Source organism: Salvelinus fontinalis, chromosome 24 (genome assembly GCF_029448725.1).
Source record: "Salvelinus fontinalis isolate EN_2023a chromosome 24, ASM2944872v1, whole genome shotgun sequence".
Taxonomy (NCBI): domain Eukaryota; kingdom Metazoa; phylum Chordata; class Actinopteri; order Salmoniformes; family Salmonidae; genus Salvelinus; species Salvelinus fontinalis.
Window position 1 is genome coordinate 6,322,501 of NC_074688.1, and position 144,179 is coordinate 6,466,679.

At 43.5% G+C, this 144,179-nt stretch overlaps 3 protein-coding genes and 1 long non-coding RNA gene across 6 annotated transcripts in view; 2 read left to right on the forward strand and 2 right to left on the reverse strand.

The window, feature by feature from the left end:
• Positions 1–15,678: 15,678 nt before the first annotated feature.
• On the forward strand, positions 15,679–54,022 carry LOC129821844 (uncharacterized). The gene is made up of 13 exons (XM_055879534.1): positions 15,679–15,743; positions 15,840–15,872; positions 17,042–17,099; positions 28,548–28,690; positions 28,845–28,979; positions 29,295–29,527; positions 37,600–37,631; positions 38,063–38,178; positions 42,987–43,087; positions 43,852–44,081; positions 52,360–52,688; positions 52,781–52,837; positions 53,089–54,022. Exons 1-13 carry the CDS (start codon positions 15,704–15,706, stop codon positions 53,400–53,402), a joined length of 1,821 nt encoding a protein of 606 aa, XP_055735509.1. The 5' UTR covers positions 15,679–15,703; the 3' UTR covers positions 53,403–54,022.
• LOC129821846 (uncharacterized) lies at positions 42,010–68,279 on the reverse strand. Its single transcript, XR_008754413.1, has 3 exons — positions 68,189–68,279; positions 43,831–44,027; positions 42,010–42,254 (listed from the first exon to the last, which is right to left on the reverse strand). It is a non-coding gene; the product is annotated as an uncharacterized LOC129821846 (long non-coding RNA).
• Positions 67,070–81,871, forward strand: LOC129821845 (calmodulin-1). 3 transcript variants are annotated; one of them, XM_055879535.1, is made up of 6 exons: positions 67,070–67,564; positions 76,353–76,383; positions 76,810–76,953; positions 78,090–78,196; positions 79,135–79,270; positions 79,872–81,871. In XM_055879535.1, exons 1-6 carry the CDS (start codon positions 67,562–67,564, stop codon positions 79,898–79,900), a joined length of 450 nt encoding a protein of 149 aa, XP_055735510.1. In that variant the 5' UTR covers positions 67,070–67,561; the 3' UTR covers positions 79,901–81,871. The 3 variants fall into 3 exon arrangements, with proteins under 3 accessions (XP_055735510.1, XP_055735511.1, XP_055735512.1); XM_055879536.1 differs by lacking the exon at positions 67,070–67,564 and adding an exon at positions 67,886–67,981; XM_055879537.1 differs by lacking the exon at positions 67,070–67,564 and adding an exon at positions 71,717–71,734.
• Positions 81,872–92,221: 10,350 nt separating this feature from the next.
• The window catches only part of LOC129821847 (prostacyclin receptor-like), a 63,275-nt gene continuing 11,317 nt past the window's right edge, over positions 92,222–144,179 (reverse strand). Inside the window, exon 2 of the mRNA XM_055879539.1 lies at positions 92,222–96,423. Coding sequence (XP_055735514.1) covers positions 96,097–96,423 — 327 coding nt within the window. The 3' untranslated portion in view covers positions 92,222–96,096. The remainder of the gene's footprint in view (positions 96,424–144,179) is intronic.

Below are 144,179 nucleotides of genomic sequence, written 5' to 3' on the forward strand. Positions count from 1 at the left end.
CCCTCGTTATAAGCTCCAATTCTTTACATTCAAATGTCATCATTATTATTGTCATCTGAAATTGAAAATAGCTCACAATATTTTACATTCAACAATACCTAATTCATTTTGATCCAGTAGTAGCATCAATCAAGTAGGGGGAGTGATTTATTTTTTATACAAACACTACCGTAAACACGCTAGCTAAATGCATCACATTGCCCCAGCAGCCTAACTACAGTCTTAACTGGCTTCCACCTTGGTGTACAGTGCACAGACTTTATAGTGCTACCTTGTTTATTTTGCCAGGCGGCATCAATGTCATAGATTGTGTTGAGTGTTCTACTGCGGAACCAAGGATAAAATACATAACATTTTCTGGTCACGTTTAACCGAGGGACAACATTTACATGTGCCAGCTCAAACGGTACTCATAAAACATACCAAAGATTTTTTATAACTAACCCAAGATACAGTAGACCAGAGCCTGTCATTTCCAATGGGAGCAAATGAATCATAGTGGGCAGCACAAGCAAGGAGGTGGGCAGAACAAGCTAGTGAGATCCCCTGGCACGTTCTAGAATCTATCTGTTTCTGTTAGGGAACACCTACTCTGTGATGTGTGCGTGTGCACTAACTACATTGACCTTGCACTCCTTCTAAACAACAGCATTTTTTAAAACTTTGACGAAGGGTAAAGTCGACAAAACGCAGTCCACTCTGTTTGTTACAGATTATAGGTTTGGAAACTGTAATAAATAATATCCTTAATTAACAGCGTTGGACTGTTAGAACCTGTTATAACTACTTAGAACCTGTTATAACTACTGCTTGCATAAGTGTACACTGTTCCTCAATACTCTTCGATGTAACACACACAGAAACAGATGGCTGACTCAAACGTTGCATGACACTGTCAAAAAACGGGAAGCGTCCTGACCGCAGACACTAACTGCTAGATTCAGCAAATCACATTCTCGTGACTGTCCAGACACACAGAGATGCCTCTACATGATCACCCCCCCCCCCCCCCCCCCCCCACACACACACACATACCTCTCCCAATGGGTGGGGTTTAAAGGACAAAGAACACTGCCAAGAACCAATGGAGCATCAACACCAGGTCAGGACGGGACTTTCCTCAACCCTCATCGACCAGTCAGGAGAACAGAACCACAAGAATCAACCTACGTCATTTAATGTATAAAATGTAATGCACACTATGTTTAGGGGCTCTCTTCTGCTGGTTCCCTCTGACCCAAATGAACGAGCCCGTGCACGCTTTCGCAAGATACTTTTACTCTGAATAAACTGCCTTTACTATATCTAAGTCCACCCTGTCCAGCGTCTTGACTTGGTCTCATTCTCATGTAAATGAATCATCAACAAAACAGAAAACTGTATGGAGATCAAATTGATCAGAAGATTAGCAGAACGACGCCCAAAATCCGTCTCACTCTCACTCGTCTCACTCAAAATCCGTCTCACTCTCACTCGTCTCACTCAAAATCCGTCTCACTCTCACTCGTCTCACTCAAAATCCGTCTCACTCTCACTCGTCTCACTCAAAATCCGTCTCACTCTCACTCGTCTCACTCAAAATCCGTCTCACTCTCACTCGTCTCACTCAAAATCCGTCTCACTCTCACTCGTCTCACTCAAAATCCGTCTCACTCTCACTCGTCTCACCCAAAATCCGTCTCACTCTCACTCGTCTCACTCAAAATCCGTCTCACTCTCACTCGTCTCACTCAAAATCCGTCTCACTCTCACTCGTCTCACTCAAAATCCGTCTCACTCTCACTCGTCTCACTCAAAATCCGTCTCACTCTCACTCGTCTCACTCAAAATCCGTCTCACTCTCACTCGTCTCACCCAAAATCCGTCTCACTCTCACTCGTCTCACTCAAAATCCGTCTCAAACGCCAACCTGATGCTTCACTTTAATATCCGGCTCATTGTTCTATCTGTGAACGTACTCTTTGACCAATTTCAAAGATAATCTGCTAACTCTGAGTTGGTATTAAATACGAGTGACTTCCCTTAGCGAGCTGCGGACCCCAAAAAAACGATAATGTTTTGCTCTACAGCATTGTACTCGGACTCTGCTTACAAGACCAAGCATGCTGGCTACCTAGCGAATGTGACAACACAAACAACTACAGCAGAGCAAACACAGACGGCCTAGCGCTACTGAGTGCAGCTATAGAACTCTACAGTACCATTCGTGGACAGGGACACACGCTTTGTGCATCCACGTAGAAATACATGGTTTAAACCATGACAGAGAGGTGGGGGTGTTTGTTTCAATTGGAAGCTTTTATTTTCATATTTACCACTGCATTTTACACAAATAGGAGAATGGTTAAATTAGTGTCATTTAGGGGAGATAATCTCTTATTCAGGGGAGCTGAGCCCCCTCTGCCTCCCCCGTAATTCACACAACGCCACGATGGTGTAATGAGAAGAGCTTTAACTTGGTCAACGTAATGGCTGGTTGTAAACTGATTTGCGCCAATTGGATGTATCCATTGCAGAACTTAACAAATATGAATGAGTTTATTATTTTCTGTTGCATAAATCGTTTGCTGTATATTATTATTGGTTATGAATATGCTGATTTCAGATATTATGACTAATGACTAATTGGTCAATATGTAAACCGTTGCAGTAGTCTAGTCTATTAGCAGTGGCGGTTCTAGCTTGTATGACTGTCACGTTCCTGACCTATTTATGTTAGTTTTTGTATGTTAGTTGGTCAGGACGTGAGGTTGGGTGGGCATTCTATGTTATCTGTTTCTATGTTGGTTTTGGTTTGCCTGGTATGGCTCTTGATTAGAGGCAGGTGGTTTGCGTTTGCCTCTAATTAAGAGTCATATTTAGGTAGGGCATTCTCACTGTTTGTTTGTGGGTGATTGTCTCCTGTGTCCGTATGTTATGTTCGTACCACATAGGACTGTAGCGTTTGTTTGTTTCGTTTTCGTTTCGATGTCGTCTGTTACCTGTACGTAAGTTTATGTTTAGTTATGTAAGTTTATGTTCAGGTCTCGTCAACGTCGTTTTGTTATTTTGTAGTTTTGCAAGTGTTTGTTTCGTTTCGTGTTGCCATCTTTATCGTTGTTATAATAAAGATGGCTTATTTCCCAAAGCCTGCGTTTTGGTCTTCAGATCCCTCTCTCCTCACCTCATCCGAGGATGAGGAGAGCGTCACCCGTTACAATGGCTCCCGGGGCGAACCCCCCCTTCAGCGTCATTCTGCACTGTCATTTTTATTCAGACATTTGGAACAGCACAAATAAATAATCATTACATTTTAAAACAATATAAATATAAAAATATATACAAAAAATAAAAATCAGACTCATAAATATCAAAGAAGTTGTAGCAAAGACAAATCAAAACAAATTTGTGTTGATTTGGCACTCGAGCATCAATACATTACCCATCCCCCAACACTGTCAACCAAGAGTCAAGACTAAACCAATTCACCTTGGTGGTGTGCAGACTGGTTTTATATTATTCTTAACAATTTTGCACAAACCAGAAACAAATGAAACAATATGTCTGTGAAACTATATATTCACAGTTAATACTGAATGAATTGTGGTTTATTTGGTAGCATTTCATAGTGTGACTGATTTTACTAATTGCATTAGTACTGTACAAAGTTAGAGGTGTGCTATTTGATAGACTTCCGCACTCCCCCTACCTCGGGCCTCCAGTGGGGAGGCCCGAGGTCAACCTACCCCCGCCACCCTGTGGCGAGACCTGAGGTCAACCTACCCCCCCCCCCCCCCCCCCTCCCCATCTCGTACTTCTGAGTGGGACACCTTCCCAGGCAGTAGCCTGCCTAGCTCACAAACTAGAATCATGGCGCCCACTCTGACAAGGTTAATTGACCCACAGTCCCACACGGTGACATGATATCATTGACGTGACGTGCAAATGAGAGATAGAAAACCGATCGCGCAAATGTCACCATTCCAAATGTTTTGGTGCGGGTGCCCTGTGCCACCCCCGGCAAGATGCCTGGGCGGCTGCCCATGTCGCCTTGACCTCAATCCGCCACTGTCTATTAGACTACTGTTATTGAGAGTAAACGATGAGAAAATGTAAAAGAAGAAATCAGTCTTGCCTATATGCAGATAAACCATGCCGAATATTTTGTAGCCAGTGTCCCTCCAGTTAGGAGATATCGTACCAGTCATGGTAGTCCGACATGTATGACATCCCCTCCGGGAAGCCTGCATCCGTGTTGCCCCATTTCTCTGTCTTTGGTGGTGCTCAAACCCATGTTCCTATGACACAGGGTTTCCACTGTGGCATCAGCACACGAGCATCTACCCACCGGGTTTGGCAAGAACATGGGCAACAGTGGGCATCGTAGAGGTCTGCCATGGCACAGGCAGCTACACAGATAGATCAGCGTACTCAGGATCCAGTTCAGGCCCTGTTTATGATGACAAAGAGGGCATTGAAGAGGTTGTAGGTACAGCATGTCCCCATGAGCACGAGGAAGCAGTTAGCCACCTGGTAGGATCCACTGGGGGCTCCTCCGTAGAACTCTTCCTGGCTGTTTACCAGGTCCCCTGAAGCCCACCGTACTGAAGGCCACAAAGCAGAATTACAGGGACTCGATGTAGCTCCAGCCCTCCATGGCTGAGTAGGGAGTGGAAGCACCACACGCCAACACCAGAGTAGCAGCAAAAAGTACGAGAGTGATGGAATACACAGAAGGCCTCCACCCCTCTTTCCCACCATCCTAGTCTCTTTCCTCGTCTCCAACTTCACCCTCTGTTATTATGTCAGGCCACTTTGATAAGACTTTGACTTAATCTCCGGAATCACACTATTCCAATCAGCCATGTAGAGGCAAACAAAAGATATGTGGTGCTCAAAACATGACATTTTCGTACATCACTGTAACGGTGTTCCTCCTCCTCTTCAACCGAAGAGGAGGAGTAGTGATTCGACCAAGGCGCAGCGGGTTGTGAATACATAATGATTTATTTACAAGACGAACTAAACACACGAAGAACACTTGATATATTACAAAACAACAAAACGATGAAGACAGACCTGGACGACGAACTTACATGAAACACGAAGAAATCACGAACAGGAAAAATGACTACACAAAATGACGAACGCACGAAACAGTCCCGTATGGTGTAACATAGACACAGACACAGGAGACAACCACCCACAACGAACACTGTGAAACAACCTACCTAAATATGACTCTCAATTAGAGGAAACGCCAAACACCTGCCTCTAATTGAGAGCCATACCAGGCAACCCTTAAACCAACATAGAAACAGAAAACATAGAATGCCCACCCAAACTCACGTCCTGACCAACTAACACATACAACAAACTAACAGAAATAGGTCAGGAACGTGACAATTACGCTTCGTACATCATATAGGAAGAAGCTGTGTGGTCCACTGGCAATGTGTCCAAGGAGTCCACCATCTCCCACAACAAGAGCCTGGAAGGAAACATATGAAAGATGCATGTCTCCGTTAGGGAACGCCTACTTTGTGAAGTTCTCCCCTAAATTTGGACCACTTCAGAATTCAGTCAGTTTCAAGTTATTTTTTGTCGCCGGTGTCAACTGATTATTTTGATATACAACAATTTCATTGTGGTTTCTGAGGCTCAGCTAAAATATTGTTTTGAGGCAGGGGATCCGGTAACCGGGGTGCATATCCTATTGCTTTCTCCAATCACCTAAAATCAGTGATTACCTTACGGAAGAGAGGAGGGAAGGATGCGTTTTTGAACAAACCCCCTTGAGACACCATCACATCAGTTCCTTCCATTATAATCACACAACATCATTGCCCGACCTCACTAATGCTCTTGTGGCTAACAGGAAGCAAGTCCCCACAGAAATGTTTCAACATCTAGAAGAAGTCTTCCCAGAAGAGTGGAAGCTGTTATGGCAGCAAAGGGAGGACCAACTCCATATGAATGACCATGATTTTGGAATGAGATGTTCGACGAGCGGGTGTCCACATACTCTTGGTCATGGAATGTATGCTGTGCTCAAAACATGTTATTGTCTCTGCGTAGGTCATAAAGAGCATACATCTGCTCAGCTGTGGTGATCTCTCTGACATCGTCAGTGTGATTTACAATAGTATGTTTGGCTTTCTTTGAGACACTTTCGGTCAGAGCTTTGTACATCACACAGCAAGCGGTTATGTGGTTCACTTGAGGACGGTGTGGCTAACTGGGAAGGTATTCAATGAGCCAGACCATCTCCCACACCAAGAGCCTGGATGGAAGCATATGAAAGATGCATTTTCTTACTTACTCACTTTCATCTAATTTCATTCCAAGTTCTCCCCTAAATTGTTTATGTCACAAGTCTTTTCCGTTCCAAATTCCATTTTATAAAACATTTCCAAGGAATTTTTTGCCGCCCGGGGTCAAACGGTTGCCTTGACCTAACATTGTGGTTTTGAGGCGGAGGATCCGGTAACCGGGGTGCATATCCTATTGCTTTCTTCCATCACCTACAGATCAGTGATTACCTTACGGAAGAGAGGGGGGAACAATGCATTTTTGAACAAACCCCCTTGAGACACCATCACATCAGTTCCTTCCATTATATTCCGCATATTTTCAGGAACACTCAAATTATAAGACTATAATGTGTTTGGTAGAGTCGCGCAAAATATGTATGTTGTCCATGCCCAGTGAGGCTCTCCATGGTGCTGTTGAAGAGACATGGCGCTCCACCAACACTCCGTCAAAGCCATCTAACATAAATCATGTCGCCTATACGGTTAAAAGAGTATGTAGCCTCTGTAGTTTTTTCTGCAGCCTACAGGGCGACCAAATTTATGACAACATCATGAGCCAGGCACTTTAAGCATCATGCGTGTTTCTGATCAAATGTCTTGGAGCTCAACGAACAATTCCTTCGACCTCATGGCTTGGTTTTTGCTCTGACATGCACTGTCAAAGTGGGACCTTATATAGACAAGGGTGTGCCTTTCCAAATCATGTCCAATTAATTGAATTTACCACAGGTGGACACCAATCCAGTTGTAGAAACATCTCACGGATGATCAATGGAATCTGGATGCACCTGAGCTCAATTTTGAGTCTCATAGCAAAGGGTTTGAAATTATTTCTGTTTTTATTTGTAATACATTTTCAAACATTTCTAAAACCTGTTTTCGCTTTGTCACTATGGGGTGTTGTGTGTCGATTATTGAGGGAAAAAAAATTATTCAATGCATTTCAGAATAAGGCAGTAAGGTAAGAAAATGTTGAAAAAGTCAAGGGGTCTGAATACTTTTCCAATGCGCTGTTTCCCCACCCATCTACCCATAAGCCCCACCCTCCACACCAGTCACCTCCTCATCACTCCTGTCACTTTCACAGAGCTGCAGGAGCGTATCAAGAAACTGAAGATCAAGGCACCAGGGGAGGACACCAGCAAAAGTTCCTTGGGGTCACATTCCAAGAAAATATCCATGAATCCCTAAAGAGTGACTGGAGAACGAGGGAAGTAAGCGCCTGAACCACCTTAGGGTACTCGGCAGAAGAAAAGGAGGAGCCACGGCCGGGACAGTCATCAGATTGTGTCAGAGCTACATCCGGCCGCTCTTTGAGTATGCCTTGGGAAACACGGGGAGGTCTCACGTCAGAAAACTTCAGATCATTGCCATGAAGATGGTATACAAACTCCTCACGTAAACACACACACACTGCATACATTAACTTTCAGATCTGAGAACTGAAGAGGAGAGGGATGGCTGTTCTGGGGCGCAGGTTTACCCTCAGGTCGGTGGACAATCCATCTCTGAAGCCCATGATTCAGGAGGAACAAGCTGACCCGCCAAGGTTTTTTAATCCAGCACCCCTCTCTCTGTGCTACCTAAATAGTGAGCATTTTTATCACTTCTAAACCACTTTCAAACCCATTTCAGAGTGGATATCTCATGCGTTTTATTGTGATTGTAGCCACTCTTATTCCTGACGATATTTTAACACGTGGTTTTTAACCCCTAGACCTACTTTAAACCACTTTTAAACTCACCTGTCCAGGATGGTGGGTCCCTGCAATAGAAGCTGACATTTTAACAACCTAAACCCCAGTTTTACTTCACTGCAAGTTGATTTTTTCTTTCATGTAACTCTTATTAACGCTAGAGGCTGACATTGTACACATTTTTACTATCCAAACCCATTTCAAACCACCTATGGACGCAGATACTCCCAGCTTTTAAGAACGTTTTACATTTGAAAAATAAAAATACATATAATCCTCTTTTTAAAATATCTATACTTACCTGCAGTGGCCTTTTAAATCATTCATAGGCCTACTTACCCAAAGTGGCCTTTTAACATGCATACCTACCTAATGACTTACCTGAATATTTACCTGAGATCCAGACCACAATGTAGACGGTATGTTGCTGCAGAAGACATGCGCATAGTCCTCTTTGCCTCTCCTGTTGAATGATGGAAACACCCCCAGTAATCTGAAGAACAAGTTTCCAACCCCTAATTTATATTTTTTATAAACTCATTACACCTCCCCCAACCCCCTTGCCCTAAACCGGGTTTGTATCTTATTTCCAACCCTACCCCTTAACACTTTCCCCTAAACCGGGATTGTACCCTCTACCCAACCCGTCCTTCTCTATTTTATTTTATTATTTTCTTTACTTTACTTCTTCTTTTCTTTTTTAATTATCCATTAAAGTTTGTTTAAATCAAATCAAGTTGAGGAAGAAAAAATTATAATTCCACCACCCCCCGTTTTACCTTGCCACCAGACAGATACGTGGAGAAGAGGGATAGAAGAGGGCACGGAACTCAGAGTTGTACCTACCAATCCCAAAGTTCATATTTCTTTCTTGTGTTTATCTGTTCAGATTTTTGTTCACCGGATATACTGTATGGCAATATTCTTAAACGTGAGGCGCAAGAGGACAGTTGGCAATAGAAGACGTTATTGGTTACTAACTTGGTTAGGTAAATGTTAGGCAAATGTCCTTAAGTCTTCTAAAAAAAAAGTGAGCGCTTCTAGCTAACTTTAACGACTTTCTCTTTTTATTGGTAGATGATTTTATTATTTTCCTGGCTTTTGAAATGGCACCGTTACTACGAGAGATGATGCTGTCATAGAACATATGATCTGTAGAATGACTAGGCCTGTTAATCGAGCTAAAGAAGCATTTATGGCCTTTGTGATTTATTTTTGTTGGTATAGATTTGTTTTGATTGTTTTACTTTGCACATGCAATCATTAAGTTTTATTGAGATTTGACTCAACATTTTGGTTTTGTTTCTTTTATTTCTTCAGATTTGGTTTGGGGTTTTTCTTTGAGGTTTTCTGTTTAGATTGTAGAAGCTACAGACACCAGACTGCTAATATGATGATACTACAGTATGACACTACTCACCGCACTCCCATTGAGATATTACAGGATGTTTGAATGGTCAACATAAGGTTTAGTTAGACTCCAAGATGGTCTGAAGGCCAAGAGGATGCAGTCTCCAGTAGAAAACACCTCAGACGTTGGCCTTATTTTCATTCAAACTTGTGTGAAACATGAGGCAGAGGGGCTTTCAAGGTTTCAAAGATGGGAGACCTCCAGTTGAGGTACTGAAACAGTATTGATTCATGTTATTAGGATCTAGGAGTTACTAATGAAACCCATAAGGAGTCTTCTAATGCAGGTACTGCAGGAGGCAGTTTGTTACTTATGGACCTTCTTTCATCTGCCTTGCAGCCAACAAACACGCAGTCACCCTGATAAACTGTGCTATTTTGTTTTTATGAAATGTGCAATAACCTAAAAGCTTGGGTAAAAAAAAAAAAGCTAAACCCAGGCATATTCAAGGGATGTTTTCAGACTTAAAATAAGAGGACTCTGTAATCGGGAAGAAGACTGGCAGTTGGTTTGACATCAAGTGAATATTCCTACATCTGTTTTTATCATATCTTGGTTGTGCACTTTTCATCACCAAGGCCTTTTCTTTGTAGGTTTGAGAATCTGTTGTGAGAGAAAATAACTGACTACAACAGCAGCACAAGATCAGACAACTGGCTTTAGTTAGTTTCCTGCTGCAGCAGATCTAGGAGCAGTTTACCCTTACACAGTCCTAACCTTCACCACAATGGGTGACACTTGTTTTAGAAAATTAGGGCCTTGTCTCCTGGACTTACAATAGAGATTCTCCATTGAGCATGATTTTATGTCCAGGAGTAGGTTTCATCTGGGTTCTGGGAACAGCCTAGAAACCAGACTGTATAATTATCTCTTTTAAAAGTATTGTGATCTTGTCACGGCTGTCTAAGGGTGAGAGAGTGGACCAAGGCGCAGCGTGTGAAAAATACATCTTCTCTTTATTATTAAGAAGAAAAACGAAACAAAACAACAAATAGACGAACGTGGAGCTATATAAATTAACTAAGTGCACACATGCAACATAGAACATAGACACAGACAATTACCCACAAAACCCCAATGCCTATGACTGCCTTAAATATGGCTCTCAATCAGAGACAATGAACCACAGCTGCCTCTAATTGAGAACCAATCTAGGCAGCCATAGACATAACTAGACAACTAACCTAGACACTACAAAAACACATACATTCCCCATGTCACACCCTGACCTAACTAAAAAACATAAAGAAAACAAAGAATACTAAGGCCAGGGCGTGACAGTACCCCCCCCCCCCCAAAAGTGCGGGAGGGTCCGGGGTGGACCCCATCATGGCAGCGGCTCGGGTGCGGGACGTGGCCCCCACTCCACCATTGTCAATACCCGCTTTGGTAGCCTCCTCCAAATGGCCACCCTCCAAATTAACCCCACTGGATTAGGGGGCAGCACCGGACTGAGGGGCAACACCGGAATGAGGGGCAGCTCCGGACTGAGGGGCGGCAGCTCCGGACTGAGGGACGGCAGCTCCGGCCTTAGGGACGGCAGCTCCGGACTGGCTGACGGCTCTGGCTGGTCATGGCTGGCTGACGGCTCTGGCTGGTCATGGCTGGCTGACGGCTCTGGCTGGTCATGGCTTACGGACGGCTCTGGCTGGTCATGGCTTACGGACGGCTCTGGCTGATCCTGTCTGGCGGAAGGCTCGGGCTGATCCTGTCTGGCGGAAGGCTCGGGCTGATCCTGTCTGGCGGAAGGCTCGGGCTGATCCTGTCTGGCGGAAGGCTCGGGCTGATCCTGTCTGGCGGAAGGCTCGGGCTGATCCTGTCTGGCGGAAGGCTCTGGCTGATCCTGTCTGGCGGAAGGCTCTGGCTGATCCTGTCTGGCGGAAGGCTCTGGCTGATCCTGTCTGGCGGAAGGCTCTGGCTGATCCTGTCTGGCGGAAGGCTCTGGCGGATCCTGGCTGGCGGAAGGCTCTGGCGGATCCTGGCTGGCGGAAGGCTCTGGCGGATCCTGGCTGGCGGAAGGCTCTGGCGGATTCTGGCTGGCTGGCTCCGTCAGCTCCTGGCTGGCTGGCAGCTCCTGGCTTGCTGGCTCTGGCTGGTCCTGGCTGGACGGCTCTGGCTGGTCCTGGCTGGACGGCTCTGGCTGGTCCTGGCTGGACGGCTCTGGCTGGTCCTGGCTGGACGGCTCTGAAGGCTCGGGACAGACGGGCAGCACTGGGCAGGCAGACAGTTCAGACCACGCTGGGCAGGCAGGCAGTTCAGACAGCGCTGGGAAGGCAGACAGTTCGGGCAGAGCTGAGCAGGCAAGCAGCGCAGGCGGCGTTGGGCAGACGGCCGACTCTGAATGCTCAGTCCAGACGGGCAGTTCATGCGGCGCTTGGCAGACGGACAGTTCAGACGGCGTTGGGCAGACGGGCAGTTCAGGCGCCGTTGGGCAGACGGGCAGTTCAGGCGCCGCTGGGCAGACGGGCAGTTCAGGCGCCGCTGGGCAGACGGGCAGTTCAGGCGCCGCTGGGCAGACGGGCAGTTCAGGCGCCGCTGGGCAGACGGGCAGTTCAGGCGCCGCTGGGCAGACGGGCAGTTCAGGCGCCGCTGGGCAGACGGCAGACTCTGGCCGGCTGAGACGCACTGTAGGCCTGGTGCGTGGTGCCGGAACTGGAGGTACCGGGTTAAGGACACGCACCTTCAGGCTAGTGCTGGGAACAACAACAGGACGCACAGGACTCTGGGGACACACAGGAGGCTTGGTGCGTGGTGCCGGAACTGGTGGTACCGGGCTGGAGAAACGCACCATAGGGCGAGTGCGTGGAGGAGGAACAGGGCTCTGGAGACACACCGGAAGCCTGGTGCGGGGTGTAGGCACTGGTGGTACTGGGCTGGGACGGGGAGGTGGCGCCGGAAATACCTGACCGTGCAGGCGTACTGGCTCCCTTGAGCACTGAGCCTGCCCAACCTTACCTGGTTGTATGCTCCCCGTCGCCTGACCAGTGCGGGGAGGTGGAATAACCCGCACCGGGCTATGTAGGCGAACCGGGGACACCATGCGTAAGGCTGGTGCCATGTAAGCCGGCCCGAGGAGACGCACTGGTGGCCAGATGCGTTGGGCCGGCTTCATGACATCCGGCTCAACGCTCAATCTAGCCCGGCCGATACGTGGAGCTGGAATGTACCGAACCGGGCTATGCATGCGTACAGGAGACACCATGCGTTCTACTGCGTAACACGGTGTCTGCCCGTACTCTCGCTCTCCACGGTAAGTACAGGGACTATGCGCAGGTCTCCTACCTGACTTCGCCACACTCCCTTTAAGCCCCCCCCCCCCCCAAGAAATTTTTGGGTAGTACTCACGGGCTTCCAGCCTTGCCTCCGTGCTGCCTCCTCATATCGCCTCCTCTCGGCTTTCGCTGCCTCCAGCTCAGCTTTGGGGCGGCGATATTCTCCTGGTTGAGCCCAAGGTCCCTTACCATCCAATTCGTCCTCCCATGTCCAGAAATCCTGTGTAGGTGGGTCCTGTTGCCGCTTGACACGCCGCTTGGTCCGATTTAGGTGGGTAATTCTGTCACGGCTGTCTAAGGGTGAGAGAGTGGACCAAGGCGCAGCGTGTGAAAAATACATCTTCTCTTTATTATTAAGAAGAAAAACGAAACAAAACAACAAATAGACGAACGTGAAGCTATATAAATTAACTAAGTGCACACATGCAACATAGAACATAGACACAGACAATTACCCACAAAACCCCAATGCCTATGACTGCCTTAAATATGGCTCTCAATCAGAGACAATGAACCACAGCTGCCTCTAATTGAGAACCAATCTAGGCAGCCATAGACATAACTAGACAACTAACCTAGACACTACAAAAACACATACATTCCCCATGTCACACCCTGACCTAACTAAAAAACATAAAGAAAACAAAGAATACTAAGGCCAGGGCGTGACAGATCTCTGTCTTCAGATCTGTAAAGCCTTACTAGTTTCCACATGTGGACAAAAAATACCGCTCCTGTCACAGGGATATCTTCTATATAAGCCTCAAGTTAGTCACTATTGTTTTTAAGGAGAACATTGAAATATCTCACGGAACAGTCCTGATCAGAGTGCATGCAATAAAAGTGCATCTTAAAATAAAAAAATAAAAATAGGCCTGTTTATCATAATGCTCATTGACTGGACATTCCAAATGACCATGGCAATTATTCATCACAATAGTAATATTCATTTTGCAATATGCAGCAATCCACTCACAGTACCTATTAACTGGCTGCTCTGATTATTGTCTGGGGGGCCCATGTGTAAAATATTCAACAGATGTTATGACACCCTGCTCTGTTTCACCCAACTCTTAAACTAATCCTCAAATCCCTTCAAATAATCCTGCCAAATAAACACTAGGCCTAAAACATAGGAAGGAAACGTGAGCTTGTCGAGAAACAAGAGAGGGACAACGGGACAATGACCCAACACACCTCCAGGCTGTGTAAGGGCTATTTGACCAAGAAGGAGAGAGATGGAGTGACCTGGCCTCCACAATAACCCGTCCTCAACCCAATTGAGATGGTTTGGGATGAGTTGGACCACAGAATGAAGGAATAGCAGCCAACAAGTGGTCAGCATATCTGGGAACTCCTTCAAGACGGTTGGAAAAGCATTCCAAGTGAAGCTGTATTACTTATAGAAAAATATAGAAAAACCAGGTGCAAGAACTCTATTGAGTGGAGGCCACATCCAAGACTATTAATATCTAAGTCGCAAGATGTGAGTCTTTGATTAGCTCAATACAGCTTAATTTGTCTTGTTTGGTTTGGCTCAGTAGTGTGAAATGTTCCTTAGTACATGAAGCATCATACATTTTTGGGTGTTTACGTAAGAACCTTATCTCTTTTAGATGATGCAATTTTATCTAAATGTGTTTTTGGCAAAAGGTCCAGGGTGGGTTGCATAGTAATTCCCCTAAAATCCCTTTCTCATCAACTGTGGACACGTTCCTACTTTATGAGTTGCATTGCTTGGGACAAACAGTAGTGCGGAATAATTATGAATGTGGTTCCATTTGGAAATTACCAACTTTAATTGTATGCTCAGGTCAGTGGAGGCTGGTGGGAGGAGCTATAGGAGGATGGGCTCATTGTAATGGCTGGATTTGAATAAATGGAACGGTATCGGTAGTGTGGAATAGTGGTGTACGCACAACCTGTGGTGATTACTGAGTAGCCCCACAGATGAGTAAAGCTGAAATTGCCCTATTATTGACCTAGTCTCATTAATCAAAGAATAGCCCTCTCAGCCTCCGGTCCCCTGGTCCTCCTCACATTTTCCTGACATTCTTCCTTTTTCCTTATAAAATGTATACGCCGATGACGTGGATGTCGATTAAGGCAGCCCTCCGCACCTCTCTGATCCAGAGGGGTGGGGTTAAATGCGGAAGACACATTTCAGTTGAATGCATTCAGTTGTACAACTGACTAGGTATCCCCCTTTCCCTTACCCAGTTCCCCTGACCCCTACTTCTCAGTCTCTAGTTTCTCTGCTGCAATAATCTATGTGACGGGGGGCTAGGGTCAGTCTGTCCTTTCTGGTGTAATTATCCTGTCTTATCTGGTGTCCTGTGTGACAGTGTTGTAGTACTCGGGACCGGTCTCGAGACCACATATTGACTGTCTCAGTCTTGTCTTGGTGACATTTTGTCTGTGAACCTGAGTCGTGTGAAGTCGTGGGGGGAGATGCTGCACGAGCACAAGAAAGTTTTAGTTTTGTCTGAGTTCAATCAGTAGCACACATCATCCCAATTTCTCATTGTGTGTGTGTGTGTGTGTGTGTGTGTGTGTGTGTGTGTGTGTGTGTGTGTGTGTGTGTGTGTGCGTGCGTGCGTGCGTGCGTGTGTGTGCATGCGTGGTTTTGTGGTTTTTGTGGTGTGTAAATGATTTTAGAACTAGAAGACAATCTTTGTACCCTTTTGTACAGCTTTCATGGAAATATGAACAAAGGCGATATTTCACTTTTTCTAATGTCGGGGTCACTCTAGGAAAAGTCATCAAATTTTAAGTTGAGAAAATATCATTTAGGGGGTTTTCTCTGCTGTTAAACATAGTGGCGGGTCATTTTTGACCCTTAAGACAACACAAGGGTTAAAGCAAGGATGTGTAATGATGGGCACCCTTGAGCGCCAGGGAGTCGGAGCGGCAGGCATGACAAGGGAGGGGGCGCGGGAGCAGGCGTGAAAAGGGAGGCAGAGCAGGAGCAGACGTGACAAGGGAGGGGAGGGTACATATTAGTCTTTCATTGTAGAGTGAGAGTGCTTTATGGTAAGAGTCAACATGACCACTCCACTACTGATGTTTGGTATGTGACCATTCCTATCTATCTCTGCACATTCGCTAGAATTTGTCTGTACAATCTCTGGACTTTTCTTAACATTTGTTTGTTTCATTTGTGCAGTTCTTCTGGCTCTACCCTGCTACAGCGCACCTGGTAAGTGGAAAGCACTATCGTGTCCTGCGTCTGTTTGTATGAATGAAATGGGGCCAGCTGTTGAGAAGTGTAGGGCTGTGTGGGCTACTACTCTGCCTCCCAGGTTGATGCGTGTACGGTATGTCGTAAATGTGGGCTCCTCTTCTTTTACAGTAAGCAATAGCAAAATCGAAATTATTTCTCTGTGGCTTGGACTTGAGAGTTTGTGCATCATGTACCTTACTTCCATGATATTCCTGCTGAAAACAAATCTCAACCAGGAATGCATAGATTCTGGTTTAAAATCACAGAGTTCTGCCTGTTTATGGATATCTCTACAATCTAGACGATACATTTGTGAGATCAGTTGAATCATCATTACCGTAAACAGAATGGCCTTCTCGGGCATAGTGGCTGTGTGGTTTCATAGAGCTCTGTGATGTTTTACCACTAACTACTAAGCAAAGCCAGTTCAGGCAGGAAGGTCAGATGAAATCAAATTCTTCCAACCTCATTTTTGTGGTCTATTTTAAGTTGACAATTTCTGCTCACACATTCTCTTCTCCTGCATGGCTGTTGCACTAAGCTATGCGATAGGCTTTTCTTGCTGCTTAATGTTGCTGCTGTAACATATCTGCCACCCCGCTATGCATCGTTTGTTTCCCACCAGCCCTGCCTCCATCTGTTTGGCTCTACTTTTTTCCCCATGTCAGATTTGGTATGTATCTCGCTCACTGCCTGACGTTGATCAATAAGGGTAATAATTGACTCATTGCTCGAACAATGAAGGAACTTGACGCCAAAATCAAATGCACTGTAATCTATTTTGTAATACATGGTTAAAGGAATTGTGGGTTTAATTTCTGAATTGAAACAAGTAATGATTCAATTCTTTATTTGAAAAAAATTCTCAGCAACTGTCATTGACAATATTTTGCATAGGACATTTACATAGGACGTTTACATAGGACGTTTACATAGGACATTTACATAGGACGTTTACATAGGACATTTACATAGGACATTTACATAGGATATTTACATAGGACATTTACATAGGACATTTACATAGGACATTTACATAGGACATTTACATAGGACATTGTTCAGTTAGCGTTAGAGCTTCTCACAGAACACGTAGCCAGGACATTGTCTTAATGTGTGGATGTTCCTATTGTTCCATCTCACAGGGCAACTCAATCGTTATGGACTTCCAGTCTCTGCCCATAGTAGGGATTTCTATGTCAGGTGAGTATAGGGAGTATATAGTGAGTATATAATTCCCTCATCTGTGCTCTGTGTAGAAGTTGCCTAAAACAGACCTTAGATCAGTCTTAAGTGGGGTTATTTGTATTTTTGTTGAGCAAAACTTTGTGTGGTAGCTAGGCCTAGTACGTCTGGATGCCCCCTAAATGCATTTAAAACTGTTCTGAAAATGGGGGCTTGGTAACTCAAAAATAATACCAGGTGCTTGAAAAACATAGTGCAACGAACAGAGATGTCTGGACTTAGTCGTTTTTCTGAACTTAAAAAAAAAAACTACATAAATTACTAAAGCTTGCCCCCATTGACTTGCGACTGTAGTAGGGTGCTCCCATAGAAGGCATGGAGGTCTGTAGCCCCCCTAAATGCATTTATAACATTTTTGAAAATCGGGGCCTAGCAACCTAAAAATAAAACATAGAGTGATTTCTGAGAAATAAAACATAGCCTAATTTCTGAGAAGTTTGGAGTTTTTTCCCCAAACCTTTATAAATCACTAATGCCAGCCCCCATTGATTTGGGACCGTAGTATGGTGCTCCCATAGCGGGCATGGAGGTTTGGATGCCCCCTAAATGCATTTAAAACCGTTTTGAAAATGGGGGCTTGGTAACCTAAAACTAATACCAGGTGCCCGAAAAACATAGTGCAATGAACAGGACTTAGTCATTTTTTTAAACTTAGAAAAAAAACCTCCATAAATCACTAATGCCGGCTCCCATTGACTTGGGACCGTAGTGGGGTGCTCCCATAGCGAGGTCTGGATGCCCTCTAAGTGCATTTAAAACCGCACTCAACTTAGCAGAAAAACTACGAAGCCAGCTATAGCCTATTGCCTGTTTTTGAGTCTTGTGGTAAACCATGGGTTGTGGGGTTGAGCGTGCAGAGATTAACACAGAGACAGGGAGGTTCTAGTCAGAAAACACGACTTTACTAGACAACAAAATAAACATAACAACAAAATAACTTAGGTTTGGCTCAGTCCTTCTTTTCAGATTCTGCTCCGTGTCTGTTTCTCGGTCTTCCCTCGCAGTGTGCCACAGTGCTCCCTTTATGTGGCGTGCACGGCTGGTTGGCACTCTCCCCTAATTAGCTCTACTTGGGGCCATCAGCGTCGGGGTGCCCAGCCCATGTACTCCCAGCAGAGGGAACCAACGTCGCGGCACGTATCTCCCCTCTATCAGAAACCCTTGGGGTAGACCGTCCCCCCCGTCCCCTCCACTGACCGGGAGGGAGGCGTGCTCAGGGCTAGGTTTGCGTCCCTCCTGGAGAAGGCATCCGCATTGTCTGTGGATGACAGAGCATCGCTGTAAGGACAGGAACCAGCGGGTCATTTGTGTCTTTACCTCTTGCCATCCACACAAGGGGGACATGGTCATTGATCAGGGTGAAGTTCCTCCCGAGGAGGTAATACTTGAGGGTGTCCAGTGCCCACATCACGGCGAGGCACTCCTCGACAATCGAGGAGTGCCTCGAGTACTTCTTCTCCCTAGGGAGGAGCTTCCTGCTGACATAGATGATGGGGTGCTCCTCGCCTCCCTGCTCTTAGGACAAGACGGCCCCTAACCCTGTGTCAGACGCGTCTGTCTGGACCAGGAGTTTTTTTTGAGAAGTCCGGGGTGACGAGTACCGGGTGCAAACATAGCACGTCCTTCAGGGCCTGGAACGCCGCGTCTGTGTCCTCTGTCCATCGCGCTGTCTGGGGTAGGCGTGCCTTCGTTATGTCTGGGGAGGGGAGAAGCTATTGCGGCAAAGTTATGTGCAAATTGACTGTAGTAGCCTGCTAACCCCAGGAACAACTTAAACTGCCTCTTGGTACGGGGGACCGGCCATTAACTAATTGCAGCGGGATATTTTTCTTGAGGCTTCACATTTACCTGCCAGATTTGATAGCCCGGGTACTCCACCTCGGAGTAGCCCAATGTTGTGTCTCTGACTATGATTAAATGATATGACATGCTATTTTATCAAATCGATTACCTAACGTGATTGAATTAAATCATGCAACAATTAAACCATTAATAACCTGGGGCACTATGGAAGCATTCATTTATATAGAGTGGTTATCTCCCGAATCCACTCTCTTAAAGATCTGAAAATCTTTAATATCAATAGCAGTCAATTATTAATCGTCACCTTATTCAGTCTCATTCTGATGGTTGTAAAGTACTTGGTTATCTGCACGAACCCTGGCTAACAAGTTGAGTCAGCAATACACAAATTGGCTTAATTATTTATTTACTAAATATCAAAATAATCACACAGAATTACATATATATATATACACAGGATAGATCATACATCGAATATTAATCATGTCATGAAAAGCCCCTAGTGGGCTAACCTGATATGACGGCTGGTTACACAAAGGAAGGGGGTTGGATTTGAATGAAAGAGCGAGAAGACTGAGGGATAAAGGGATTGGGTCTCTGTCCGACCTTGAGAAGCTATTCTACCATAAATATAGAATCATATGCATTCTAATAACCACCCATTCGGAAAAGGAAAATGCAAGATATATATTTACTCTGAGCTGCGCTTCGATAGATTGGTCGAACATGGAAGACTGGTTTAACCAGCAGAGATCGCCATTGTCCTTTGAAGAATCTTTCTGGTCATAGTGTTGTAGAGCAGATACGTTAAAGTATCCTGTCATTCTTCCGAGATTGTCTGTCCTTTCCTAAGCGACGTATGTTTACAATTGCAGCTGATAACTCAACGTCAAGGAGGTATCACTTCTTCTTTAGTGAATAATCGTTCAGCTCGCACTGTATTCTGGCTGGTCTAGTCGAAATTCCCCATTCCAGCGTGGTGATTGTCACCTCCACATTGAATTTTGCCCTTTTAAACGTTAGGACAGCAGTCCTAACATTTCTGGAACTAAATGTTAATTTCGTTAGGTTGAAGTTGAAATTATAGCCCTTTTAAACGTATGAACACCAGTCCTCACATCATCGGGAACTGAGGTTGACTTCCGTCAACGGGCTTTTGTACTGGGGGAGAGAAAGGCGTGTTTCATAGTTCTTAACCAATGTCTGTTCACTTGGGCGTGGCCACTGAGTGAGCATAAGTTTACTTATGAAAACAATTCTCTCATTTAGAAGCAAAAATCACATTTCATCTTCTCACAAATAGTTTCATATTGAAACATTTAAATTGCACAACAATTCCATGTGAATCTGATAACTAGAATGTGTAGACATTCCAATATACAATTTATGTTATCATCAGATATAATGTCCAAGACAACAACTGATCTGACATCATATTCTTTAAGTACCAACAAACACTTTCAACTGGTTGAGAAAGGGAAATATTGCTCCATTTCCCAACCTTTTGATGGTAACATACTTTCTCTGTGGTAACACAGGGCTTTCCAAGAGTCCATTCTGTAGAGTGGAGAGAAAAGGGGGAAAGGTATTTATGGGGGGGGTCATAAACCTCACCCAGCAGGGCAATGTCATGACACCAGCTTGCACTTGTGGGGGTTAGTGGCCAGCCCCGCATCCCTTAGTGCATCCACCACCGCCTGTAACCTACAGAGATGGGACTCCCAACTGTCACTGTGCATGATTACGTCATACAAATAAGCAGCAGGGTACTCACAATGCGGGCGCAGGACATGGTCCATGAGTCTTGGAAAAGTTGCTGGGGCCCCGTGGAGCCCGAAAGGAAAAGCCCGGTAGTAGTATAGCCCCACCGGGGTGCCAGTACCCCTTCGTCAGGTCCAGGGTGCTGACGTATCTTGCCTTCCCCAAGCGGTCGATAAGTTCGTCCACCCGGGGCATGGGGTAGGGGTCGAATTTACTGACCTCGTTCAGGCCCCGGAAGTCATTGCAGAAGCGGACGGTTCTGGTTTCGGTACCAGCACTATAGGGTTAGACTGCTCACTGTGGGACTACTCCAGTACACCCATCTCTAGCATTGTTGTCACTTCCCGCTGGACCACCACCCTCCAGGCTTCTGGTATCTGGTATGCCTGTTTAGTCACTTTTTCTATGATGTTCCACGAGATCCGTGTGACCCGGCACCTCGGAGAACACGGCCTTGTAACTTTGACAGTGGGCGGGATCTGCTTTGGCCGGGTCTACTTTGAGCACAGCGCCTCTCGTGCATGCCACTTCTTCAGTAGGTTCACATGGTAAAGCTGGAGGGGTTTTCTCCACCCCAGTTGGCAAACCTTATATTTGACGTCGGCTACCCGCTTGACAATGTTGTAGGGCTCATGCCATGTAGCCAGGAATTTTCTCTCTGTTGTGGGGATCAGCACTAAGACCTTCTCACCTGGATGGAACTGTTGTGGTTGGGCCCCCCGGTTGTATACCCACTCCTGGGCGAATTGCACCTGGGCCATGTGCTCCCTCACCACTGGCCAAGTTGCTGTCATCCTGTCCCTCATCTCCTCTGCGTGTTCCACCATGATGCGAAGGGGGGTCGGTTGCTCCTCCCAGATCTCCTTGACTAGGTCCAGCAGTCCGCAGGGCTGACGGCCATACAGGAGCTCAAAGGGCGAGAACCCAGTGGATGCTTGGGGTACCTCGTGCACCGAGAACATCAGGTGGGGCAGCAGCTGGTCCCAGTTTCTCCCGTCTCTCTTGATGACCTTCTTCAGTATCTGCTTTATTGAAGCATTCGACTAGCCCGTCAGTTTGGGGATAGTACACACTGGTCCTCACCTGTTTGATTCGTAACAGATTGCAGAAATCTTTCATTACACGAGACATGAATGCAGTGCCCTGGTCTGTCAGGAGATCCCGTGGAATACCCACCTGGCTGAATAAATAGAAGAGCTCCCGTGCCCTCATACCACCCTCATGGAGTCTGTTTCTGACCGTTTGAGCAGACACATGCACATTTGTGGCCTGCTGGAGGTCATTTTGCAGGGCTCTGGCAGTGCACCTCCTTGCACAAAGGCGGAGGTAGCGGTCCTGCTGCTGGGTTGTTGCCCTCCTACGGCCTCCTCCACATCTCCTGATGTACTGGCCTGTCTCCTGGTAGCACCTCCATGCTCTGGACACTACGCTGACAGACACAGCAAACCTTCTTGCCACAGCTCGCATTGATGTTCCATCCTGGATGAACTGCACTACCTGAGCCACTTGTGTGGGTTGTAGACTCCGTCTCATGCTACCACTAGAGTGAAAGCACCGCCAGCATTCAAAAGTGACCAAAACATCAGCCAGGAAGCATAGGAACTGAGAAGTGGTGTGTGGTCACCACCTGCAGAACCATTCCTTTTTTGGGGGTGTCTTACTAATTGCCTATAATTTCCACATTTTGTCTATTCCATTTGCACAACAGGATGTGAAATTTATTGTCAATCAGTGTTGCTTCCTAAGTGGACAGTTTGATTTCACAGAAGTGTGATTGACTTGGAGTTACATTGTGTTGTTTAAGTGTTCCCTTTATTTTTTTGAGCAGTGTATATTGCACATAACAAGCAGTATTGCCTTGTTGTCGATGTCGGTAGATTCGTCGACCTGGATTGCATACCACGGTGACTCGTTAAGCCTCTCTAACAACTGTGCCTCAACGTCCTTCGCTATTTCATCAATTCGCCTAGTGACGGTCGTAGCCGAAAGAGGAACCTGTGCTATCTTTTTAGCTGCAGCATCTCCTAAGAGTTCACGGCAAATGTCCTTAGCAGCAGGTAGAATCAACTCCTCGCCAATAGTGAAAGGCTTCTTGGCCTTAGCAACGCGGCTAGCCACTAAGTATGAGGCTCTCAGTGCAGCCACGTTTGTTGATGCGGTGTCTTTCAAGACTTGCTTCTGTCCTTCTTGTTCCCGTTTTCTTCGCTCAAAGAATTCAACAGGTTGTCTTTAAGTGCAGGGTGCTTGGATTCGATGTGCCGAAGCAGTTTTGAGGGCTTCATTTCCTCGTTAGATTGCCTATCTCCACATAATACGCACAGGGGGCTTAGAGCATGTGAGTCACCTGTCGCATTAAAGCCATATTTTAGGTAGGACGTCATATTTCCTATTGAATGAGGCTTTCTTTTTTTGCAGTCTCGGGCTCTGCTGTCTCTGCATTATCAACATCGTCGTTGGGCCTTTAAGCTCCCTTACCCCTTCCGAAGAAGCTCTCCAGCGACGTTTGATTGTTTTTATTCGTGTCAGCTAACGTAGCTAGCTCACGCAGACCGTGATGAATTCACGGGGCAGACATTACTCAAGTTCAGAATCTGTAAACTGTTGTGGGCGTGATAGATATATTAGAGTGATGAAAACAGAACCAACAGACTGCACCACGTTCAATGTATTTACTGCACAAATAGCCTACAATTGTGTGTAATTATTATTTGTATTTTTTAAATATTTTTTTCGAAATAAAATTATTTTCCTTTCCGTGCGGCCCAGTAGCAAATGTGCCCGGTGGTTGGGGAACGCTGCTATAGCATACCGAATTTTACGGAAGAGTAGGGCCAAGTGAAGATGAAAAACAATAAGCAGTGATGGTTGGTGGTACTTGGATTATAGTTTTTTTTCTCACAGTTAGTAGGGGAGTTGGGGGGGGGGGGGTTCTAAACTGACATATGGAATTATTTTAAGATGGTCATACCATGGATTATTTAGCTATTTGATTTGGAATTTGATGACACCTTTAGGTATAAAAAATGATTTGGTAAAATTTGAATTTGGCCTTTACTACTGACAAATAAATATTAAATTATAGTCCAAGATCTATTGTTGTTAGATGCAATGTGTCTCTCCTTACTGATGTCGCATTGTATAACACATTCATAAATGGCAATAAAGACAGTCACAAAATATATAATAAGAAACAAGGTTTTGAAATGTCTGTCCGATTTTTAGATATAAGAAAGCTCAGGAAATATATAATTGTTTTTTTACACTCTTTTTTCGGTAGGCACAAAACTACCTTTAAAACTTCTTATGAGTCCCATGACACAACTAAGAGTCTCCCTTTTCGATAGAGTGGTCAAAATAGTTTCTAGCAGTGCGCAACTTTCACTGGGGACGGGGGGACATGCCGAGGCAGTTGCAGTGCGTTCTGTGTGGTGCATACATTGGATTTATCTAACATTTGTGTCAAACTGTATGTGTCCATGGCTTGACAGAAAGGGTAGCAGAAGGTGAATGTTGAACTTTTGTGGCACACATATCCAGATGATGCTGCATAACATTTTGCGCGACAACACTGTAGCTGTGATCTAGACATACTTTAGGGATGACTCATGGTTTGACAAACACTGCTCTATCTCAGTGGCAGAGCTAGAGCGGTGTTTGTCAAACCATGAGTCATTTCATTCTCAAAATGCTTACATCTCGACATTTAGTTTCGAGTATATTCTCTAAATATTGCGACTTGATTCTTGAAATATTGCAACTTTATTCTCGAAATATTGCCACTTTTCTCTCGAAATAGACCGTGCAACAAAATAATAATCCAAGTACCACCACCCATCTACTTTATTATTATGTTTGATCTTTTCTTGGCCCTAATACTCTTCCCTATGGTAAAAGGTCGACGTTTGGACGTGTCAATCAAAATATACTCGTTGTCAAGTGACTATAGAAATCTAAACGTTCTGTTTTTAGAGACACAATGTTCCAAAAGCCTATGATTAAGGTGACCACAGACTTAGGTAAAAATACTTTAAATTACTACTTAGGTAGGTTTTTGAGATATCTGTATTTTACTTTACCATTTATATTTTTGACAACTTTTACTTTTACTCCACTACATTCCTAAAGAAAATAATGTACGTTTTACTCCCCAAATTTTCCCTGACACCCAAAAGTACTCGATTTTACTTTACCATTTATATTTTTGACAACTTTTACTTTCACTCCACTACATTCCTAAAGAAAATAATGTACGTTTTACTCCCCAAATTTTCCCTGACACCCAAAAGAACTCGATACATTTTGAATGCTTAGCAGGACAGGAAAAGGGTCCAATTCATACTCTTATCAAGAGAACATCCCTGGTCATCCATAATGCCTCTGATCTGGCGGCTCACTAAACATAAATGCTTTGTTTGTAAATTATGTCAGTGTTGGAGTGTGTCCCTGGCAATCCGTAAAAAATGTTTTAATAAATAATTGTGCAGTCTGGGTGGTTTAATATTTATGGCGGCAAGTAGCCTAGTGGTTAGAGCGTTGGGACAGTAATTGAAAGGTTGCTGGATTGAATCCCCGAGCTGACAAGGTAACATCTGTCGTTCTGCCCCTGAACAAGGCAGTTAACCCACTGTTCCCTGGTAGGCCGTCATTGTAAATAATAATTTATTCTTAACTGAATTGCCTAGTTAAATAAAGTTTCAGTTAAAAAAATATAAGAAATGTGGAATTATTTATACTTTTAATTTTGACTAGGCAAGTAAGTTAAGAACACATTTGTATTTACAATGACGGCCTACCCCGGCCAAACCCTCCCCTTACCAGGACAACGCTGGGCTAATTGTGCGCCGCCCTATGGGACTCCCGATCACGGCCGGTTGTGATACAGCCCGGGATCAAACCAGGGTCTGTAGTGATGCCTCTAGCACTGAGATGCAGTGCCTCAGACCGCTGCGTCACTCGGGAGCATTCACTGACATCAGTAAGGAGAGACACATTGCATCTAACAACAATAGATCTTGGACTATAATTTAATATTTATTTGTCATGACATTTCATAAACTGATTGACACCAGATCATTTTATTTTAAGACCACTTGGTGACTCATTTCTTGCCATTCTAAATGTCCTGAATAATGGAGAGAAAAATACCGTTGGTTTGGACTAGGTGTCCAATTCGACGCACAGAAACAAAAGAAAACATCCAGCAGCCGTTAAGCGCACCATCAGAATATTGTCCCGCTGATGGCCCATCAGGTTTCGATGGGCTCCTTATTGTTTTCAGATGATTGAATAGAATTAAGCTTCCAGAACATTCACAGCTAAACTGTTCAATCAGCACACAGTCTGGACACGTTCCTACCTGTGCAGCTCATCACATTTCTGTTTCTAATTTTCATATCGAGAAAATTCAGCCAACTGATACAGACTTTCCATATTGGTGGCGATCACTAATAATACTTCTCCAATCTATGGATAGATATTCAGTATGTTCGGGCCGATAAACTGCTGTGCAGAAAGCGCCTTGCTATTCAACATATGCGGTTTGAGTCTATTTTTCAAAGAAAAAATATTATTGTAGGACTAATTTTATTATATTTCTACTTAACAAATTTTAAATAAAATGAATTATTAAGGTTGAAATAACTTGTCTTTCGATTTCTTTGTTTGTCATCTAAACTGTCAAAAAATGTAGTGTTATATAACAAGTTGTTTGAATTACACAAACAAAATAAGTCCAGGGAAGTAATAATAGCCATAAAAATGTGCTTAATTTACTGATAATGTGATTCAAACATGACTTGATGAAACACAAATATTAGTAAACCCAAAATGTAGTGTTATATAACAAGTTGTTTGAATTACACAAACAAAATAAGTCCAGGGAAGTAATAATAACCATAAAAATGTGCTTAATTTACTGATAATGTGATTCAAACATGACTTGATGAAACACAAATATTAGTAAACCCAAAATGTTAGTGTTACACAAACAGGAATGTTTAACATTTTTTATGTATTTGATTATTTTCCATTTTAAGCCATTTTGTTGAGCACAATGCTCAATTCACCAGCAGTAACTCGAGAGGAACTACAAATATTTCAGTGTGCTGTATTTGCCGACATCTGTAAGGGTAGTGATGGTGTGAATGCGTGGTCTCATCATTGAATGTCAATTTGACTGACTCTTTTGACATCCGTTCATCATGATCCATTACACCTCATGGCACAACAAGCTGCTTAATACTAATATAGAAATATACTTTTTTTTCTTCAAACATGCATACAGCACTGTGTAAAATAATCACAGAGTAAAACATTTGGAATTTCACAGAATCGTAGCCACGTGGCAAGTTGTTGCAAGAGTTCACAATTATTAAGTAGAGCGAAATTTTTTATTACAATTGAGTAAATTATATCACTTAAAAAACGATTTAAATTAGTTGGAAAATGAAATTAACGAACCATTGAAAGTCCTTGCACAGATTTGTATTAAGTACAGTACCAGTCAAAAGTTTGGACACACCTACTCAATCAGGGGTTTTTCATTATTTTTCACTGTTTTCTACATTGTAGAATAATAGTGAAGACATCAAAACTATGAAATAACACATGAAATCATGTAGTAATCAAAGTTTTCAACAAATCAAAATATATTTTATAGTTAGTAGGCTACTTTGAAGAATCTCAAATATAAAATATATTTTGATTTGTTTAACACTTTTTTGGTTACTACATGATTCCATGTGTTATTTAATAGTTAAGATATCTTCACTATTATTATACAATGTAGAAAATAATAAAAATAAAGAAAAACCCTGGAATGAGTAGGTGTCCAAACTTTTGACTGGTACTGTATATGTCTTTTGTATTTTTGAGTCAATTTCAATTCAAGATTTTTCAAGTGATCTGCCCAACCCTGTTTTATTTATTCTGTCAACATGGTAAAAAACTAGACAGTGCCTTGGTCTAGATATAGTAAGTCTATATAGGCTGGTTTAAAGAGTTTCACAGCCAGCCGTTCTGCACACGCTAAAATCACACTGTTTCCAATTCTATAGCCATGTTACATAGTGTTTTTTTAAATGAAACGATCACGTCAGCCTTTAACCATCCAAATATTTTATACAAAATTCTGCCGATATTAACTAATTCATTTTAGGACCAATTTCTGTAGGATATAGTCCCACATACAATATTCTGTTCTTACGTATGAATGAATGAAGCTCATGCTTCCTGTGACTTGTTCAATCGCATGCAGCTCAGATTTATTTTGTAAAGAAGAGTTATCAAGCAGTGATAAAATATTAACATGGCCTATAATCCAAAAATTACAGCCTTCCCGACTTTCTCCGTCAGCCGCCTACAGTGTAGTTCGCTCCTGCTGCAGCCGTCCCTGTACAATATAACGCGTTGCGGCAGTGCTTTGGTTTAGGGTCGACTTCATCCTACTACCTTTCTTTAAATAAGATGTGTCATCATGATCTATATGTGAGCATTGCATTTCCACTCTATGTCTCTGTCTAGTTACTCTTAGAAAAAACGGTTCCAAAGGGGTAATTTGGCTGCTCCCATAGTATGTCCATTTGAAGAACCCTTTTTGGTTCCAGGTAGAGCTATTTTTGGTTCCTGGTATAACCCCTTTGGGTTTGATGTAGAACCCTCTGTGGAAAGGGTTCTACATGGGATTCAAAGTTTCTACCTGGAACCAAAAATGGTCCTTCAAATAGTTCTCTTATATGGGCACAGCCAAAGAACCGCTTAAGGTTCTAGATAGCACTGTTTTTTGAAAGAGTATGTGCTGCACATAATGCCTTATAGACATGAAGATGAGCCTCTGCCTTGCAGGTCTCCCAGAGATCACCTATGCGACAGTGGGACATTTGACACTCTAGGGTTCACCTGCTGTGAAGGAGTATTGCATCAGGGGGCTGGGCAGTCCTGCTGTGGAAACAAGTCCTTCAACCTCACCCAGGCTTCATGTTGTGGTGGTGAGATAGACAGAGTCATGTCTCCTAGCAGTATCCCACTGCATCTGTTCACTCTAACCTGATAACTGTGAAAACATTATTTTCTCAGCACCTTCCAAGTTTTGTTTTGATATGCTCGATATGTGTTTATCTGTGATTCAACCATTTCTTGCAGGTCAGCTGACTCTGCATGTGAGCCAGCTGGTGTCAGATTGCTGTGGTTCTAGGGCCTATGATCCACTCAACCAGCTCTGCTGTGACTTACAGATCCTAATCAGGACCCAACCCCATTCCAAGTGTTGTGGAAAAGGTAAGCGAGATCAGGTCTATTCACATCTATTGACGTCTTTGCTGTCATCATCGATTATGTAGTTGTGTTTTTTTCTATTCTTCCCAAAAGCATAAAATGAGGTGGTGTTGTTTTACTGTTTTGACCATAGAGGTCTGTCTACTCCGAAAGCTGTTTGTGAGATGTTTCCCAATTCTCTCATACTAAGTCTTTGTGATAGCCTAATTTCCCACCTGCACCTCATGGCTCTTTTGTTCACTCACTAACTTTCACAATGTCAACACTTGACCTGAGCGCTTGAAAGCACTTGATCAATCGTTATCACCTGTTCCACAGAGCTTTACAATGAAGACCACCAGCTTTGCTGTGGAACTGTCCTTCAAGGAAGGAAGGTCCTGACCAAAATGTCTGGTCACCACCGGTGCTGTGGAGACCACCAGTTTGACCAGCAAAGCCACTGCTGCTGCCACATCACTGAACCATCAAACCAAGTCAACCCTAAGCCTCTCAATGCAAGCTGCTGTGCCATCCAGGAAGTGCCACATCCTCCCCCAGCGCAAACTGGTCAGGTACAAAAACGTATTTGTGCGATATGCACTGAACCTTCTGAACAAATAAGAACATTAGGGGCATCAACAACAAAAAAACGGTTTTCTTCTGTGGGAGGAGAGGACCAAAGCGCAGCGTGATTAGTGTTCATCATGTTAAATAAAAGACAAAAAACTGAACACTTCCAAAATACAAAAAAACAGCAAACGTGAAAACCGAAACAGTTCTATCTGGTGCAGACACACAAAGACTGAAGACAACCACCCACAAAACCCAACAGAAAACAGGCTACCTAAATATGCTTCCCAATCAGGGACAACGATTGACAGCTGCCTCTGATTGAGAACCATATCAGGCCAAACACAGAAATACAACACAGAAACACAAAACATAGATTACCCACCCAACTCACGCCCTGACCACACTAAAACAAAGAAAATACAAAAGAACTATGGTCAGAACGTGACAGGTGTAGTAAAATGCTTGTGATCCTAGCTCCAACAGTGAGGTAGAATCAAAGAATTCACAACAATACACACAAATCTAAAAGTAAAAGAATGGAATTAAGCAATGTCTGAGTGGCATTGAATAAAATACAGTAGAATACAGTATACACCTATGAAATGAGTAAAGCAGTATGTAAACATTATTAAAGTGACTAGTGTTCCATTTAAAGTGACCAGTGATTCCATGTCTATGTACATAGGGGAAGCAGCCTCTAAGGTGCTGGGTTGTGATGGCTATTTAACAGTCTGATGGCCTTGAGATAGAAGCTGTTTTTCAGTCTCTCGGTCCCAGCTTTGTTGCACCTGTACTGAGCTCGCCTTCTGGATGATAGCGGGGTGAACAGGCTGTGGCTCGGGTAGGGGATGGCCTTGGTGATCTGTTGTGTATTGATATTCTAGTTTTGTCCCTTTAGGCCACCTGTAACCCTCCCTTACTTACTTACGTTAAAATGCTTGGAACGTTCTTCATGTGAAACGCATTAAACAATGCCCACGTTAATTTCTACTCCCGTCTCATGTCCTGACCTTATATTAGTTATATAAGTAATACAGTAATACAGTAATACAACAAAACTGGTGACGAGGAAGAAACGTTCTCACGTTTGTGCTCATTATCTTCGGCAGAAAGTCTGAGTTAAATTCTTATTTTTTTTTCGCTGTAGAAAGACGCAAACAAAACGTGGAGCTAGCCAGTCAAGTGATGCTAGCTAGCTTTTGATGTCACAGCAACGAGACCCTCGAGGGATAGGAAGAGTTCCCTGTGGGAGAAAGTGAAGTCAGCGTGAGTTAAAATACATTTTAAAAAAGGGTCTGGGAGTGAAGGACCGTCTGAAAAGTGTGAGAAAGAAAAATAAACCGAAAATGTCTCCATTGGTTGGAAATATAGGAACATTTGATGAATCTGGGGAATAATGGAGTTCTTACACAGAACGTTTTGAATACTTTCTGTTGGCAAATGGAATTAAAGCAGAAGTCGTTGTGCCAACATTTTTGACTGTTATGAGAGGAAAAACATTCAATCTACTGCGCAGCCTAGTGTCATGACGTTGGCCTGGGGGTAGGTTTATGACAGTCATAAATACCTCTCCCCCCTTTTTCCTCTCTCTACCCTACTGATGTGACATTTGAAAATCCCTTGATTAACATAGAGATTCTGGGAACATCAGAAGGTGGGGGGAAATTAACCATATTTTGGTAATCCGAACCATATTTTGGTACTTAATGAATATGATGTCAGTTCGGTTGTTATCTGAGACATTCTCATCAATGACAGGATGACATAAACTCTACAGTGGAAAGTCTGCACATTGTAGTTATCGGATTCACATGGAATTGTTGTTCAATTTAAATGTTTGAATATAAAATTATTGGTGAAAAGATTAAATGTAATTTTAGCCTCCAAATGAGAGATTTGGGTTTTCATAAGGTTCTGCTCAATCAGTGGCCCGCCCCTGTGAAGAGACATGGGTTATAAAACTATGAAAACACACCTTTCTCCCTCCACTATATAAAGCCTTGACGAAAATGTAACCTCCTGTTCTGGGTACATTAGGATGACGATCCGATGTCAGAATGGTTCAGATAATAACTACAGAACGAAGCCAACCTCAGCGTGAGCTTTGGTTGCGAATGGTTTGAACTTTGAACTCTTATTCACTACAGAAGTGATACCTCCTAGCCGTTGAGTTAGCAACAGCAGCTGCAAACGTGGGCTAGGAAAGAACAGACAGAGTATCCCGTCTACAACACAACGACGTTACTACAACGTATCCAATTTACCAGCAGAGACATTCTTCAAAGGACTCTGTTGGGCAACACGGCCTTCCATCTACCACCAACCTACCGAAACGCAGCTCAGAGTAAATATTTATTGCATTTTCCTTTTCCAAATGGGCGGTAATTTAGAATGCATAAGATAGTGTATTTACGATAGCATGGCTTCTCCCTTTGTTCCTCAAGTCTTCCTGCTCTTTCACTCAAACCCAGCCCCCTTTTCTTTTGTGTAACCAGCTGTCATATCTGTTCCGTACGCGAGGTACGTTTTCCTTTATGACATAATTTGTAAGCAAGGAACGATTCATTCTGTGTATATGTAATTCTGTGTGATTAGTTAGGTATTTAGTAAATAAATAATTGATCACAATTTTGTATTGCTTGTTAACTTGCTTGTTAACCAGGGTTGGTGAAGATAAGCAAGAATTTACAACTTTCAGATGAGACTGAAATAAGGTGACGATTAATATTGACTGCTATTGATGTAAAATATTACTAGGTCTTTAAGAGTTTATTCGGAAGATAACTGCTCTATAAATATTATTTCGTGGTGCCACGACTTTCTAGTTAATTACATTTACATGATTAGCTCAATCAGGTAATATTAATTACAGAGAAAGGATTTTATAGAATAGCATGTCATATCACTTAATCCGGCATAGCCAAAGACATAACACTAGTAACGCCTGAAAAACCTGGTGATAAATCATATGATGAAATTGTGGCTACCTTAAAAGGACATTATTCTCCCAAACCACTGATAATCGCAGAGAAATTCAGGTTTCATAAGAGAAATCAAGAGGGGGAATCAATCTCACAGTTTTGGGCTGTATTGAAACAGTTATCTGAACACTGTGAATTTGGGAGATCAATGAGTGACACTATACGTGATAGGTTAGTGTGTGGCATACGCAGCAAGGCGATTCAGAAACACCTTTTGACTGAGAGTAACTTAACATTGCAGAGAGCAATAGAAGTGAGTACGTCAATGGAAATGGCAAATAAAGACGCACAACAGCTAAGTGCATCGACCCAAGTGCATAAGGTGTCTACGGAGTTAAAAAGCAAGGCAGGAGGTGGCAAGCCATGCTATCGCTGTGGGAACCCAGGTCACCAAGCAGAGGAGTGTTGGTGCAAGACTTAGACTGCAGAAGTTGTGGAAAAAAGGGTCACATCGAACGTGCATGTAAAAACAAAAAGAGACAATCATAACAAAAGTACTGAACAAAGGAAAAGCGACTTCAGGGAGTACAAAAAGAAAGTGCATACAATGGAGCACACACAGGATGAACAAAGTGATACCCTGTCTGAAGGGGAAGAATCTTTGCATGTTTTGTCCATTTCAGACAATGGATACGGATACTGGTTGACACCGCTACTGGATGGAAACGCAGTACGGATGCAAGTGGACACTGGAGCAGCCATATATTTGCTGTCTGAGGCTGTATACAAGGAGAAACTACATCCCCTCACACTACAGCCCACAAAGATGACGCTGAAAACATACACTGGTGAGAGTGTTCCAGTGAGAGGAAGCGTGATTGTTACAGTGGAGCTCAACAAACAGAAGGTAAAGCTACCACTCTACATTGTGAAAGGCAACCATCGAGAGCATCCTGACTGGTTGCATCATTGCCTGGTATGGCAACTGCTCGGCCTCGGACCGCAAGACTCTGTAGATGGTCCAAGCTTCCAGCCATCCAGAACCTCTATACCAGGCGGTGTCAGAGGAAGGCATGAAAATTTGTCAAAGACTCCAGCCACCCTACTCATAGACTGTTCTCTCTGCTACCGCACGGCAAGCGTAACCGGCGCGCCAAGTCTAGGTCCAAGAGCCTGCTAAATAGCTTCTACCCCCAAGCCATAAGATTCCTGAACAGCTAATCAAATGGCTACCCAGACTATCTGCACCCCCCCCCCCCCCCCCCCCGCGGCACGCTGCTGCTACTCTCTGTTATTATCTATGCATAGTTACTTTAATAACTTTACCTACATGTACAGTACTTATTACCTCAATCACCTCAACATCAGTGCCCCCGCAAATTGACATTGACTCTGTACCAGTACCCCCTGTATATAGCCCCGCTATTGTTATTTACCGCTGCTCTTTAACTATTTGTTATTCTTATCTCTTACTTTTAAAATATATATTCTTAAAACTGCATTGTTGGTTAAGGGCTTTTAAATAAGCATTTGACTGTAAGGTCTACACCTGTTGTATTTGACGCATGTGACAAATAACATTTGATTTGTCTGTGTTGCCACACAGACCTCTAACTCAATCATCACGTTTGCAGACGAAACAACAGTAGTAGGCCTGATTACTAACAATGACGAGACAGCCCACAGGGAGGAGGTGAGGGCCCTGGGAGAGTGGTGCCAGGAAAATAATCTCTCCCTCAACGTCAACAAAATTAAGGAGCTGATCGTGGACGTCATGGAGAGTATGCCCCTATTCACATCAACGAGACCGCAGTGGAGAATGTGAAAAGCTTCAAGTTGACGAGAATGGGGACATGCTAGGTCCTCCTTTTCCTGTAGTCCACAATCATCTCCTTTGTCTTGATCACGTTGAGTGAGAGGTTGTTGACCTTGCACCACATGGTCAGGTCTCTGACCTCCTCCCTATAGGCTGTCTCGTCGTTGTCGGTGATCAGGCCTGCCACTGTTGTGTCATCAGCAAACTTAATGATGGTGTTGGAGTCGTGCCTAGCCGTGCAGTCATGAGTGAACAGGAAGTACAGGAGGGAGCTGAGCACACACCCCTGAGGGGCCCCCGTGTTGATGATCAGCGTGGCAGATGTCTTGTTACCTATCCTTACCACCTGGGGGCGGCCCATCAGGAAGTCCAGGATCCAGTTGCAGAGGGAGGTGTTTAGTCCCAGGGTCCTTAGCTTAGTGTTGAGCTTTGCGTGCACTATGGTGTTGAACGCTGAGCTGTAGTCAATGAATAGCATTCTCACATACAGTAGGTGTTCCTTTTGTCCAGGTGTGAAAGGGCAGTGTGGAGTGCAATAAAGATTGCATCATCTGTGGATCTGTTTGTGCGGTATGCAAATTGGAGTAGGTCTAGGGTTTCTGGGATAATGGGGTTGATGTGAGCCATGACCAGCCTTTCTTAATGTCGGCGTTCAGTCACGACTCAGTGAAACATAAGATATTAAAGTTTTTATTGTCCCATTGGTAGGATATACATGCTTTCAGCTCGTCCCATTTTTTCCCCCAGCGATTGAACATCAGCTTGCAGGATGAAAGGCAAGGGCAGATTAGCCACTCTTTGCCTGTTCCTCCCAAGGCACCCTGATCTTTTTCCACGAAATCTCTGTTTCCTTCTCCAGTGAATCACGGGGATCTGGGCCTGGTCAGGTGTCTGTAGTAGTATATCCCTCCCACCCAACTCTTTGAAGAAGAACTCTTTGTCCAGCTTGAGGTGGGCAATCGCAGTTCTGATGTCCAGAAACTCTTTTCGGTCATAAGAGACGGTAGCAGCAACATTATGTACAAAACAAGTTATGAACAAAGCATATAAAAAATAGCATGGTTGGTTAAGAGCCAAGACGGCAGCCCTCTCCTCCGGCACCATCATATGTGTCATGGGTGAACTGAGAGTGCAGAAGGGGGCTGAGCATGCACCCTTGTGGGGCCCCTGTGTTGAGGATCAGCATAGTGGAGGTGTTGTTTCCTACCTTCACCACCTAGAGGCTGCCCGTCAGAAAGTCCAGTACCTAGTTGCAAAGGGTGGGGTTCAGACCCAGGGCCCCGAGCTTAATGCAGAGCTTGGAGGGTACTATGGTGATGAAGGCTGAGCTTTAGTCAATGAACAGTATTCTTACATAGGTATTCCTCTTGTCCAGATGGGAAAGGGCAGTGTGCAGTGCAATGGTGATTGCATCATTTGTGACTCTATTGGGGAAGTATGCAAATTGAAGTGGGTCTAGGGTGTCAGGTAAGGTGGAGGTGATATGATCCATAACTAGCCTCTCAAAGCACTTAATGATAACAGAAGTGAGTGCTACGGGGCAATAGTAATTTAGTTCAGTTACCTTTGCTTTCTTGGGTACAGGAGCAATGGTGAACATCTTGACGCAAGTGGGGACAGCAGACTGGGATCGGGAGAGATTGAATATGTCCGTAAACACTCCAGCCAGCTGGTCTGCGCATGCTCTGAGGACACGGCTAGGGATACCGTCTGGGCCGGCAGCCTTGCGAGAGTTAACACACTTAAATGTCTTACTCACGTCGGCCATGAAGAACGAGAGCCCACAGTCCTTGGAAGTGGACCACGTTGGTGGCACTGTGTTATCCTCAAAGTGGGCAATGAAGGTGTTTAGCTTGTTCAGAAGCTAAACGTAGGTGTCCGCAACGTGCCTAGTTTTCCCTTTGTAATCCGTGATTGTCTGTAGACGCTGTCACATACGTCTTGTGTCTGAGCCGTTGAATTGCCAATAATAAATGTGGCCTCAGGATATGTGGTTTCCACTTTGCACAAAGTTCATTGAGGGCTGTTATGGTATCGACTCGAGGGGGAATATACATGGCTGTGACTATAACCGAAGCGAATGCTCTTGGGAGGTAATATGATGGACATTTGATTGGGAGATATTCTAGGTTGGGAGAACAAAAGGACTTAAGTTCCTGTACGGTATCACAAGCACACCATGATTAGTTAATCATGAACATAAACAACCACCTTTCTTCTTCGAGGAGAGGTCTTTATTTCTATCTGCGCGATGTATTGAGAACCCAGCTGGCTTTATGGACGGGGATAGTATATCTGGAGTGAGCCATGATTCCGTGAAACAGAGTTTGTTACAGTCCCTGATGTCTCTCTGGAAGGAGATCCTCGCCCTGAGCTCGTCTACTTTATTGTCCAGAGACTAAACAGTAGTGAGTAAAATACTCGGAAGCGGTGGCTGGTCGCATGCCTCCTGAGTCGGACTAGAAGTCCACTCTGAATATCTCTTCTCCGCTGGTGGCGTCTTGGAGCAGCCTCTGGGATAAGTTCATTGCCCTGGGGTGTACGAACAAAGGATCCAATTCGGGAAAGTCATATTTCTGGTCATGATGTTGGAGAGTTACCGCCGCTCTGATTTCCAAAAGTTATTTCCGGCTGTATGTAATAACACAAAAACGTTCTGGGTTAATAATGTAAGAAATAACACACAAAAAAATTTAACACTGCAAAGTTGCTTAGGAGCTAGAAGCAGAGTTGCCATGTCTGTCGGCGCCATCTTCACTCTACATTTGGACTCACTCATTAGTGAACATGCGATAGTGAACTAAAGTGAAATGTAACCAAGTGTGCAATATAAAATGGAGGTTATAGGGAATATTCAGGTATTTTGGATATTAAGGGGATGTGTAATATTGAGTATATGGGGGGGGGGGGGGGGTGTTATGTAATGTGGAAAGGTGTTAAAAGTCCTTAAAGGGGCAATCAGCAGTTGCTACATCCATTTTTGGACATATAAATGAATAATATGTACCCATTGATTCTTTCTATGAATTAGAGAGTGATTACATTTCTCCAGCCCCGTCCCTCAGCTGGGGAGGGTGGGGAGGCTGCTTTTTTGATGTTATGTCTAGCCTATGCCATGCCTCTCTTTTTTTGTGAACCTTTTCCTACCACAATGCCTTTTCTTGTACATGAAGCAAATATCTGTGAAAAACTGAACATTAAGAAATATCTCATCTGAAAGGACAATGTTTAATATTAGTAAAAGGAAACCTACTGGTTTTGTATGGTTGTAATGAAACTTCACATTATGATAGTTTGTCATCTTTGTGTGTATTTTGTTCTTTCTATTTTTCAGCACATGGGAATTGCTCAGAATTCTCCAAACTGGTAAGGTTGCCTTTGGCCTTCAACCATATACTGAACCTCATGTTTCACTCTCTTTATTCAATGTTCAATTCAACCATTTCATTTACATTCAGGTTTTAAAATAATCATTGTTGATGTCCTTTTGAGGTTTAGGCTCTTGGCCTTAGCCCGAGACATTGGAATGGTCTGCCAACAAGCACATTGATATTATGATAACCTCAAGTGGTCCTTTAACTGTAAACCTTTGTCTGAGAGTGGTGGAATAATTAAAAACATGCTTATGGATTATTTTTAAAATAAATAAAAGACTAACTGAGCTTGTGCATTTGTGTACATATAATTATGTTTATGTTTATGGTTTGTTTGTGTGTGTCTTTATGTACAAGTTTATTATGCATCTAATTTTGTGTGTGTCTGTGTGTTTGTGTGTGTGTCTGTTTCTCCACATGCAGTATGCCTGGGAAGAAGCCTTGTGGTCTAGGTGCCTGCTTTAACCCAAGAACAGAACGTTGCTGTGTGAACCCTAGCTCTCACCAGGGTCAAAGTTACTCACATGACCATACTCCAGGTAAGACAGCACAAGATTTACTACTTATCTGCAGTGTGTTTGTGTGTGTGTTTGTGTGTGTGTGTGTGTGTGTGTGTGTGTGTGTGTGTGTGTGTGTGTGTGTGTGTGTGTGTGTGTGTGTGTGTGTGTGTGTGTGTGTGTGTGTGTGTGTGTGTGTGTGTGTGTGTGTGTGTGTGTGTGTGTGTGTGTGTGTGTGTGCGTTTCTGAGTGTGTGTGCGTGTTTCCACTATAATAAACAGTGGAAAATATTTTCCCTATCTTTCGGACTCGGGGTGCATCTTTGCGAGTCTGAGAGCAGTGCCAGTCTTAGCATGTAAATCTTGGTGGGGGAAAAAAAACAAGTGGGATGCATGCCAGCAAAGCCACTACACAACACAACACTAAACAATACATGAATTGCACTATAACGGTGACAAACGGTGCCCACAAACGGCCTACATAAAGCTGTCCCAACAGCAGCCTCAACATATAACCACTGCTACACCTGGCTATCAGCGGAGCCTTGTCTGGCAGCGATATGATTTAGTCTCATTTACTGCCTTTTAAAAAAACATAGCTGATATGGCTGACTTGCTTAAACAAATGTGGTTTCTAATGACAATTGAGATCCACAAACTATGGCATAAGGGGATGACAAGAGGATAAGAGGCAATCCATCATTTCGATTAAGACATTAATGAGCGAGCTAGGACGGACGTAGTCAATATAACAATTTGTTAAGCACTTTTGAAATGTACAGTGACAGAATTCAGAACATGGGCCATTCTTACAGTGTTCTCCCTGTACACCAAGTCAGAACCATAGGATAAATAAAGGTAGCATTGTAACGGCTTTCCTCCTCCTCTTCATCCGAAGAGGAGGAGCAGGGATTGAACCAAAATGCAGCTTCTTGATATGACATGATTTTTAATTAACAAAACAGAAAACACGACGAACACTTGAATAGTTACAAAACAATAAACTACGTAGACAGACCTGAACGACGAACTCACATGAAACACGAAGAACGCATGAACAGGAAAACTGACTACATAAAACGAACAAACAAAACTGAAAACAGTCCCGTGTCGCGTAACATACACAGACACTGACACAGGAAACAACCACCCACAACAAACAGTGTGAAAACACCTACCTTAATATGGCTCTCAATCAGAGGAAATGAAAACCACCTGCCTCTAATTGAGAGCCATATCAGGGCACCCCTTTACCCAACATAGAAACACATAACATAGACTACCCACACAAACTCACGCCCTGACCGTCAAACACATACGAAATAGCAGAAAACCGGTCAGGAACGTGACAAGCATATAAGCAGACAATGAAAGCTCTTACAATATTCGATGATTACATTTCTCTAAAACAGGTTACTCTCACTTATAATTTGCACACGAACCACTGTCTGCTTGGAGTAAGAAATAATGAATGTATTTACATGGAAATGCCTTGGTTTGGCGTGTATCCCTACTAACCGGGCCTTTTTGGAAAGGGGGTTGGTTGGGCCTTTTTGCTTCATGCTTGTAAGGCTCTGATTGTCCAAAAGGGGTCCCACCCATCTTCTACTGTTGTTCTCCTCTGCAGTCATCCGGTATCCGGTGACTTGTCGGGTAGTCCTGAACAGAACTACAAGTTTATTCTCCTTCAATTCGCTCTGAAAGATGCTTCTTTGAAGGTAGGCTAGCCAGCCGTGTCGATGGTTCCCAGTGGGGTGATGAGAGTAGCGTACCACGGGGGTTTGAGAAGAGTAGTAGACTGGTTCCACTTCAATTCGCTTTCTAGATACTTTACTCCAGACAGCTAATCAGCCGTACCAGTGATTGTCCAGGAGGTGACTTTATCGTCCCTACCTCGTGTTGAGATTAAAGGCTTTTAATCCACTTTAAACGTGAGCTGCAGCTCAACGTCTCTCTGGTCTAGTATGTTCATTTCTTAACCAATAATTTATACAGTTTGCAGGAAAGGGGCGGTTCTGGCAGGCTGACATGCTCTCTGACCTCACTCAAGGGGGCGGTGACTACTTACTGTGCACAGTTATAGAAAAATGTCTCACATCCCTCCCTCTCTTAACAAAAACACTTTCATAATTTTTCAGATTTCATACACAACGCATCGGATGGACCTCACACATATAGTGTGTATACTTTTCACCCTATATGGGTGAGAGAGGGTCTGGTTGAAGTTATTTAGTGATCTGACCTATTTGGATGATATGACCTATTTGGATCCTCACAGGACAGTCATGACATTGTGCAGTCAATTTTCCTGCCAGTTCTTGATAATGGTGTCACCATTTATCAAAATTCATCAGCCGCTACTCTTATACCATTGGATGCCATCTACCATAGCGTCCTTCGCTTTATTACAGGTGACAGTTTTAATATTCATCACTGCGTCCTGTATCAGAAGATCGGCTGGACCTCCACTAAAGTCGCGTTGATCACTTCATTACTCCTTTCATGTTTACAAAGCTCTGCTCCACAAGCATCCATCATACATCACTTCCCTGTAGAAATATCAAAATATGAGATACCAAACCTGTTTGCAGGGCTGGTTAACTCTTGAGGTCTCGCTTGTCTCGATAAAGTTTGGTAAATCCACCTTAGGTTTTAACGCTCCACAGTTATGCAATACCTTACAAAACAAAGTACACCCGATTCCCTTGTGCCGATAGGGCAGTTTAAAACTCTGTTGTAAATTAGTTTACTGAAGTGTGCAATTATTTCAATTTACTATTATAACTTGTTGTATTAACCTGGTGTCATGTATTCATGGCTGTCTTGTAGTTTTTATCGTATTGTGTTGATGGAATTGTTGTCCCCAGGGCACCATTGCAAATGAGACGCTGGTCTCAATTGGGCTCCCCAGAATAAAGGAAAGTACATTAAAAAAAATTAAAGACTGGTTGTTACCGCGATGGGTACTACCAACGCATCAGCGCCATTCAGGTACAGAGTTAATAGGAGGAGTTTACTGGGCTACTAAGGTCACATATAACCAGGGAAAAGTACCCATACTTGAGTAAAAGTAAAGATACCTTAATAGAAAATGATTCAAGTAAAAGTGAAAACCACCCAGTAAAATACTTCTTGAGTAAAAGTCTAAAAGTATTTGGTTTTAAATATACTTAAGTATCAAAATTAAATGTAATTGTTAAAATATATTAAACTATCAAAAGTAAAAGTACAAATCACTTCAAAGTCCTTATATTAAGCACACCAGATGGGTGTCAGGGAAAATGTATGGAGTAAAAAGTACATTATTATCTTTAGCAATGTTGTGAAGTAAAAGTTGTCCAAAATATGAATAGTAAAGTACAGTACATATACCACCAAAAACAACTTAAGTAGTAGTTTAAAGTATTTTAACTTAACCCTTGTGTTTTCTTAAGGTTAAAAAATGACCCGCCACTATGTTTAACAGCAGAAAAAACCTCCTAAATGATATTTTCTCAACTTGAATTGTTATGACTTTTCCAACATTAGAAAAAGTGAAACATCGCCTTTGTTCATATTTCCATGAAATTTGTACACCATCCGGGTACAAAGATCGTCTTAGGGTAATTTTTGACCCTGCAGTTATAAAATAATTTACCACAAAGACACACACACACACACACACACACACACACACACACACACACACACACACACACACACACACACACACACACACACACACACACACACACACACACAATGAGAAATTGAGATGTGTGCTACTGATTGAACTGAGACTAAACTAAAACAAGAAACACACGACTCAAGTTCACAGACAAAATTAAAACAATTTCAGACAAAATAAACAACATTTCAGACCAAATAAACAACATTTCAGACAAAATAAACATTTATTGAAAGCATTGTTTACTAATGGGTTATGCAGTTAGAGGCTATAAAGGTGTTGCAGATGACAGTCCCCAGTTCTCTCTTTGCTGAAGCCATGAGTACACGTTTCAGTGCCCAACAGGTCGTAGATCAGATTTTTTTCAGATGTCCAGGAGGAACAAGAGAACAGTGATTTAGAAGAGGAGGTATCTGAAGAAGACGATGGGGAAGAAGAAGAAATCCCCCAAGCTGAAAGAGAGAATTTTTTTGTCAAAGAACAGCAAAATAACATGGTCCATGTCATCCTATGATAACCAGGGCAGGATGGCAGCACAAAATGTCATAAGGATGAACCCAGTGCCCACAAGACATGTAGTTGCCCATGCCCAGGACATCGCCTCAACATTCTACATGTTTATCACACGAGCCATTGAAAAAATTATCCTGGAGATGACAAATTTGGAGGGTTTCCGTAAATATGGAACTGGAAAAGGATGGATGAGATTGACCTGCGTGCCTACATAGGGCTGCTAATCTTAGCGGGTGTCTATAGATCCCGAGGCGAGGCTACATGTAGTCTCTGGGATGCAGATAGTGGAAGGGCGATTTTCCGTGCCTCGATGCCACTGAAAGTCTTTCACACTTTCTCAAGAATGCTACGATTTGATAACCGTGAGTCAAGACCTGCAAGAAGTGTGAGAGACTCACACTCGCGACTATAAGAGATGTCTGGGAGAAGTGGGTGGAGCGTCTGCCATACCTCTATAACCCTGGGCCTGAAGTAACGGTGGATGACATTGTTTCGCAACGTCCTGGCAGCTGCTGGAAACAATGTAGGCGAAATTGATTGTGTTGGGTAATTACAAATTAGTTAATGATTTTCCTTTCTTGAACATCACGGTCCTCCCTCCTTCCCATCTCTCTAACCAGGTCACTACCATCACTATCACTGTCCTTCCTCCTTCCCATCTCTCTAACCAGGTCACTACCATAGTGCTAGCTGTGGCTCTCAGGTTTACAATCCAGACAGTAAAATCTGCTGTTCCGGGAAGCTGTCCAATAGGGTGCTTGGAAAAAACCTGGTAAGTCCATTAGCCCACAGACCTAAGGCCTACAGCTAAAGCTTAGTTCACTGAGCCTCCTCCACTACATTAGGTTCAGTTCTCCTCATGTCAGTCAAATTCAAGTAAAACAGCTTAATCATCCATCTACCTGTTGAGTTGTTGTTGGTCAAGGCATAAAGGCAATGCTGTAAAGTACTGGGATGTCAAGTATCTGTCTAAAATGGTCAAAATATCTAAAAGTGGCAATGTAAGACAAGGCTGACACTATAAGTTTTCAACAGACCCATTTTCAGTCCACTCAGAATGTTTAGACAGGGCCCCATTGGGAAGTGGGTGTCCCATACTCATTGCCAATGTTCTAGAGTGCTGTCTATCAAGGAGAAAATATGCCCTATGATTTGCCAGTAAAAATTACTATTTAAAGTGGTGTTTGCTTTACTTGGGCTATATGCGGTACTAGGTCAGTTTTGACAGCACATTTAGTTCTGTAAGCCCCACCCTGCAACCAGTTAAGAGTAGAGCAGCTCCTCTTTTGTGGGAGAGTGTGTCAGACGACGGATAACTAGAGGTCTCTTTTCTAACACTTGGCACTCTGTTGGTAGAGGATGTGTGCACAGGTCCCCTGGTAAGAAAGTTAGACTCTCTTTTATAGCAAGTTGACTTTCTTTTGTGATTGTGTTTGAATTTTGGGTATGTGCATGCTACGGTGTGTCTGCACGTCTGTCATTCATGTTGTGTGTGTGTGTTGTTACCCTGCTGACCAGTGTGTGTCTCTCTCCTAGTGCTGCGGTACAACTCCGTATGGTGTAGAGGACCGAGGGGTGCTGTGCTGTAACCGGACCTTGCACCGTGTGGTGGAGGATGGGTACCAGTGCTCCCCAGGTGGCCGCTTGTATCGGCCATCCATTGACATGGTGTGTGGCTCACGCGTTCTTCTCAACGATCCAGGCAAACACTGCTGTGGAGAGGAGACATACGACCCTCAGTATGAAATCTGCTGCAACGGACACAAGTGAGTTGCTCTATAGGGTGGAAACTGTAGGTAGTTTATCACAAAGACGTGGGGTTATCACTGTCTGTAAGCACAGTTCAGAGTGCCTGAGGGCTAATGATTAGATCACTTCATTTTCAGCAGAATATATCCAGCCTCCCTGTCTAAGTGTTTTTATTTATATTAAACTAGGCAAGTCAGTTAAGAACAAATTCTTATTTACAATGACGGCTTACCCTGGCCAAACCTGGACGACGCTGGGCCAATTGTGCGCCGCTCTATGGGACTCCCAATCACGGCCGTTTGTGATTCAGCCTGGAATCAAACCAGGGTCTGTAGTGATGCTTCTAGCACTGAGATGCAGTGCCTTAGACCGCTGCGCCACTCGGGAGCCCAAATTGTTGATGCAATGTCTTGAAAGTGTGTGTGTGTGTGTGTGTGTGTGTGTGTGTGTGTGTGTGTGTGTGTGTGTGTGTGTGTGTGTGTGTGTGTGTGTGTGTGTGTGTGTGTGTGTGTGTGTGTGTGTGTGTGTGTGTGTACTATAACTAACTGTGGAAAGTATTTTCCCACCCACTGTCTGAGACTGGGTGTGCATCTTTGTATGTTTATGTCTGAGAGACATTGATGGATGCAAATCTGATAAAATAACATACCCACATTCCCAGTCCCACTACCTCAGATGTTGGAGAATTCCTCATGGAATGCACCATGTCATACAAACTACTGCCCCCCAGACATATTTCAACGGGGTGTCTACCGCAGAAGCCAAAGATCTAAGAGTATCCTCCCTCTCTTTCTTTCCTTCACTTCCCTTTTCCAGTCAGTGGCATTCAGACAGATAGACAGCCAGACTGGAGAGGTGGTATGTTTGCTTTTGGGTTTCCACACAGTGGGTAGTTGTTTTTGTCTAATTCGTCCTGTTGTTTGGCTTGTGCTTGACCCCTTGTATGACTCTAGGAGGAAACTAGTTGACTCCTGTTTGGCATTTGAGGAATGTTGCTAATGTTTGTTCCAAGTAAATGTTGTTCATTATTGACTGAAGTGTGTTTATTTGGAATACAGAAAAATGTACCATGTCTGAGGGCATACCTGACACAGATGGGAAGGACTTTTAAAAAAACACTTATGAATCTACTTATGTTTTGACTCTGGATTGCGGCTTCACACGCTGATCTAAAGTCTATAGAAACGTGGTCGAACACATCATTAACAACCAATGCTCCAATGTTAAAGGCTCTAACCCTGTCAATCAAACTCTGGGTCACGACCTGTAGCGCGGTTCCCATGAAGTTGCATGGCAGTCTGAATTTATACAGATGCCATTACTCAATATTTTGGCCATGAATCAAGAGTGAAGTCTGTGATAATAGTGCAGTTGTGAGTGACGCACTTCAATCTATTTTCCTTTTGACTCTGTGGCTGAATCCGGTGGCGGTAGTTGCCGTTTATGATCAGAGTGGACGATTTTTTATTTTTTTTATGAGCATGGCCTTATTTCTGGTGGTGTAAAGAACTTAAGTAAAAATACTTGAAAGTACTACTTAAGTAGTTTTTTTGAGTGTATGTACTTTACTTTACTATTTATATTTTTGACAACTTTTACTTTTACTTCACTACATTCCTAAAATGATGTACTTTTTACTCCATTCGTTTTCCCTGGCACCCAAAAGTATTTGATACATTTTGAATGCTTAGCAGGACAGGAAAATGGTTAAATTCACACACTCTAGAGAACATCCCTGGTCATCCCTACTGCCTCTTATCTGGCGGACTCACTAAACACAAATGCTTCATTCGTAAATAATGTCTGAGTGTTGGAGTGTGCAACTAGCTATCCGTAAATTTAAAAAACAAGACAATTGTGCCATCTGGTTTGCTTAATGTAAGGAATTTTAAATGATTTATACTTGTACTTTTACCTTTTACCTTTACCTTTACTTAAGTACATTTTAGCGATTACATTTACTTTTAATACTTAAGTATGTTTAAAACCAAATGCTTTTAGACTTTTACTCAAGTAGTATTTTACTGGGTGACTTTCACTTTTACTTGAGTCATTCTCTAGTCAGGTATATTTACTTTTACTCAAGTATGACAATTGGGTACTTTTTCCACCACTGATTATTTCTATGACAGCATATTGGATGACTGTCATTCATATTCCATTCACCCTGCTCAATGTAACATCGATAGGTTTAGGCTACTACATGATTCTCAAATTTGCCCTGTACCCATCATGAGGATGCTGAAACCTAACCTACAAATGAAAGTTTATGATGTAGCACAAGTCGAGAGACAAATTGGAGTAATCAGGGTGACAGACGGTGACAATTCAATACCGCCTTGCACTCTCTTGCCTCCATCAAGATGATCTGGGGTGTAATCATTAGTACAAACAGTTGCAAAACATTCAATTTAAATGTGGAAACTGAATTGTATCATTCAAGTTATGAGTGTCCTGAAGTTGATGGGTTTATCGATCCCCTCGCCTCTCTTGAAGTCACCTTTTGAGTTTCAGGCATCATAGTAAGATTCTGTATTGTCTTTAACCCTTTGACACATACAAACACACTCCTGAGGTCATTATACAGTGGTCCCTGTAGCTTACGCTCAAACCGGTGCAATTTGAACTCTTATTTAAAACATCCAGTTATGATTGACGCAACAGTCAGCGTTTAAGCTACACTGTTTTTTTCACCTAAATATTTTGTCTTTACAACGTCATGTCCTCAACGTGACCAGTTTCTTTTTGGATGCAATTTTCAGACATTCCTAGAAGTAGCTACAGCATAACACAATTCTCATCCAAACCGGAAAATGTAGATTACATTAGTCATAGCGCTGAGGAAGAGGGATCTAACATAAGCGGTCATATTTTGCTAACTCTCGGCTGATAAGAAGCGTAATATGAATAAGCTGATAGCAATTACTATTTACAATTTATCACATCACGGGTGAGCTCACCATTGATCGAAATATACTTTCTATATATACAAAAGCATGTGGGTACACCTTTGAATGAATAGAGTTGGCTCTTTCAGTCACACACTTTGCTGACTGGTGTATAAACTCGAGCACACAGCCATTCAAACTCCATAGACAAACATTGGCAGTAGAATGGCCTTACGGAAGAGCTCAGTGACCTTTAACATGGCACTGTCATAGGATGCCACATTTCCAACAAGTCAGTTTTGTCAAATTTCTGCGCTGCTAGAGTGGAAACATCTAGGAGCAACAACGGCTCAGCCACAAAGTGGTAGGCCACACAATCTCACAGAATGGGACTGCCGAATGTTGAAGCACGTAGCGCGTAAAAATCACCTGCCCTAGGTTGCAACACTCACTATATTGAGTTCTAAAGTGCCTCTGGAAGCAACGTCAGCACAAGAACTGTTCGTCAGGAGCTTCATGAAATGGGTTTCCGTGGCCTAACAGCCGCACACAAGCCTAAGATCACCACACGCAATGCCAAGTGTTGGCTGGAGTGGTGTAAAGCTTACCGCCATTGGACTCTGGAGCAGTGGAAACAGGTTCTCTGGAATGATGAATCACACTTCACTATCTGTCAGTCTGATGGATGAATCTGGGTTTGGCGGATGCCAGGAGAACGCTACCTGCCCCAATGCATAACGTTTGGTGGAGGAGGAATAATGGTCTGGGTCTGTTTTTCATGGTTTGGGCTAGGCTCCTTAGTTCCAGTAAAGGGATATCTTAATGCTACAGAATGCCCTGTGCACAAAGCGAGGTCCATACAGAAATGGTTTGTCGAGATCGGTGTGGAAGAACTTGACTGGCCTGCACAGAGCCCTGACCTCAACCCCATCGAACACCTTTGGAATGAATTGGAACGCCGACTGCGAGCCAGGCCTAATCGCCCAACATCAGTGCCCGACCTCATTAATGCTCTTTTGGTTGAATGGAAGCAAGTCCCCGCAGTAAAGTTCCACCATCTAGTGGAAAGCTTTCCCAGAAGAGTGAAGGTTGTTAAAGCAGCAAAGATGGGACTAACTCCATATTAATGATAATAATTTTGGAATGAGATGTTAGACGAGCAGGTGTCTACATACTTTTGGTAATGTAGTGCATGTGTCCATTACAATCTATACAAGAATTGGAATGCATGACTTGTCATCAGTACTTGAAAACGTGAATAAAACAGTAAAAACTAAAGTAGAATTGACAACACAATATACAGAAACTATCATGATAACGTAATAAGGCACTTACTTTTGATAGGAACGCACACATGTCCAAAGTTATTATTAGTAAGGAAAACAACAATGAAGGCAATGCGGGCGCCAGCCAGAAAATGTGCCAGGTGGGAAATGTTAGTGCAAGTTCTGTTCTGACTGGAGTTGTGCAAATGTCTGCATACTTGATCTGGGGAAGTGCTTGGGCTCTGTGAAAAGGTTGTGGGATGCAGTAAGTTTTTTAAGGAAGGAGTGGTCAGTTTACAGATTGAGCCTGTGCAGTATATGCAGAGTTTTATTCTATCTTTCCAGTTTTGTAGTATAATTTTTTTGTGAAGGGAAGGTAATATAAAGTTCTTTGTTGATGGGTATTTTTAATGGCCAATTCACCAAGGTGGGAGAGGCCAGGGGAGACAAGAATGCTGAGGCCAAGGGTCTCAGACAGCTTGCTCATGACCCCTGACCAGAATGATTGTATAGGTGTGCAGGCCCGAAAGGCATGGGATTGACTGTGTGATTGGGGCAGGGCTTACACTTATTGGTTTCTGAGACCCCCATGAGATGTAATTTACAATTAGTGATATGTGAACAGCAAAGAATTTCGTACTGTATGAGTTGGGTTCTCGAATTGCCAGTCATAGAAAATGTATTTTTACAGATTGTTTGAGAAAGCTTACATTTTTGAAAAAGCGAGGATAGCTGATTTTTGTAATGATTGATATAAATGTTATTTTTTCCTGCTTCTCTTAATTGAAGATATTGAAAATGGTATTTGTTTGGAATGTTATATACACTGAACAAAGATACAAACAATTTCTATGAGTTTACTGAGTTACAGTTCCTATGAGGAAATCAGTCCATTGAAATAAATTCATTAGGCCATAATCTATGGATGTCTGGGAATATAGACATGCATTAGTTGGTCACTGATACCTTTAAAAAAGCAGGGGTGTGGATCAGAAAACCAGTCAGTATTTGGTGTGACCACCATTTGCCTCATGCATCGCGGCACGTCTCTTTCATATAGAGTTGATCAGGCTGTTGATTGTGGCCACTGGAATGTTTTCCCACTCCTCTTCAAATCGCTTTGCGAAGTTGCCGGGAACTGGAACACGCTGTCGTACACGTTGATCCAGAGCATCCCAAACATGCTCAATGGGTGACATGTCTAGTAAGTATGCAGGTGTTGGAAGAACTGGGACATTTTCAGCTTCCAAGAATTGTGTACAGATCCTTGTGACATGGGGCTGTGCATATGCTGAAACATGAGGGGATGGCGGCAGATGAATGGCACAACAATGGGCCTCAGGATCTCGTCACAGTATCTCTGTGCATTCAAACTGCCATCAATAGAGTGCAATTATGGGCCTCCCGAGTGGCGCAGTGGTCTATATGTGCCACTAGAGATTCTGGGTTCGAGTCCAGGCTCTGTCCCAGCCGACTGCGACATGGAAACCAATGGGGCGGCGCACAATTGGCAGCTCGCCCAATTGGCATGCAAACAGCATGCTCCCTCAATAATTGAGACACCTGTGGCATTGTGGTGTGACAAAACTGAACATTTTAGGGTGGCCTTTTATTGTCCCCATGCTGTTTAATCAGCTTGTTGATATGCCCCACCTGTCAGGTGGATGGATTATCTTGGCAAAGGAGAAATACTCACTACCAGGGATGTAAATTAATTTGTGCACAACATTTTAAAGACATTTCTGGGATCTTTTATTTCGGCTCAGGAAACGTGGGACCAACACTTTACATGTTGCATATATATTCTTGTTCAGTATAGTTTGTATAGGTCGTGAACAAGCTGTCTCCAGGTGTTACTCCTCTTTGTTTCCAAATGGGGAATAAAAATGCTTTTTTTATTGATTTGGAACATGGGGTTATGCCAGATTGGAGTAAGGGGTATGAACAGCATCCACCTCCAGGTGTCACTTATTTTCCCCAGTGTATTTATCCCTGTGTTTCCTGTCTCTCTGTGCCAGTTTGTCTTGTATGCTTTCAAGTCAACCAGCTTGTTTTTCCCGTGCTCCCTGTTTTCTATTCTCTTTTTCTAGTCTTCCTGGTTTTGACCCTTGCCTGGTTTTGACCCACCTGCCTGACCCTTTTGCCTGCCCTGACATCGAGCCTGTCTGCCACTCTTTAACTCTTGGACTCAGAATCTGGTTTTGACCTTTTGCTTGTCCACGACCGTTCTCTTGCCTACTCCTTTTGGATTATAAATAAAGTACAAAGACTCTAACCATCTGCCTCCTGTTTCTACATCTGGGTCTTGCCTTGTGCCCTTATATTGGCAGCGATTACAGCCTCAAGTCTTCTTGGGTATGACACTACAAGCTTGGCACATCTGATTTGGGAAGTTTCTCCCATTCTTCTCTGCAGATCCTCTCAAGCTCTGTCAGGTTGGATGGGGAGCGTCCCTGCACATCTATTTTCAGGTCTCTCCAGAGATGTTCAATCGGGTTCAAGTCTTGGCTCTGGCTGGGCCACTCAAGGATATTCAGAGACTTGTCCCGAAGCCACTCCTACGTTGTCCTGGCTGTGTGCTTTGGGTCGTTTTCCTATTGGACGGTATACCAACAGGATAAAGTAAACCTCTCTGGAGCAGGTTTTCATCAATGATCTCTCTGTACTTTGCACCGTTCATCTTTCCCTCGATCCTGACTAGTCTCCCAGTCCCTGCCGCTGAAAAATATCCCCACAGCATGATGCTGAAAAATATCCCCGCCACCATGCTTCACTGTAGGGATGGTGCCAGGTGCTTGGCATTCAGGCCAAAGAGTTCTTAGTTTCATTAGACCAGAGAATCTTGTTTCTCATGGTCAGAGTCCTTTAGGTTCCTTTTGGCAAACTCCAAGCAGACTTTCATATGCTTTTTACTGAGGAGTGGCTTCCGTCTGGCTACTCTAGCATAAAAACCTGATTGGTGGAGTGCTGCATAGATGGTTGTCCTTCAGGAAGGTTCTCCCATCTCCACAGAGGAACTCTGGAGGTCTGTCAGAGAGACCATCGGGTTCTTGGTCACCTCCCTGACCAAGGACCTTCTCCTCTGATTGCTCAGTTTGGCCGGGCGGCCAGCTCTAGGAAGAGTCTTGGGGGTTCTAATCTTCTTCCATTTAAAAAGGATGGAGGCCACTGTGTTCTTGAGGACCTTCAATGCTGCAGACATTTTTTGGCACCCTTCCCCAGATCTGTGCGTCGACTCAATCCTGTCTCGGAGCTCTCTGTACAATTCCTTCGATGTCATGGCTTGGTTTTTGCTCTGTTATGCACTGTCAACTCTGGGACCTTATGTAGACAAGAGTGTGCTTTTCCAAATCATGTCCAATCAATTGAATTTAGCACAGGTGGACTCCAATCAAGTTGTAGAAACATATCAAGGCTGATCAATGGAAACTGGATGCACCTGAGCTTAATTTTGAGTCTCATAGCAAAGGGTCTGAATACTTATGTAAATAAGATATTTCTGTTGTTGATTTTGGATACATTTGCAAACATTTCTAAAAACCTGTTTTTGCTTTGTCATTATGAGGATGTTTTTTTATATACAATTTAGAATAACGCTTTAACGTAACATAATGTGGAAAAGGGAAAGGGGTCTGAACACTTTCCGAATGCATTGTAAATGGTTGAAAGCACAGTAATAACACATGTAGATGACAACTAAACAGAAAACTGAACATGTGGTGGGCCGGGCGCAGTGCACGCTGACACAGTCGCCAGGAGTACGGTGTTTCCTCCGACACGTTGCTGTGGCTGGCTTCCGGGTTATGTGGGCATTGTGTCAATAAGCAATGCGGCTTCATTGGGTTGTGTTTTCGGAGGACGCACAGCTCTCGACCTTCGCCTCTCCTGAGTCCGTACGGGAGTTGCAGCGATGAGACAAGACTGTAACTACCGATTGGATACCACGAAATTGAGAAGAATAAGGGGTGAAAAAAAAGACAAAAAAAATTCTATAGAATGGATCAAATCCATAACATTTTTAATGATCAGTGCATATGGTGTTCACCCAACATGACAGCACAATAGCATTAAAGAAAGGCACCAAATTATGAGAGATGATGTTCTCTTGGATTTGGGAAGTAAAATATTTTTTCTCTTCAAAGACACCACAGGTTGAAAAATGTTTCCTGCTGCGGTGGGAAGGCCTACGACCCCAGCAGTGGCCAGATGAAGTGCTGTGCAGGGACTCTGTACAACCTGCAGGTTCAGGACAAGCTCTCAGAGGAGGCCCAGTGCTGTGGGAGTGTCCTGATGGAGGCCGGCTCCACCCAGACCTGCTGCTCTGCCCCAGGGCTAGACCTGCTCTACCCTACCCAGCAAGGGTTCACCTGCTGTGGGCACCGCTATCCCAATGCCTCCCTGTGGTCTTGCTGCGCCGGGGTCCTGCATCCAAGGCCTGAACCACACAACACCACCAAGAACATGATTCCAGGTCAGTGGGATATGTGATATGAATCTTCTGATGTGTCCCTGCCTGGAGTCTGTCTCTGTCCATTTGATTAAACTGTTGTTCATTATCCTCAGGACCCAGGCTTCTACCACTGGAGGATTTGAAGACTGAAGTCCTGTGTTACAATGAAGGTAAGGCCTCCAGTTTGAAGCACAGAATGAAAGGAAACATTACTTTAATCTTTAGCAAAAACAGTGGGACCACTAGAATCTTCTTTGACTCTTGGATGTACAGTGGCTTCACAACGCTAATCTTGTGTGTGTGTGTGTGTGTGTGTGTGTGTGTGTGTGTGTGTGTGTGTGTGTGTGTGTGTGTGTGTGTGTGTGTGTGTGTGTGTGTGTGTGTGTGTGTGTGTGTGTGTGTGTGTGTGTGTGTGTCCCAGTTCTGCTGGGGTCAGTGGAGAGTGTGTCCGTGAAGATGAATAAGCGGTCCATCGGGATGGTGAACGCCATGTACATGCTGGCCTCGCGTGCCAATGTCAGCGCCCTGCCTTCCCCTCACTACGTCACATTACCCGACCACTGCAGCTCCCCTGAACTGGTGCCGGGCAACACTTACATCTGGGTGAAAAAACCTTCCTCAGATCTCATAAGTTTCATCTCTGATCTCAGCGATAATTCCTCCCCTCTCTATTCCATCCTTTCCAGGTGCAGAACCCTTTTTCTTGCTCGGAGTAAAGCCCCACATAATGTTTGAAAGCTTTACAGTGTTTGTTTGCAAGTAACATTGATTATTAACAACATTGTTAACAACATTGTTAACAATCAACGGCGTAATAAAAAGCTCATCTTGGGTTCTGATGGTGTTCGACAGTTGAACTAAGATCATGAGGCACAAGTTATATTCTTCCAGAGTCAATTGGTATATATCATTCATTTAAAAGTTTTAATTAATTGCTGTTGCTATCACAGATTGCCCCTTTAAGCTATCAGTAGACATTTAAGACATGTTTGTGAAGTGATTGTATCACATTGTGCAAGGACAGGAAAAAAAGCCTATTTTAGGCGTATGACTTCACCATGCATCACTTCAGGTGGTTTTGTGTGGGGTGGTTGCCTTTATCTTATCCACATATATGTACCCCATTATCTGACACTGGATCATAGGATCACATTTTTGTTCTATTATTTCACTGCCATACTGTGTTTGATCTTGTCTATCCAACTTGTCTCAAGAGGACCACAATGGAAATAAGTCCCAGACTTTATTATATGTTATCCTCCCTGATTTTATTCATGTCCATGTATGGCTTTTAAGTTTTATGTGTGCTTGTTTTTTAAAATGGTCGAATTAATAAACTAAACTAAACTAAAGAATGTTGTTTAAGATTAAAGGATCAATGGGAATTGGAAGGTTGTTACATGCTCGCCCACTCCTACAACTTGCCTCTGAGACTTGAATGAAGCAATGCATTAACTTTTACTGCCTCAGAAACCCGGATCCGGGATCACCCCCCACCCCCCCCCACACTGATTAGCATCACTAGCATAGCGTCACATTTAAATAGTAGCATCTAAATATCATTAAATCACAAGTCCAAGACACCAAATGAAAGATACAGATCTTGTGAATAAAGTCACCATTTCAGATTTTTTAAATGTTTTACAGGGAAGACAAAATATGTAAATCTATTAGCTAACCATGTTAGCAAAAGACACCCTTTTTCTTTGTCCACCATTTTTTCTCAACACCAGTAGCTATCACCAATTCGGCTAAACTAAGATATTGATAGCCACTAACCAAGAAAAAACCTCATCAGATGACAGTCTGATAACATATTTATGGTATAGGATAGGTTTTGTTAGAAAAATGTGCATATTTCAGGTATAAATCATAGTTTGCCATTGCAGCCACCATCACAAATCTCACCAAAGCGACTAGAATTACTACAGAGAGCAACGTGTATGACCAATTTACTCATCATAAAACATTTCATAAAAATAGACAAAGCATAGCAATGGAAAGACACAGATCTTGTGATTTCAGACAATATTTCAGATTTTCTAAGCGTTTTACAGCGAAAACACAATAAATCGATAAGTTAGCATACCACATGTGCAAACGTCACCCCAGCATGAATTCAAGCCAAAGGGAGCGATATCGTTATCATCGCCAAAAGATATAAATTTTTTCACTAACCTTTTCAGAATTCTTCCGATGACACTCCTGTAACATCATATTACAACATACATATATTGTTTGTTCGAAAATGTGCATATTTAGCCATAAAAAAACGTGGTTATACAATGAAAATAGTAGCAAATCAAGCCTCAACATGTCGGACGCCATCTTTCATAGTGATCTAGTTTAATCGAAAGCTAATCATATACTTGACTAAAAAATACAGGGTTGACAGGAATCGAAAGACAAATTAGTTCTTAATGCAATCGCTGATTTACATTTCTAAAATTATCCTTACTGTGCAATACAGGGTTCGCCAAGCGAAGCTATAGCAAACAAAATGGCGGAATATGCGTTTAAAATATTTCGACAGAACAACGATTTATCATATTAAATATTTCTTACTATGAGGTGATTTTCCATCAGATTCTTGGGCAATGTATCCTTTCTTGGATCTAATCTTCTTTTGGTCGAAAGATGTCCTCTGTCCGTCGAAATGCCCACTAACATTCGACCGGGACCCCGAAACGTGCCCAAAGCTTCAAAGAGCATCACATAGAAATTCCTCAAAATCGCACTAAACGGATATAAATTGCTATAAAACGGTTTAAATTAACTACGTTATGATGTTTCTAACTCCTATATCGAATTTAATTACAGACGGATACATTTCACGTTGATAACCGAGCCTTTGAAAATGGCATCCCGAGGTCCTCTTCTGCGTAATGGCCAGAGTCGAAAGGGGGGCTACCCTCACTCCTTGGCCTTTTATAACCTCTGAGAGCTACGCAGAAAGCCCATTCCACTTCTCATTGGTTACTGACATCCAGGGGAAGGCGGGTGCAGTTCATGTCGTTCCATAGGATACACACAGACCTTAAAAACTGATCTGAAACCAGAGCTTCGCTCTCAGACCTTCGCACTATCTGTCATGGATTTCGCTGTAGAAAGAGTTCTGGGTCACCCACAGACATAATTCCAACGTTTTACGAAACTAGAGAGTGTTTTCCATCCAATAGAATTTATAATATGCATATTGTACGAGCAAGAATTGAGCACGAGGCAGTTTAATTTGGCGACACCCAGAAAAAATAAATGCTAACTGCTCTCCCTATTTTAACATCCTAGGGCACTGAGTCTTTGGCTGCGTTTATGAGCAAAGTCAAATTATGAATAAAATATTGTAAAACTGATATATACTGAACAAAAATATAAACGCAACATGTAAAGTGTTGGTCCCATGCTTCATGAGCTGAAATAAAAGATCCCAGAAATGTTTCCATATGCACAAAAAGCTTATTTCTCTCTAATGTTGTGCACAACTTTTGTTTACATCTCCTGTTAATAATAATTTCTCCTTTGCCAAGATAATCCATCCACCTGACAAGTGTGGCACATCAAGAAGCTGATTATGCAGTATGATTGTTACACAGGTGCACCTTGTGCTGGGGACAATAAAAGGACACTCTAAAATGTGCAGTTTTGTCAGCGTGCAATTGGCATGGTGACTGCAGAAATGTCCATCAGAGATGTTGCCAGATAATTTAATGTTCATTTCTCTACCATAAGCTGCCTCCAGCGTCATTTTAGAGAATTTGGCATTACGTCCAACCGGCCTGACAACCGCAAACCATGTATATGGCGTCGTTTGCGTAATTATCGTATTTCGTCGTCCTAACGCAGTCTACACTGCTATCTGCCCAGCAGCTAGCCAGCTAGCAAACGTCCACCGTCTACCGAATATCAGCACTGTAGAAACTATTACACTCAACGGAACGACTTGATTAGTGTAGTGTTAGCTAGCTACATAGTTGTCTTTGCTGTCTTCGTATCCAAGATAATTGGGTAGTTCAGAGTGTGTAGTTTTAGAGTGATTATCTTAATTTACCGAGGTTAGCTAGCCAGCTATTTGTCGTCCTTAACGTAGGAAACACTGCTAGCTAGCCAACAGCTAGCCAACGTCTACCGAATTGAACTTCCGCACTCAACAACCCGGTCGCATTCCGCTTCGCTCCACAGGTAGTATCACATTTTCATTTCATTTCATTACAGTACAACGGTTTGATTTGTTTGATCGTAGCTAGCTACATAGCTAGCTACATAGTCGTCTTTGTAGGTGGTGATTGACTCCGCTCTCTCCACTGGCTTCCAGTTGAAGCTCGCATCCGCTACAAGACCATGGTGCTTGCCTACGGAGCTGTGAGGGGAACGGCACCTCCGTACCTTCAGGCTCTGATCAGGCCCTACACCCAAACAAGGGCACTGCGTTCATCCACCTCTGGCCTGCTCGCCTCCCTACCTCTGAGGAAGTACAGTTCCCGCTCAGCCCAGTCAAAACTGTTCGCTGCTCTGGCACCCCAATGGTGGAACAAACTCCCTCACGACGCCAGGTCAGCGGAGTCAATCACCACCTTCCGGAGACACCTGAAACCCCACCTCTTTAAGGAATACCTAGGATAGGATAAAGTAATCCTTCTAACCCCCCCCCCCCTTAAAAGAGTTAGATGCACTATTGTAAAGTGGTTGTTCCACTGGATATCATAAGGTGAATGCACCAATTTGTAAGTCGCTCTGGATAAGAGCGTCTGCTAAATGACTTAAATGTAAAATGTAAATGTATCAAAGATAATTGTGTAGTCTAGAGCAATTTTCTAGGTTAGCTAGCCAGCTATTGTCGTTCTTTTAACGCAACGTAACGTAATCAACACTGCTAGCTAGCCAGCTAGCCACCGAATAGCAGCACTGTAGCAGCACTGTAGAAACTATTACACTCAACGGAACGACTTGATTAGTGTAGTGTCAACAACGCAGCCACTGCCAACTAGCCTACTTCAGCAGTACTGTATCATTTTAATCATTTTAGTCAATAAGATTCTTGCTACGTAAGCTTAACTTTCTGAACATTCGAGACGTGTAGTCCACTTGTCATTCCAATCTCCTTTGCATTAGCGTAGCCTCTCCTGTAGCCTGTCAACTATGTGTCTGTCTATCCCTGTTCTCTCCTCTCTGCACAGACCATACAAACGCTTCACACCGCGTGGCCGCGGCCACCCTAATCTGGTGGTCCCAGCGCGCACGACCCACGTGGAGTTCCAGGTCTCCGGTAGCCTCTGGAACTGCCGATCTGCGGCCAACAAGGCAGAGTTCATCTCAGCCTATGCCTCCCTCCAGTCCCTCGACTTCTTGGCACTGACGGAAACATGGATCACCACAGATAACACTGCTACTCCTACTGCTCTCTCTTCGTCCGCCCACGTGTTCTCGCACACCCCGAGAGCAGCTGGTCAGCGGGGTGGTGGCACCGGGATCCTCATCTCTCCCAAGTGGTCATTCTCTCTTTCTCCCCTTACCCATCTGTCTATCGCCTCCTTTGAATACCATGCTGTCACAGTTACCATTCCTTTCAAGCTTAACATCCTTATCATTTATCGCCCTCCAGGTTCCCTCGGAGAGTTCATCAATGAGCTTGATGCCTTGATAAGCTCCTTTCCTGAGGACGGCTCACCTCTCACAGTTCTGGGCGACTTTAACCTCCCCACGTCTACCTTTGACTCATTCCTCTCTGCCTCCTTCTTTCCACTCCTCTCCTCTTTTGACCTCACCCTCTCACCTTCCCCCCCTACTCACAAGGCAGGCAATATGCTTGACCTCATCTTTACTAGATGCTGTTCTTCCACTAACCACATTGCAACTCCCCTCCAAGTCTCCGACCACTACCTTGTATCCTTTTCCCTCTCGCTCTCATCCAACACTTCCCACACTGCCCCTACTCGGATGGTATCGCGTCGTCCCAACCTTCGCTCTCTCTCCCCCGCTACTCTCTCCTCTTCCATCCTATCATCTCTCCCCTCTGCTCAAACCTTCTCCAACCTATCTCCTGATTCTGCCTCCTCAACCCTCCTCTCCTCCCTTTCTGCATCCTTTGACTCTCTATGTCCCCTATCCTCCAGGCCGGCTCGGTCCTCCCCTCCCGCTCCGTGGCTCGACGACTCATTGCGAGCTCACAGAACAGGGCTCCGGGCAGCCGAGCGGAAATGGAGGAAAACTCGCCTCCCTGCGGACCTGGCATCCTTTCACTCCCTCCTCTCTACATTTTCCTCTTCTGTCTCTGCTGCTAAAGCCACTTTCTACCACTCTAAATTCCAAGCATCTGCCTCTAACCCTAGGAAGCTCTTTGCCACCTTCTCCTCCCTCCTGAATCCTCCTCCCCCCCCCCCCCCCCCTCCCTCTCTGCAGATGACTTCGTCAACCATTTTGAAAAGAAGGTCGACGACATCCGATCCTCGTTTGCTAAGTCAAACGACATCGCTGGTTCTGCTCACACTGCCCTACCCTGTGCTCTGACCTCTTTCTCCCCTCTCTCTCCAGATGAAATCTCGCGTCTTGTGACGGCCGGCCACCCAACAACCTGCCCGCTTGACCCTATCCCCTCCTCTCTTCTCCAGACCATTTCCGGAGACCTTCTCCCTTACCTCACCTCGCTCATCAACTCATCCCTGACCGCTGGCTACGTCCCTTCCGTCTTCAAGAGAGCGAGAGTTGCACCCCTTCTGAAAAAACCTACACTCGATCCCTCCGATGTCAACAACTACAGACCAGTATCCCTTCTTTCTTTTCTCTCCAAAACTCTTGAACGTGCCATCCTTGGCCAGCTCTCCTGCTATCTCTCTCAGAATGACCTTCTTGATCCAAATCAGTCAGGTTTCAAGACTAGTCATTCAACTGAGACAGCTCTTCTCTGTATCACGGAGGCGCTCCGCACTGCTAAAGCTAACTCTCTCTCCTCTGCTCTCATCCTTCTAGACCTATCGGCTGCCTTCGACACTGTGAACCATCAGATCCTCCTCTCCACCCTCTCCGAGTTGGCCATCTCCGGCACGGCCCACGCTTGGATTGCGTCCTACCTGACAGGTCGCTCCTACCAGGTGGCGTGGCGAGAATCTGTCTCCTCACCACGCGCTCTCACCACTGGTGTCCCCCAGGGCTCTGTTCTAGGCCCTCTCCTATTCTCGCTATACACCGAGCCACTTGGCTCTGTCATAACCTCACATGGTCTCTCCTATCATTGCTATGCAGACGACACACAATTAATCTTCTCCTTTCCCCCTTCTGATGACCAGGTGGCGAATCGCATCTCTGCATGTCTGGCAGACATATCAGTGTGGATGACGGATCACCACCTCAAGCTGAACCTCGGCAAGACGGAGCTGCTCTTCCTCCCGGGGAAGGACTGCCCGTTCCATGATCTCGCCATCACGGTTGACAACTCCATTGTGTCCTCCTCCCAGAGCGCTAAGAACCTTGGCGTGATCCTGGACAACACCCTGTCGTTCTCAACTAACATCAAGGCGGTGGCCCGTTCCTGTAGGTTCATGCTCTACAACATCCGCAGAGTACGACCCTGCCTCACACAGGAAGCGGTGCAGGTCCTAATCCAGGCACTTGTCATCTCCCGTCTGGATTACTGCAACTCGCTGTTGGCTGGGCTCCCTGCCTGTGCCATTAAACCCCTACAACTCATCCAGAACGCCACAGCCCGTCTGGTGTTCAACCTTCCCAAGTTCTTTCACGTCACCCCGCTCCTCCGCTCTCTCCACTGGCTTCCAGTTGAAGCTCGCATCCGCTACAAGACCATGGTGCTTGCCTACGGAGCTGTGAGGGGAACGGCACCTCAGTACCTCCAGGCTCTGATCAGGCCCTACACCCAAACAAGGGCACTGCGTTCATCCACCTCTGGCCTGCTCGCCTCCCTACCACTGAGGAAGTACAGTTCCCGCTCAGCCCAGTCAAAACTGTTCGCTGCTCTGGCCCCCCAATGGTGGAACAAACTCCCTCACGATGCCAGGACAGCGGAGTCAATCACCACCTTCCGGAGACACCTGAAACCCCACCTCTTTAAGGAATACCTAGGATAGGATAAAGTAATCCTTCTGACCCCCCCCCCTCCCCCCTTAAAAGATTTAGATGCACTGTTGTAAAGTGGCTGTTCCACTGGATGTCATAAGGTGAATGCACCAATTTGTAAGTCGCTCTGGATAAGAGCGTCTGCTAAATGACTTAAATGTAATGTAAATGTAAATGTTTGGGCGAACGGTTTGCTGATGTCAAGGTAGTGAACAGAGTGCCCCATGGTGACGGTGGGGTTTTGGTATGGGCAGGCACAAGCTACGGACAACAAACAAAATTGCATTTTATCAACGGCAATTTGAATGCACAGAGATACCGTGACAAGATCCTTAGGCCCATTGTCGTGCCATTCATCCGCTGCCATCACCTCATGTTTCAGCATGATAATGCACGGCCCTATGTCGCAAGGATCTGTACACAATTCCTGGAAGCTGAAAATGTCCCAGTTCTTCCATGGCCTGCATACTCACCAGACATGTCACCCATTGAGCATGTTTGGGATGCTCTGGATCAATGTGTATTACAGCATGTTCCAGTTCAAGCCAATATCCAGCAACTTCACACAACCACCGAAGAGGAGTGGGACAACATTCCACAGGTCACAATCAACGGCCTGATCAACTCTATACGAAGGAGATGTGTAGCGCTGCATGATGCAAATGGTGGTCACATCAGATACTGACTGGTTTTCTGATCTACGCCCCTACTTTTTTTTAAAGGTATCTTTGACAAACAGGTGTATATCTTTATCCCCAGTCATATGAAATACATAGATTAGGGCATAATTACATTATTTCAATTGATTGGTTTCCTTATATGAACTGTAACTCAGTAAATCTTTGAAATTGTTGCATGTTGCATTTCTTTTTATTCAGTATACTCTATATACATTTTACTTACAGGTGGTCTCAGGAATCAAACCTGCTATCTTGGCATAGCAAGCGCCATGCTCTACCAATTTAGCTACAAAGGACCACTCTTGGTAAAAATGAAAGCGAATGCTTATTATTGAGTTGATAACCATCAGATGACATAATAGAAAGAAGATTACTTTGCCTGAACAAGCACCTTTTTTAGCCACAAGCCATGCTTTTCCTCAGGGTACTCCTTCACACACAGAAGTCAAAAAGGCATCTGTGTTTTTGAGCCTTTTATCTGAAATTGGTATGTTTTTTTTTTACAAAGCACACTTGTCAGAGAGGACAGAGGAACATCTATCAACAGGTTGTACTGCTGACAACATTTGAACAGAAGGGAAGAATGTGCTGCACTTTGAGAAACACTCTGTAGTACAATGGACATGTTTACCATCCTATTTACATACCTCATAAATGGACTGAAATTCACAACCTAAAAGGATAAACATTAATATCAATAATATTAATTTATCGGACTTACATAGAGACATACTGTATCCTTACAATACTTGCTTTGTGTGTTTGGTATGCTATGTGACACTACATCACAATTGTTTGACCTCTTAACGATCTGACCATTTTTTTTAGTCTAAAATTACATACCCAAAATCTAACTGCCTGTAGCTCAGCACCTGAAGCAAGGATATGCATATTCCTGATACCATTTCAAAGAAAACACTTTGACGTTTGTGGAAATGTGAAACTAATGTAGGAGAATATAACACATTAGATCTGGAAATAGATAATATAAAGAAAAACATTTTGGGGGGTAGTTTTTTGTTCCATTATGTTTGAAATGCAAGAGAAAGGCCAATATATGACTTAGGAATCTAGGCGCAATTTAGATTTTGGCCACTTGATGTCAGCAGTGTATGTGCAAAGTTTTAGACTGATCCAATGGAACATTGCATTTCTGTTCAAAATGTATCAAGACTGCTCAAATGTCCCTAATTGGTTTATTAATACATTTTCAAGTTCATAACTGTGCACTCTCCTCAAATAATAGCATGGTATTATTTCACTGTAATATCTACTGTAAATTGGACAGTGCAGTTAGATTAACAAGAATTTAAGCTTTCTGCCAATATCAGATATGTCTATGTCCTGGGAAATGTTCTTGTTACTTACAACCTCATGCTATTCAACCGTCCCGCAGGGGACACACAATCCTCTAGACTCTAGAGGTTGAACCTTGCTGCTCCTTTCTCCTACTTGAGAAAAAGAGAGAGCTGATCTTTGGATAAGGCTTAACAACTGTTTAAATCAAGGCGTCATTCCTTCCAGCAGTATCTAAATACAGGCTGACTATTGTACATGGCTGGGTGGAAGGCCACAGCCATGCTGGTATCTGCATGATAACATAACTGCTGTATGAAAGACGAAGTAGATTGGATTCAATTCAACATTAACAACCATCAATCAAAGCTGTCCAGTTCCATTCATGGGAGGATGCAGTTACAGGGCAAACAACTGTATACACTACAAGGAACTGATGTGATGGTGTCTCAAGGGGGTTTGTTCAAAAACACATCCTTCCCTCCTCTCTTCCGTAAGGTAATCACTGAATCCTCCTTCTCATAAACCACAATGAAATTAAATCAAAATAACCAGTTGACACCGGCACCAAAATATTGCTCAGAACTGTCGGAATTCTGAAGTGGTCCAAAAATAGTACATGGGTGGTACAATAACGATCAAAGAAATAGAATGGGAATGGAAACAACTCGTGGCAGAAACAATTTAGGGGAGAACTTGGCAAGAAATGAGTGTCACGTTCCTGACCTGTTTTATGTTATTTTTGTATGTGTTTAGTTGGTCAGGGCGTGAGTTGGGGTGGGCATTCTATGTTTTGTGTTTCTATGTTTAGGTGTTTGGTAATTAGCCTTATATGGTTCTCAATCAGAGACAGGTGTTTGACTTTTCCTCTGATTGAGAATCATATAAAGGTAGGCTGTTCACACTGTTTGTTTGTGGGTGATTGTCTTCCGTGTCTGTGTCTATGCACCACACGGGACTGTTTCCGTTCGTTCGTTCGTTCGTTCGTTCGTTCGTTCGTTCGTTCGTTCGTTCGTTCGTTCGTTCGTTCGTTCGTTCGTTTGTTTGTTGTAGTCTGTACCTGTTTGTGCGTTCTTCGTGTTTCATGTAAGTTCTCAGAGTTCAGGTCTGTCTACGTTTTCGTTTTGTTATTTTGTAATCATTTCAAGTGTTCTTCGTGTTTCGTCTTCGTCTGTCAATAAATCATTATGTATTCACAACCCGCTGCATTTTGGTCCTCAAATCCCTACTCCTCCTCTTCGTCTGAAGAGGAGGAGGACACCCGTTACAATGAGAGGAAAGTGAGCAAGAAAGTGAATCTTTCCTTCCAGGCTCTTGTCTCGTACATGTTGAATGCCCTTCCGGATAAACGTGCTAAAAATATGTTCAGTTGTTTACTGTGAAATAGCATTGTATCTGGTCTAACATAATTTCCTCTAAAAGTTTTCCAAGGTTTGGTTGGCTGTTTGGGCCAGTAAAGAGTGCTTTGCTATTCTTGGATAGCGAAATGACTTTTGCTTCCCTCCAGGGCTGATGGCACACACTTTCCTGTAGGCTTAGATTGAAAAGATGGCAAATAGGAGCGGCAATATTGTCCACTATCATCCTCAGTAATTTTCCATCCAAGTTGTCAGACCCAGGTGGCTTGACACTTTACGGAATTCAAAATGACAATGCTTGTCTTTCATAATTCCCTCAGTTATGCATGTGTAGGTTCAGAATTAGTTGTTAGCATGTCATGCCTACATTTGTTCATCTGTGGCAATGAAAAAAATCATGAAATGAGTTGGCAGTATCAGTGGGTTTTGTGATGAATCTGATTCAAAGAATGGTGTAGCTCAGTTTGCCTTTTTTCCTAAAAATGTATTTAAGGTGCTCCAACGCTTTTTACTATCATTCATCTTTGTTTCACACTACAGTTTATTGTTCAGATTAGTCACATGATTTCTCAATTTGCCGTATGTTTGCCAATCGGCTGTGCAGCCAGACTTATTTGAGAGTTAATAACCCAGCAGCGTTGCAGTTCTTGACATACTCAAACCGGTGAGCCTGGCACCTACTACAATACCCCGTTCAAAGGCACTTACAGTGGGAAGAAAAAGTATGTGAACCCGTTAGAATATCCTGGATTTCTGCATAAATTGGTCATACAATTTGATCTGATCTTCATCTAAGTCACAACAATAAACAAACACAGTCTGCTTAAACTAATAACACACAAACAATTATAATTTGAATGTCTTTATTGAACACATCGTGTAAACATTTACAGTGCAGGTTGGAAAAAGTGTGTGAACCCTTGGATTTAATGACAGGTTGACCCTCCTTTGGCAGCAATAACCTCAACCAAACGTTTTCTGTAGTTGCGGATAAGACCTGCACAACGGTCAGGAGGAATTTTGGACCATTTCTCTTTACAAAACTGTTTCAATTCCACAATATTCTTGGGATGTCTGGTGTCAAGCCACAGCATCTCAATCGGGTAGAGGTCAGGACTGACTGGGCCACTACAGAAGGCATATTTTCTTCTGTTCAAGCCATTCTGTTGATGATTTACTTCTGTCTAATGGGTTGTTGTCCTGTTGCATCACCTAACTTCTGCTGAGCTTCAATTAGTGGACGGATAGCCTAACATTCTCCTGCAAAATGTCTTGATAAACTTGGGAATTCCTTTTTCCGTCGATGATAGCAAGCTGTCCTGGCCATGAGGCAGTAAAGCAGCCCCAAACCATAATTCTCCCTCCACCATAGTTTACAGTTGGGATGAGGTTTGATGTTGGTGTGCTGTGCCTTTTTTTGCTCTCCACTCATAGTGTTGTGTGTTCCTTCCTTCCAAACAACACAACTTTATTTTCATCTGTCCACAGAATATTTGGTCAGTATCGCTGTGGAACATCCAGGTGCTCTTTGCGAACTTCAGACGTGCAGCAATGGTTTTTTTTGGACAGCAATGGCTTCTTCCATGGTGTCCTCCCATGAACACCATTCTGGTTTAGTGTTTTACGTATTGTAGACTCGTCAACAGAGATTTTAGCATGTTCCAGAGATTTCTGTAAGTCTTTAGCTAACACTCTAGGATTCTTCTTAACCTCATTGAGCATTCTGCGCTGTGCTCTTGCAGTAATCTTTGCAGGATGGCCACTCCTAGGGAGAGTAGCAACAGTGCTGAACTTTCTCCATTTATGGACAATTTGTCTTAATGTGGACTGATGAACATCAAGGCCTTTAGAGATACTTTTGTAACCCTTTCCAGCTTAATGCAAGTCGACAAATCTTAATCTTAGGTCTTCTGAGATCTCTTTTGTTTGAGGCATGGTTCTCATCAAGCAATGCTTCTTGTGAATAGCAAACTCAAATTTTGTGAGTATAAGCAACAGTGATAACTGAAGATATCATCTTTGGTAATGAAGTTACTTGGAACCTTTTTTTCATCTTAACATTTTTTTTACGCTGTATCCTTAATGTACTCAATGTATCGTGGAACCAGTTTTACTCTCCCCATAAAGTGCATTAGGCCTGTGATGCTGGTTGTAGTGCAGTACTTAGAGTTTAGCATGTACACTTGTTTGTGGTTTCATGATGCAGTTTGTCTCCACAAGAGGGAGCACGTTGATAAAGCCGTGTGGATTTTGTTTTGATGGACTGCATATTCTCCTGCATATTCTACTTCTAATATGCATATTCCAACTTTTTCCAACTGCTGTCCTGACTTTTTTGTGTGCAAATAAATGAAGGACAGAAAAGACTAGACACTCCAGCAAATTCCCTCTGACATTTCCTCCTCCTTGCCTCTCAATAACTGGGCCATGGTCTGTTATGTCGAAGACTATGATACATATCCACAAACAGAAAAGTGTGAGTTAGGTCTGACTAAATATTGCGATATTGTTACCAACTTCATATGACACACAAACGCAATTAAGAATTATTGATATATCTCTACTTTTATGTACACAACGGAGCAGTTATTATAGACTCGTGGCATGGTTCCATTTAAATGTCATTAGTACTGAGGTGAAAAATATGATCAACATCATACATTTTTCCTTATCATATATGATACATGATGTCAGACTACTAAACCTACTACTAGACTAGGCTACTGCAAACGGTTTACATATTGACCAATTAGTCATATCTGAAATCAGCATATTCAAAACCTATATTATCACACAGCGAACGATTTATACAACAGCAAATTATAAAGTCATTAGTTCTGCAATGTATAGATCCAATTTGGCGCAATGCAGTTTACAACCAGCCAATTACAAAACCGGGTACTTTTCTACCAGTTTCTCTGGACCAATAAGGATCTGCGTTACATTGACCAAGTTGAAGCTCATCTCATTACACCACTGTGGTCATACTTGATAAAAAATAATAGCGATCAAATTGACAATGTACAGTATATCCATTTCAAATATTGGCTATTGTTCACCGCTTCGATAAACTAAAATAACGAGCGCGTCTGCTTCGCATCAATGCACGAGCAAGCAAATAGTGCAAATAGTATAATTACTTTCTTTTTTTATGAGTACTAGGGGATTGCAATTTCAGTGAGTGCAGTGGTCAATAGAAGGTGAATAAATTATTATTCTGACGCATTTGGTGTGCAGTTAATTAAGATTGGCAGGTTCGTGGGGTGGGGGTCGAAATATGTCACTTCGCGGAGCGATATAGTGCAAATGAGGCCACATCGGCAGTGACGCGGTCCCTAGTGTTTCCGGGCAACTTCGCAGAGAAGAGACTAGCGAATAATATTTCAGGACTAAACAACGATACATACGTTGACTACAGGTAGTTTGTCAGCCACGAGGGGAACATTGACTGTTTAGTACTTCATATTTTCCAAGTTTGAAGACCTAACATAATAAAATGGTGAGTATACCCACACACATCCAAGCGAATGCTGTAGCCAGCTAGCTAACGTTACCTGACTGTCACAAATTCGCTAGCTTGTCATCTAACAAACATGAATTCGTATTGGGTTCGAGCAACGTCTATGTAGTAAACTAGCTAGCTAAATAAGGTGTGACTGTGACGAAGTTTGTCGGTCTGGCAGCACAACTGTTAATATCACCACCTGGCCGGGCTGTTGGCTCGGCGTTGCATTGTAATAACCACCAAATGGCAGTTGGAAAATCTCATAAGGACTCCGTGGATGACGGACAGTAAGACAATTCTTGATTGTGGGCACGTATTGTTTGCCGAGGCGTTAGCCATGGCTAATTTTACATACGGCTAACTAAGGTCATTTGTTTCACTCGCATCGGAGCTAACGTTGGTGTACGAATGGTGAGTGGGCGTTGTGCTTGTGGTTAAGGCATAGCGCTGTTTGATGTAATAACTAAACACTGCCAATTGAATGAACTTACTTGATAGTATTAGTTGCAAGCGAACTTGTGTCATTTTTTCAATAACATAGCTAGCTGGCAATATGACCTAGCTAGTAATAGTTGTTGTGTATCGTGTTGTTGCGAAAATTTAGATTTCAATACCTACCCGACATTTGAGCCTTTCCCCGTGGTGCTGTTGCGTATTGCACCACGTTGATCCGCAGTCTGCTGTTCGTGAATGATCTTCCTTGCCCCCCCCTCACTCCTTCCTTGCCCCCCCCTCACTCCTTCCTTGCCCCCCCTCACTCCTTCCTTGCCCCCCCTCACTCCTTCCTTGCCCCCCCCTCACTCCTTCCTTGCCCCCCCCTCACTCCTTCCTTGCCCCCCCCTCACTCCTTCCTTGCCCCCCCCCTCCCTCCTTCCTTGCCCCCCCTCCCTCCTTCCTTGCCCCCCTCCCTCCTTCCTTGCCCCCCCCCTCCCTCCTTCCTTGCCCCCCCCCCTCCCTCCTTCCTTGCCCCCCCCCCCCTCCCTCCTTCATTACATTACATTTAAGTCATTTAGCAGACGCTCTTATCCAGAGCGACTTAGAAATTGGTGCATTCACCTTATGATATCCAGTGGATATTGTGCCCCCCCCCTCCCTCCTTCCTTGCCCCCCTCCTTCCTTCCTTGCGCCCCCCTCCCTCCTTCCTTCCTTCCTTGCGCCCCTCCCTCCTTCCTTGCCTCCCTCCTTCCCTCCCTCCCCCTGTTTTGAACCACATCATGGTTGGTGCAGTATATTGACACGGGATCCGCAGTGCATGCTTTGCAAAAATTAGACTAAAATACCTTGCGTGACAAACGAAGGCATGTGCTCTGCTTTATCCCTCGTAATTGCTGTTTTGGGTGATGAAAGTGAGGCCTTGGCGCTAAGTCTATATTATTCTTGGTGGTTTGTATTGCCCTAAAGGATAAGACGCAATTGACAATCTTGCCATCTGCCCGCCAAAAACGGAGACTGCACCACTTCACCACCTCACAGTGAATAAGATATTAACAGCCTTTAACCAGGACAATACAGTATGGCACATGGGATCTCAGTACTGCTCAAAGGAAACACTGTTTTCCTGAGCCATTTGGTGCTTGACACTACCTTCTAAATGCTCAAACACAGGAGTACACTAACTGAATCCTGAAACCACTGCTTGCTTCCTCATCCAGCTGCGTGGACAGAATAAGCTGCAGTCTGCTTGCTGCCCTTTCCTTCTTCCTCTCCTGATGACTCACAGAGTAGAGTAAATGTCCTGGGCTAAATTCTTTCCTAACTGTACTGAACTTCTGCTAAATGCAGAATCATATAATGCAAAATGCATCATATGGGGATGATATTCATATTTTGATAACTTGAGTGCTGACAAGCAAAACATTGAGACTTTCTCAACAATGGACTAATAAAACAAATTCAAAAAATATAGTTTAACTGTAATGAACATGTCTTGATTAAAATCAGTGTGCCCTGGCTTTGTCGGTTACGTGCACACTAACTTATTCCCTTGGTGTTTTATTTTCTGAGGGGCATGCCCACTTTCACAGGTGTGCACACTTTCCCTCTCAAGCAATAAATGCTATACATGTGGTGACGAATCTGAAGACCCACAAAAAGCAACAGAGATGGTAATAGACACTGTGCTACATTGGCGACCCGGTTCGTGCCACTCTAATTATAGCAGGCGTACTGAGGTGTATTTATACCCATCCCTGATCACACTTCCTCAGCCCAAAGTGTGCTGGCTGACTGACTGAGACAGGCCTCATAAGACCTCGTCCTCAACTGATGGGAGGGAGAATGAGTACTCCGAGCACGCTCCGGGTGGAAATCGATATGGCGCAGACACACAGTTGCCCAGTTTCTTACACACACAGTATATAAAATGGTATATGTGTGTGTGTGTGTGTATATATGTGTATATATATATGTGTATATATATATATATATATATATATATATATATATATATATATATATACAAATATTTTTTATCTCTATTTTACTACACAAGTCAGTTAAGAACAAATTATTTTCAATGATGGCCTAGGAACAGTGGGTTAACTTCCTTGTTCAGGGGCAGAACAACCGATTTTTACCTTGTCAGCTCGGTGATTCGATCTTGCAACCTTTCGGTCCAACGCTCTAACCACTAGGCTACCTGCTATATATATATATATATATAAATATACACATACACATACACATACACATACACATACACATGCATGCACGCGCAGTCCCAGTCAAGAGTTTGGACACACCTACTCATTCAAGGGTTTTTATTTTTTACTATTTTCTACATTGTAGCATAATATTGAAGACATCAAAAATTATGAAATAACACATGGAATAATGTAGTAACCAAAAAAGTGTTAAAACAAATGAAAATAGATTTTATGTTTGAGTTTCTTCAAAGTAGCCTTGATGACAGCTTTGCACTCTTGGCATTCTCACAACCAGCTTCATGAGGTAGTCACCTGGAATGCATTTCAATTAACAGCTGTGCCTTGTTAATTTGGAATTTCTTTCCTTATTGCATTTGAGCCAATCAGTTGTGTTGTGACAAGGTAGGGGTGGTATACAGAAGACAGCCCTGTTTGGTAAAAGACCAAGACCATACTATGACAAGAACAGCTCAAATAGCAAAGAGAAATTACAGTTCATCCTTACTTTAAGACAAGAAGGGCAGTCAATGCGGAGCATTTCAAGAACTTTGTTTTCGCAACTGCACTTGAAATGTTCAATCAAGCGCTATGATGAAACTGGCTTTCATGAGGACCGCCACAGGAAAGGAATACCCAGAGTTACCTCTGCTGCAGAGGATACGTTCATTAGAGTTACCAGCCTCAGAAATTGCAGCTCAAATAAATATCAGACATCTCAACATCAACTGTTCAGAGGAGACTGCGTGAATCAGGCCTTCATAGTCAAATTGCTGCAAGGAAACTACTACTAAAGGAGACCAATTAAAAATAAGACTTGCTTGGGCCAAGAAACACGAGCAATGGACATTAGACCGGTGGAATTTTGTCCTTTGGTCTGATGAGTCCAAATTACATTTTTTGGGGGGTTCTAACTGCTGTGTCTTTTGTGAGATGCAGAATAGGTGAATGGATGATCTACGCATGTGTGGTTCGTACTGTGAAGCATGGAGAAGGTGTGATAGTGTGGGGGTGCTTTGCTGGTTACACTGTCAGTGATTTAGAATTCAAGGCACACTTAACCAGCATAGCTACTACAGATCTGCAGCGATATGCCATCCCATCTGGTTTGCGCTTAGTGGTACTATCATTTTTTCCCCCAACAGGACATTGACCCAACACACCACCAGGCTGTGTAAGGGCTATTTTACCAAGAAGGAGTGGAGTGCTGCATCAGATGAACTGGCCTCCACAATCACCCGACCTCACACACAATTGAGATGGTTCGGGATGAGTTGGACCGCAAAGTGAAAGAAAAGCAGCCAACAAGTGCTCAGCATATGTGGGAACTCATTGAAAATGGTTGGAAACCCATTCCTCATGAAGATGGCTGAGAGAATGCCAAGAGTTTGCAAAGGGTGGCTGCTTTGACGAATTTAAAATCTATTTTGATTTGTGACTTTTTTTTGGTTACTACATGATTCCATATGTGTTATTTCATAGTTCTGATGTCTTCACAAAGGAAAGACCCTTGAATGATTAGGTGTGTCCATACTTCTGACTTGTACTGTATATATAAAATTGTATTGGTCACATACATGGTTAGCAGATGTTAATGCGAGTGTAGCAAAATGCTTGTGCTTCTAGTTCCGACAGTGCAGTAATGTCTAACAATTCCCCAACAACTACCTAATACACATTTAAGTAAAGGGATGGAATAAGAATATATAAATATATGGATGAGCAATGACCGAGCGGCATAGGCAAGACTCAATAGATGGTGGAAAATACAGTTGAAGTTGGAAGTTTACATACACTTAGGTTGGAATCATTAAAATTCGTTTTTCAACCACTCCCAAAATTTCTTGTTAACAAACTATAGTTTTGGCAAGTCGGTTAGGACATCTACTTGGCAAGACACAAGTCATTTTTCCAACAATTGTTTACAGACAGATTTTTTCACTTATCATTCACTGTATCCCAAATCCAGTGGGTCAGAAGTTTACATACACTAAGTTGACTGTGCCTTTAAACAGCTTGGAAAATTCCAGAAAATGATGTCATAGGCTAATTTATATATTTTGAGTCAATTGGAGGTGTACCTGTGGATGTATTTCAAGGCCTACCTTCAAACTCAGTGCCTCTGCTTGACATCATGGGAAAATCAAAAGAAATCAGCCAAGACCTCAGGAAAAAAATAGTAGACTTTAAGTCTGGTTAATCCTTGGGAGCAATTTCCAAATGCCTGAAGGTACCACGTTGATCTGTACAAACAATAGTACACAAGTATAAACACCATGGGACCACGCAGCCGTCATACCGCTCAGGAAGGAGACGCATGCTGCCTCCTAGAGATGAACGTACTTTGGTGCGAAAAGTGCAAATCAATCCCAGAACAACAGCAAAGGACCTTGTGAAGATGCTAGAGGAAACAAGTACAAAAGTATCTATATTCACAGTAAAACAAGTCCTATACTGACATAACCTGAAAGGCCACTCAGCAAGGAAGAAGCCACTGCTCCAAAACCGCCATAAAAAAGCTAGACTACAGTTTGCAACTGCACCTGGGGACAAAGATTGTACTTTTTGGAGAAATGTCCTCTGATCTGATGAAACAAAAATAAAACTGTTTGGCCAAAATGACCATCGTTATGTTTGGAGAAAAAATGGTCAGGCTTGCAAGCCGAAGAACACCATCCCAATCGTGAAGCACGGGGATGGCAGCATCATGTTGTGGAGGTGCTTTGCTGCAGGAGGGACTGGTGAACGTCACAAAATAGATGGCATCATGAGGGAGGAAATGTATGTGGATATATTGAAGCAGCATCTCAAGACATCAGTCAGGAAGTTAAAGCTTGGTCGCAAATGTGTCTTCCAAATGGACAATGACCCCAAGCATACTTCCAGAATTGTGGACAACAAAGTCAAGGTATTGGAGTGGCCATCAAAGCCCTGACCTCAGTCCTATAGAACATTTGTGGGCAGAACTTAAAAAGCGTGTGCGAGCAAGGAGGCCTACAAACCTCACTCACTTACACCAGCTCTGTCAGGAGGAATGGGCCAAAATTCACCCAACTTATTGTGGGAAGCTTCTGGAAGGCTACCTGAAACGTTTGACCCAAGTTTTTAACAATTTAAATGTGATGAAATAAATAAATCATTCTCTCTACTATTATTCTGACATTTCACATTCTTAAAATAAAGTGGTGATCCTAACTGACCTAAGACGGGGAATTGATTGAACTGATTAAATGTTTGGAATTGTGAAACTGAGTTTAAATGTATTTGGCAAAGGTATATGTAAACTTCTGACTTCAACTGTACATATGAGTCATGCAAGATATGTAAACATTATAAAAGTGGCATTTATTAGTGACTAGTTATCCATTTATTAAAGTGGCCAATGATTTCAAGTCTGTAGGTAGGCAGCAGCCTCTGTTAGTGAGGGTTTTTTACAGTCTGATGGCCTTGAGGTAGAACCTGTTTTTTTAATCTTCCGGCCCCTGTTTTGATGCACCTGTACTGACCTTGTCTTCTGGATGGTAGAGGGGTGAACAGGCAGTGGCTCGGGTGGCTGTTGTTCTTGATCTTTTTGGCTTTCCTGTGACATCGGTGCTATAGGTGTCTTGGAGGGCAGGTAATTTGCCCCCGGTGATGAGTTGTGCAGACCGCACCGCCCTCCAGAGAGCCTTGCGATTGAGGGCGTTGCAGTTGCTGTACCAGGCAGCGATACAGCCCGACAGGATGCTCTTGATTGTGCATCTGTAAATGTTTGTCAGGGTTTTAGGTGACAAGCACAATTTCTTCAGCCTCCTGAGGTTGAAGAGGCACTGTTGCACCTTCTTCACCACACTGTCTGTGTGTGTGGACCAGTTTGTCTGTGACGTGTATGCCAAGGAACTTTCCACCTTCTCCACTCTGTCCCTTCGACGTGGATAAGGGGGTGCTCCCTCTGCTGTTTCCTGAAGTCCATGATCATCTCCTTTGTTCTGTTGATGTTGAGTGAGAGGTTGTTTTCCTGACACCACACTCCGAGTGCCCTCACCTCCCTGTAGGCTGTCTCGTCGTTGTTTGTAATCAAGCCCACTACTGTTGTCGGCTGCAAACTTTATGATTTAGTTGGAGGCATGCATGGCCACGCGGTCATGGGTGAACAGGGAGTACAGGAGGTGGCTGAACACGCACCCTTGTGGGGTCCCAGTGTTGAGGGTCAGCGAAGTGGAGGTGTTGTTTCCTACCTTCACCACCTGGGGGTGGCCCATCAAAGTTCAGGACCCAATTGCACAGGGTGAGCTTGAGACTCAGGGCCTCCAGCTTAATGTTGAGCTTGGAGGGTACTAAGGTGTTGAATGCTGAGCTGTAGTCAATGAATAGCATTCTTACATAGGTATTTCTCTTGTCCAGATGGGATTATGCAGTGTGATGACGATTGCATCATCTTTGGACCTGTTGGGGCGGTATGCAAACTGAAGTGGGTCTAGGGTGGCAGGCAAGGTGGAGGTGATATGATCCTTGACTAGTCTCTCAAAGCACTTCATGATGACAGAAGTGAGTGCTACGGGGCAATAGTAATTAGTTCAGTTATCTTTGCCTTCTTGGGTACAGGAACAATGGTGGCCATCTTGAAGCAAGTGAGGACAGCAGACTGGGATAGGGAGCAATTGAATATGTCTGTAAACACACCAGCCAACTGGTCTGCACATGCTCTGAGGATGTGGCTAGGGATACCAGCAGCCTTGCGAGGGTTAACACGTTTAAATGTCTTACTCGTGTCGGCCACAGAGAAGGGTGGGGGGACAGTCCTTGTTAGCGGGCCGCGACGGTGGCACTGTATTATCCTCAAAGCGGGCAAAGGTGTTTAGTTTGTCTGGAAGTGAGATGTTGGTGTCCGTGATTTCCTGTAGACCCTGCCACATACGTCTCGTGTCTGAGCCATTGAATTGCGACTCGACTGTCCCTATACTGACATTTTGCATGTTTGATTGACTTGCGAAGGGAATAACTACACTGTTTATATTCGGCCATATTCCCCAGTCCTCTTTCCATGGTTAAATGCAGTGGTTCGTGCTTTGTTTTGCGCGAATGCCGCCATCCATCCACGGTTTCTGGTTAGGGTAGGTTTTAATAGTCAGTGGGTACAACATCTCCAATAAACTGCTAACTATATTATTCTGGTGTCTGACATTGCTCTTGCTGATACATCTTAATTTCTTTATTTTTCTGCATAGTGGTTTTAAATTCATTTGCTAGGTATCGCTGCACTGTTGTAGCTATAAACAAGCATTTTGCTGCACCTGCAAAACTGAGACCAACAAAGTTTGATTTGAAATTGCAAGTACTAGATACAGATCTAATTTGCGGGAAACCGCTAAATGGCCTGAGATCAGTGACCACATTTAAAAAATATTCTGCAATAGTATCCTGCTTTAGGTGTTAACTAGATTACTAATGCGTTGATTCTTTCCATGTAATGCATTCTGGTGAGCACTACTGTATTTAGTCTTCTGGGGCAACAAGTTCGGATATGACAAGAAGAGAAGCTGTATGTATCTAACTAGTTAACATTTAACATTTAAGTAATTTAGCAGACGCTCTTATCCAGAGCGACTTACAAATTGGTTGACAAACGTGGCCTACCAAATGTGGGAAATGATAAGCAGAAATGTAGGGGTGAAAGTAGCCAGTAGGCTATATGGTCCAATACAGAACATCGGCCAAATAAATGATGGTGTATCGACCACGGGAAAAAAGTAAACGGGGTAAGATGTTTACATGCCACATTATCCCGTCTAAAATCAGCGTATCCCAGGCATCTTATTTGGGTTTCTCATAACCAGGATACACGCTTTTTTTCGGGTTATTGTAAACCGGAAATGTTTATGCGTCAACTCAAACAGAATATTTGAGTATTCCAAATAATAATGGGATATCGGTGTGCATGTGAACGTTGTCCTACTCCTGTGAGCACTGAGGTTATATGGGTGAGCGTATCACTGCCATGTCAACTCATCTGGTCTCATGTGAATACGATGGAGCAGCTATGGTTACACATAGGCGTAAAAGCGCAGCCATTAGGCGACTGGTGTAATTTACCTCAATTAGGCTACAATATAGCAGGGGCAGTGGACAACTCTCACTCTTGCTTCCTCTCGTCTTCACAGGCTGACCAACTGACTGAGGAGCAGATTGCTGGTGAGTACTATCCCTAACCCTGAACAGTGAGGTTCTTTCTGTCCATTTTCAAAGCTCTTCAATCCAATCCCAGTTAGTAGATGTAACAGTTCACGTCAGTTGGCAGATAATGTGGGTCCTTAGACTCTTGGCTCCTCAAGGTAGTACTAGTGACCAACATTTTAGGCTGCTCTGCCTGTTTAGTTTGTACAACTGCTGTTAATCTTGTACAAACCATTCTTTAGGATTTGTATGTTTTTTTTTTTTCTTCATCTGCACAGATCTGAACAATTGGGTGAAATCAATATGTTGAACGCATTCTGTGAATTTGCCCTTACCTGTCCAGTTCTCTCTCATCAGTGCAGATGAAGGATAGGAAGACCATTTAGACTGTTGACGTAGCCAATATAGTCATTTCCACCAATCCCACACTGTTCCCGTAATCAGAGTTCAAGGAGGCGTTCTCACTGTTCGACAAGGACGGCGACGGCACCATCACCACCAAGGAGCTGGGCACTGTCATGCGTTCTCTGGGACAGAACCCTACTGAGGCAGAACTACAGGACATGATCAACGAGGTAGACGCTGATGGTAAGATTAGAGAGGTGTACAATGACACACACACACACACACACACAGACTTACTCATTCACACTTGCTGACACACGTATGGTCAGAACCCAACAAGGCTGACCCGTGTACATTATTCACATGGTAGATGAATGGGAACGCACACACAAACACTGCATAATTACTGGCCCAACGCTCACTTGGCTACCTGCCGCCCTCCCTGGATGGCACCATGGCTCTGGTTTCACGGTAGATCACATTTCAAATATCCAATGTTCCCACACACAACAGAGGCTCACCCGCAGAGTTGGAGGACTCTAGATGGATAAAACATGTTTTTGGCATGGACATGCAGCTCGTCAGCTTGTAGTCCTGAAACCGAGCCAAAAAGGTAAATAATTTCCGTTCAGCCATTCCTATGGGGAAATTAATGGGGTTTTGGGATGAAAGCCGATAGTCTGAGGTTACCACTCGCTTAGATCTTACACGTTGTGTTCTATAAAATATCAGTCCGTTAACATTACGTTTATAAATTATGAAGCCTGTATGTGCTTCTATTGATTACATAAGTGCTTCATAATTCACAAATTGATGTTGTCTGATGAACATTATCTCATAGAACAAAGCGTGTAAGATCTCCTAAGCTTGTGTTTATCCAAAAACCCTCAACCCCACTTGTTGTTTTTGGCCAATAAGCAATAGTAGAGTTGGTGCCTACAAAAAGACCCCATTACTCTTGCTCTCTATTGCCATTTAGGGCTTCCACCATTTTGAAAGTAGTAAACTGGGTGGGACTTCCTATGGGTTAAGGAAGCATCACATGATTCCACCCGGGTCATCAGCAGGGATCAGCCAATGAATTATACTTGTGAGGTGGCGCAAACCTTGGCTTTATATCTGTTCAAACAACACACTAGGTGGTGGCTTGCACCCTTTTAGTTTGTTTGCCAACTCATAGAAGTAATAGAAGAAGAAAATGGACTACTTAAAATGGAGATTGAGTCAATGGTGCTGCCCTTGCAATCAGATGGAAAGATCGCTCTCTTTGAGCTCATTCCAAAATGTCCCAACAAGATCTCAGCACTGCTCATTCTGAAATAAAATAAGTCTGTGTGTGCACACAAACGTAAAATCAAAACTGTCTTGTTTGTCCTTAGGTAATGGGACGATCGATTTCCCAGAGTTCCTGACAATGATGGCAAGGAAGATGAAAGACACAGACAGCGAGGAGGAGATCAGAGAAGCCTTCAGAGTCTTTGATAAGGTACTCGCGCTCCACACCATCTCCTTTTGATTGTTGTACTCAGTCAATTGGAAATGTGCTTATTGTTTTGGAACATTAGCCATTTTGATCTGTTTTAGATTTTTGTGCATGGAGTTGTGAATATTGGACCAAAGTGATTGTAGTGGGGAGAGAGAGACTAACACTTCATGTTCTAGGAATGTGATGTTGAACGTGTGATGGACAATGGCGCCACTGCTCTTGTGCATGCCTCTGCAATCCTGATGTTGTGTTAGTCATCATGGTTGTGTCTCCTTAACTGTGTTGCTGAGAGGAGGGCTTTGTTTGTGGACAGGGAGCGGAGTATAACGTTACCCGCAGGCAGGATATTGCAGTGCAGAAATCTGAGTCACAAGCTAATAGGGAGAGCTCATTGGCTGGGTTTATTTTGCTTTGTGCAGCCTGGAACAATGCAACCCCTTTTAACAGAGCCATGTGATTTTGGGATTGTGTATGGCGGTTGTTTGCAGCCTATTTGACGGATCGATGTGAGTGGTGTGATTGTGTAAGGTTTGTTTCCGTGGGACATTTGTGCAACTGTCCTAAAGAACCTTGGTTACTGCTAAGGTGCCAGTCTGCTAGGATGCCAGTCTGTGTCAGCATTCCCCTGCTCTGTTTATCATCTCTCCCTTTGCGGCTCTTGAGACTTGGCAGAGCCAGAGATAACGCCAGGCTGAGGCTGGGTGAGCAGACGGACCAGAGCCATGCATATCTCTGGCTGTCACACAGATGAGGCAGCCAGGGACCATTTTAATTTACCAGCAGACCAGATAAACCCGGGCTGTGTTCAGGAGAGGGAGATGTCACTGATTGTTCAGATAAGAAACTCTTGTTTAGACCTAATCTCATTCTGACAGGTCAAAGTACTGTATGTAGAGCCTTCGCTCTTTGCCTATTGAATGAGCCTGTTCTCCCTGTAGGATGGGAACGGCTACATCAGTGCGGCAGAGCTGCGGCACGTCATGACCAACCTCGGGGAGAAGCTCACAGACGAGGAGGTGGACGAGATGATCCGCGAGGCCGACATTGATGGAGACGGACAGGTCAACTATGAGGGTGAGCTCAACGTCCTTCCCCTTTCCCGCTCGTGTGTTTGCAGATCTAAAGGAAATGGATAGGTGGAAGCTCCCCTTAGTAAGCCCATTGCAAGCCAAGGTGGAGCTATCACTGTATTTCTTAAACTTCCCTGGTACCTTAAGATTTGCACAAACCAGAGGGGTAAATAAGGGCTAAAGATTCTCTTAAAACTGGGCATTTTTCTCTCCTCCTTTTTCCTCCCTCTTCTTGCTCATCCTCATATCTACTGTGAGTTTTTTGAAGTCAGTGTCTTTCCACTGTTGCCACTGTCAGTTAAGCCAGGACAAGGCTTGTATTTACACTGAAGCGATGCTTCAGCCTTCCCTCTAGTCCTCGGGTAGGGACAAACTGGTTTTGTGCGCCTTATTTCTCTTTGCTTTGATGCAAAAGGATTGGTTTATACATGACATACTCACTCACAGCTTAATGAATCACTGTTCATTGAATTGAAAATAGTATTGAAATCATTGATTCCTCATGTTCCAAATGTATTAATATGCCTTGGGATGTAATCATTGTTAACAGAATGCCCTTTATTCTTGTATTTCTTATTTCTTTCTTGTTTTGTTCTGCCTTCCAGAGTTTGTGCAGATGATGACAGCCAAGTGAAGTGGACTGTGCTCTCACATTTCTCTCTCACATTGCTTGTCCTCCTAAGATCACTCTGTCTTTAAGAAAACAAACCAATAATCAAGCCAAAATGTAAAACAAAAAAATTATTCAATGTACAAAATTCTTTAGTCAAAAAAAATCCAAATACTTCTAGGGGATCTGTTTTAAGAGCGACTGCAGATGAATCCCTAACAGATGTTAATGGACCAAGCTTTAACGAGGCGTAAGGCCCTTACTCCAGAGTAAGATCCTTCGGAGGCTCCCAGATGCCGACTAAATTTGAGGAAAGGGCAACACGGACGAGGCAGAGGGATAGGAATCAGTCATGTCACAACAAGGTGGTTCTGATCCCATTGTGGATTGTATACACACTGGAGGTATATACATAAATGTATAGCTATGCACTGAGTGTACAGAACATTGGGAACACCTTCCTGATATTGAGTTGCACCCCACCCCCCCACTTGCCCTCAGAACAGCCTCCATTTGTCCGGGCATGGACTCTACAAGGTGTCGGAAGCATTCCACAGGGATGCTGGCCCATGTTGACTCCAATACGTCCCATCGTTGTCAAAGTTGGCTTGGTGTCCTTTGTGTCGTGGACTGTTCTTGAAATGCACAGGAAACTGTTGTGTGAAAAACCCAGCAGTGTGGCAGTTCTTGACACACTTTAACTGGTACGCCTGGCACCTACTACCATGCCCCGTTTAAAGGCACTTAACTTTTGTCTTGCCCATTTAACATCTGAATGGCACACACACACAACCCATGTCTCAAGGCTTAAAAATAATTCTTTAACCTGTCTCCTCCCCTTTAAGAAGTGACATCAATAAGGGATTGTAGCTTTTACCTGGTCAGTCTATATCATGGAAGAGCAGGTGTCCCTAATGTTTTGTACACTGTTATATATAATATATAAATTATATATAATTTGTAAAATACATGTCACTCACGGTTGGTGCAAGAATTACTGTGGAAGAGGTTGCATTGGTGCTAGGTTGAGAGAATTCTCCCATCCCGAAGGGGTTGTAGGGAGTTGATTTAGAAAAGCACTGGTTGGTTGGTTTTAATAGGCTTTTTTTGTTGAGCAGGCTGTTGTCTTTCATTCTCATACAAGGCTTTCATTTCCCGGCACCACTGACGTATGGCATAGGAGTATGTAGATGTGCAGTTTCAGATCGTTGATTATGGTAACACACTTTGAGAGCATTGCTGTAAATATATTTTATCTGCTAACATATATCCTGATACAAATATTAATGTTCTGCTTTTTAAATGTGTTATCAAATATTAATATATAAATTAAACATTTTGGTCACAAATATTACTGTATTGTAAAACTTTGCATGACCTATTGTTGATCTAGTATGACCTGTGATGTTTTGAAATGTGCCATAATACTCTAAAGCCTCAATCTTGCAAGAGCAAATTAGAACATATCGATATACAGTATAAACTATATACAGTACATACCTATTTGCACTTTGGTGTAAATCGTATATTTGAAAATGTTCTGAAAAAGACAACGTTGTTGCTGCTGCTGGAACAACTCATTTTGTCTCTTGCCTCTGTGGATTTGTCAGATCCGCATGTTGTCAAGTGTTCACATCTTTTATCCATGCTCCGCTTGCTGTTCTGCTGAACAGAGTATATATTCACTAATATATTTATTTATTTTTGTCAGTGAGTTAAAAATTACATATTTCAGGCTGGTATAAATTAGTGGTTAAAAATTTATTATTTAGGGTTGAATGGCAGAAATGCTTGCATAGGTATTGAATTGTTGCTTAAAAGACAACTTTGGGACTAAAACTTTCTGGCTAGCTTTTACTTGTGGGTTAACTTTGATTGAAAGGTTGGAAAAGACACGTGGTTAAGGACTGTTAATCTTCTGGAGATTGTACAAATTTAAAGATGTGAAATATTGTTTGCCATGAATAAATAAATTGTCTGTACTTCACTATATGACTCTCCTTGTCTTGCGTAATACTTAATTTTCCATTTTTATTGCTCACTTTGTGTGAAATGTGCTGACTTTAGCATGTACTCATGGCAGTTATTTGGAGTATGGATGGAACTTCAACTCAGTTCAGGTAATGTGTGTGTATCCCAGGCTGCCAGTCTCCTTGCAGTCTTCATAATATCCTTTACAAGACACCCTCTGAGATTGGGTCAGAGGAGGTCACCCCGGCCTCTGTAAGAGGAGCTATCCCTGGCTGCACCAGGCTATATTTGGTGTCTCCTGGGATTGCCACAGGAGCCTCTGGTAATCCGGGTCAGTCCGGTTCGTGACATCTCACCCCTGTAATTCCAAATGCCTCCAAGTCTGACCCACACGTGACGGGCAGGGACAGCCAATCAGATCAATCATATCTGGGGACGGATGGATTATTTTATAGTACGGTAAGTAGCTCCGGTACATTAGGAACCTGAGGACATCACTCAGCTGGAAAGTTATGACCCCCTTTACTGTACTGCCACTGCATATGTCTAAATATAGTCTAGCTGTGGTTAAAAAAAAAAAAAAAAAAAAAAACATGATCGTGACTGAGCAAGGTGCCTGTGTAAGGGGAGTAAACTACAATTTATGTAGAGATATTACGTTACTGAACTAGTGTAAGAAATTCAATATCAGATTTTTAGGAGTAAACTTGTTTTTAAAGCTTGTTCAGTGAATATACAAGGTATTGGTCTGTTGCATTAGAGTGCCTACCCTACTGGTAGTAGACAAGAATAGCCTCTGTTCACATGATATGCTTCTAACTACAGCAGATCTGAAGGAACCAAATGACTGACAGGTCGCTGGTTCGAATACCCAAGCAGACGAGGTGTAATAATAAACAACTTTTTTTTTTTACTGCCACCTAGTGTTTGCTCACAAGTATAATTCTTTGGCTGATCCCTGATGAAGGTGAAATTATGTGATCCTTCCTTAACACATAGGAAGTCCCACCCAGTTGACTGCTTTCAAAGGGTGGAAGCCCTCTATGTCCATACATGCCAAAGTGGGTTTTATCCATATAGAGTCCTTTAACTCTAATGTGTTGTCCTCACCTTTTCATAGTTGTGGAGAACAAAATGGTCTTATGTGATGCTCTGGGTGTAGTTTCACATATCCTCACTAGATGATGCTGTATCCTTGTCTTGGAATCTGCTCGGGGATTCGATCTAGCAACCTTTCAGTTACTGGCCCCACGCTCTAACCACTAGCTACCTGCGGCCTAACAACACCTGTGCAAATATACCCTCCAAACACCGGCTTCTCAGGCATTATCATTTAAGTAGACATTACATTTTATTTTTAAATCATCACTGTGTTTATTGCATGAAAATAACTCAACATATATTTGTATAATGTATTTCCCTGATCCTCCTTTTGCCATTGATATGCTCAGTCTGATTATGTGGCTGTGTTGATACAAATGTAAATATATTGACATACACAGCCCTGATTTGCTGATAGGATCTGGACAATAGACAATCCTATCCGCTTACCCCGTCACAGTAGGAGGATACATATGCAAATAAAAGATGACTGTTCATTGGTCAGAATCTGAATCAGAATCAGAATCTGCTAAATGACTTAAATGTAAATGTAATAAATGTAATAATCAGATCGGATTGTGATGTCATGCTGAACAGGCTGAAATTCCAGGTTTATTTCGTTTTTAAAGCTCTTACACTAAAATGGAATTATCATCATTTTCACAATTTCAGAGTGTTATTTCGACCTCATAGTGTGGAAATATAAAAAACGACTGGAAAATCTATCTTTTGACTGAACTTTTAACATTTCAATGAGTTGAGACTGGTGTTAGTCATTTAATGGGGAAAATCATTCTGAAACTGCTCTCATGCTTGAGATCGGTTCAGCAGACCAGTCCCTCAAGGACTGAAAGGTATTGTTCCAACGTAAGCCTTATTATTCATTTAGGTGTTTGTTGCTCTGTCTCTGTCTCATTGGTAAGATAATATAATTATCCCCTCACATTAATCTTCGTAGGGAAATCTAACACAATCGATGTAGCCTTTCTAATTATCTCGCATTTCATGACTCAGTTATTGTTTGCCACCCATCATTTTTTACAGACACCTGGTCACCACTGAAAAAAATGTGTTTTTTCATCAAATCAAAAGTTATTCAAGTTGAGAGTTCGAGCCATTTGATGTGCTACTACTGTGCCACATATCAAATGTAGCAGAACTGGTTGGAATTGTGTAGAATTAGCTTTAAGAATCAGCCTCATTGCAAAATGTGTAGAATAATATGTGATTCGCTATTAAACTGCACATTTTCTCTCTGCCCCATGGCAATATGTGTAGAATAGCAGTAAATGGGCTTTAAAACAGCAACACTTTCTCTCAGCCTCATAGCAAAATATGTAGAGTAGCATGAGTTTAGCTATAAAATTGCCCATTTTTTTCTGGTAAAATGAGTAGAATTGTAGGAAGTGAACTGTTTCCTCCCCAAAAAAGAGCCCTGCTCTTTCCTGTGGCACGCCACTGCTCCCTCCGCTAAAGCTACTGACTGCCTTTACAACCAGACATATGAAGTTGTGAAAGACCATCAACCACGGCCTGCTAGATCACTACATTTGTTTTGGTTTTCAAAGCGACTTTGATCTTCTTGTTTGTAATGAAAAACACTATACAAAATACATGTATTATTATGATTATAACCTGGAAGGTATAGAGACCCACTGGGCACACACTGGTTGAATCAATGTTGCTTCCACATCATTTCAATGAAATGACGTTGAACCAACGTGGAATAGATGTTGAATTGACGTCTGTGCCCAATGGGGAGCAATAGTAATGCCATCTTTTTGAAGTTACTAACTACGCCATGGCTCATTGGTCAAAGCCTATGGGGAAATGTGTAACGGCAGATTTCCTCCTCTTCGTCTGAAGAGGACTGAGGAAACTCTTCCGGCCTGAGGGAAAGCTCCGGACTGAGGGGCAGCTCATGACTGAGGGGTAGGCCATGACCGAGGGGTAGCTCATGACTGAGGGGTAGCTCATGACCGAGAGGTAGCTCATGACCGAGAGGTAGCTCATGACCGAGAGGTAGCTCATGACCGAGAGGTAGCTCATGACCGAGGGGTAGCTCATGACCGAGGGGTAGCTCATGACCGAGGGGTAGCTCATGACCGAGAGGTAGCTCATGACCGAGGGGTAGCTCATGACCGAGGGGTAGCTCATGACCGAGAGGTAGCTCATGACCGAGGGGTAGCTCATGACCGAGGGGTAGCTCATGACCGAGGGGTAGCTCATGACCGAGGGGTAGCTCATGACCGAGAGGTAGCTCCGGACTGAAGGGCAGCTCATGACTGAAGGGCAGCTCATGACTGGAGGGCGGCGCATGACTGAAGGGCGGCTCATGACTGAAGGGCGGCTCCTGACTGGCGGGCGGCTCTGGCAGCTCCTGAATGGCGGGCGGCTCTGGCGGCTCCTGACTGGCGGGCGGCTCTGGCGGCTCCTGACTGGCGGGCGGCTCCTGACTGGCGGGCGGCTCTGGCGGCTCCTGACTGGCGGGCGCCTCTGGCTGCTCCTGACTGGCGGGCGGCTCTGGCTGCTCCTGACTGGCGTGCGGCTCTGGCGGCTCCTGACTGGCGGGCGGCTCCTGACTGGCTGGCGGCTCTGGTGGCTCAGGACAGACGGGCGGCTCTAGCGGCTCAGGACAGACGGGCGGCTCAGATGGTGCTGGGCAGACGGGCGGCTCAGATGGCGCTGGGCAGACGGGCGGCTCAGATGGCGCTGGGCAGACGGGCAGCGCAGGCGGCGCTGGGCAGACGGGCAGCGCAGGTGGCGCTGGGCAGACTCTGACCTGCTGAGGCGCACAGTAGGCCTGGTGCGTGGTGCCGGAACTGGTGGTACCGGGCTAAGGACAAGCACCTCAAGGCTAGTGCGGGGAGCAGCAACAGGGCGTACAGGTCTCTGGAGACGCACAGGAGGCTTGGTGCGTGGTGCTGGAACTGGTGGTACCGGGCTGGAGACACGCACCACAGGGAGAGTGCGTGGAGGAGGAACAGGGCTCTGGAGACGCACAGGAAGCCTGGTGCATGGTGTTGGCACTGGTGGTACTGGGCTGGTGCGAGGAGGTGGCACCGGATATACCGGACCGTGAAGGCGTACTGGAGCTCTTGAGCACCGAGCCTGCCCAACCTTACCTGGTTGAATACTCCCCTTAGCCCGGCCAGTGCAGCCAGGTGGAATAACCCGCACTGGGCTGTGCTGGCGAACGGGGGACACCATGCGTAAGGCTGGTGCCATGTACACCGGCCCAAGGAGACGCACTGGAGACCAGATGCGTTGAGCCGGCTTCATGGCACCTGGCTCGATGCCCACTCTAGCCCGGCCGATACGAGGAGCTGGGATGTACCGCACCGGGCTATGCACACGTACAGGAAACACCGTGCGCTTTTCCTCCATAACACGGTGTCTGCCCGTACTCTCGCTCTCCACGGTAAGCACGGGAAGTTGGCGCAGGTCTCCTACCTGACTTCGCCACACTCCCCGTGTGCCCCCCCAAGAAATACCACCGCCTCTCGGCTTTAGCTGCCTCCAGCTCTTCACGAGGGCGGCGATATTCTCCAGCTTGAACCCAGGGTCCCTTACCGTCCAGAATTTCCTCCCATGTCCAGGAGTCCTGCGTACTTGGCCGCTGCTGCTGCTGTCCTTTACCACGCTGCTTGGTCCGGTTTTGGTGGGTGGTTCTGTAACGGCAGATTTCCTCCTCTTCGTCTGAAGAGGAGGTGTAGCAGGGATCGGACCAAGATGCAGCGTAGTTAGTGTTCATCATGTTTAATAATGACAAAACCGTGAACACTACAAAATACAAAATAACAAATGTCGCAAAACCGAAACAGTCCTATCTGGTGCATAGACACAAAGACAGAAGACAACCACCCACAAAACAGGCTACCTAAATATGGTTCCCAATCAGAGACAACACAAAACACCTGCCTCTGATTGAGAACCATATCAGGCCAACACAGAAATAGGAAAACTAGACACACAACATAGAATGCCCACTCAGCTCACGTCCTGACCAACACTAAAACAAAGAAAACACAAAAGAACTATGGTCAGAACGTGACAAAATGAATGTTTTTGGGGGGATAAATGCCAAAAATAAGGTCCGTGGTAAACACAGGCTTAGAGATCTTATACATTTTCTTCTATGAAATTATTTTCATCCGCTAACATAACTTTTTGGGAATTTTGAAGGATTTATGTAATCAAAACAAGCACCTAAGCGCATTAAGGTTTCATAATTCATGAAGTCATGTTCACTGACTGATATTATCTCACATAGAACAAAATGTATCTTCTAAGCCTGTGTTAACCTCAGACTTTATTTTCTGTGTTTATCTAAAAAAAAGCCCCATCCTGGCAGCCCGTCAGGGCAATTCCTTTGATAACTGCAGCCAAAGAGACAAACATCGAATATGATTTGCCCCAGCTACTTCAGAGAGCTTCTTGGGCCGTCGGACATTGACCCTAGGGCTGTAACACTGACTATGTCTCCCTCACTGAGTTTGCCATTACAAATCTAAAGGTTAAACGAAGGCATGGAAGTCATGACCTTTTATAATGAGGTGTTTGATTCTGTTCTGCAGTCAAGAACAGGCCCAACTGGACAGACTGTGGTCAGATGGCTCAATCCACCTGCAGAAACTAGTACCTTTCCCTTTAACCAAAAAGCCCTTGGTCAAGGGAAGTGGCTCGCCTCTATGCACCACAAGGAGTGATGTCCTCTGTTCCAAGTTACAGAAAACAGATGCCTACCTTTCACTGGAGGTTGACATATTAATCGCTGATGGTCATTATAATTACTCCATGGGGAGTCATTGCCAGGAGTCCTTGACAGAATTTCCTGGAATGGAACACCATCTCTGTTAAACACGTCACCTTTGGTAAACTAGGTAACCCGACGCATGCCGCACAGAGAGCAAAAGTGTATTGTCCTCAAGTCAGGATATCAATCTTTGATTTTGCTTTATGTGGTCTCGATTGAAAGTGTCTAATCAGCAACGAGGTATGATATCTATGTAGAAAGCTAGTATGATTCTCATTCCTGTAAAAAAAACAAAATGTCAGGTCGTTTTGAAAATCAGTCTGGAAATGGCCACCAAAATAAAATATAACAATCATTCTGGTGTTATTAGAACACAGGATGTTCACTCTGAAAATGCAGATCGGATTTGAAATCAGATTAAGTGTGAGTCATACTCGGAGGATCATGGCCTTTTTATCAATAAAAGACAGATACATGGCTCCCCATGTAATAACATTTAGAAAACTGCTGTTTGAAAATCGCACTTTGGTTAATATTCTTTCAACATAAATTCCCAGTTAGATCAATAAGCATATGGATTGATTTCAGATGAGAATTCCCATAGACTCTAACATTGTACTTAAAACCCTTCTCAAATTCTCAAAGGCTTCCTTTGCAATGTCACACAATTACGCGTTAGGGCGCGATTCAATCCGTATTGCCAAAGTTCAGCGCTATAGCATGCCTGAAATTTAAAGGTAATCTCCAATTGACCCGACACATGCAGTGTTTATCATGAATGCAGTCTCCGCGAACGTGGAAACATAGCCTTTAAATTTCCATCGCTCTGCAGGGCGGATCTTCAGTGCTAAAGGTTGAATCAAGCCCTTAGTCTTTGTATCTCTCAACACACCCCCAAGCTGAGGAGGTCAGAGGTCAAAGTATGATCACTGTTTCACAATATCATTTATCGGGAGGAAAGGGAAAGATGTCGACTGAGGGTCTCAGGTGAGGGTCAGGGTTACTGACAGATAAGGTGGGCAAGTTCACCCACTGTAATTAGAATTTGAGAAAGACTGAGGTCTGAGGAAGAAAGAAAAAATGAAAGAAAGACAACGAAAGAACAAGAAAATACTCATGTCGAAGTGTGTGTATACTGCTGCGCATCAGTCTGGTTCATCTCAGTTCATCACTCCCTGTTCTGTTCGTCCATTCTATTTCCATCTGGTTAATCAATGCACACTTTTAATTACAACCTCAGTGAGGGCCAGGACTGCTGTTCATTAGTGCTCTGCTTCAGATAAAGATTCATCACTGTCAAGACTCTGGTGAATCACAGATAACCAGGGTGCTGGGCTTCCTGTCCGTACAACAGACCAGGGCGCTGTTCCAGAACTAGAGCAAAGCATCCTTCCATGCTTCTGATCCTCTGTAGCCCAGTTGGTAAAGCTTGCAATGCCAAAATAGTGGGTTCAATTCCCGGGACCACCTATATGGAGACACACGTCTGCTAAATGGCATATATTATATTACGTAATTAATAATTGACTTGTCATGACTAAATTAACAAAAGTATTGTGATACATTAGTGATGACTTCAATGAAGGAAGGATGCATTTAGAAAATATTGTTACACTGCCCGAAGGTCCTGGGCACTGCATTTCAGATACATATTTGTTCATGGGACCGTTTTATTATGTTAATGATGTTCCTGAGATGTAAAACACTTCTCCAGACATCGCAAGATATAATCATCGGTAATGACCTGCGCCAAATGTGTATCTGGAATGCTACTGTCTCAAAAGACAGGCCTGCTGGTTTTACAGTCTTGAGCACACATACTACTAAACCAGAGTGATTACATGAGGAATCAACTATGTGAATAGCCTGTACAAAATGACATTCACCTCGCTCAAGGAGTGTTTGCTCGACAAAGTCTTTGTGATAATGGTGATGATGATGAAAGACCATGAAGACAGGCAGAGGGCTTTTTTGATGGTATCAGAGCGCCTGTTTCTGTATTGGCTCTTAGTGATGAATAAATCTATTGTTATCCCAGGAAATATCATCTTGCAAATGAAGGACCATCTTCAACCACTTAGTGGAATCCCATTACCGGAGAATATGACATGTGGAATTTGTTGCGTTATTATGAATAAACTGTTTTTGGCTTGTGAACTTGCTCTCTTTCTCGCACGCACGCACACAAACACTGCTGGGAAATTAAGCATCTACATCAGTTTAATTTGTCAGTGAAGCTGCTCTACTTTTTATTCATGTTAAAGAAAAAAATCCGGTAAGGCTTTGCTAAAGGAGTAGGCTTTATGGTTGCAGAGTCTACAGTATGTCTTGGTTATGGTTTCCTGCCCTCATTCAGATGATAGTCCCGCTGGTGAGGTATGCTGGGGTCCGTGCCAACTCTATACTGTCAGTTGTCTTTCGATGAGCTCTTTTTTTTGTAGGTTATATACTGCGTCGTGGTTATTCTGCAACTACCTTCCCTATATGCTCTGCCTGCTTCTGATACCATCTTTCGAGATGGCATATGGGGAAGTGAAGTTTTATGAATACTTTACGACTGCATATGTATACTTACTGTAAAACCATAGAAATTGATTTGATGCCGAATGGCATTTCTCTAGTCAATAAACCAACAGTTTATTTCTCTATATTTCTAAGAATCGTAAATGTTCATGTCATCTCCCAGATGCAATTGTTTTGTGTGTCGACTGACTGGCATGTTCAAAGCAGCTATGTTGTCTAAACTCCAACTTAAACCATTTTCCTATTTATCTTGTCTTGTTTGATCCTTTATCTGTAAACACACGGGCCATGTCTTCAAGCTTTGTGAATTCTACAAGACATACAGTATATTTTCCACGTTTCATTTCTGTACAGTCACACAGCGTATAACTTTCCCTCCACTTGTCCATCATCACAGATTAATATGACATACACTACTGGTCAAAAGTTATAGAACCCTCTACTTGTTCAAGGGATTTGCTTTATTTTGACTATTTTCTACATTGTAGAATAATAGTGAAGACATCAACTATGAACGAACACATATGGAATCATGTAGTAACCAAAAAAAGTGTTAAACATCAAAATATATTTTATATTTGAGATTGTTCAGATAGCCACCCTGCATTGACAGCTTTGCTCACTCTTGGCATTCTCTCAACCAGCTTCATGAGGTAGTCACCTGGAATACATATCAATTAACAGGTGTGCCTTGTTAATATGTGGAATTTCTTTCCCTCTTAATGCGTTTCAGCCAATCACTTGTGTTGTGACAAGGTAGGGGTGGTATTCAGAAGATAGCCCTATTTGGTAAAAGACCAAGTCCATGTTATGGCAAAAACAGCTCAAATAAGCAAAGAGAAACAACAATACATCATTACTTTAAGACATGAAGGTCAGTCAATAAGGAACATTTCAAGAACTTTGAAAGTTTCTTCAAGTGCAGTCGCAAAAACCATAAAGAGCTTTGATGAAACTGTCTCTCATGAGGACCGCCACAGGAAAGGAAGACCCAGGGTTACCTCTGCTGCAGAGGTTAAGTTCATTAGAGTTACCAGCCTCAGAAACTGCATCCCAAATAAATGCTTCACAGAGTTCAAGTAACAGACACATCTCAACATCAACTGTTCAGAGGAGACTGCGCGAATCAGGCCTTTGTGGTCGAATTGCTGCAAAGAAACCACCTGGGCCAAGAAACACGAGCAATGGACATTAGACCAGTGGAAATTTGTCCTTTGGCCTGGAGTCCAAATTTGAGATTTTTGGTTCCAACTGCCATATCTTTGTGAGACACAGAGTAGGAAAATGGATGATCTCCGCATGTGTGGTTCCCACCGTGAAGCATGAAGGAGGAAGTGTGATGGTGTGGGGGTGCTTTGCTGGTGACACTGTCAGAGATTTATTTAGAATTCAAGGCCCACTTAATCAGCATGGCTACCACAGCATTCTGCAGCGATATGCCATCCCATCTGGTTTGGGTTTAGTGGGACTATCATTTGTTTTTCAGCAGGACAATGGCCCAACACACCTCCAGACAGTGTAAGGGCTATTTTACCAAGAAGGAGAGTGATGTAGTGCTGCATCAGATGACCTGGCCTCCACATTCCCCCGACCTCAACCAAATTGAGATGGTTTGGGATAAATCGGACCGCAGAGTGAAGGAAAAGCAGCCAACAAGTGCTCAGCATGTGGGAACTCTTTCAAGACTGTATGTAAAAGCATTCCAGGTGAAGCTGGTTGAGAGAATGTCAAGAGTGTCCAAAGCTGTCATCAAGGCAAATGGTGGCTATTTTAAGAATCACAAATATCAACTAGATTTTGATTTGTTTAACACTTTTTTGGTTAATACATGATGCCATATGTGTTACTTCATAGTTTTGATGTCTTCACTGTCATTCTACAATGTAGAAATGACAAAAAATAAAGAAAAACCCTTGAATGAGTAGGTGTTCTTAAACTTCTGAACAGTAGTGTACATGCGGAAAGTAAATCACACAATAGGGAAGTTACACACGTTATATATACTCTTAATCTTTATTTAGCATTTTCATCTTTTTACATAGGAACATGTACAGCAACCTATATATAACACGTCTAACATGTATTCACATTTGTTACAATTGATCCCAATACTGCAAGAACATATCTGACACCGTATATTCTCAAGTGCAAGAAGCCAGGCTGGAACACACACTGGGTATGTAGCACATCATAGCTCAGGAAACAAAATCACTACAACACACCGCAAAACACAACACAAACCACATACACAAAACATCAAACACAACAGCACAAAACATCCATACAACACAACTGAGAGAACACATAGAAACGTACACAAAAAGGACTTACCACCAGCAAACACAAACGCAGCACTCTTCATGCAATCACTATCTGAGGCTGCGTTTACACAGGCAGCCATATTCTGATCTTTCTTTTTTTGTAATTGGCCTATTTAACAATCAGATCAGCTCTAAAGAAATATCTGATGGATGTGAAAATATCAGAATTGCGCAAACCTACGTAACCACAGCCATAGTGGCAGAGGAGAAAGCGGACAGAAAAAGCAACAACTTCAAACATCGTTTTGTGAGCTTTTTCAACGACAGGACTACAGACACGGGAGCAGTTCATATATTGACTACATTCAAACAGACTCATACAGACGTAGGATCTTCATTTGATCGCCGCACTGCATTAAATGCATATGAGCATCATGATGTACATAAATTCACTGAAAACACACATTAACACACGGTTATATTAACAGTATTGCACTTTTCATGTGGCCTCATTTTTTACCAATAGCCTAACCACCGACCAAGAAACAATGTGGACTAAATGTTCAAATCCTTTTGCTGCAGGATTATTTTGCTGTGACAATATAGGTCAAATGAATTAGCTTGATAAGAAGGAGATGCGGTACCCTCTTGAGCGAGTGCACTAAGGAATGTCCATACAATATATTGTACAACAGAATAGTGCCATAGACACAGGTCTCTCTCAATGAGCCCATAATGCACCCTAGATTTGACTACCTACAACAGCGTATTGATGACGGAAGTGTTGGATGCAAAGGTTTGGAAACTGAGACATGGATTTAAGACATGTCACGTGCACATGCACCGGATCCATGATCCATTCCTCCTTAAAAGAAGATAAAGAGATTGACCCTCTTTTAAAACTTGATCATAGATCCAGGGGACATGCACGCAGAAGAGACCTTCATGTTGTAGGAAGGTGACCTGATGTGACCTAGCCCGCTACCAACCATTCTGATCGCACGCGCTTACATTCTGTTTCACTACACGGATCCGTGCACGTGAGCGCACGAGAATCGGATGGTGCGTACGAGGCTAGCTGTGACCTGCATCCCGCACGTCAATTATGTGACAGATCAGAGAGAGACATTTTAAGAGCTAAGAGGGCAAAGAGGTTGTCAATAAAACAGAGCTTTCTCATTCCTGCATGTTGATTTACTACACTGTTGTGGATGTCATTTGAAGATAATGACCTGAATGCCTTGGGCATATGCAAGGGCATATTGTCTGTTTTGTACATTTACAAGATGTGAAATCATTCAGGAAGTGAGGAAATCTAAATTCCATAAGGTAGTAATAGTGGACACCGCCATACCATCTTTGGTAAGCTAACCAAATTATTAGTAGATATTTTAACAGGAACATTCTTTCCCCAGCTTGGAAATGGAGTTCAGTGATACCTGGACAGAAGACCTAGTGCAATGTTTTCACGGGCTTCACCGGGTGTGTATTTACACTGCCTTCAGAAACTATTCATACCCCTTGACTTTTCCACATTTTGTTGTTTCAGCCTGAATTTCAAACGGATTAGGTTTTTAGAAATGTTTACAAATTACAAATGAAAAGCTGAAATGTCTCGAGTCAATAAGTATTCAACCCCTTTGTTATGGCCGGCCTAAATAAGTTCAGGAGTAAAAATGTGCTTAACAAGTCAAATAATATCTTTAATTGTAAAGAATTGTCCCTGTGCCCAAGAAACCAAAGGTAACCTGCCTAAATGACTACGGCCCCGTATCACTTACATCAGTAGCCATGAAGTGCTTAGAAAGGCTGGTTATGGCTCACATCAACACCATCATCCCAGAAACACTGGGATTTGCATACCGCCCTAACATATCCACAGATGATGCAAATCTCTATTGCACTCAACACTGCCCTTTCCCACCTGGACAAAAGGAACACCTACGTGAGAATGCTGTTCATTAACTACAGCTCAGCGTTTAACACCATAGTGCCCTCAAAGCTCATCACTAAGGTAAGGACCTTGGGACTAACACCTCCCTCTGCAACTGGATCCTGGACTTCCTGATGGGCAGCCCCCAGGTGGTAAGGGTAGGCAACAACACATCTGCCACGCTTATCCTCAACAATGGTGCCCCTCAGGGGTGCGTGCTTAGTCCCATCCTGTACTCCCTGTTCCCCCATGACTGCGTGGCCAAGCACGACTCCAACACTATCATTAAGTTTACCGATGACACAATGGTGGTAGGCCTGATCACCGACAACGATGAGACAGCCTTTAGGGAGAAGATCAGAAACCTGGAAGTGTGGTGCCAGGACAACAACCTCCTCCTCAACGTGATCAAGACAAAAAGAGATGATTGTGGACTACAGGAAAAGGAGGGCCAAGCATGCCCCCATTCTCATCGACGGGGCTGTAGTGGATCAGGTTGAGAGCTTAAAGTTCCTGGGTGTCCACATCACCAACAAACTATCATGATCCAAACACACCAAGACAGTCGTGAAAAGTCGTGAAAAGATTTATCATGGGTCCTCAGAGCTTCAAAAAGTTATACAGGAAAACCTGGTTCAGTCTGCTTTCCAACAGACACTGGGAGACAAATTCACCTTTCAGTAGGATAATAACCTAAACACAAGGCCAAATATACTGTACATTGGAGTAGCTTACCAAGATGTCATTGAATGTTCCTGATTGGCTTAGTTACAGTTTTGACTTAAATCGGCTTGAAAATCCATGGCAAGACTTGAAAATGTCTGTATAGCAATGACAGAGCTTGAAGGATTAAAAAAAATATATAACGTGCAAATATTGTACAATCCAGGTGTGCAAAGCTCACAGCTGTAATCGCTCCGAAAGGTAATTGTAACATGTATTGACTCAGGGGGTGTGAATACTTATGTAAATAAGATATTCCTGTATTTCATTTTCAATACATTTGCAAACATTTCTAAAAACATATTTTCACTTCGTCATCATGGGGTGTAATGGGTGAGAAAAACAATATATCTAATCCATTTTGAATTCAGGCTGTAACACAACAAAATGTAGAATAAGTCAAGGGGTGGCAGGTAGCCTAGTGGTTAGAATGTTGGACTTGTAACCGAGAAGTTGCAAGATCAAATCCCCGAGCTGACAAGGTAAAAATCGGTTGTTCTGCCCCTGAACAAGGCAAAGAATTTGTTATTAACTGAATTGCTTAGTTAAAGGTAAAAATAAAGTATGAATACTTTCTGAAGGCACTGTATGTTGACAGAGTTCTTTACCCTGCCCTTTGCCCTTCCAGGGCTGGTTGTCCATAATGAATCCCCCTTAGTGGTCTTCTCCTGCATATATCCATTGCATTTTTTTTTGTTTTCAGTGTTTGGAGGCATAATCGCTCACTTTATCCACTCCTTTGCAGTCTTTTTATATGGCACTCACATGTATGAAACATGTATGAATGTATGAAACGTAGCTCATGCATCGGTATACTCATGCATAGGTATACTATATGCATTCTAGTCAACAGTGGATAAGGTAAGTACTAGTGGTCAAAAAAGTTAATTCTCCAAACCCTAAATCCCGAACCCCTTCCCCCAATTGTCTACTCTCCCACATCCATCCATCCCTAAAGCCCATCCTCTTTCCTGCCCCGAGTCCCACCCCCACATAAGAGGCTGGAGTCAAGCTTGGGCTGCAAGGACACAGAAGGCAAGGGTTTGGGAGACTCCCTGTGGTCGTCAGGGGTTAAGGAGAAGGTGCAGTGGGCCGTGTTCTTCACCGCTCCCCCCGTGAAGCGGCAGCGCAGCAGCGAGCGGAGGTGGCGGAACACGGACTTGCGGAAGATGATGAAGACCCAGGGGTCCACGATTGGGTTGAGGGCCTGGAAACGGAACGCCAGCAGGTTCTCCTGGTCGTCACCCACCGGCTCGATGGCATTGGCAAAACCGGCAATCTGAGGAGGAGAGACATAGAGAGAGAGAGTTAGATAGAGGAGTTTAGTTTATTAGGATCCCAATTAGCTATTGCACATGCAGCAGCTACTCTTACTCGTCAAAATAACATGTAAAATAAGTTTTATGTGGAGTGAGATAAATAGCGTGCTGAGAGTGCTGGATACTAAGGGGTGGGGGAAGAGAGTGACAAGGGAGAAAGAGAGGAGTAAGGACATTATACTGTATAAAATCCCATCACAGGCCAGTATACAGGACAGTACAGAATGAGCCAGGCAGACACAGACAGACAGACATCCTGGCCACAGAGAGCAGCTGGCACCAAAAGCATCTCAGCCACCTCATTCCTTTCCTCCGTCTTCAATCCCCTTATTTCCTGTGATATATTCAATAAACAGTCCCATAATTGATTGCGTGGCCTGATTGAGTGGTATGGTGTCACAGCGTAAATGTTTCCCTGTTGCTAAGGCATGGGAGTGAAAAGTAATAACCCAAAAGACGGAGTGGGAGCAGCCCAGGGACCATTACATGTCTGAGCCGTGCCAAATCAGCATGCAGGAGGGAGTAGGAGCGGCACCACGCTCTCTCATCTCCACCATAGGCTAACTAGCCAAAACAGACAATATCCTGTAACGCACTGACAGACATTATAAAAAGGCGGAGAACATTGTGCAGACACTGTATTTGTGTTGCCGTATTGCCACAACCACAGTGAACTAATGTTTCTGTAGAAATGTAGCAATGCCTTTGATGGAAGTGAATTCCCACATTGCACAACTGATGTCAAAATAGTGTCACACACACACACACACACACACACACACACACACACACACACACACACACACACACACACACACACACACACACACACACACACACACACACACACACACACACACACACACACACACACACAACACATTATTTTATATCCTCGTGGGGACCTAAAATTAATTTCCACCCAAAATCCTATTTTCCCTAACCCTTAACCTAACCCTTAACCCACAACCCTAACCACTAACCCTTTACCCTAATCCTAATTGTAACCATAAACGTAACCCCAAAGCGTCCTAATCAAGAGGACTAATGATGGCCGTAGGGGACCACAGATATTGCAATTCATTACATTCATAGGAGTGGAGGATCAATTATAAACACGACATGTGTTCCCTGATTCAGCTGCTGGTCCCAGCTTTTGGCTCACTCATTCATTCACAGTGAAAGGATGGCCTAGGGGTGAAATACGTGTCATCCAATGTAGCGCACTGAGGGATAGTGAAATAAATCTACCATTGCTGCCATTACTGTAGCCCCAGGCTGAGTTAGAGGACGTATATGTTATATGGGCTGCTCTCGGAGTCTGAACTGCGGCAGTAAGGGTCAGATACAGTTCATAAGACAGTTAAGAGGCCCTATACTGTACAGGCTGACCATTGTGGTCCTCTGTAGCTCAGTTGCTTCAGCATGGCACTTTGCTATGCCAGGATAGTGGGTTTGATTACCGGGACCACCCATATGTAAACAATGTATGCACGCATGACTGTAAGTCAGTAAAAGTGTCTGCTGAATGGCATATATTACTAACCTGGCTGACGTGCGACCCACGTGACCACACAGTAAGCTGTGACTTTGAGAGCTGGTGAAAGCCAGACTAATATATTACAGGCTGTCCATTGTTGGCATTACAAGGCCTCTAAGAATTATGGTTACAAACTAGGAACCTGTTGAACAGTGATAGATGAATACATAATAAAAACGGTTTCATGGAGACAGTGTCCAGGTGGGATGTCACACATTTGTAACCTTTATTTAGGTAGGGGAGTCCCATTGAGAACAAGGTCTCTTTTTTTGAGGGAGCCCTGCATTATAAGACCAAGCAATTATACATTCAAGGCAGGAGCCTAGGAAACATACAAAGAAGAATATACACACAAAAAAACAACACAATCATAGAAAAGGAAAGGAAATGCAGGAAATGTGATTTGGATGTGTACTGTGAAAAAAAGCCTAAGATGGTGTTTGTTGTTACGTGTTGCCAAAACATCTCACAAAACACTGCTACTGTTGCCACCTTCTCCTTGCCACCCTGCCACATATGGTCCTCTGGGCAGACCTGGTATCCTTTAAGAGGGACACAAATCACGGGCACTGTCACTGAGCGTGGGTTTGGAACGCAGGATTGATGAGAGGCATCAGCCGCTGGTTAAACATGCTCCGTACTGATGAATGTGTGTGGTTTATAAGGCTCTGTGACAGGCTGCAGCAGCAGTGCAGCCTGGGGGGGACGATCCATCAGTTGGAAAAGGCATATTCAAGAATCATAAAACACATGCACCCACACCTAAGGGTGCATCTACCTGGGTACAGTCTGTGTGGGGCCAGAGCAGGGAAACATGGACACATTATAGGCCATTTGGTGCTGTTGATGGCCTTTGCTATCAGGAAACAGGCCCCATAATGGAAGTCCATAGTGGCCTATTAGTCTCCATTTGGCTCCTGGAGGACTGTTGCGCGCCTTCTCCTTCAGATCCTGTTTCAATGGGATGATAAAGTTATGTGTCTGTTCATCTCAGAGACAACAAAGCAGTGGATCCCAGAGAGAGAGAGAGCGAGAGAGAGCAAGAGAGTGAGAAATAACAATTTCCTGTTTTCTTGTATCTTTGTGACCAAAGTCTTGATGATACTGTGATAATTTGCCGTCTAATGCTGACTACATGTGTTCCTGGGAGTGATAAGACAGTGTCAGAGTGACTTTCAAGTGTTTGAAAAATCTAATCAAATAAAAATGTGTTACATACACATATTTAACAAAATGTTATTGCGGTTATAGCAGGGTGAATAGACCGTGGCTCGGGTGGTTCATGTCCTTGATAATCTTTTTGGCCATCCTGTGACATTGGGTCCTCTATGTCTCCTGGAGTGCAGGTAGTTTGCCCCCGGTGGTGCTTTAGGCAGACCGCTGGAGAGCCCTGCGGTTGCCATACCAGGCGGTGATACAGCCTGACAGGATGCTCTCAGTTGTGGATCGGTAAAAGTTTGTGAGGGTGTTAGGGGCCAAGCCAAATTTCTTCAGCCTCCTGAGGTTGAAGAGGCGCTGTTGCGCCTTCTTCACCACACCGTCTGTGTGGGTAGGCCATTTCAGATTGTCAGTGATGTATATGCCGTGGAACTTGAAGCTTTCCACCTTCTCCACTGCGGTCCCGTCGAAGTGGATAGGGGCGTGCTCCCTCTGCTGTTTTCTGAAGTCCACGATCAGCTCTTTTGTTTTGTTGACGTTGAGTGAGAGGTTATTTACCTGGCACCACTCTCCGACGGCCCTCACCACCTCCCTGTAGGTCTCATCATCGTTGGTAATCAGGCCTACTACTGTTGTGTTGTCTGCAAACTTGATGATTGAGTTGGAGGCGTGTGTGGCCACGCAGTCATGGGTGAATGGAGTGCAGGAGGGGGCTGAGCACGCATCGTTGTGGGGCCCCTGTGTTGAGGATCAGCAAAGTGTTGGTGTTGTTTCCTACCTTCACCACCTGGGGGGCGGCCCATCAGAAAGTCCAGGACCCAATTGCACAGGGCGGGGTTCAGACCCAGCTTAATGATGAGCTTGGAGGGTACTATGGTGTTGAAATGCTGAGCTAAAGTCAATTAACAGCATTCTTACACATGTATTCCTCTTGTCCAGATGGAATAGGGCAGTGTGCAGTGCGATGGCGATTGCATCGTTTGTGGATATATTGGGGCGTAAAGCAAATTGAAGTGGGTCTAGGGTGTCAGGTAAAGCAGAGGTGATATGATCCTTAACTAGCCTCTTAAAGCACTTCATGATGACAGAAGTGAGTGCTATGTGGTGATATAGTTAATTTAGTTCAGTTACCTTCGCTTTCTTGAGTACAGGAACAATGGTGGACATCTTGAAGCATGTGGGGACAACAGACTGGGATAGAGAGAGATTGAATATGTCCGTAAACACTCCAGCCAGCTGGTCTGCGCATGCTCTGAGGATGTGGCTACGGATATCGTCTGGGCCGGCAGCCTTGCGAGGTTTAACATGCTTAAATGTCTTACTCACATCGGCCACGGAGAAGGAGCGTCCACAGTCCTTGGTAGCGAGCCACGTCGGTGGCACTGTGTTATCCTCAAAGCAGGCAAAGAAGGTGTTTAGCTTGTCCGGAAGCAAGACCTCAGTGTCCACGACGTGGCTGGTTTTCCCTTTGTAGTCTGTGATTGTCTGTAGACCCTGCCACACACGTCTCGAGTCTGAGCCGTTGAATTGCAACTCCACTTTGTCTCTGTACTGACGTTTTGCCTGTTTGATTGCCTTACGGGGGGAATAACTACACTCTTTGTATTCGGCCATATTCCCAGTCAATTTTCCATGGTTAAATGCGGTGGTTCACACTTTCAGTTTTGCGCGAATGCTGCCTTCTATCCATGGTTTCTGGTTTGGGTAGGTTTTAATAATAACAGTGGGTACAACATCTCCTGTGTATTTGTCAATGTTATTCTCAGAGGTGATCCGGAACATATCCCATCAAAACGCATGGATTTCAATTGGTCAGACCAGCGTTGAATAGACCTTAGGGTACTTTGGGTTTCTGCCTATATGAAGGAGCAAATGGAGTAGTGATCAGTTTGGCCGACGGGAGAGCCTTGTAGGAATTTCAAAAATGTAAGTAGCAGTGGTCCAATATTTTACCAGCACGAGTACTGCAGTCAATGTGTTGGTAGAACTTTGATAGCGTTTTCTTCATATTTGCTTTGTTAAAATCCCCAGCTACAATAAATGCAGCCTCAGGTTTCCTGTTTGTATAAAGTCCAGTGTAGTTCTTTTAGGGCTGTCGTGATATCGGCTTGAGGGGGAATATACATGGCTGTGACTATAACCAAAGAGAATTCTCTTGGGAGGTAATACTGTCGGCATTTGATTGTGAGGTATTCTAGGTCAGGTGAACAAAAGGACTTGAGTTTTTGTATGTTATCACAATCACACCATGAGTGGTTAATCATGAAACATACACCCCCGCCTTTCTTCTTCCCGGAGACTTCTATATTTCTGTCTGTGCGATGTACTGAGAATCCATATGACTTAATGGACAGGGACAGTATATCCCGAGAGAGCCATGTTTACGTGAAACAGAGAATGTTACAATCCCTGGTGTCTCTCTGGAAGGAGATTCTGGCCCGGAGTTAGTCTACATTTTTTTATCCAGAGACTGAACATTAACGAGTAATATACTCGGAAGCGATGACTAGAAGTCCACTCCGAATACCGCTTCTCCACCGGCTGTGTTTTGGAGCAGCCTTTGGAATAAGTTTAAATTGTCTTTGGGGGGAACGATCAAGGATCCAATTCGGGAAAGTCGTATTCTTGGTTGTGGTGCTGGTGAGTTAACGCCGCTCTGATATCCAAAATATATTTTCAGCTGTATGTAATAACCCCCCAAAAATTCTGGCCTAATAATGTAAGAAATAACAAACAAAAAACATACAATAAATAAATACTGCAAAGTTGCTTAGGAGCTAGAAGCAGAGCTGCTATATCTGTCTGTGCCATGAACAGGAGAGGTTATAAACCAAGGTACAGTGCATTCAGAAAGTATTCAGACCCCGAGACTTTTTCCACATTTTTACGTGACAGCCTTATTCTAAAATTGATTAAATAAATAAAAATTCAGGTCTTTAGAATTGTTTGCAACTTTATAAAAAAATGTAAACTGAAATATCACGTTTAAATAAGTATTCAGGCCCTTTACTCAGTACTTTGTTGAAGCACCTTTGGAAGCGATTACAGCCTCGAGTCTTCTTGGGTATGACGCTACAAGCTTGGCAGAACTGTATTCGGGAAGTTTCTCCCATTCTTCTCTGCAGATCCTCTCAAGCTCTGTCAAGTTGGATGGGGAGCATCGCGTGTTCGATCGGTTTCAAGTCCGGGCTCTGGCTGGGCCACTCAACGACATTCAGAGACCACAAAGTCACTCCTGCATTTTCTTGGTTGTGTTCTTAGGGTCGTTGTCCTGTTGGAAGGTGAACCTTCACCCCGGCATGAGGTCCTGAGTGCTCTGCGGGAGGTTTTCATTAAGGATCTCTGTACTTTGCTCCGTTCATCTTTTCCTCGATCCCAGTCCCTTGCCGCTGAAAAACATCCCCACAGCATGATGCTGCCACCATGCTTCACCGTAGGGATAGTGCCAGATTTCCTCCAGACGTGAAGCTTGGCATTCAGGCTAAAGAGTTCAATTCGGTTTCATCAGACCAGAGAATCTGGTTTCTGATGGTCTGAGAGTCCTTTAAGTGCCTTTTGGTAAACTCCAAGTGGGCTGCCATGTACCTTTTACTGAGGAGTGGCTGCTGTCTGGCCACTCTAGCATAAAGGCCTGATTGGTGGAGTGCTGCAAAGATGGTTGTCCTTCTGGAATGTTCTCCCAACACCACAGAGGACCTCTGGAGCTCTGTCAGAGTGACCATTGGGTTTTCCTCCGATTGCTCAGTTTGGCTGGGCGGCTAGCTCTAGGAAGAGTCTTGGTGGTTCCAAACTTCTTCAATCTAAGAATGACGGAGGCCACTGTGTTCTTGAGGACCTTCAATGCTGCAGAAATGTTTTGGTACCCTTCCCTAGATCTGTGCCTCCACACAATCCTGTCTTGGAGCTCTACGAACAATTCTTCGAGCTCATGGCTTGGTTTTTGCTCTGACATGCACTGTCAACTGTGGGACCTTATATAGACAGGTTTGTGCCTTTCCAAATCATGTCCAATCAATCTAATTTACCACAGGTGGACTCCAAGTTGTAGAAACATCTCAAGGATGATCAATGGAAACAGGATGCACCGGAGCTCAATTTTGAGTCTCATAGCCAAGGGTCTGAATACTTATTTAAATAAAGTATCTGTTTTTATTTGTAATAAATGTGCAAAAATGTCTAAAAACCTGTTTTTTCTTTGTTATTATGGGGTATTGTGTGTAGATTGATGAAAAAAAAAAAATATTTAAATATATTTTAGAATAAAGCTGTAATGTAACAAAATGTGGAAAAGGTCAAGGTTTGTGAATACTTTTCGAATGCACTGTATATCACCATGGTGTCACTGTCAGCAGTCTCCAGATCTTTGGCTTTAACTCAGTGGGCAAATGCAGCAGACAACCAGAAAACCAGGTTTTCTTAAGTTACAGTTTTAACAGTGGCCAAGTAAGCTACTGTGGCTATTTGATCATAATGCAGGCCTACCAGAGTGGCCTACCATAAAAAACTATGGAGAAAATATATTCCATAACATTTTAACATGTACATTTTCACACCTACTCCCGCTCTGGCGCACGAGGATGCCAGACTGCCCTTCATTACGCACACCTGTCACCATCATTACGCGCAGAAGCGCTCATTGGACTCACTTGGACTCCTTCCCTTTGTTGATTGCCCCGTCTATAACTGTCTGCTCCTCCGTTTGTTCCCTGTGTCTGCATTAATGTCGCTATGTGTTCTTGTCCAGACGCTGCCCTGTTCCGTTCCATGTCAGTTGATAAAGAAAATGTTCACTCCCTGTACCTGCTTCTCGTCTCTACCAGCATCGATCTATACAGAAATCGCTGTTCTATCATTCAGCCAATGTGTTGTGTTCAATATAGACCTACATTCCATGAGGGGCTTGACATTAACCTGTTTATCCACTTTATCCGACTTAACTTCAACGGGGCGGCAGTGTTGCAATCTACTGCAGAGATAGCCTGCAGAGTTCTGTCCTACTATCCAGGTCTGTACCCAAACAATTTGAACTTCTACTTTTAAAAATCTACCTCTCTAAAAACAATTCTTTCACCGTTGCCGCCTGCTATAGACCACCCTCTGCCCCCAGCTGTGCTCTGGACACCATATGTGAACTGATTGCCCCCCCATCTATCTTCAGAGCTCGTGCTGCTAGGTGACCTAAACTGGGACATGCTTAACACCCCAGCCATCCTACAATCTAAGATTGATGCCCTCAATCTCACACAAATTATCAATAAACCTACCAGGTACCACCCCAAAGCCGTAAACACGGGCACCCTCATAGATATCATCCTAACCAACTTGCCCTCTAAATACACCTCTGCTGTTTTCAACCAAGATCTCAGCGATCACTGCCTGCATCCGTAATGGGTCAGCGGTCAAACAACCTCCACTCATCACTGTCAAACGCTCCCTGAAACACTTCAGCGAGCAGGCCTTTCTAATCGACCTGGCCCGGGTATCCTGGAAGGATATTGATCTCATTCCGTCAGTAGAGGATGCCTGGTTATTTTTTTTTAAATGCCTTCCTCACCATCTTAAATAAGCATGCCCCATTCAAGAAATGTAGAACAAGGACCAGATATAGCCCTTGGTTCTCTCCAGACCTGACTGCCCTTAACCAACACAAAAACATCCTGTGGCGTTCTGCATTAGCATCGAACAGCCCCCGTGGTATGCAACTTTTCAGGGAAGTTATATATATACACAGGCAGTTAGAAAAGCCAAGGCTAGCTTTTTCAAGCAGAAATTTGCTTCCTGCAACACAAACTGAAAAAGTTCTGGGACATTGTAAAGTCAATGGAGAATAAGAACACCTCCTCCCAGCTGCCCACTGCACTGAGGATAGGAAACTCTGTCAACACCGATAAAACCACTATAATTGAGAATTTCAATAAGCATTTTCTACGGCTGGCCATGCTTTCCACCTGGCTACCCCTACCCCAGTCAACAGCACTGCACCCCCCACAGCAACTTGCCCAAGCCTTCCCCATTTCTCCTTCTCCCAAATCCAGTCAGCTGATGTTCTGAAAGAGCTGCAAAATCTGGACCCCTACAAATCAGCCGGGCAAGACAACCTGGACCCTTTCTTTCTAAAATGATCTGCCGAAATTGTTGCAACCCCTATTACTAGCATGTTCAACCTCTCTTTCGTGTCGTCTGAGATTCCCAAAGATTGGAAAGCAGCTGCGGTCATCCCCCTCTTCAAAGGGGGGGACACTCTTGACCCAAACTGCTACAGACCTATATCTATCTTACCCTGCCTTTCTAAAGTCTTCGAAAGCCAAGTCAACAAACAGATTACAGACCATTTCGAATCCCACCGCACATTCTCTGCTATGCAATCTGGTTTCAGAGCTGGTCATGGGTGCACCTCAGCCACGCTCAAGGTCCTAAACGATATCTTAACCGCCATCGATAAGAAAGAACAATGTGCAGCCGTATTCATTGACCTGGCCAAGGCTTTCGACTCTGTCAATCACCACATACTCATCGGCAGACTCGATAGCCTGGTTCACCAACTACTTCTCTAATAGAGTTCAGTGTGTCAAATCGGAGGGCCTGTTGTCCAGGACTCTGGCAGTCTCTATGGGGTGCCACAGGGTTCAATTCTTGGTCCGACTCTCTTCTCTGTATACATCAATGATGTCGTTCTTGCTGCTGGTGAGTCTCTGATCCACCTCTACTCAGACGACACCATTCTGTATACTTCTGGCCCTTCTTTGGACACTGTGTTAACAACCCTCCAGACGAGCTTCAATGCCATACAACTCTCCTTCCGTGGCCTCCAACTACCCTTAAATACAAGTAAAACTAAATGCATGGTCTTCAACCGATCGCTGCCTGCACCTGCCCGCCCGTCCAGCATCACTACTCTGGACGGTTCTGACTTAGAATATGTGGACAACTACAAATACCTAGGTGTCTGGTTAGACTGTAAACTCTCCTTACAAACTCACATCAAACATCTCCAATCCAAAGTTACATCTAGAATTGGCTTCCTATTTCACAACAAAGCATCCTTCACTCATGCTGCCAAACATACCCTGTACGCTCTCGTTGGCTGGCCCTCGCTTCATACTCGTCTCCAAACCCACTGGCTCCAGGTCATCTACAAGATCCTGCTAGGTAAAGTCCCCCCTTATCTCAGCTCGCTGGTCACCATAGCAGCACCCACCTGTAGCACGCACTCCAGCAGGTATATCTCTCTGGTCACCCCCAAAGCCAATTCCTCCTTTGGCCGCCTCTCCTTCCAGTTCTCTGCTGCCAATGACTGGAACGAACTACAAAAATCTCTGAAACTGGAAACACTTATCTCCCTCACTAGCTTTAAGCACCAGCTGTCAGAGCAGCTCACAGATTACTGCACCTGTACGTAGCCTATCTATAATTTAGCCCAAACAACTACCTCTTCCCCTACTGAATTTATTTATTTAGCTCCTTTGCACCCCATTATTTCTATTTCTACTTTGCACATTCCTCCACTGCAAATCTACCATTCCAGTGTTTTACTTGCTATATTGTATTTACTTCGCCACCATGGCCTTTTTTTGCTTTTACCACCCTTGTCTCACCTCATTTGTTCACATTGTATATAGACTTATTTTTCTACTATGTGTCGAACTGCTTTGCTTTATCTTGGCCAGGTCGCAATTGTAAATGAGAACTTGGTCTCAACTTGCCTACCTGGTAAAATAAAGTTGAAATAAATAAATAAATAAAAGTTGCGCGTAACTTAGAGGCCATATTGGTTGGCACAATGTCTTTGATCTCTATTAGATCTGTGACTCTCTCACTTCCCTCCTCCTTTCCTCAGCCTGTTATTATGGTCCCTCTGAATTCAGGCTGAAAGGTTACAAACATGGGCTAACTTGTGCGTCAGTGCAGGCGTTCCCCCCAAGCCTGGAGACTGGCTCATTCAGGGGAGACGTTCCTATTCGGTGGACATTAATCTATGGGGGTCCATAGTGGTCTTTCTATACTCTATTCTCGGAAGCCTGATTGCCTGAGAGTTTTTAAATCTACTTAGTACCGAGAAACTGGTGTGTGTGTGGGTGGGTGTTGAAGGGAGCTAGACTTTATATGATAAATACCCCTTTTAACCCTATTCCCCATAGCAAAACCATTATGGAGGAAAACGTCTAGATGTCTAGCTCCCAGACAAATGTGACTGTGCATTCTATCAGCGTCTGTCAATTAATTGCGTCTGTCCACCAAAATTAGAACCAGTCTACACAATCCTTTTGTCATCTGTCTGGGGAATCTGTGTTTGTGTGTCTGTTAGAAAGGCCAAAGGCTATAGAGAGAGTTCAATGCATCCATTAAGACTTGGGCTCAGCAGGCTTCTGTTAATTGACTGGTAACAATAGGGAGAGTTATTACCCAGAAGGCTTAATACCCAGGTGGGTACTGGATCTGCTGTGTATGCACCAGCAACGAACTAAAGATTTATTTAAGTATCCAACTACAATATACATAGACGACCTGTTGTATACAGCCTCTAATGTACCTTTACTGGAAAGAGTATTATGCTCTGAGGGGCACAGTTATAGAAGTAAGCACAATATCGATCAGGCAGGCGCCAGTACAAACATCCCATCAGTGCCTGTGGTCTGATCACAACTCTACTTAGCCTGGCAACAATGCAGATACTGGGCATCGCAGCCCAGAGCTAATACAAGGTCGATATCTCCTCTGTCAGAGAACAACTTCAGAAAGAGGGAGATTGAGAGCGTTCTCCTTCAGCTCATCACAGATGATTATGACTCACCCACTTAAGAAACAGCAATGAAGCTACATTGTCATCCTGTGCTTTCTTGGCAACTATCTGCATATTGTTGCTAATTATCTGATCATTATCCTTGTATGGTAATCATCGTCAAGCAGTCTTTCTAAAAGATGCCTATTGAAGTAACAAAGAGCATTTGTTTTCCAGTAAATATGACACTTCTGACTTTATAGACTGACTTTATAGACCCATGTTTTCTCCCATCACATTGTTTTTGAAAACATCTACTTAGGTCTTGTTTTTCTAGCCCTGGGAACATGTATGCACGCATCTGCACTCACACACACACACGGACACAGATGTGATATCACTCTCAGTGAGTGGTGTGGCAGCTTGGCTTTGACATCTTTCCACCCACTCAGAATAACCCCTTTTATTTGTGTTTCTCTTCTTTCAGTTCCCTCGCTCGTTCTTCTCCCCCTCTCCCTCCGTACAAGTCTCTCCATCCTCTTATGTTCTCCTGTTTTCCATTGTTGCCATGATCATGATCTCCTCTCACAAGCTCAGCCCTTTCTCTTCTCCTCTCCTTCCACTCCCACTTTCTCTCACGTGCACCTCGGTCTGCTTGCACTCTCCCTTTCAGAAAGCCAGAAAGCTCCTGTTCAGGTTCCAAGTCCTCTTTTGTTACCACTCAGGGGAACTGAGGACAGGTGTAAAAAAAAAAAAAAAAATGTTTAAAGACTGTTGACGTGAAGAAGCATGTGGCTCTATATACAGTACAAACACAGTCTGACCCATAAACAGATAGACAAATAGAGATTGAAAAGTGCTGAATCTGCTGTGTACAAGCCAGCACATTACCTGCTGATAGAAACCACATTAAAAGAGGAAGTGGAACCACTTTCCGGTTGCCAAAGAGGAAGACTGGGTTTTTTACAATAAGAACATATAGGCCATGTTGCAATGTCAGTAGGGATGACATGCCAGCAACAAACGCTGACACTACACATCCAAGTATATCTGACCAAATTATGAAAAGACAGGAATTGTACTTTTGAATTCCGTAAAGTCAGTGTGGAAGAGGTGAAAAAATGAGTGTTGTCTATCAACAATGACCAGCCACCAGGGTCTGACAATCTGGATGGAAAATTACTGAGGATAATAGGGGTCGATATGGCCACATCTTCAATTTAAGCCTACTAGAAAGTGTGTGCCTTCAAGCCTGGAGGGAAGCTAAAGTCATTCCACTACCCAAGACTGGTAAAGCCCCCTTTACTGGCTCAAATAGCCAACCAAACAGCCTGTTACCAACCCGTTGTAAACTTCTGGAGAAAATTGTGTTTGACCAGATACAATGTTATTTCACAGTAAACAAATTGACAACAGACTTTCTGCACACATATAGGGAAGGACACTCAACAAGCACAGCACTTACACAAATGACTGATGACTGGCTGAGAGAAATGGATTGGCTGAGAGAAATTGATGATATAATTATTGTGGGGGCTGTCTTGGACTTCAGTGCAGCTTTTGACATTATTGATCATAGTCTGCTGCTGGAAAAACGTATGTGTTATGGCTTTACACCCCCTGCTATAATGTGGATAAAGAGTTACTTGTCTAACAGAACACAGAGGGTGTTCTTTAATGGAAGCCTCTCAAACATAATCCAGGTTAAATCAGGAATTCCCCAGGATAGCTGTTAAGGCCCCTTGCTTTTTTCAATCTTTACTAACAACATGCCACTGGCTTTGAGTAAGGTCAGTGTGTCTGAAATGAAATGAAATGATTGGAACACTTAACAATGAGCTGCAGATAGTTTCAGAGTGGGTGGCAAGGAATAAATTTGTCCTAAATATTTCCGAAACTAAAAGCATTGTATTTAGGACAAATCATTCACTAAAACCTACACCTCAACTACGTCTCGTAATGAATAATGTGGGAATTGAGCGAGTTGAGGTGACTAAACTGCTTGGAGTAACCCTGGATTGTAAACTGTCATAGTAAAAACATATTGATACAACAGTATCTAAGATGGGGAGAAGTCTGTCCATAATAAAGCGCTGCTCTAACTTCCTAACAAAACCATCAACAAGGCAGGTCCTACAGGCACTGGTTTTGTCGCACCTGGACTACTGTTCAGTCGTGTGGTCAGGTGCCACAAAGAGGGACTTGGGAAAATTGCAGTTGGCTCAGAACAGGGCAGAACGGCTGTCCCTTAAAAGTACACAGAGAGCTAACATTAATGACATGCATGTCAATCTCTTCAGGCTCAAAGTGGAAGAAAGATTGACTTCATCATTACTTGTTTTTGTAAGAGGTGTTGACAAGCTGAAGGTACCGGACACCCATGCATACCCCAAAAGACATGTCACCAGAGGTCTCTTCACAGTCCCCAAGTCCAGAACAGACTATGGAAGGCGCACATTACTAAATAGAGCCATGACTACATGGAACTCTATTCCACATCAGGTAACTGATGCAAGCATTAGAATCAGAGATTTAAAAAGCAGGTAAAAATACACCTTATGGAACAACGGGGACTGTTAAGAGACACACACAAAGGTGCAGACACACACATACGCACACATTGTGATATTGTTGTATGGTAGTAATGAACATGTTGTGTTGTGGATATGTGGTGTTGTAGGGATGTTATATGATATTCAGTTTTATCTTTAGCTCATTCAGTACATACATAGTTCATCGTTTTGTCTTTTTCTTTATATGTAATGTGGGTGCTTTGATGTGTTCGGACCCCAGGAAGAGTAGCTGCTGCCTTGGCACATACAAAAGTAGAAGGTTTCAGCAACAGGCTGGGTAGGCGTTTACCATTGGATCTTCTCAGGGGGTTTTCAAGATCTAATGACCAGAGCAACTTTCATCTTCCCAAGAACTGCTGTTGATCAATTTCCGGTAAAATAATATGTTGTTTCGAAATCCTGAATAAAAATACTAAATGGTTGAGTATATTATGTATCCACCCAGTGTCCCTATGGGTATCACTGAGCGTGGCCATCTTAGAGATCCTATTAAATTACTCACTCCTAATTCTATGACGGCCATGGTATAGTGGACAAATATTCATAATGATGAATATTTGACAAAACCACAAGCATTGGGAAGAGGAGATGTAAATCACTGACTTTAATATCATAAGGTTATCATTTAAAATACAACATTCATGAGTGAAGAACTAAGTGATCATATTTAATCATCGTCATCAAAATGCATGGTAATAATTATACCGCTATTATTCACTTAGCATTAATGTGAACAATTATGGATGATTTCACAGTCATTTTATGGTTTTAATTCCCCATTGAGCTCTGACCACACATAAGGGATTGGTTTGGATACAGAGTGACGGGATAGCCAGTGCCATGTCGGCCAGGACTCCTTTACTCCCGGGACGATGATAATGGGAGAAAGCTGAGGTCCAAATCACATCCAGAAGGAATGAGAAGGGAAGTGTGGCAAAGAGTCACAAAGGATGTGGGAAATGGGGCAGAGATCATAGCCCATCTTCTCCAGCTATACAGGGTGGGACAGGGACCTACAGACAGAGAACGGAAGGGACAAGAACAGACCAGGATTGACCAGGAAGAACCAGGATTGTTTTCCCCCAACAGAGGGAAAACAGGAGAAAAGATTTTAACACAAGGAGGAAGCTTTCCCAATAAAAACGCTTTGTATTGTGATTGAAAATGCTTTCTCCAGTCTTGTGCCCAAATTAGACCAGAAGAAACCTGGCAGGAAATACCAGAAAAGGCAGAATATTTGAGAGGTCACAGAGGAACACCAGACCTCCCCCAGAGTCACTTCCTCTGTAGCATAGAATCTATAGACAGTAAACCCTGTGGTTCTGATTTCTGACTGTCACTCTGATGTACAACTGTGATTACCTAAAAGGTAAACTCAAAAAAAAAAAAATGTCTTTACATGTGCTCAGCAGGCTTCTGTTGTTGGTGAGGACCTGCCTTACAACAGGCCTATAAGCCCTCAGTCCAGCCTCTGTCTTTCAAAGATAATTCGTAAAAATCCAAATAACTTCACAGATCTTCATTGTAAAGGGTTTAAACACTGTTTCCCATGCGTGTTCAATGAACCATAAACAATTAATGAACATGCACTTGTGGAACGGTCATTAAGACACAAACAGCTTACGGGCGGTAGGCAATTAAGTTATGAAAACTTAAGACACTAAAGAGGCATTTCTACTGACTCTGAAAAACACCAAAAGAAAGATGCCCAGGGTCCCTGCTCATCTGCGTGAACGTGCCTTAGGCATGCTGAAAGGAGACATGAGGACTGCAGATGTGGCCAGGGCAATAAATTGCCATGTCAGTACTGTGAGACGTCTAAGACAGCGCTACAGGGAGACAGGACAGACAGCTGATCTTCCTCGCCGTGGCAGACCACGTGTAACAACCCCTGCACAGGATCGGTACATCCGAACATCATAACTGTGGGACAGGTACAGGATGGCAACAACTGCCCGAGTTACACCAGGGACGCACAATCCCTCCATCAGTGCTCAGACTGTCCGCAATAGGCTGAGAGATGCTGGACTGAGGGCTTATCGACCTGCTGTAAGGCAGGTCCTCACCAGACATCACCGGCAACAATGTTGCCTATTGGCACAAACCCACCGTCGCTGGACCAGACAGAACTGGCAAAAAGTGCTCTTCACTGACGAGTCACGGTTTTGTCTCACCAGGGTTGATGGTCGGATTCGCATTTATCATTGAAGGAATGAGCGTTACACCGAGGCCTGTACTCTGGAGTACGATCGATTTGGAGGTGGAGGGTCCGTCATGGTCTGGGGCGGTGTGTCACAGCATCATCGGACTGAGCTTGTTGTCATTGCAGGCAATCTCAACGTTGTGCGTTACAGGGAAGACATCCTCCTCCCTCATGTGGTACCCTTCCTGCAGGCTCATCCTGACATGACCCTCCAGCATGACAATGCCACCAGCCATACTGCTCGTTCTGTGTGTGATTTCCTGCAAGACAGGAAGATCAGTGTTCTGCCATGGCCAGCGAAGAGCCCGGATCTAAATCCCATTGAGCACAACTGGGACCTGTTGGATCGGAGGGTGAGGGCTAGGGCCATTCCCCCCAGAAATGTCTGGGAACTTGCAGGTGCCTTGGTGGAAGAGTGGGGTAACATTTCACAGCAAGAACTGGCAAATGTGGTGCAGTCCATGAGGAGGAGATGGAATGCAGTACTTAATGCAGCTGGTGGCCACACCAGATACTGACAGTTACTTTTGATTTTGACTCCCCCTGTCACGCCCTGGCCTTAGTATTCTTTGTTTTCTTTATTATTTTAGTTAGGTGAGGGTGTGACATGGGGAATGTTTGTGTTTTGTCATTTTGGGTGGTTATATGGTAAAGGGGGTGTTGGGTGTAGTGTATGAGTTCGTGTTGAGTGAATGTTTCTAGGTATGTCTATGGTTGAGTGAATGTGTCTAGGTATGTCTATGGTTGCCTGAGTGGTTCTCAATCAGAGACAGATGTCTTTCATTTTTCTCTGATTGGGAGCCATATTTTAGTCAGCCATGGGCATCATGCATTGGTGGGTAATTGTCTATGTGTAGTGTTTGTGTCAGCACTATCTGTATTTATAGCTTCACGGTCGTCAGTTTTGTTATTTTGTTAGTTCTTGTATAGTTGTTCGTTTCTTGTTTGTTTTCTCTCTTCTTAAAATAAAGAAGATGTATTTTGCACACGCTGCGCCTTGGTCCAATCTCTCACAGCAAGACGATCGTGACACCCCCTTTGTTCAGGGACACATTATTCCATTTCTGTTAGTCACATGTCTGTGGAACTTGTTCAGTTTGTGTCTCAATTGTTAAATCTTATGTTCATACAAATATTTACACATGCTAAGTTTGCTGAATATAAACACAATTGACAGTGAGAGAACTTTCCTTTTTTTGCTGAGAACTGTTGGCATGTGAGAGAGGCAGGTACTATGTGATGAGTTTGTTACAGCACAGCGACCGCACGATATGTCACTGTACTCACGTCACAAGCCCTGACATGTAGACTCTTGTTAAGGTTCTCCGTGACTAATGGCTTTCAGAACACACCAAACTTCTCCCTGCACATCAACTCAAGACACTACTACAGAGGTAATACAGTGGCGTGTTAAAATAAAATACAACTTTGTTACATGCGCCAAAAACAAGTGTAAACCTTGAAATGCTTACTTACAAGTCCTTAACCAACAGTGCAGTTCAAGAAAGAGATAAGAAAATATTTATCAAATAAACGAAAGAAAAAAATTGTAAAAAGTAACAACAAAATAACAATAACGAGGCTATATACAGGGGGTACCGGTACTGAGTCAGTCGAAGGGTACAGGTTAGTTACAGGGGGTACAGGTTAGTTGAGGTAATTTGTACATGTTGGTAGGGGTGAAGTGACTATGCACAGATAAAAAACAGCGAGTAGCAGCAGTGTACAAAACAAATGGAGGGGGGTCAATGTAATAGTCCGGTGGCCATTTGATTAATTGTTCTGTAGTCTTATGGCTTGGGGGTAGAAGCTGTTATGGAGCCTTTTGGTTCTAGACATGGCGCTCCGGTATCGCTTGCCGTGCGGTAGCAGAGAAAACAGTCTATGACTCGGGTGATTGGAGTCTGACATTTTTGGGGGGGGGGGGGGCTTTCCTCTGACATCGCCTAGTATATAGGTCCTGGACAGCAGGAAGCTTGGCCAAAGTGATGTACTGGGGTGTACGCATTACACAGATGCCGAGCAGTTGCCATACCAGGCAGTGATGCAAACTATCAGGATGCTCGATGGTGCAGCTGTATGAGTTTTTGAGGATCTAGGGACCCATGCCAAATCATTTCAGTCTTCTGAGGGTGGAAATATGTTGTCGTGCTCTCTTAACGAATGTCTTGGTGTGTTTGTACCATGATAGTTCGTTGGTGATGTGGACACCAAGGAACTTGAAATTCTCAACCCGCTCCACTACAGCCTCGTCGATGTGAATGGGGGCCTGTTCAGCCTGCCTTTTTCTGTAGTCCACGATCAGCTCCTTTATCTTGCTCACAGTGAGGGAGAGGTTTTTGTCCTGGCACAAAACTGCCAGATCTCTGACCTCCTCCCTATAAGCTGTCTCATCGTTGTCGGTGATCAGTGTTGTGTCATCAGCAAACTTAATGATGGTGTTGGAGTCGTGTTTGACCACGCAGTCGTGGGTGAACAGGGAGTACAGGAGGGAACTAAGTACACACCCGAGGGGCCCGAGTGTTGAGGATCAGTGTGGCAGACGTGTTGTTGCCTGCCCTTACCACCTGGGGGAGGCCCGTCAGGAAGTCCAGGATCAAGTTGCAGAGGGAGGTGTTTAGTCCCAGGGTCCTTAGCTTAATGATGAGCTTTGAGGGCACTCAACGGACACCTGAGGTGATTGATCAGGGACATAAAGTGTGATCCAAACACACAATTACTGATTTACACACATCTGTGACATACAGTGGGGGGAAAAGTATTTAGTCAGCCACCAATTGTGCAAGTTCTCTCACTTAAAAAGATGAGAGAGGCCTGTAATTCTCATCATAGGTACACTTCAACTATGACAGACAAAATGAGAAAAAAAATCCGGAAAATCACATTGTAGGATTTTTTATGAATTGATTTGCAAATTATGGTGGAAAATAAGTATTTGGTCACCTACAAACAAGCAAGATTTCTGGCTCTCACAGACCTGTAACTTCTTCTTTAAGAGGCTCCTCTGTCCTCCACTTGTTACCTGTATTAATGGCACCTGTTTGAACTTGTTATCAGTATAAAAGACACCTGTCCACAACCTCAAACAGTCACACTCCAAACTCCACTATAGACAAGACCAAAGAGCTGTCAAAGGACACCAGAAACAAAATTGTCATAGACCTGCACCAGGCTGGGAAGACTGAATCTGCAATAGGTAAGCAGCTTGGTTTGAAGAAATCAACTGTGGGAGCAATTATTAGGAAATGGAAGACATACAAGACCACTGATAATCTCCCTCGATCTGGGGCTCCACGCAAGATCTCACCCCGTGGGGTCAAAATGAACACAAGAACGGTGAGCAAAAATCCCAGAACCACACGGGGTCCTCCTAGTGAATGACCTGCAGAGAGCTGGGACCAAAGTAACAAAGCCTACCATCAGTAACACACTACGCCGCCAGGGACTCAAATCCTGCAGTGCCAGACGTGTCCCCCTGCTTAAGCCAGTACATGTCCAAGCCTGTCTGAAGTTTGCTAGAGAGCATTTGGATGATCCAGAAGAAGATTGGGAGAATGTCATATGGTCAGATGAAACCAAAATATAACTTTTTGGTAAAAACTCAACTCGTCGTGTTTGGAGGACAAAGAATGCTGAGTTGCATCCAAAGAACACCATACCTACTGTGAAGCATGGGGGTGGAAACATCATGCTTTGGGGCTGTTTTTCTGCAAAGGGACCAGGACGACTGATCCGTGTGAAGGAAAGAATGAATGGGGCCATGTATCGTGAGATTTTGAGTGAAAACCTCCTTCCATCAGAAAGGGCATTGAAGATGAAACGTGGCTGGGTCTTTCAGCATGACAATGATCCCAAACACACCGCCCGGGCAACGAAGGAGTGGCTTCGTAAGAAGCATTTCAAGGTCCTGGAGTGGCCTAGCCAGTCTCCAGATCTCAACCCCATAGAAAATCTTTGGAGGGAGTTGAAAGTCCGTGTTGCCCAGCAACAGCCCCAAAACATCACTGCTCTAGAGAAGATCTGCATGGAGGAATGGGCCAAAATACCAGCAACAGTGTGTGAAAACCTTGTGAAGACTTACAGAAAACGTTTGACCTCTGTCATTGACAACAAAGGGTATATAACAAAGTATTGAGATAAACTTTTGTTATTGACCAAATACTCATTTTCCACCATAATTTGCAAATAAATTCATAAAAAATCCTACAATGTGATTTTCTGGATTTTTTTTCTCATTTTGTCTGACATAGTTGAAGTGTACCTATGATGAAAATTACAGGCCTCTCTCATCTTTTTAAGTTGGAGAACTTGCACAATTGGTGGATGACTAAATACTTTTTTGCCCCACTGTAGATGACATCCCACTTGGCACAGACGCCAATTCAACGGCTGTTCCACATTGGTTCAACGTACATTTCATTGAAATGAAATGGAAACAATGTTGAGTCAACCAGTGTATGCCCAGTGTAATGGCTATGAAAAGAATTGTTGAGAACTCTCAATGCCCACTTCAGGGAAATGTCCTGTGCAATGTCCACCCATTACCCTCTCGACCTCTTTATTACTGATGGTTTCACTAAATCTGATGGTTTCACTTAACCTTCCCTTTAAATACAATACAGCGGCAGCTACACACATCCCTGAAGGGATTTAGTTAGAAACCAACAGACCCATGTTAGAGCAACTATGCTTGGTTGTTTATTGCTATGTATTTAGCAACGTTAAATTGAGTATGTAATAATTCAGCTGAATTTCAGGGGAACATAATGGTACTCCCTTGGCTCCTTTTAGGGGCAGGGGGCACATAAGTAGTTTTGGCAAGGCCAGTAATGGGTAATGGGATATGCAAGGGGGTGAGAGGGCTTTTAGCTGAAGCGTACTAGTAAACACCAACTATGGGTCAGTGGTCCATAAAACCCAAACCAACAAATTCCGCTATGAGTTCCTGGATGCATGGTTCCAATTATTTCCTTAGAATCGTGCAGTCTCCACTGAACGCATTCTCTAGCTCTGAGAGTTCTAGGGGCAGAACATGTATTCTCCACATGAACCGAGACTTCTAGAATGATCAGAGATTTAATAAACAGAGATTTAATAAAAACACTGCCTAAAGAGCCATTAAATAAATCTGAAATGTAAGAGAATGAAACAAAAAGGGAAAGTATTCCCTGCTGGTTTTACGAAGTAGGATCAATGGATCAGGTCCATCCACGTTTTAATGGTATGCTTGTTTACTAAATGCAGGGAAACGTAAAACCTGATATTGAACTCCAATAACATAGTATTTGTAGCTGGGGAATTTAATTTAAGCCAATTTTCCAATAGGACATGCCATTGTGAATCCCTATGACTCTGTTTAACTGTTGGAATTCCCATGTCCTTTTACAAAGGGTGTAAGTTTAACTGACATGAGACAGGCTCATAGTTCTGTGATGAACTACAGTAATCCTTCTTGCGTCTTCAAAATCTATGTCACCCTTTGACAATAATGGATTTCCCCATGGTCTAGAGGTCAGGACATCAGTGTCTCTTGTGGGACACCTGGATTTGAATCCTGCCCGTAACATAAGGAAATCCACAAAACTTCCCACAGTTTGGTCAATGATTTAGGGAAACATTTAAAAGCTGATATTAAACTCAGAAATGACAAAGTGTTTGTGTGTGTGGGAGGGGGGAAGAAACTCAATAATCCAATAGGACATGAGTAAAAAATAAAATTAAAATTAAACACTAAATATGCATTTTCAGAAAATGTTGGTAAATATGCTTTTATTGTTTAAAGAAATTATGAAGGAGATCAGTTCATTTTTCCCACTATCAAATCATGGCATGGGGTTGTTCAATGACAGACATGTATTTTGTTTAAAATATAGAATTTTCAAAAGACAAACAATCATGTTTTTTTTGTTGCAAAATGCTATATATCCACCTCACTCTCAGATAAATAAATCCATTCAAATTGTATTTGTCACATGCTTACTTACAAACCCTTAACCAACAATGCACTTTTAATAAATATAAGTGTTAAGTAAAAAATAGATTACTAAAACATTTTTTTTAACCTTAGAGCAACAGTAAAATAATAGTAGCGAGGCTATATACAGGGGGTACCGATACAGAGTCAATGTGCAGGGGCACAGGTTAGTCAAGGTAATATATACATGTAGGTAGAGTTAAAGTGACTATGCATAGTTAATAACCAAAGAGTAGCAGCAGCGTAAAAGAAGGGGGGGGGTGCAAATAGTCTGGGTAGCCATTTGATTAGCTGTTCAGGAGTCTTATGCCTTGGGGGTAGAAGCTGTTAAGAAGCCTTTTGGACCTAGCCTTGGCGCTCCAGTACCGCTTCCCGTGCGGTAGCAGAGAGAACAGTCTATGACTAGGGTGGCTGGAGTCTGACAATTTTTAGGGCCTTCCTCTGACACCACCTTGTAAAGAGGTCCTGTGATAGAGGTCCAGTGATGTACTGGGCCATTCACACTACCCTCTGTAGTGCCTTGCGGTCGGAGGCCAAGCAGTTGCCATACTGCAACCAGTCAGGATGCTCTCAATGGTGCAGCTGTAGAACCTTTTGAGGATCTGAGGACCCATGCCAAATCTTCAGTCTCTTGAGGGCGAAGAGGCTTTGTCGTGCCATCTTCAGGAGTGTCTTGATTTGTTTGGACCATGGTAGTTTGTTGGTCATGTGGACACCAAGGAACTTGAAATTGCTCCACTACAGCCCCATCGATAAGAATGGAGGCATGCTCGGTCCTCCTTTTTCTGTAGTCCACAATCATCTCCTTTGTCTTGATCACGTTGAGGGAAGAGGTTGTGTCCTGGCACCACACGGTCCTCAAAGCTCATCACTAGGAGCGCAGCCTCTGGATGAGCGGTTTCCTGTTTGCTTATGGCCGTAAACAGCTCATTGAGTGTGGACTTAGTGCCAGCATCGGTTTGTGGTGGTAAATAGACAGCTACGAAGAATATAGATGAAAACTCTTGGTAAATAGTGTGGTCTACAGCTTATCATGAGATACTCTACCTCAGGCGAGCAAAACCTTGATACTTCCTTATTAGATTTCGTGCACCAGCGGTTGTTTACAAATATCCACAGACCTCCACGCCTTGTCTTACCGGAGGCGGCTGTTGTATGTTATTCATGTCGTCGTTCAGCCATGACTCGGTGAAACATAAGGCATTACAGTTAATGTCCAATTGGTAGGATATTCGTGATCGTAGTTTGCCAATTTTGTTATACAATGATTATACGTTGGCTAATAGCACTGATGGTAGAGGCAGATTACCAACTCGCCGTCAGATCCTTACAAGGCACCCCGACCTACGTCCCCGATATCTCGGTCTCTTTCTCATGCGAATCACGTGGATTTGGGCCTTGTCGGGTGTCTGAAGTAAACCCTTTGTGTCCGACTCGTTAAAGAAACATCTTCCAGTACGAGGTTTGTAATCGCTGTTCTGATATCTAGAAGCTCTTCTCAGTCATAAGAGACGGTGGCAGAAACATTTGGTACAAAATAAGTTGCAAATAATGCGAACAAACACTCCTTCGGTGCTATTATGAGACTAAGTGGTACTGCTCGGTTTTACACAGTCAAATGTAACAAATAACTATATTTTTAATAAAGAAATTTACAAATTCTACTTTTGCGACATCAATATAAAAATTGGACATTTACATTTGACATTTGAGTCACTTTGCAGATGCTCTTATCCAGAGCAACTTACAGTTAGTGTCTTCATCCTTAATCTTGAGATCGCAAGGTGAAACAACCACATATCACAGTGAAATATACAGGATACAATCATTTAATTCCAGGTAAACAATACGTATATATAGCGTTTTGCAAAAAAACAAAAACTTTTTCATACACATCTAAAATATATGAATATAAACTCTGAGGACAGTAATTTTTCACACCGTCTCTTATATACAATCATTTCTGATGAAAAAACATAAGTGGCAGACTTCATTAGATCATGTCCTGGTATAAGGAGGGTGAACCAACACCTCATACATGTGGCCTATTGTTCTACACCTACACCTGTAAATCCTGTCGTACAGCTTTCCTTTACTACGGACTGCCCCAACAACGTATATGAACGTCAGCAATATTTACACAACAATGTTGAACAACTGTTCTCCAGCTGCTTAATCAATATTTGCAATAGAAACCAATCGGTTGTAATAAGGGATTGATTCATTGTGATTTGGTCGTTACATACAGTATTTGCAATTTGAACTCTGCTTTCTTGCAATTTTTATCACTTTGGCCCATTTTTCAAATGTAAGTGGTATATTTTCAAAACGCTAAGTATAAAACTCTTAAACTGATAACACTTGTAATGCCCCCAGTCTTAGGTTCAGAACCCTGGATTGTGAATTGGGGTTTCACACATCTTTCACCTTTGAGTCATTCACGCAAATCAAAGTTTTTCGTGAAATACCATGAGAACATTTTGTTTAGATACCAATACATCAGATAATGATAGGCTCGCCATTTAGTCATTTTAACTAGCATTTAATGAAATAGCAAAACATACAAGATACACATTACAAAACTGTTATTTTTCAATTGCTGAATAGAAAGAATAGTGGATGGTCAATATAATGTTCTATACAGTATTTAAATATAACTTGACATGCAATTAAAACAAATATATATACAGTTGAAGTCAGAAGTTTACATACACCTTAGCAAAACACATTTAAACTCAGTTTTTCACAATTCCTGACATTGAATCCTAGTACAAATTCCCTGTCTTAGGTCAGTTAGGATCACCATTTTATTTTAAGAATGTGAAATGTCAGAATAATAGTAGAGAGAATGATTCGTTTCAGCTTTTATTTCTTTCATCACATTCCAAGTGGGTCAGAAGTTTACATACACTCAATTAGTATTTGGTAGCATTGCCTTTAAATTGTTTAACTTGGGTCAAACGTTCCAGGTAGCCTTCCACAAGCTTTCCACAATAAGTTGGGTGAATTTTGGCCCATTCCTCCTGACAGAGCTGGTGTAACTGAGTCAGGTTTGTTGGCCTCCTTGCTCGCACACGCTTTTTCAGTTCTGCCCACACATTTTCTATAGGATTGAGGTCAGGGCTTTGTGATGGCCACTCCAATACCTTGACTTTGTGGTCCTTAAGCCCTTTTGCCACAACTTTGGAAGTATACTTGGGGTCATTGTCAATTTGGAAGACTCATTTGAGACCAAGCTTTAACTTCCTGACTGATTTCTTGAGATGTTGCTTCAATATATCCACATAATGTTCCTTCCTCTTGATGCCATCTATTTTGTGAAGTGCACCAGTCCCTCCTGCAGCAAAGCACCCCCACAACATGATGCTGCCACCCCTGTGCTTCACGATTGGGATGTTGTTCTTTGGCTTCCAAGCCTCCCCTTTTTTCCTCCAAACATAACGATGGTCATTTTGGCCAAACAGTTCTATTTTTGTTTCATCAGACCAGAGTACATTTCTCCAAAAAGTACAATCTTTGTCCCCATGTGCAGTTGCAAACCGTAATCTGGCTTTTGTATGGCGGTTTTGGAGCAGTGGCTTCTTCCTTGCTGAACAGCCTTTCAGGTTATGTCGATATAGGACTCGTTTTACTGTGGACATAGATACTTTTGTACCTGTTTCCTCCAGCATCTTCACAAGGTCCTTTGCTGTTGTTCTGGGATTGATTTGCACTTTTCGCACCAAAGTACATTCATCTCTAGGAGACAGAACGCGTCTCCTTTCTGAGCGGTATGACGGCTGCGTGGTCCCATGGTGTTTATACTTGCGTACTATTGTTTGTACAGATGAACGTGGTACCTTCAGGCGTTTGGAAATTGCTCCCAAGGATGAACCAGGTCTACAATCTTTTTTCTGAGGTCTTGGCTGATTTCTTTTGATTTTCCCATGATGTCAAGCAAAGAGGCACTGAGTTTGAAAGTAGGCCTTGGAATACATCCACAGGTACACCTCCAATTTACTCAAATTATGTCAATTAGCCTATCAGAAGCATCTAAAGCCATGACATAATTTTCTGGAATTTTCCAAGCTTTTTAAAGGCACAGTCAACTTAGTGTATGTAAACTTCTGACCCACTGGAATTGGGATACAGTGAATTATAAGGGAAATAATCTGTCTGTAAACAATTGTTGGAAAAATGACTTGTGTCATGCACAAAGTAGATGTCCTAACCGACTTGCCAAAACTATAGTTCGTTAACAAGAAATTTGTGGAGTGGTTGAAAAGCAAGTTGTAATGACTCCATCCTAAGTGTATGTATAATTCCGACTTCAACTGTATATCCAATGGCAGGTTGTGGGCATGTTGAGAATTATGTCCGTCTCATTTTCATTTTCCTTATACATATATAGGACAAATCATCAGACATAGGGTATTGTAAAGCAGTTGGCTACTGTAAAAACATTTCTGCCCCATGCCACATAGTACAAGATCACCTTTTCTTATGTGACTTGTCAACTGATACAGTATCGCCGGTCTCTCTGCTCAAAATGCATCAGCTTAAAACGTATCTATGAAATTCAGATAATGAGTGGAATATATTATTTTATAAACTGCCGTGTTCGAGCTCTGAATGCTGATTGGCTGACAGCTGTGGTATATCAGACCATATGCCATGGGTATGACAAAACAGATTTTTAATTACGTTCTAATTACGTTGGTAACCAGTTTATAATAGCAGTAAGGCACCTCAGGGAACTGTGGTATATGGCCAATATACCACGGCTAAGGGCTGAACCAGGTACTCCGCGTTACTTGTACTCAGTGAAGCATTTATTTGGACTGCAATCTGAGATGCAGTTAACTCTAATGAACTTATCCTCTGCAGCAGATGTAACTCTGGGTATTCCTTTCCTGTGGCAGTCCTCATGAGTGCCAGTTTCCATTTTCCAAAATGACTGACCTTCATGTCTTGAAGTAATGATGGACTGTTGTTTCTCTTTGCTTATTTGAGCTGTTCTGGCCATAATATGGACTTGGTCTTTTACCAAATAGGAATATCTTCTCTATACCAACCCTACCTTGTCACAACACAACTGATTGGCTGAAACACATTAAGAAGGAAAGAAATTCCACAAATTAACTGTAAACAAAGCACACCTGTTAATTGAAATGGATTCCAGGTGACTACCTCATGAAGCTGGTTGACATAATGCCAAGAGTGAGCAAAGCTGTCATCAAGGCAAAGGGTTGCTACTTTGAAGAATCTAAAATATATTTTGATTTGTTTTTCTACAATGTAGAAAGTAGTCAAAATAAAGAAAAACCCTTGAATGAGTAGGTGTGTCCAAACTTTTGACTGGTACCGTATGTCTGGATTGAAATCATTGCATGCCTGATCCATGGTCAGAAAGAGGGTTATACGCTCATGGGGATGGCATTCATACATCTTCCACCTGTATTGATATCATGTATTGTATTTTACAGAATATTTACGACCCACAGTTAGTGCATTTATCTTAAAATAGTCAGGCAAGGGCCTCCCGGGTGGCGCAGTGGTCTAGGGCACTGCATCGCAGTGCTAGCTTCGCCACCAGAGTCTCTGGGTTCGCGGCCAGGCTCTGTCGCAGCCGGGCCGCGACCGGGAGATCCGTGGGGCGACGCACAATTGGCCTAGCGTCGTCCGGGTTAGGGAGGGTTTGGCCGGTAGGGATATCCTTGTCTCATCGCGCTCCAGCAACTCCTGTGGCGGGCCGGGCGCAGTGCGCGCTAACCAAGGGGGGCCAGGTGCACGGTGTTTCCTCCGACACATTGGTGCGGCTGGCTTCCGGGTTGGAGGCGCGCTGTGTTAAGAAGCAGTGCGACTTGGTTGGGTTGTGCTTCGGAGGACGCGTGGCTTTCGACCTTCGTCTCCTCTGAGCCCGTACGGGAGTTGTAGCGATGAGACAAGATAGTAATTACTAGCGATTGGATACCACGAAAATTGGGGAGAAAAGGGGATAAAAAAATAAAAATAAAAATAAATAAATAAATAAATAGTCCGGCAAGACAACCACACACCATAGTTGTATCTCAACCATGCATCACATACATAATACAATGCAAAAAATGCATAAAATGTCTGTCTGTAAGTGTTCTTTTATCTGGTTATATTGCTAGCTTGAGTTACCTGGGGGGTACTATGTGTTTCCCAGCCTCTGTTCTGGATCTTGGGACTGTGATGACACCTCTGCTTGCATGTCTTGTGTGATACCGATGAGTGTCCAAACTGTGTGCCAACTGCTTGAACAGACAGTTCGGTACCTTCAACACATCAACCCCTCGCACAAAAACCAATAGTGATGCATGTCAATCTCTCCTCAACTTTGAGGCAGGCGAGATTGACATGCATGTCATTGACATTCGCCCTCCGAGTACATCTAAGTGCAATACGTGCCACTGTGTTTTGGACCAACTGCAATTTGCCTATATGTCCTTCTTTGCCGCACATGACCAAACGGGACAGTAGTCCAGGTGTAATTAAACTAGGGCCTATCTGGTTGACTGAGATAAAGAAAAGTAGAGCAACGTCTTGTCATGGACAGACCTCTTCCCATTTTAGTAACCATTGAGTTAATTGTATTGTTAAAACCTGTTGGGGATGGGGGCGCTGTTTAGACTATTTATGCTAATTTGGCTAATTTTTTAAACGGCTTCCCACAAAATCCTTGATCGTACAATATGCATATTATTATTATTATTGGATAGAAAACAGTCTATAGTTTCTATAGGAGTTGAAATTTTGTCTCTAAGTGGAACAGAGCCCATTCTACAGCAATTTCCCTGACATGGAGTCAGATTTGAGAAATGTTGGCCACTTTTCTGAAGTCAGTTAAAAGGGCACTGTCGTTGCTATGACTATACGGACACTTCTTACGTCTTCCCCTGGATGCCTTTACGTGATGACGATTCCAACGGGGTCGATTGCGCGTTCACAGGCCCTACAAATGAAAAAACCCTGAAGCTAGTCATTCTTTGGGAGCTGCGTCATGAGCCTAGAGGACACCGGCGCGCACCTGTTCCAAGCGTTAGTTTAGCCTGTTATATTTCTCCGGTCATCTTTTCACTCGTTATAGGAGTTAAAAACATCATAAAGTAGTTAATTTAAAGCGTTTTATAGCAATTTATATCGGTTTAGTGCGATTTTGGGACATTTATTTTTGCAACGATGTGAAAAGTTGGGCACGCTTTTCAGTTCATCCCGAACGCAGTTGACATTTCCACATGGCAAGAGGACAGCTTTCCACCAAAAGACGATTTCTCCCAAGAAAGGATCCTTTGCCCAAGATACTGATGGAAGAACAGCTCAAGGTAGGACATTTTTATTATGATAAATCGTGTTTCTGTCGAAACATTTTAGTGGCTTAGGACGCCATGTTTTTTGACGTAGCTTCGCTTGGCGCAAACTGTATTGAAAAGTAAGGATAAATTAAAAAATGTAATAACGCAATTGTATTAAGAATTAAATTGTCTATCAATCCCTGTCCACCCTATATTCTTTAGTCACGTTTATGAGTATTTATGTATAAGAGTAGATCACTGTCTAAGTGGCGCAAGGACTTTTTCTTTACCAGCTTGTCTACATTTCACATTGTCTAACCATGATTTTGGTGGCTAAATATAAACATTTTCGATCAAACTGTATATGCATGTTGTAATGTGATGTTACAGGAGTGTCATCGGAAGAATTCTGAGAAGGTTAGTGAAAAAATTAATATCTTTTGGCGATGTTGACTTTTATCGCTCACTTTGGCTAGAATCAATGCTGGGCTGCTAATTGCTATGTGCTAAGCTAATATAACGATTTATTGTGTTTTCGCTGTAAGACACTTAGAAAATCTGAAATATTGTCTGTATTCACAGGATCTGTGTCTTTCGATTCGTGTATGCTGTGTATTTTTACGAAATGTTTGATGATTAGTAGTTAGGTAAACACGTTGCTCATTGTAATTATTCTAGTCCATTTGTGATGGTGGGTGCAATTGTAAACTATGCCATCTACCTGAAATATGCACTTTTTTCTAACAAAACCTATCCCATACCATAAATATGTTATCAGACTGTCATCTAATGAGTTTTTTTGTTGGTTAGGGGCTATAAATATCTTAGTTTAGCCGAATTGGTGATGGCTACTGGTGTTGGTGGACAAATAAAAGATGGTGGATTATGCTAATGTGTTTTTAGGTAATAGATTTACATCTTTACATATTGTGTCTTCCCTGTAAAACATTTTAAAAATCGGAAATGTTGACTGGATTCACAAGATCTGTGTCTTTCATTAGCTGTATTGGACTTTAATGTGTGAAAGTTAAATATTTTAAAAAAATATTTTTTTTGAATTTCGCGGCACTGGTTTTTCAGTGGGGGGGGGGGGGGTGTGCCGCTTACGCCACGCTGATCCTAGACAGGTTAACAAATGACAAGAAAAATCATCTCAAAAGTGGAATATTTGACTTTTAGATTGAATATTTAACCAAATTAAGTTGAGTGATTTGGTGCAGTGAACAAGTGACTGAGTTTGTTTGTTGAACTGTCAACTGAAAACTTGCTTATAGTTTTGAAGCTTGAGCCATTGATGATCTGTTTCGATTTGTGCTTAGATTTGTTAAAATGTACCAGATAATTGTGAAAATTGCACTAAAGTGATTACTGTAAACATTGACTGTTCTTGTCTGCACCAAGGTGGATATTAGTTTTGCACGCTGTCAAAATGATCTCCCACCTGTGACGAGTTGAGTTCCCACAAAAGGGAAACGGTTACACAAGTCTACAGCCACAACAAAGTGCAGCATCAAATAGATGCTCATGCTTTTTTCTCAGAGTCGGGAAAACAGGTGACGGTACAGGAAAATATTACAGAGTCAGATCTAATTGACTACTGCTTCCTGGATGAGACTGAGGTCATCACTTTGTGCTAGCAGCTGCCACGGTGGACTCTACACAAGCCAGCTGTGCTCCATCTGTTACCATCTCGCTCTCTCTCTCTAACCTCTGATTGCCTCTAACTTGACTTTCCCCTGCTCACTTCTCTCTCTCTGCATGCCATATTTCTTCTAAACCCCCTCACAGTCTTTGTCCTCCACTCTTTGACAAAATTCAACCGTCTATGGTCATGCTGCACCCTCCTCTACGTACACTATATATACAAAGGTATGTGGACACCCCTTCAAATGAGTGGATTTGGCTATTTTAGCCACACCTATCGCTGACAGGTGAATAAAATCAGGGACATAGCCATGCAATCTCCATAGACAAACACTGGCAGTAGAATGGCCTTACTGAAGAGCTCAGCGACTTTACACCTGACACCGTCATAGGATGCCAGCTTTCCAACAAGTATGCTAGCTTCCCGGTCCACTGTCATTGGAAGAACTTGACTGGCCTGCACAGAGCCCTGACCTCAACCGCATCGAACACCTTTGGGATGAATTGGAACTCCGACTGCGAGTCAGGCCTAATCGCCCAAAGTCAGTGCCCGACCTCACTAATGCTAGTGGCTTAATGGAAGCAAGTCCCCACAGCAATGTTCCAACATCTAGTGGAAAGCCTTCCCAGAAGAGTGGAGGCTGTTGTAGCAGCAAAGGGGGGACCAACTCCATATTAATGCCCATGATTTTGGAATCAGATGTTCAACAAGCAGGTGTCTACATACTTTTGGTCATGTAGTGTAATTTGAACCAGGATTCTGCTGTCTAACAGCAGTCAAACACCAGCAAAAGTAAACAGAGGGACAAATCCTCAAAGGTGTGGTGCTTAAAGGTGCAGACAACACTGTGCCAACAACCTCTGTGTTGATGGATGAACAAAAGTCTCTGGAAAAATGTATATGAGCCAAAGGAGGATAGAATTAGGATAGAAATTGAGTGACGGGTTTGTGTGTGGTGTAGCATGCGTGGGAAAGAAAAGAGACAGAGGGAGATTTCACATTCTCAATCATTTGAGCAGCATAGTCAGATTAAGTGCTATGAATCTTCTCATCGGTCATAAATCTCCCCTAATCTCATCCATAAAGCCACACTTCACCTCCCACACCAGCCTGCAACACTGAGCTGGTCTTGCATCACACACAGCAGGGACGTGCCTCTGGAGAGCTTTAGCAGCTAGCTATTGCCTTATCTCACAGATCCAGTTGACATCCCTTTTCAGACATAAATTAAGTTAACTGATAAAACCAGCAATGGGAAAAAAAGATTGTATTTTATTACCCATTTAGTCAATTTACAACCTGATAAAAAGCTGTGGGTATTTTCAGTTTTCGGCAAGAACAAAGTATTCACACCTCTTGACTTTTTTCATATTTTGTTGTGTTAGAGCCTGAATTTAAAATGGATTAAATTTCGATTTTTTTTTGTCACTGGCCTAAACACAATACCCCATAATGTCAAAGTGAAAATGATGTTGTTGTTTTTTTAAATACACTGCTCAAAAAAATAAAGGGAACACTTAAACAACACAATGTAACTCCAAGTCAATCACACTTCTGTGAAATCAAACTGTCCACTTAGGAAGCAACACTGATTGACAATAAATTTCACATGCTGTTGTGCAAATGGAATAGACAAAAGGTGGAAATTATAGGCAATTAGCAAGACACTCCCAAGACACCCCCAATGCACATTTGTGGCCTGCTGGAGGTCATCTAACGGGTGGCATCCATAAGTCTAAATATTCCTGTTACATTGCACAACCTTCAATGTTATGTCATAATTACGTAAAATTCTAGCAAATTAGTTCGCAACGAGCCAGGAGGCCCAAACTGTTGCATATACCCTGACTCTGCGTGCAATGAACGCAAGAGAAGTGACACAATTTCACCTGGCTAATATTGCCTGCTAACCTGGATTTCTTTTAGCTAAATATGCAGGTTTAAAAATATATACTTCTGTGTATTGATTTTAAGAAAGGCATTGATGTTTATGGTTAGGTACACGTTGGAGCAACGACAGTCCTTTTTCGCGAATGCGCACCGCATCGATTATATGCAACGCTTGATAAACTAGTAATATCATCAACCATGTGTAGTTAACTAGTGATTATGATTGATTGATTGTTTTTTATAAGATAAGTTTAATGCTAAGGCTTCTTACTGCATTCGCGTAACAGGCAGGCTCCTCGTGGAGTGCAATGTAAAGCAGGTGGTTAGAAGGGCCTCCCGGGTGGCGCAGTGGTCTAGGGCACTGCATCGCAGTGCTATAGCTGCGCCACCAGAGTCTCTGGGTTCGCGCCCAGGCTCTGTCGCAGCCGGCCGCGACCGGGAGGTCCGTGGGGTGACGCACAATTGGCCTAGCGTCGTCCGGGTTAGGGAGGGTTTGGCCGGTAGGGATATCCTTGTCTCATCGCACTCCAGCGACTCCTGTGGCGGGCCGGGCGCAGTGCGCGCTAACCGAGGGGGCCAGGTGCACGGTGTTTCCTCCGACACATTGGTGCGGCTGGCTTCCGGGTTGGAGGCGCGCTGTGTTAAGAAGCAGTGCGGCTTGGTTGGGTTGTGCTTCGGAGGACCCGTGGCTTTCGACCTTCGTCTCTCCCGAGCCCGTACGGGAGGTAGCGATGAGACAAGATAGTAATTACTAGCGATTGGATACCACGAAAAAATTGGGGAGAAAAGGGGAGAAAATTTTAAAAAATAAAATAAAAAATAAAAACATTTTTAAAAAGCAGGTGGTTAGAGCGTTGGACTAGTTAACCGTAAGGTTGCAAGATTGAATCCCCGAGCTGACAAGGTAAAAATCTGTCATTCTGCCCCTGAACAAGGCAGTTAACCCACTGTTCCTAGGCCGTCATTGAAAATAAGAATTTGTTCTTAACTGACTTGCCTAGTTAAATAAAGGTGTAAAACAAAAAAATACCGATTTCCGATTGTTATGAAAACTTGAAATCGGCCCTAATTAATTGTCCATTCCGATTAATCGGTCTACCTCTATTAATAACTCCTTGGATGGTGTATCAATACACCCAGTCACTACAAAAATACAGGCATCCTTCCTAACTCTGTTGCTGGAAAGGAAGGAAACAACTCATGGATTTTAAGATGAGACAAATGGTGACTTTAAAACAGTTAGAGTTTAATGGCTGTGATAGGACAAAACTGAGGATGGATCAACAACATTGTAGTTACTCCACAATACTAACCTAATTGACAAAGTAAAAAGAAGGAAGCCTGTACAGAATTAAAATATTCCATGCATCCTGTTTGCAACAAAGCACTAAAGTAATACTGCAAAAAATGTGACAAAGCAATTCATTTATTGTCCTGTATATAAAGTGTTATGTTTGGGTTATGTTATGCTTGTAATCGTTGCGGACTGGGCAGTATTTCAGGATTTAACAAAAGAAACAGAATGGAGCTAAGAACAGGCAAAATTCTAGAGGGAAACCTGGTTGTCTGCTTTCCACCAGACACAGGGAGATGACTTCACCTTTCAGCAGGACAATAATCTGAAACACAAGGCCAAATATACACTGGAGTTGCTTTCCAAGACCACATTGAATGTTCGTGAGTGGCCTAGTTACAGTTTTGACTTAAAATCAGCTTGAAAATCTATGGCAAGACTTAAAAATGGCTGTCTAGCAATGATCAACAATCAACTTGACAGAGCTTGAAGAATAAAAATAATAATGTGCAAATATAGTACAATCCAGGTATGCAAAGCGCTTACCCTAAAATGTATTGACTCAGGGGTGTGAAAATGTATGTAAATTAGATTTTAGTATTTTATTTTCAAGAAATGTGAAAAACATGGGGTCATTATGGGGTATTGTGTGTAGAACTTTGGTGCAATTGAAACAGATCATTAAAAAGGCTGCCGTTTCAAAACTCAAAGCACATTTTCAATTGAGAAATGCTCACATTACTTTTGATATGATTCGCTTTTCTCTTGTTAAAATAAATGGAATAATTACTGAATCCAACTGCTCTTAATTGCTGATCACTTAGATGTTTGGTAAACGCTATTTTAAAAGTAAACTGGTTTATCTACTACAGATTTTGAGCAATATGCAAATAATCCAGAAACTCCGAAACAAGAGAGAAATGCATCTCATATACATTAAACATGTAACTACACTATACTGTAGTATTTAATGTAGTGTCTTTGCGGACATTATCTTTTTCACAGATAAGAGGTCAAATTGTAAACTAAATCTCTTTATCAGACCAACTGTATTAGTAAAACATGTTTGGAATACAATATACCAACTGTATTAGTAAAACATGTTTGGAATACAATATATTGCTCAATATTTTTATTATTAATTTTATGGAGTATTTTTTCAAGGGTGCCAATAATTTGGGATCTGACTGTACATAGAGGCTAATGGAAAAGAAATGGACTAACTAGAGTACATTGGATATTATTTCAGTGAATATACATTTTGAAATGAGGTCTGTAAATGGTCATTAGTTAATACGTCACTCCTCTCTCTATGACTAACCTCTGTAAACACAGCCACTTTTCTGCATCTCCATCATTCACCAGACCAACGAATAAATATATTCCCCAAACAAACCACCAGCTGGTAAGGACCCCCTGCTAGCAAAGTCAGTAAATAATTCAACAAATAAGTCCTGAGCCATCGATTGATCAGCTTGCAAGACTTCAGCTGATTGCTCCACCTCTTATTGAAGACGGAGGGCTACCAGAAGTCAATGGGACAAACAGTGTGCCATCATGCTTCCGGCTGTTATGCGGGGTTGGCTCGTGGTGATGTCTGATCCACCATAACCATACCTGGAGATTTATAGGGAGTAACAATCAGGTTAAAAAGGTCCTTTTTGGGGTTAGGTTTATGGTTAGGTTTGGAGAGTGTCCCTGGATCACCTCTATCTATTTCCATCTGAGACGTTTCATCTAAAACAGCTCTCTGCACGAGAGAAGTGTTTTCAGGAATCTCACAATATGGAAACGACCAGCCAAGGGCTAGGGAGGCACATTGCATTATGCATGCATATTAAAGGGCCCGATGTGGAGACTGTCAGGGGTCAGGTGACAGACAGAAGTGAGCCATTTGCACACAGGGTTAGGGAGTAAATGATTAGATGTAATCAGTTACATATACTCTGATTACAACAAAAAGTCAGTTACATGCATTCAGATTGTTTTATTTTTACTGAAACAATCTGAACAGTTACGGCACAAGAAAAAAAACAGATTACAAACACTTTTTTTTTTTTTTTAAATGTTTTCTCAATGACATTCAACTCAGCGTTGAAAACCTGAGCAAAATCTATGGAGTGATGTTTGCCATTAGGGTGACTGACTGGGAAAATGAAACATGATTGGGTTGAACCCTGTGGCCCATCTCGCTCAGAAAACAATGGCTTGGGGATGTCAAGAGAAATGACTTGTGTTTGCTCTTTCTTTCTCTCTTCCGAATGAGGATGCCTTTAAGGTGATGGTGATCTCAGAGAGGAGGAAGAAGGATTGAGCTCTCTCCCCCTCTCGGTCTCTTCTTCTCCCTCCCAAAACCTCAGTTTCCCTCTCTTTCTCACTCACTCTCTGTGCCATATCTGTTCAAGATCTTCCTGGACCTGCTCACCACTGGCAATTATTCTCTTGATGCCAACAATAAAGGGTGGATGGTCATTTATCCTGCAGGATATATCTTTCCTGCTCCTGTGATACGTTTACGTTAATCCCCCTGTGCCACACGTTGGAAGTGTGGGTACTGGGGCAGGTAGAAAGTGTGACGCACCAAACATCACATCTGTGGTGGCTGAGTTTGTGCACTGCCAAACCCTAGTTGTCTGTTAGCAGTTAGGTATTTAGACTAAACAGAACATTGTGTTTCACCGAGCCATAACACAACAACATTTAAAGACAACAGCTGGGCCTGGGAGCAGTGGTGTAAACTACTTAAGTAGTACTTTAAAGTACTTTTACTTAAGTAGTTTTTGGGCATCTCTGTACTTTAACATTTATATTTTTGACAACTTTTACCTCAATACATTCCTAAAGAAAATAATGTACTTTTTACTCCATACATTTTCCCTGACACACAAAAGCACTTGTTACATTTTAATGATTAGCAGGACATGAACATTGTCCAATTCACACACCCTAGTCATCTCTACCACCTCTTATCTGGTGGACTCACTGAACACAGATGCTTTGTTTGTATTACGAGTGTTGGAGTGTGGCCCTGGCTATCCGTCTGGTTTGCTTAATATAAGGAATTTGAAATAATTTTTTATATTTTTACTTTTGATACTTAAGTATACATTAGCAATTACATTTACTTTTGATACTTAAGATTAAGAATATTTAAAAAACAATTTTACAAGCTGACTTTCACTTTTACACATTTTCTATTAAAAAAAAGTATCTTTAATTTTACTCAAGTATGTCAATATTGAGTACTTTTTCCACCACTGCCTGGGAGCCTTTGGGCACAGCAATTACCACTAGATCTAGACTGTGGAGACAGACACAGAGACTCTGCTATGCTGGTGTGTGTGAGTCCTAATTCATCCAGAGGGCGAATTCTCATTGTTCAGGTCACAAAAGCTGGCTTTGTATCATTACACACTGACCTTTCCATCAGAGACTTGGATACGCCTGACAATAGGGTTATCTATTTCTATCAGCCCTGCCTAGAGTACCTGGGACTAAATGGAGGCTCTGGCTTGTGTAAGTATTTCACTCACCCGCCCCTTTACATTATTCTTTCCATCCAGTGAGGCTTGACCTTTAAAATGGATGAATGGATGATTGGATGACTTGTCCACACACATGCTACACTAGCGGTTATTGACAGGTGAATGCCAGTTGGCATTACATTACCAGAGAACAGAAAACACCTCTAGATAATCTTTGACCCAAGCAGCCTCAGTTCACTGAGACTTTGACTTCTTTCCCACTCAGATCCCACAGTCGGTATCTGCTTAGTTTATGTGATTACATGGTATGCAATCTGGTTTATGCAATCTGGCAACCTGGCACCACGCACCAGGCTTCCAGTGCGTCTCCAGAGCCCTGTACGCACTGTTCCTTCTCTCCGCACTCGCCCTGAGGTGCGTGCCCTCAGCCTGGTACCACCAGTTCCGGTACCACGCACCAGGCCTATAGTGCGCCTCGAGAGTCCAGTGTGCCCTGTTCCTGTCCCCGCACTAGCCTTAAGGTGCGTGTCTCCAGTCCGGTACCACCAGTTCCGGCACCACGCACCAGGCCTACTGTGCGCCTCAGCAGGTCAGAGTCGGTCGTCTGTCCAACGCCGCCTGCACTGCTCGTCTGCTCAGCGCCACCTGAGCCATCCGTCTGCCCAGCGCCACCTGAGCCATATGTCTGCCCAGCGCCGTCTGAGCCATCTGTGTGCCCAGCGCCGTCTGAGCCATCCGTCTGCCCAGCGCCGTCTGAGCCATCCGTCTGCCCAGCGCCGTCTGAGCCATCCGTCTGCTCAGCGCCGTCTGAGCCATCCGTCTGCCCAGCGCCGTCTGAGCCATCCGTCTGCCCAGCGCCGTCTGAGCCATCCGTCTGCCCAGCGCCGTCTGAGCCATCCGTCTGCCCAGCGCCGTCTGAGCCATCCGTCTGCCCAGCGCCGCCTGAGCCATATGTCTGCCCAGCGCCGTCTGAGCCATCCGTCTGCCCAGCGCCGTCTGAGCCATCCGTCTGCCCAGCGCCGTCTGAGCCATCCGTCTGCCCAGCGCCGTCTGAGCCATCCGTCTGCCCAGCGCCGTCTGAGCCATCCTTCTGCCCAGCGCCGTCTGAGCCATCCGTCTGCCCAGCGCCGTCTGAGCCATCCGTCTGCCCAGCGCCGTCTGAGCCATCCGTCTGCCCAGCGAGCCTTCAGAGCCGCCCGTCTGTCCCGAGCCATTAGAGCCGCCCGCCAGTCAGGAGCCGTCCGTCAGTCAGGAGCCGCCAGAGCCGCCAGCCAGTCAGGAGCCGCCAGAGCCGCCAGCCAGTCAGGAGCCGCTAGAGCCGTCCGTCAGTCAGGAGCCGCCAGAGCCGCCAGCCAGTCAGGAGCCGCCAGAGCCGCCAGCCAGTCAGGAGCTGCCAGAGCCGCCAGCCAGTCAGGAGCTGCCAGAGCCGCCAGCCAGTCAGGAGCTGCCAGAGCCGCCAGCCAGTCAGGAGCTGCCAGAGCCGCCAGCCAGTCAGGAGCTGCCAGAGCCGCCAGCCAGTCAGGAGCTGCCAGAGCCGCCAGCCAGTCAGGAGCTGCCAGAGTCGCCAGCCAGTCAGGAGCTGCCAGAGCCGCCAGGCAGTCAGGAGCTGCCAGAGCCGCCAGCCAGTCAGGAGCTGCCAGAGCCGCCAGCCAGTCAGGAGCTGCCAGAGCCGCCAGCCAGTCAGGAGCTGCCAGAGCCGCCAGCCAGTCAGGAGCTGCAAGAGCCGCCTTCCAGTCATGAGCTGCCTTCCAGTCATGAGCTGCCTTCCAGTCATGAGCTGCCCTCCAGTCATGAGCTGCCCTCCAGTCATGAGCTGCCCTCCAGTCATGAGCTGCCCTCCAGTCCGGAGCTGCCATTCAGTCCGGAGCTGCCATTCAGTCCGGAGCTGCCATTCAGTCCGGAGCTGCCCCTCTGTCCTGAGTTGCCCCTCTGTCCTGAGTTGCCCCTCTGTCCTGAGTTGCCCCTCTGTCCTGAGTTGCCCCTCTGTCCTGAGTTGCCCCTCTGTCCTGAGTTGCCCCTCTGTCCTGAGTTGCCCCTCTGTCCTGAGTTGCCCCTCTGTCCTGAGCTACCTCTCTGTCCTGAGCTACCTCCTAAATCATGTGGGGGCCTTGGGGAGGATTCTAAAGCCAAGGTTGTGGGCGAGGGTTGCCACTCAAAGGACGCTAAGGAGGGGGACAAAGACAGTGGTGGAGTGGTGTCCTCGTCCACCGCCGGAGCCGCCACCGCGGACAGATGCCCACCCAGACCCTCCCCTTGAGTTTTAGGGGTGCGTTCGGAGTCCGGGGGGGGGGGGGGGTACTGTAACGTCCTGACCAGAGTTCTTATGTGTTTTGCTTGTTTAGTGTTGGTCAGGACGTGAGCTGGGTGGGAATTCTATGTTGTGTCTAGTTCGTCTGTTTCTGTGTTCAGCCTAATATGGTTCTCAATCAGAGACAGCTGTCAATCGTTGTCCCTGATTGAGAATCATATAAAGGTGGCTTGTTTTGTGTTGGGGATTGTGGGTGGTTGTTTCCTGTCTCTGTGTTTTGTCTGCACTAGATAGGTCTGTCTAGGTTTTTTCACATTTGTTATTTTGTATGTTGTTTGTAGTGTTTCACTTGTTCTTTAATTAAACATGTTGAACACTAGCCGCGCTGCACTTTGGTCCTCTCCTTCACCCCTGGAAGAAAGCCGTTACAATAGGACACATCACCGCACTCTATACTTATATGTAAACTGGTCATCTCTGTATACCTGTCGCAAAACCCACTGGTTGATGCTTATTTATAAAACCCTCTTAGGCCTCACTCCCCCCTATCTGAGATATCTACTGCAGCCCTCATCCTCCACATACAACACCCGTTCTGCCAGTCACATTCTCTTTAAGGTTCCCAAAGCACACACATTCCTGGGTCGCTCGTCTTTTCAGTTCGCTGCAGCTAGCGACTGGAATGAGCTACAACAAAACACTCAAACTGGACAGATTTATCCCCATCTCTTCATTCAAAGACTCAATCAAGGACACTCTTACTGGCAGTTGTGGCTGCTTTGCTTGATGTATTGTTGTCTCTAACTTCTTGCCCTTTGTGCTGTTGTCTGTGCCCAATAATGTTTGTACCATGTTTTGTGCTGCTACCATGTTGTCTTGCTACCATGTTGTTGTCATGTTGTCATGTGTTGCTGTCTTCCTTTATTGTTGTCTTAGGTCTCTCGTTATGTAGTGTTGTCTCGTCGTGATGTGTGTTTTGTTCTATATTTTATTATAATTTTTTTTTTAGCCCCCGTCCCGGCAGGAGGCCTTTTGGTAGGCCGTCATTATAAATAAGAATTTGTTAACTGACTTGCCTAGTTAAATAAAGGTTAAAAAACCATTGTGATTTCCAGACTGAAAGATAAGGACATTTTCAGGCTGGCATCCATGAATGACCATGGCAAGCTAGCCTCAGTGGCTGTACAATCACTAGAACATTCATTGGAACATTACAAAAGCCAGGAACCATTATCCTGTGAAAGTTACGGAGGTCACAGACATATAATTGCAGACAAACAGGTCAATATTGTTCTGCTGAGCAAGGCACAGTACGAAATGTCAATCTAGAACCTGAGTCATTCAACCAAAGCATCTTTTGTCCGTGTCCATAAATAGTGGTTTGGACAGATGTTGATAGCTGTTTTGCGTATGTGGGTGACAATGTGAACATTTCAACACTTTTGAGCTTACTGTACACTAAAGTGTTATGGAAGTGCCTAGGAGTATCCACTGATCTTAACCCTGCCCTCTACTGATCTCTGTGTTGATGAGTTACCTGAAGTGCCCACACTGCTGCTTCACCCACATGAAAAAAATACTATAGTATAAATACTGACTTTCCTGTAGTATTTACAGTTAACTCTTGTATAAATAGGGCTGGGCGGTATACCATATTTTACGATATACCAGTATTGATGCATTGACCGGTTTGACTTTTTACTTTACCTTCTATAACGGTATTTCAATGTTTGGTTTGTTAAATGTGATACTCCGGCTACGGATGCAAAGGGTTGGAAACTTTCCGGGAAATTTACGGAAATTTTCCATGGGAAGTTAAACTCGGGAATTTGGGTAATTTTGCTTAAATTCATAACAAGTTAGCTTATAACAGTGAACCTTTTTTGTGGGACATATTTTGGTTAAACTATCCCAAATTCAATGGAATTGCAACACTGCATGCACAGTGCACTCTTCCATCACACGTACAGCTGATTCTCAAGATCTTGCACAGTAATGAGATGCTACTGAACCCACACTACTACACTGTCTGAGCCAAGGACTACATGCTTTCTGGTAAGTTTTGATTAGAATACTGGGTTGGGTGAATATATTTTATATGACATACATGATTTGTTGTTAACTAGTAAATAGTATCTGACAGGAAAGTGTGTTTAAATCATTTCTAACTTGTTAACAATTTCTGCTAGTTAGCTTTTGCTACCATGTAGGTTTCAGCTTGCTTGAGCCTGCTATCTGAGTGTTAAATCACCTGTTTCCACACGTTTCATTTTAAAACATGTATCTTACAAAGGAATTGTTTAATGTAACTGCTTAACTATGTCAGGACCCGGTGCGAGAAACAGTCACTAATAATCGTCAGAACCCAGAAGATGAGCCAGACACAGCAGTACTAGAGATGGTGGTTTAATTAAAGAACAAAATCTTCAGGCAAAGAATCTAAATCCACAATGTCCAAACATAAAGCCAAGAAGCACAAAATGGATATCCTCCAAAATACAAAGAAACTCCAAAGTGGTAAAAAACAGCAGGGAAAAACAAACCTCAAAAGACTACTCAAAAATACACAAGAACTAAACCAGAGAACCTCTGGAAAATCCAATAAGAGAATCATATGTTCAGAACAAGGCTTGGGCTGGGGCTGGGTGCTAACATACAAACACTGAGCAAGGAACTGAGGAACACACAGGGTTTAAATACTAACAAGGGAACGACACACAGGTGCAAACAATAATTAGAGCAAGGAAAAACAAAAGGTACAAAAAAGGTGCAATGGGGACATCTAGTGACCAAAACCTGAACAGTCCTGGCCAAAACCTGACAAACTATTTATCTGTACATGGAATTGTATTTGTTTTTTTACAAAAAAAATTATAATCTTTACAGGAAAATGTCACGGGCACTATCTGATGTGTGGAAACATTTCACTGCATCTAATGTAGAAGGAAAAGCTGTGTACATTTGCAAATACTGTGCCAAATCATATGTGAAGAATGCAACAAAGATGCAGAATCTGGCCAAGTGCATAAAATTCCCTCAGCGCTCACAACAAGTAACCTCTGACAAAAGTCCCTCTACTTCTATTTGAGGTGAACATGATGAATCAGACACCTTATCAATAGCAACAGCTAATGGTCCTCCTGGAATCAGAAGTTTTTTGACTCAATGGAGGAACGTAGTCAGAGAAATGCTGATGAATGTCTTGCTCGAGCTGTGTATGCAACTGGTTCACCTCTGATGCTCACAGGCAATGTGTATTGGAAGAGATTTCTGAATGTTCTTTGCCCAGCATACACCCCTCCAACCAGACATGCTTTATCTACTCATTTGCTGAATGCAGAGTTCAACAGAATTCAAGAAGGTCAAGCAAATCATAGAAAAAGCAGACTGTATTGCAATCATCTCTGATGGAAGGTCAAATATTCGTGGGCAATGAATAATTAAATACACCATCTCCACCCCTCAAACAGTATTCTACAAGAGTACAGACAGAACAGACACACCGGTCTCTACATTGCAGATGAGTTGACAATGCTGCGAACGGCTTGGTCTAAAGTGGAGGAGTCCTACCCTCACATCACACCCATTGGCTGTGCTTCTAATGCATTGAATCTGCTCCTCAAGGACATCATGGCAATGACAATAATGGATACACTTTACAAGAGAGCCAATGAAATGGTTAGGTATGTGAAGAGTCATCAAGTTATAGCAGCAATCCACCTCACCAAGCAAAGTGAGAAGAATAAGAGCACCACATTGAAGCTGCCCAGCAACACCCGTTGGGGTGGTGTCATCATGTTTGACAGTCTTCTGGAGGGGAAGTCTCGCCAAGAAATGGCCATATCACAGTCTGCCGATATGGACAGCGCAATCAAGAGGATCCTCCTGGATGATGTATTTTGGGAGAGAGTGGTAAGCAGCCTGAAGCTCCTGATACCTATAACAGTAGCCATTGCACAGATTGAGGGAGATAATGACATCCTGTCTGATGTTCAGACTCTGCTTGCAGATGTAAGAGAAGAAATTCAAACTGCCCTGCCCACTTCCCTTTTGCTCCAAGCAGAGGAAACTGCAGTTCTGAAATACATCAAAAAGCGTGAAGACTTCTGCCTGAAGCCCATACACACTGCAGCGTACATGTTGGACACCAAGTATGCTGGCAAGAGCATCCTGTCTGGTGCAGAGATCAACAAGGCCTATGGTGTCATCATTACCGTGTCTGGCCTGGATGAGGGCAAGGTTATTGACAGTCTGGCGAAGTACACTTCCAAGCAAAGGCTTTGGGATGGAGAGGCAATATGGCAGTCGTGCCAACATAGCTCATCAGCCACCTGGTGGAAGGGACTTTGTGGATCTGAGGCTCTCTCCCCTGTTGCCTAGTGGTTAGGGCATTGGGCCCAGTAACCGAAAGGTTGGTGGATCGAGTCCCCGAGCTGCCAAGGTTCAAATCTGTCGTTCTGCCCCTGAACAAGGAAGTTGACCGACTGTTCCTAGGCCATCATTGTAAATAAGAATTTGTTCTTAACTGACTTGTCTAGTTAAATAAAGATAAAACAAATAAAAATCCTTCAAATCCCACTAACATTAGCCGCCTCAGAGCGTGACTGGTACTTGTTTTGTGAACACACACACCAAAGCAATACGAGGGCTGAAAAATTGGTGGCCACCCGGGCAAATTTGAGGATTTTTGAGCCTGACAACGAGCCATCCTCAACAAGGTTGGAAAGTGACAGTGAAGATGAGGCCTCAGAGTCTGATGTTCAAGAGGTTGACATTGAGGAGTTCCAGGGAGAAGACACAGAAGCCGGAGAGGAAGACAACTAAAGCTTTAGTTTCTAGACTATCATTTTACAGATGTATGTTGAAAGTGTTTTTGGGAGATGCGATGGATCATTGGGGATCATTCAATATTCCCTTTCTTTTTTTGTTCAGTGAAATCATCCCATGTGAAGAGTCAACTCATTTAATTGAAGTTCAATTCGTAAAACATATAATTTTATTTTTGTCTATTGGAAAGATTTTATCATTTTCAATTATGTCTACTTATGATAATGTAAAAGTTGTATGTTTGTCTCCATATCATATGGTAAATATATCCAATGCAAAACACATCTACATTTAAATGGTACTAATATCAAATTTGCATATACTGTATTTCTGTTAATTCCCATATCTTCCCGTTAATTCCCACAGAAAGTTTCCACCTCTGGATATTCCCCAAAATGTGCAACCCTAACTCCGGTGCGTATAATGTCTGTTTTTAAAGTTTACGCCGTTTGCTACCTGAGTCATCTCTTTCTTTCTCTCTCCTCTTGCTGCTCAGCCTCTGCTGCATGCTGCTAACCACACCAAGCTCTGCTCCCTGTCACTCAAGGAGAGAGCAGTTGCTCGACCACAGAGTCATGAGCACTTTCTTTCCGTTCATTCTGCATGGTCAGATGGATGCAACAATGTTGGTGACATGCTGCTTTCCACAAGTGTTCTATACACTATTAGTTTGTTTATCTGTCTGCAAACTACTATCTGCTAGTTTGTCTTTTCTTAACAATTTGTGTTAGCCGCCAATGCTAATCGCTAGTTAGCTAAATGTACTAACGCCTCAATCACACAGACAGCGTGTTTGCATTTTGGTAGTACATTCATTTTCAACGGGACGCTGTGTTTGCCTTGCAGCATTGTGTTGCAAGGGCAGTTGCATTGCGTTCTGTGTGGTGCATACGTTGGATTTATTGAACATATGCGTCAAACTTTATGCGTAGATGGCTTGACCGAAATGGTAGCAGAAGGTGAATGTTGAACTTTTGTTGCTCACATATCCAGATGATGCTGCGTACCATTTTGCATAATGACGCTGTCGGTGTGATCAAGGCATAAGAGTCAGAGCAAACGTAACTAGCTAGCTAATACTACCTGGTACCAGTGCCGGTGTATGCCTAGGTAAGCATGCTTGTACAACGGTATCTTATCAGAGAGGAATAGGCAAAGCATGAATATGTTACATTAAGTAAGAAAACACAATGTAACACCTAATTAGGATCACCTGGAAACACTGACCAACACTTTGTTTCCTACCCTGTCAATAATTCCTCCCTGGTTTATTAATTCGCAGTCATGTAAAACAATGTATTCAAGGTGCTGACCACTATATTCCAAACTATTGATTCCATTATTTCAACCATTCACCAATTAACTAGGCCTATATTTTTTTTGCCAATATCATGCTGCGTGGCACAGTGTGGAAAGGATAATACAGTTAAGAACAAATTCTTATTTACAATGACGGCCTACCCCGGCCAAATCCGGATGACGCTGTGGCAATTGCGCGGCGCCCTATGGGACTCCCAATCACGGCCAGATGTGATTCAGCCTGGATTCGAACCAGGCTGAATCACTGTAGTGACGCTTCTTGCACTGAGATGCAGTGCCTTAGACCGGATTTGGCCGGGGTAGGCCGTCATTGTAAATAAGAATTTGTTCTTAACTGATTTGCTAAAAACAAATATATATATATATATATATTTTTTTTTTTTTTGCTAATTAAATAAAGGTTAAATAAATAAATATTTTGGGTGCATGTGACAAATACAATTTGATTTGTAATGTTAATTAAAACAAGCACATTTTCTGTCTGGATGAAATGTACTGTTGGGGAACAAGACTGATTCTAACCACTATTGCACTCAGAAACTAGTGCAGGGCAATTAACAGAATGAAAGTGAGACTCGGTTTTTTTCACTGTATTGCAAAGTTAAACAAACCACACAACACATGGACTACTTTGAACATTTTCCACTGAAATCTTTACAAAAATACATTAACTCAAAGAACAGTACAGTTGTACAGTTTGGTTACAGAATTACGGTAAAATCTTCCTGTTTTTTATGCGACCACGTTTTCCAAAAACTCTTAAATATTTACATATACTCTGAATTAAGATTCAAAGATGTCTGCAGAAAGAATGGGGTGCTAGCTATGACATGAGACATTGAGTTTAAATAAATATATTTTGGTTATTGAACTACAGTAAGCGAAGTGGATTAACATCCGATAACACTCGTCAAACTCATTCCAAGGAGGTCCGATTGTCTGCGGGTTTTCGCTCCTCCGTTGAACTTGATTAATGAATTAAGGTCACCATTTTTTATTTAAATTACTTTGAAACAATGTTCATTCAGTAGGTTATGATTGGTCCAGATTTGAACTGACCAAATTTCAACGTCCATGTTCAACATCGGGTGTCAGTCGGTGCTCAGTAGGTGAAAGGTCTGGTTACAGTAAACGGAAAAAGACGGGGCTCATGGGTAGGTGTCAGTTAGAGCTAGGAGAGGTGACATTAAATGGAGAGGGAGAAAAGACACGCTTGCTTTTAACCCCCCACAACAGAAAGAAAACAGTTATGAGCTGAGCATAACAGTATGCCAGTGGAAGAAAGGACAGTTGAAGGTGACCCAACTGTGGTTTGTGACTACTATGAATTCCCATTGTAGCCAATTCAGGTGCAGTCATTCTGTTACTGCTTATTTGGTCATTCTGTTACCGATTTGGTAACAGAATGACATTTTAATCAACTAATAAATCATAAAGTAAATTGTTATCAGTTAAACCACTATAACTAATTGGTAGGTCTAACTTTACTTGTTACTTCTGTAAACTTTAATTATTTCTGGTGACAAAATAACAAGACAAAGG

Bases quoted from the DNA above. Each gene is read 5' to 3' on its own strand.
- LOC129821844 (XM_055879534.1), top strand. From the start codon at position 15,704: ATGGTAAGAGTCAACATGACCACTCCACTACTGATGTTTG. The intron at 15,744-15,839 runs GTATGTGACCAT...TCATTTGTGCAG, and splicing joins CACTCCACTACTGATGTTTG to TTCTTCTGGCTCTACCCTGC. The intron at 17,100-28,547 runs GTGAGTATAGGG...TCTGCCTTGCAG, and splicing joins AGTAGGGATTTCTATGTCAG to GTCTCCCAGAGATCACCTAT.
- LOC129821845 (XM_055879535.1), top strand. The intron at 76,954-78,089 runs GTAAGATTAGAG...GTTTGTCCTTAG, and splicing joins CAACGAGGTAGACGCTGATG to GTAATGGGACGATCGATTTC. The intron at 79,271-79,871 runs GTGAGCTCAACG...TCTGCCTTCCAG, and splicing joins CGGACAGGTCAACTATGAGG to AGTTTGTGCAGATGATGACA.